Source organism: Engraulis encrasicolus, chromosome 7, assembly GCF_034702125.1.
Source record: "Engraulis encrasicolus isolate BLACKSEA-1 chromosome 7, IST_EnEncr_1.0, whole genome shotgun sequence".
Taxonomy (NCBI): Eukaryota; Metazoa; Chordata; class Actinopteri; order Clupeiformes; family Engraulidae; genus Engraulis; species Engraulis encrasicolus.
Genome location: NC_085863.1, coordinates 35,735,187 through 35,837,979, shown reverse-complemented (window position 1 = coordinate 35,837,979; position 102,793 = coordinate 35,735,187). Strand labels below are relative to the sequence as shown.

At 42.9% G+C, this 102,793-nt stretch overlaps 9 protein-coding genes and 1 long non-coding RNA gene across 16 annotated transcripts in view; 7 read left to right on the top strand and 3 right to left on the bottom strand.

Moving 5' to 3' along the window:
* Positions 1 to 1,503: 1,503 nt before the first annotated feature.
* On the bottom strand, positions 1,504 to 10,951 carry LOC134452134 (macrophage-capping protein-like). Its single transcript, XM_063202494.1, has 9 exons — positions 10,893 to 10,951; positions 9,306 to 9,560; positions 8,383 to 8,537; positions 5,983 to 6,144; positions 5,340 to 5,489; positions 4,191 to 4,277; positions 3,785 to 3,917; positions 3,341 to 3,429; positions 1,504 to 2,176 (listed from the first exon to the last, which is right to left on the bottom strand). The coding sequence occupies exons 2-9, from the start codon at positions 9,496 to 9,498 to the stop codon at positions 2,111 to 2,113; spliced, it is 1,035 nt and encodes a 344-aa protein (XP_063058564.1). The 5' UTR covers positions 9,499 to 9,560; positions 10,893 to 10,951; the 3' UTR covers positions 1,504 to 2,110.
* A 1,631-nt stretch (positions 10,952 to 12,582) lies between these two features.
* On the top strand, positions 12,583 to 17,365 carry slc25a35 (solute carrier family 25 member 35). Its single transcript, XM_063203357.1, has 5 exons — positions 12,583 to 13,326; positions 13,590 to 13,655; positions 14,365 to 14,517; positions 16,139 to 16,273; positions 16,613 to 17,365. The coding sequence occupies exons 1-5, from the start codon at positions 12,955 to 12,957 to the stop codon at positions 16,781 to 16,783; spliced, it is 897 nt and encodes a 298-aa protein (XP_063059427.1). The 5' UTR covers positions 12,583 to 12,954; the 3' UTR covers positions 16,784 to 17,365.
* Positions 17,366 to 19,212: 1,847 nt separating this feature from the next.
* rangrf (RAN guanine nucleotide release factor) lies at positions 19,213 to 24,303 on the bottom strand. Of its 4 annotated transcripts, none has more exons than XM_063203358.1 (6): positions 24,189 to 24,303; positions 23,672 to 23,929; positions 23,300 to 23,416; positions 22,408 to 22,570; positions 20,761 to 20,855; positions 19,213 to 20,010 (listed from the first exon to the last, which is right to left on the bottom strand). In XM_063203358.1, exons 2-6 carry the CDS (start codon positions 23,734 to 23,736, stop codon positions 19,887 to 19,889), a joined length of 564 nt encoding a protein of 187 aa, XP_063059428.1. In that variant the 5' UTR covers positions 23,737 to 23,929; positions 24,189 to 24,303; the 3' UTR covers positions 19,213 to 19,886. The 4 variants fall into 4 exon arrangements, with proteins under 4 accessions (XP_063059428.1, XP_063059429.1, XP_063059430.1 ...); XM_063203359.1 differs by having other exon boundaries at positions 24,185 to 24,278; XM_063203360.1 differs by having other exon boundaries at positions 23,672 to 23,921; positions 24,189 to 24,278.
* A 300-nt stretch (positions 24,304 to 24,603) lies between these two features.
* On the top strand, positions 24,604 to 29,244 carry LOC134452133 (uncharacterized). Its single transcript, XM_063202492.1, has 9 exons — positions 24,604 to 24,681; positions 24,844 to 25,084; positions 25,763 to 25,858; positions 26,020 to 26,082; positions 26,500 to 26,601; positions 27,018 to 27,077; positions 27,443 to 27,576; positions 28,309 to 28,659; positions 29,079 to 29,244. The coding sequence occupies exons 2-8, from the start codon at positions 24,858 to 24,860 to the stop codon at positions 28,647 to 28,649; spliced, it is 1,023 nt and encodes a 340-aa protein (XP_063058562.1). The 5' UTR covers positions 24,604 to 24,681; positions 24,844 to 24,857; the 3' UTR covers positions 28,650 to 28,659; positions 29,079 to 29,244.
* A 17,114-nt stretch (positions 29,245 to 46,358) lies between these two features.
* Positions 46,359 to 54,082, top strand: grk1b (G protein-coupled receptor kinase 1 b). Its single transcript, XM_063202491.1, has 7 exons — positions 46,359 to 47,057; positions 48,978 to 49,105; positions 50,924 to 51,081; positions 51,721 to 51,804; positions 52,336 to 52,460; positions 53,076 to 53,277; positions 53,799 to 54,082. Exons 1-7 carry the CDS (start codon positions 46,359 to 46,361, stop codon positions 54,080 to 54,082), a joined length of 1,680 nt encoding a protein of 559 aa, XP_063058561.1.
* Positions 54,083 to 56,929: 2,847 nt separating this feature from the next.
* arhgef15a (Rho guanine nucleotide exchange factor (GEF) 15) lies at positions 56,930 to 69,427 on the top strand. 2 transcript variants are annotated; one of them, XM_063203355.1, is made up of 15 exons: positions 56,930 to 57,702; positions 59,337 to 60,251; positions 60,504 to 60,552; positions 60,726 to 60,798; positions 60,963 to 61,190; positions 62,522 to 62,682; positions 63,819 to 63,971; positions 64,277 to 64,406; positions 64,539 to 64,613; positions 65,160 to 65,252; positions 66,150 to 66,304; positions 66,575 to 66,739; positions 67,056 to 67,141; positions 67,358 to 67,462; positions 68,979 to 69,427. In XM_063203355.1, the coding sequence occupies exons 1-15, from the start codon at positions 57,273 to 57,275 to the stop codon at positions 69,143 to 69,145; spliced, it is 2,985 nt and encodes a 994-aa protein (XP_063059425.1). In that variant the 5' UTR covers positions 56,930 to 57,272; the 3' UTR covers positions 69,146 to 69,427. The 2 variants fall into 2 exon arrangements, with proteins under 2 accessions (XP_063059425.1, XP_063059424.1); XM_063203354.1 differs by having other exon boundaries at positions 59,331 to 60,251.
* LOC134452774 (uncharacterized) lies at positions 69,428 to 80,419 on the bottom strand. The gene is made up of 19 exons (XM_063203356.1): positions 80,313 to 80,419; positions 80,143 to 80,195; positions 79,921 to 80,010; positions 79,704 to 79,828; positions 79,344 to 79,487; positions 78,778 to 78,846; positions 78,314 to 78,514; positions 77,721 to 77,817; positions 77,173 to 77,396; positions 76,546 to 76,699; positions 74,566 to 74,774; positions 73,710 to 73,827; positions 73,301 to 73,506; positions 72,796 to 72,910; positions 72,426 to 72,595; positions 71,930 to 72,027; positions 71,265 to 71,437; positions 69,752 to 69,796; positions 69,428 to 69,638 (listed from the first exon to the last, which is right to left on the bottom strand). The coding sequence occupies exons 1-18, from the start codon at positions 80,333 to 80,335 to the stop codon at positions 69,762 to 69,764; spliced, it is 2,304 nt and encodes a 767-aa protein (XP_063059426.1). The 5' UTR covers positions 80,336 to 80,419; the 3' UTR covers positions 69,428 to 69,638; positions 69,752 to 69,761.
* A 66-nt stretch (positions 80,420 to 80,485) lies between these two features.
* LOC134452131 (uncharacterized) lies at positions 80,486 to 82,766 on the top strand. The gene is made up of 3 exons (XR_010035381.1): positions 80,486 to 80,569; positions 82,462 to 82,552; positions 82,685 to 82,766. It is a non-coding gene; the product is annotated as an uncharacterized LOC134452131 (long non-coding RNA).
* A 1,121-nt stretch (positions 82,767 to 83,887) lies between these two features.
* LOC134452129 (claudin-15-like) lies at positions 83,888 to 93,517 on the top strand. Of its 3 annotated transcripts, XM_063202490.1 has the most exons (6): positions 83,888 to 83,969; positions 86,925 to 87,101; positions 90,734 to 90,898; positions 91,086 to 91,167; positions 91,504 to 91,614; positions 92,738 to 93,517. In XM_063202490.1, the coding sequence occupies exons 2-6, from the start codon at positions 86,942 to 86,944 to the stop codon at positions 92,835 to 92,837; spliced, it is 618 nt and encodes a 205-aa protein (XP_063058560.1). In that variant the 5' UTR covers positions 83,888 to 83,969; positions 86,925 to 86,941; the 3' UTR covers positions 92,838 to 93,517. The 3 variants fall into 3 exon arrangements, with proteins under 3 accessions (XP_063058560.1, XP_063058559.1, XP_063058558.1); XM_063202489.1 differs by lacking the exon at positions 83,888 to 83,969 and having other exon boundaries at positions 86,792 to 87,101; XM_063202488.1 differs by lacking the exons at positions 83,888 to 83,969; positions 86,925 to 87,101 and adding an exon at positions 89,428 to 89,858.
* Positions 93,518 to 99,935: 6,418 nt separating this feature from the next.
* The window catches only part of LOC134451821 (claudin-15-like), a 6,473-nt gene continuing 3,615 nt past the window's right edge, over positions 99,936 to 102,793 (top strand). The window contains exons 1-2 of the mRNA XM_063202219.1: positions 99,936 to 100,152; positions 102,250 to 102,414. Of these exons, the coding sequence (XP_063058289.1) occupies positions 99,936 to 100,152; positions 102,250 to 102,414 (382 nt within the window). The remainder of the gene's footprint in view (positions 100,153 to 102,249; positions 102,415 to 102,793) is intronic.

Below are 102,793 nucleotides of genomic sequence, written 5' to 3'. Positions count from 1 at the left end.
ACCAGATAAAAAAGACAAAAAGTCTGTTTCAACCAGGGTTTTCAGCTTGTTTTTATTTTTCTGTGATGTTGTCGAAATCCTCTCATTGACCATTTAATGTTTTTCGTGGGCCACCAGTGGTCCCCGGACCAGACTTTGAGAACCAGTAAAGGGCTCTATGGCTATCTGATTGTTTATAGATCATTTAACCATTTATATCAACCATTTGACAAATCTGATTGAAAATGATTCAGTGAGGATCGATAAAGAGATTATAGGTAGGCTATTACAAAAGTATAGTTACTGTGGCATAGCAATCAAGTCTAATCAAACTGCTCGCTCTGTTGCATTTGCCCTGATAAAAACAAACAAACATGACAATAGATCATTCTCAAGGCAAGGGTTGAGTCACATAGTGAGAGTGTTACTGGTGGGGTGTGGACTATGTATAGCATAGTGGTTTTGTCAAGTCCACACAGTAAAAGCTAGAGTAAAAGTAAAGTAAAATGCAGTGTTAATTCAGCACTTAGACAGTCGTTTTTAACATATTTTAGATTACATTTGGTCCCAGAGTAATCTCTCAGTGTTGAATTAACACTGCATGTGTCATGGCCACCTGTCAGATAGAGCTTTCAGAGTCCTAATGGGACTGATTTAGTCGTTAGACTTGGGGTAATTTGACATGCTCACTATACAGTGCATTGAATTATTATTAAGTGCACGGAAAGGTGCGTATGGACTTCAATTAATTTCTCTCTCCATCCTTTTCTCTTTTTTAAATTTTCATTTTATTTTTGTTTTTTGTTTAAAAGGTGACCTGTTCTGAAAGGTGCCATGTAACATATAAAATGTATTATATGCCTACTGTATAACCTATTATTATTTTGGATGAACCTGAAATGTTCAGACATTTGTAGGTAGCATCCTGCTAACAACAACAACAAGAGTAATTTAATTCCTTCATAGCTCAATATTTCAGAAGCAGAATATTTTTGACAGCGCCATTATCAGGGCCTATGCTATTTAGCATTGGGTTAGATTCCAGTATGCTGTGAAGTCCACAGAATAAACACTCATCGTTTAACAATGACATGACTACCTTGAGAGACGTTTGTTAATGCATTTATGATAACGTATCTAAAAATCACAACTGGATTCCAAGGATGGCATGGAATATCAGTGTGAGAGAGAACCCTCAAACCTTTGACCATGAAGGTGTATATCTCCCATTGCATCATGTATGCCAACAGATTACATAAAGGCATAATATTAGTGCCACCTAATGTTGGGTAACATGTAGTTGTTTCGATTCATTTCAAAATGGCTACCAAGGCCTTGCCAGTGATTTACAGCAAGGCAATTTATGGTCTATAGCCATACATGGTGTACTATACAGTCTTACTGCTATCTAGGTGACTCAGTCAGTGTCAACATTTTAGGCCTCAATGCAGGACAGAGAAACACTGTCTGAATGTATCCAGAATTTGGACATTTTGTTTTAGAATTAAATGACTTGAAACTTTTCAATTTATACTTTTCAATTTTTATTTTTTTATTTTTTTTTATTTATGTTTTTAAAAGCTGTATTATATGTTGGCGGATACATGGTAGAAGCTACTCTATATTGAAGGTTGATATTATTGATCTGTTTTCAAACAGGTAAGAAGAGGAGCTGGGATTCGTCTGACGTTGGTGCTACCAAACGTGTAAAGTACATGTGGAGGAGCATGTGGAATGAATATAAACAACTTGGGAGTGTTTCAGGGAGTTTCATGTTATAATAGGCTAAACAACTAACTGTTGGCTCTGATAAGACTACTGGTTGTATAATGACCCATCTGTCAATGACTGGTTTATTACAGGGAGTTAGTTGATGTTGTGCCTAATATTGCGTATCAGCATGGAAGCTTGGTAATCGTGTGTGTGTGTGGGCGTGTGTGTGTGTGTGTGTGCGTGTGCGTGTGTGCGTGTGTATGTGTGCACGTGTGTACTTACATATATGGGCAGACGGGTGTGTGTGCGTGCATGTTGGTAGACGGGTGTGTGTGCATGTGAGTATGTGCAGGGTTGTGTTCATTAGTATGTGGCCATGCATCTTCCTCTAGATTAGAGGAACCAAATGACTACAGATTTAACTCCAGTTTTTGAAGAACTGCTTAAAGAGGACCGACTCCCGTCCCTGTGGCAGAATCTCCACCTGTAGGAGACAGGAAAAGACAGAAAAAACGTCCAATCAGTTGTGAGAGCGAATCTCTAGGACAGTAGTTCCCAAACTTTTTCTTCCGGGACCCCCTTTTGCACCCAAGAATACAGTATATTCGCAACCCCATATATTCCAGATGCTAAATGGCTAAATTCCTAATATGACATCAGGAAAAGTAAAAACATGTATTGCCCTTATCAGGGAGTACTGTTACTAACTCATTTATGGAATTGTACTACCTGTTAACCTGTAGATTTAACATTTTTATGCCTTTTCCGTCTGCAACCCCCCCTGCAGCACCTCCTTGACCCAACTAGGGCTCCCGACCCCCAGTTTGGGAAGCACTGCTAGGAAGTGAGAACATGCGGTCGTGCCCTCCGCTGAATGCGGCGGCTGCCTGCATTAATGAGCTCATGTAATATTAAAGGCCCACTGACATGACATGATGTTGTTGTTGTGGCCAGGCCGCCACAGCAGGCGTGTGGCACACTAGTGGCATTATATGAAGGACGTGACATGCTTTGCCGTACATGTAGTAAGTAACACTGCAGGCTGCCATAAACCACAAACAATGTAAACAGGGTGTAACTGCTGTGGCTGTGTCAACACACAGGGAAAACAAACCAATGTCAGCACGCAGTTTGTTTTGCTCATGATGCTACCCTTCATTTGTCATAACCCGAAAATCAGCCACTTCTTTGTTCAGCCAATTCCGAGATCCTGGCCCTTCTAATGAGGGCATGGGTCTGTTTGCATTTTTCAAAAAGCAAAAGCCAAAAGCAGGAATTCACCTGCATGCGAAAGTGAAGTCCCACCATGTTTTTATTCGCTACTTGTTTTCACTTGATTGTTTTCACTTGATTTCACCAGACTTAAGAGTGCCAGGTGGAACAGATGTGTAGATCGACTTTACACTTAAGGAAGAAAGTTGTATGCTTTTACATACATCTGGTACGTAAGGGGTATTGATGTCATTCATAAAAAAACAATACCCATGTAATATCCTGGATGATATTGTGTGTTAACAACATTTGTTTATGCAATCCAATTTCAGGATCTTTGCCTCAACAATAATGTGTTTTCTTGAGCCATGAAAAAAGATGAAATCATCATCAGATTCCCTGAGCCATGGAGTTCTCAGAGGTGGGCTGTTGGTACCTGGGTGTTCAGGGGATATTTCATCCTCTGGATGAACTGGTCGGCTAGTTTTAGGGACATCATCCTCTCGTCCGCGTTGGCTCCGTGCCCTGGGAAGTCAGTCAGCCGTTCCGTTAGAGTGACTCGGCCACAAAGAGCACTTGACACACACACACACACACACACACACACACACACACACACACACACACACACACACACACACACACACACACACACACACACACACACACACACACACACTCTCTCTCTCTCTCATTCTCTCTCTCTCTCTCTCTCCCTCTCTCTCTCTCACACACACACACGCACACGCACACGCACACGCACACACACACACAAACACACACACACACTGACACACACACACACTGACACACACACACACACACACACGCACGCACGCACGCACGCACGCACACACACACACACACACAAACTAATCACCTCTCCACACATATATTTTGCCGTTGTAGCCATTGTCCAATATGAAGCAGTCCTCCCTCTCCAGGAGCGCCTGACTAAATGGGCTTCTGTCTGATACTATGCTCAGTGCCATGGATCCTGTGGCATCAGACACCTGAGAGAGAGAGAGAGAGAGAGAGAGAGAGAGAGAGAGAGAGAGAGAGAGAGAGAGAGAGAGAGAGAGAGAGAGAATAAAAGAGGGAGATAGGGAAAGCAAGAGAGAGCAAAAGATGGAGATAGGTAAAGAAAGAGAGAAGGAGAGAGGGGTGGGGTGGACATGGTTATGTGCCAGGAGAATGACCAAGTGAGTTATTCAGAAATGATCACGCGACACACAGAGTGTGAAAGTGAAACTGTCAGTCACAAAGCATTGCATGATCACCCCAACCTTGTATAAGGTGACGGAGTTCAGTACATCTGATTGGGTGTCATCCTCCGGCGTGCCGTCCCTGAGGCGTGGGATTGGTCCAAGAACCTGACAGTCAAGAGTTGCAGGTCAATGCCACAGCCGTGTCTGGTTTACAGTAGCTGTTACCCACACCACTCAGTTCAGTTCCACTCATACAGTGTCAATAAAGGCCTGTTTGACAACATCAGTAGAGCTAGGAGGTCGCTGACCTCAGTGTTTATGTGCTGGTGTTGTATTCTTCAGTGCAAGTCAAAGTCGCTCCTCCAGTAATTTACACCAGCCTCCAGGTGCAGCCTCCGGCCTCGTGCCTCGTGCCTGGTGCGTGTACACCAACAGTGACCAAAGTGACTAGAGCGACGGAAGTCATTATTTCTCTAAGGAGGGTCTGTGCATTGAGCATCCAAAGCGAATTCGCTAGGAGAAAAGCGACCTGGGCAACTAGTGTGAATTTCAGTTATTAAAAGTTAGCTAATATTATGGAAATGCACTATGATGCAGTTCGCCGAAAACCAATTGCAATGTTTATATCTTTGAATGTCCCATATATGCCCCATTATGTGATTAGCTAAATCAAACACGTCACGTCCAGAGCGAATACAGCGAATTCATGGCGAAACTTCTTCAGCGACCTCGGCTACTCTGTCAATTAGGTTGTTTCAGGAGCACCTGCCTCTGCTCCTGTGGAGAATACAATGACATTTCCCCACTGTCAAGTGCCAAGTTGGAAGTATTTCCTCCCTCCACTCAATATCCTGAATGCAAACAAGAGAGCAACTTCTGAATTTTGGTTTTGAGAGATATTGAATCAAAGCTTGTCATATACGTACATACGTATGTCATCAATGACATCATCAAATGAGAGTGGAGGCCAGAGGAAGCAATGAAGGAGCAACATTGAGTTGCACCCCCATGGTTGCAAGTAAAAACTACTTCCTCGCATCCTTTCCTGATTCCTCCGGCCTCATGATGCCAGCCTGATGATCAACGTTAAGTCGCTCTGTGCTGGTTAAAAGCAGGGAAACTTCTCGATTGAACACTGAGGAAAGTGGACCAGGACCAGGAAAGGATGGGAGAAAGTCTTATTTGCAGCAGATTGTTTGATTTGACCTTTGACCCCAGCTCTCTGACCTGTACCATCTCCAGTGGCTCCTCTCCCTCTCGGGCGTCCAGGATTTGGGCCTTGCCGTTCCTCTCCGTGTCGCGGATGAGCGCAGCGATCTCGTGGACTTTCTGGCGCTCAAACATGTTGGCCTTCGATCCACTCCATGACACAATGGTCTGGCCAAACACACACACACACACACACACACACACACACACACACACACACACACACACACACACACACACACACACACACACACACACACACACACACACACGGCAAAGATGTGCTATTGCATGTCATATATAACACACACACACACACACACACACACACACACACACACACACACACACACACACACACAGGTCTTGTGTCTTGAGAAAGATATTGGTGCCTACCATGGCCTATTAGTAAGGATCTTATGATGTCTTGCATTGACAGTGAAGGAGTAATGATTGCTGACTTTGGCATTTGATGGTGTCTGGATAAACCACAATAGACTTGAATCTTTTATTTTAAATTTCCACTATGTAATCTCTCTCTCTCTCTCTCTCTCTCTCTCTCTCTCTCTCTCTCTCTCTCTCTCTCTCTCTCTCTCTCTCTCTCTCTCTCTCTGCCTTGCTCTCTCCTCTCATGTGCACATATATAAGTATGCAGACAGACCTCCCCCAGGTCTAAGACGAAGCAGTCTCCCTTGTTGAAGCTCCTCCAGCTGAGCTCCACCTCCTTGGCTCGGACGTTGCGTTTCCCTTTGACCTGGTAGAGGTGGTGGACCGGCCCGGAGCTGATGGACGCCCTCCTGAACCCCGACTCCACTCCCCCCTCCTGCTCACACAGCAGCACAATGGCATGCATCAACACCTGGCAACGGGGCTCTAAATTAACTTTTTCCATCACCAGCCAAAATGGCTAGTAGATGTTAATCATACTAGCCAAACTGAATTTTCACCAGCATTTGGCCAGTAGGCTGGTGTTAATTTAGAGCCCTGCCTGCACACATCTGTTATACTGTACTGCCAAACAAAGGCAAGTTGCAATGACTATATTTTGTCAAAACTCCTTTTCAACATCTTGTGACAAAGCCTGATGGTCCAAATGTGTCCCGTTTTAGAGATATCGCTATGTCAAATTTGCAGTTAACTACAATTTCCAGGCCAATACCAAGGCTTTGAAAGCATTTTTGTTCAGTTTCAATGTCGGCATAGTTACTGCACTTTGTAGGGTAGTATACTGCATGCATGGTACTGGACTTATCTGTATTAGCCTATACACTTGAAGCCCAGGTAGGCCTACAGATCCATTGCACAATAACAATTTGTCATAGTATAGTTTTTCGATAGGACAGTGTGAGAGGAGACAGGAGGAGAGTGGGAAAGACAGATGGGGCAGGATCAGGAGAATGACCTCGAGCCGGAATGGAACCCAGGTCTGTGGCGTAACAGTACAGTGCCTTATCTGTTTGAGCCACGGTCAAGACCCATAGTTCACAGTGTACAGAAAATTGTGGACAGGTAAAACCAGGTTGTTTGGAATATGTAGCGCTGAATTCTAGCTTCTGAATTCAGGTTGCCCATCACTGTCAGTAGTGCCATTTTAGTGCCGTATCAAACAGCGTACAGAAAAACATGTGTCACAAGGTCATTGAGCGGAGGTAGATTCTTGTAAGTTGTAATTTAGACAGTTGGCATCAGGTAATAAAAAATGACAGCAACCATCATAACAGCTGCACTGTATAGTAAAACAATTCCATTTGATAACTGCGCTAGAAGTCATAAATGTTGCACTCTATGACTATGCATATTGGGCTGAATATGAGAAGAGCTGACGTGGCTACTGTACTGTATGTCACCTTGCTACAACATTGCTGCCATGATATTATACCTACTTGATAATATACCTACTTACAGGAGAACTCCACATGTCAATGTTTTTGAATAATTATTATGATTAGGTGTCTGTATATGTCTAATGCTGATGTGCTGAGTACTACTGTATGCTACATACTGAATATTATACTTTGTAAGTGTGTAGGCTTAATACTGCCATGTTTTGACCAATTGTTATTCTTTCAAGGGTGGCGACGTTGGGGTGGGAGTGGGGGTGACTTTGTGTGAACGTGCTGTATGTGTGAAAATGTTGTCCTGATCAGTGTTCTGTTTTTTGTTTTGTTTTTTGTTTTGTTTTAGTATCTGTTCTTGTTTCTATACTGTACTGTTTGTCCTGGAGACCCCCTCGAAAACGAAATATCCTATCTCAAGGGGCTATCCCCCTAAACAAATACATGTAAATATTACCCGCATGATATGGCTTCTTTAAAGGTGCACCGTGTAGGATGGTGGCCAGAGTAGGTATTGCAACTGTGCTATTCATTGAAACTGTGCAACCCATAGCCAAATTTGATCTTTTCATAAACATTTACTGAATAATAAACTAATATTTAGTATGAGGAAAGTAGAGTAAGCTTTGAATTAGAATTTACAATTTACTCAAAATATAATGGTAAATGGTAATGGTAAATATTAGTGAAAAATGTACCATTTTTGGGCAGCATGAATACTGGAAATAAACTAGGCTACTAAAAACATTACATGATGGACCTTTAATTACATCTTTAATACAAAGATTATATATTACCATCTGTACAAAGGATACAAAGGGTGCACGTTGTCAGAAAGAAGGGGGGGGGGTGGAAGAATTCCTGCCAATTTCAACATGCAGTTGTATTGCTCAGGCTACACTTTTGTGGCATTAAGTGGTACATGAGAAAGGAATATATGACAATGGCAAGGGTTCCCAAACCTTATCATGACAAGCCCCAACATATACCCTCCGCCCCCCCGACATCGGCCATGTGGCACTATTTGACACTATTTGGCTATTTCACCCCCTTTCACAACACAATGGTGCTAGTGAATCCCTATGTAACGTTATGTAAACACCTCTTAATTCGGAATGAAAGGAAAGATCAAAGTAAACTAGACGGAACTATTTAATTCGGAATTATTAATTCGGAATTAAAAACATCATGTAAATGTAGTGATTATGTCACATTGTCACACCCACCTTGTAGCTGATGCCTGTGGGGAAGAGGCTCATGAACTCTGGCGTCTCGTAGCCCTGGACCTGGCGATGCTGGACGGGGTGCCCACCCAGGAAGTGGTCCAGCTGGATGGCCAGCATGGCACACGCCCCCTGCTCATCTCGAGAAGACTTCTCTCCTACAGCAGACCAATACACACAAAAAAAGAAATATACTGAATCCTCAATCCTGATACGCGTTGTTCGCTCCAAGAAATAAAGTTAAGAAAAGTAAGCAGTGTGCGGTGTCTCTTGACTTTTGGTTTCTTGTATGAGACGACTTTTGTCCTGGACAACAGCCATACAAATAAGAAATACGAATCATACAAGGTGCAAGGTACAGGTCTGATACAGAATGAGATGACTTCTCTCCTGAAGGAGCATCATACAACAAATAAAAAAGCATGGATTTTACAAAGTGAATCAATGATTATATAATATAACTCTGAGATGACTTCTCTCCTAGAGGAGAGCCATATAAAATATATTAATCTCGCAAGGTAGAATGGGCATATAAATCTTATATGAGACGACTTCTCTGGGGTAGCAGGGTAACAGGGCTTTATTTTCAAATTACTCTAATATAACCTGACTACTTATAACCCCTGGCATATATAGTATGTTTTTAAACATTATGCTTTTAAATCCTTTGCCATTGTGTACTGCATCTGTTGTGATCCTTGCCTGCTCTCTCAATAATCTCATTCTAACAAATCCTCCAAAATTAGAATTTTGCCCAATAATCTCTTCTCTAATCTAGTCAGTCTGTTCTCCAGTATCTGGCCCGCACAGAAACACACACACTCTCTCTATCTCTATCTCTCTCTCTCTCTCTCTCTCTCTCTCTCTCTCTCTCTCTCTCTCTCTCTCTCTCTCTCTCTCTCTCTCTCTCATGCAACTCTACCCACCCATCCACATGTGCAGGTCAGCCCCTTCCTCTCCACGGTTGCTGAGGACCAGGTAGGCATCTCCGTTAAAGAAGACCCCCAGTCTCTCCTGCTCCAGAGGCACAGCCTTCATCTTCTCCACCCTCCACGCCCGCAGGCCCGGATCACGCACCTCAGGCCCAAACTGGCCCGGCACTGCCCGCAGAGGAAGCATCTTGCTGGGGGAGGAGGATGAGGAAAATGCCGTGGTCGGCGGTCACCACCAGGTACGATGAGCTGAGTGGATGGATGGATGGATGGTGTCAGAGGAAGAAAGAAAAAAAACAATCCTACATACATACATACATACAGGCTGGATAGCCACTAGGCATGATGCACTGGATGGACAGAGGGATGGACGGATGGATGGATGGATGACAAAAGGAAGAAAGGGGAAAAAAATAAACAAATGAAAAATAAACATACAGGAGACAGACTGGACGGTCAGCAGATACGATGAGCTGGAAGGATTGGATGGATGGTGTCAGAGGAGGAGAGGGAGAGAAAAACAAACAAAAGAAAGACATAAAAAGGTAACAAATGAGAGGGATGCCCCGATCAGAAGGGGATGCCCTGAAAGATGAGGATCCAGAAGGGGAAAAGAAGCAGGAATATATTAGACAGATTAGAGGAAAAGAAGCAGGAATATATTAGACAGATTAGAGGAAAGCAACACACTGTAGAAGACTGTAGAAATGGGATAGTTTCTGGAAAGCCAAGAGTACAATACTGTAAACAAACAAAACAAAACAAAACAAAGGTGGGGGGAAAAACATTAGAATTTTAAAAGGGGTACATCGGAAGGAAAGCCAGGGTCAAAGGAAAGACAAGACGGGGGTGTGGTGGGCCCATTAGAGGAAGACAAAAGGGAAAGGGTGGTAGGTGAGAGAGCGGAGAATCCCAGCATAATGGCAGCGTAAAATGAGAAGCCATTGGACGTGGCAAATAATTCATGAGGTGAGCGGCCGACGCTGAAATCATAGTGAGATTAAAGAGGGTGAGGGTGCCGCCACGGTGGTAGGGGACGCGCCGCGGACAACACACGGGCTATGACATCCACGCACGTGCATGTGTGTGTGAGATAGAGAGTAAATGCTGCAATGTTTCCTCTTCAATACCAGCATTGCTCAAGGGACAAGGCCTGGATGGCTGTTGAGAAATATTCTGTCATACACTGTATGCTCATCATGTGCATGCTATGTCGTAATATACTTACTGATTTGACATTGACAAATAACTTAATTTGATTTGTTAATTCTCACCTGAGCACCAATATCTAAGATGTATTAATTGAGACAAACAATTGTATTGTATAGAACAAAAATGACTTTTGATCACACAGTCAGCAGATTTTTTAAAAATTACTATTGTTTTTTATATACAGTTCAGAGACTGGATCCTCTTTAGAACTATGACATTGCAGAGTAGACTACAACAGGGTCTACAGTAAAAAGACAATATTGCCATAAACACTTTACCATTTTTGCATTACATTTCCCCTCAACACATTACTACTTGGCCTACTAGACTGTCACATTTGAATTGACATTGAGTGGTAGTTCCCCTTACCTTGTGGGTTTAAGCCTCTTGAGGTTGCTGTACCGGAGGCTGCGGAGGCTATAGTGTGGTGTGTGACGGTTTCGGAGTGCCACTTGTTGCGAAAAGTGACTTCCCCAGCGGTTTCCTGAAGTCATCTTCCAGCCCAGTAGCTCTGAAAGGCAAGTGCAGTGACTGAGACACCCAAGGCAGGCAGGCAGGCAGGCAGGCAGGCAGGCCATGGGAGAGCAGAGCATCATATGCCTCCAGTGGAGCAGAGCGAACTCCCCTCTCACTCACAACTCACTCCTCTCATCTCATCTCCTCTCCCTCACAGCTTGTGAAGTAATCCTAGTATAAGGCGATCAGATGGCCTCATGTTCCCGAAATTATGCCTTTATAGCAAATTAATGAAATATTTGATTTTTTTTCATGTGTGCATTTTCAAAACAAATGAGAGGGATTTTTTAATTCCCCTGATGTCCATCCATGAAATAAGCAGGGTTTATGAAACAGCAACAGTTGGCCCAAATGGCATATTCAGTGATTATGCATATATCCTTATTTGAAGTAGGCAGCTAATTGTTGAGAGGATGCAACAGACAAAATTAGGCCTAGATGAGAGGATATTGAGCCATAGTCCTTTGCAACCACTCTCCACTAGGGGGAGCTCGCCGCATTGTCTTCAAACTGTGGCAGTAAAAAGTGTCAATGAAACGTTTTTGGCAACTACAACATGCAGATTGGTGCAGTGGGACACAACTGCCCACGACTACTATCAAATCTAGATTTAGTAGCTTTAAATCAGTCTGATAAAAAAAACAATACAAGGCAACAACGTACAAGGAAAAGGAGCCATTTGGGTGGGTGGGGTATCTTGGAACAGTGTGTTCTCTTTGTGGCAGTTACTTCAAGAGGAACACAAATCTCATTGGATGAATGAGAAGGTGGGCATTTTAAGGAGAAACACACGTCAAGTTGCCCATGTGCCTGGGGCAGGCTTTCACATTCATAGGCTACACTTATTAAATTAGGCTATTTTATAGGCAAATAACAAACATCATTGTCAAGGGACAAAAGATGGAAATGAGCCTTATGGCTATATTTTGCATTTTGTTCTCAATGCTATGTCCCTTTGTTAAATACAGGTAAATAAACTTTAAACTTACATTTTGTGGTTATGTAATACACCAGAACTATGTTTTATCGGCATGCTAGTAGCCAACATTTGTCTGATTAATAATACTAGGCCTTCAAGCAGCGAGTTGGCTTATCTGATGTCCTAGCTAGGTCACAGGCACAGGGAGAGCCAAAGTCATGAGTCATAATCCATGTTGAAGTCAGCCATGCACTCAAAATAGTCTTTCCATAACAATTGGAACTATTTGACACGGCAAGCAGCACACTGTAAAAGACAAGAGTGTTGCCCACGCTGCAGTTTTATGTTGTTCTACACGGGCATAACTAAGTCACATGGAAGGCAGAAATGGTGATGCCATAGATTGGTAGGCCTAATTTTCACGCCCTCCGTCCTTTAGAGACACCAATATTTCCATTGGCTAATAAAGATTTGGTTATTAGCCAACACAGACCTATCTCTGTCTAACGCCTAACTAGCAGGCAGGTTGTATGGGACAGCTGTGGTAGGCTACGCGATGGAAAAAAGTTGCGGTGATGTTTGACAGGAGCGACAGAGGATTTTTGTGCGCCTGTCATGTGGTCGTGTTTCGGGTATCCAATCAAGGGGGGCGCTGAGAGGGTCGGAGCAGCATCTCGATCTGATTGGATTAGACTGCAGCCCTGAGGTTTCGGGTGATCACATTGGTGGTGCACTGTCCACGGAGTATCGATGCGCGTGCTGACACGGGCGCGAGCAGTACGATGCCTATGCTGGGTGTGAATGGCTGGTGCTAGTACCCGAATGTGTTTTAGGCCATGTTGAGGAAAAACAAGGGGGCAAGCGTCTGTCATTTTTATTTAACATTTAGACATTTGCTATCTGATGGTGCAACCGGATGTGAACGAGATACAGACGCTAGCATCGGCTAAAACAACACAGCACCGGTGAGCTCCCTGCTGCTGCTACTACATCGCGATGGATTTCGTTTTGAGTGGGATATCAGCCTGCGGGGCTTGCTTCTTCACAAACCCACTCGAGGTGGTGAAAACGCGGATGCAACTTCAGGGAGAGCTGAAGACTCGAGGGACATATCAAGTGTACTATCGGAACGTGTTTCATGCCTTCTACACCATTGGCAAGGTCGATGGAATCGCGGGGCTGCAGAAGGGTTTGGCACCAGGACTGGTGTATCAGTTCTTCATGAATGGTGTGCGCCTGGGCTCATACGCTATAATTGAATCCTCCGGGTACATTCACACGGACGGCAAGGTCAGCGCCGCGAAGAGCATAGTGGCAGGGGCTGTTGCTGGGGTCGTCGGGGCGTACATTGGCAGCCCAATTTACCTGGTAAGTGAGGGCAAAATGTCCTGTCAACTGTGTGTCTCCCCAAGGATTAGAACTAGTCAGCCACACCTGCGCTTGCGGGGTAATCTGTTTTGACTGGCAAAATGACATTTTGAATGATGACAAGAGAGAGTGGAGGAGGGTGATAACAGTGTGGACAAAACGACAGGCAAATGACTATTAACCAAAATGCACATGAGAGTCATTGCAAGTTTGTATATTGTACATTGGAGAAAAACTGATGATTATGCTCTGCTACTGCCCAGGTGAAAACACATCTTCAGAGTCAAGCAACATCCACCATTGCTGTTGGGCATCAGTACAAACATCAGGTGAGATTAGGTGTATTACATTTAACATGATTTACAGACATTTGCTTTGTTTTCTTCATACTTGTTGTGCTGTACTAGTTACCTCAAGGAGTAAATGTTTTGTCAGTGTGTGCATTTAAGATTTGCAATATAGGCCTAACTCTCAAACACATGAACATAACGTTCAGAAACGTTACCACTATGTGTGTGCACCAGAGGCGATTCTAGGGTAAGGTGGGGCTCCAAGCGAAAAATGCAAAAGAATTGAACCAAAATCACCTCTACTGTAGTATGGGGCTGTTATTCACTATCTAGGGCTTGGTGGCCCCAAGTGGCTGCCTGCCTTGCCTGGTGCAAGATCTCTGGTGTGCACAAACGGTCAAGCTGATTCCACTTTGGTGTTGATCTGGACTGACATGAGATGTCTGCGCTCTATGAGTGCTCTCTTAAAAAAAAAAAAAAAAAAACCTTGTTTCCGCTCTTAGAGGGGATTTGCCAGCTTGGCCGGTGACCCACTCTGTCTGTCTGTCTGTCTATAACCTTGCTTGTCGGCTTAGTTTATTTGGCCAACCCAGTCATTCATGGCTCGATTGTATATCTCATGTGGAGTAGAAACATTCTGTTTAACTTGTTTCATTACAATCCGACAACACGTGGCATGAAAACCATCCACAGTGTTGGCCATTTTGGGGGTCACATGGCTGTCTCTGATTGCACTGTTTTCTTCTAGGGGATGGTTCATGCACTGGCCGCCATCTACAAGCAGCAGGGCATCATGGGACTGTGGAGGGGTTCCAGCGCCGCCATCCCCAGGGTCAGTGTGGGCTCTGCTGCCCAGCTCTCCACCTTCTCCTCCGCCAAGGAGCTCATCACGGACCTACAGGTCAGTTGTCCTGCCACAGACATCCAGACGCATATGGACCTGCAGATCATCTGTCCTGTCTAAGACATACATGCATAATTTGTGTGATTTGTGTAGAGCTATTCAATACACAGCATAGAGAAGTGTGTGTTAACGGTGGCTCTATAGCCACTCGCGGGGGCATTAAGGTAACCTGAGACTCGCCAGGTATGTTTTGTCTTCGTCTTCACGATACCATCAACATGGGTTCGCAGTGTTTGTAAACACAATGTTGTGAGGAGGGGCAAGACACTGGCAACCAACCACATGAGCTAATTTTTTGACCGACAGCGGTTTCCAACAATCAGAGGTTGAGTTGTGCGCTGCAAGGTTCGCGCAGCCAGGGGAAAACAAAAAATTAAAACCCATGTGTACCATCTGGGTATCCCCCCACAACCAACACATTTTCGATTGATGCTCCTTATCAAATATCCTTGCACGTGATTGGGTAAACAATCTGTCCGTCATCTTTACTGACGTGCCACTTCAGCCGCTCACAATGAATTTGACCCGTGACTCAGCTGAGAATGGCAGGACATAACAGTTGTATGTGGAAACTAGAACGCCTTTCTGTGTAGTGTGACAAAACACAGCCAGATGGCGTAAGTCAGGTTAGCTTTAGGGGGTCCCAGGGGGGCATTGAGAAGGATTCAGCTGAAGGGAGGGGGGTGCTCAATTACCATTGCGGGCATTAGTCTATTTTATTTCTTAATACTAAGGGGGGGGCATTGGTGAGGTCATGAGGGGTGTTTATTTAAAGAAGGTTGTATAGCTATTCAACAGCAATACCAAGAGAAGGGGTATTCAATCAAAAGTCTCTGAGGGCCAGTTTTTCAAATTCTCTGCAGTGAAGGGGCCGAACGTTGAAGCTGTATAACTGCGAGCAGCACAGTGTTTGAGGTTAGGGTGCGAAACAAGCGGATAGCTTTCCAGGCAGAACAGATAGGCCTATTCGCTTCTCTATTTCTTAGTAGCCTTAGGATGCTCTATGACATTGTTTTAGATAAGATTTCACTCTCGTGAATGAATAGTAGAGATATCCCCAACCTGAAGTGTTAGTGATCGCAAATTATGCACGGCCACAGATAGCACACATAGGCCCTATCTGTTTTAATTTTGTTCTGACATTATGGGGGCCAGAACCTTGCCATCCAAGGGCCACATCTGGCCCCAGGGCCTCCATTTGAATAGCCCTGCCCTAGAGGGTCAAATTAGGGGGGAAAAAATCATTGGGAATGACAATGCGGAGTTTTTTGGCATATGCACACAGTATTGTGGGCGGTATATCCGTGTGGCCTTTTGTTACTGAGTTATATGTGCTGAATGCAATTTGGACTTTTCTGTATGTCTGCCAATGCACATATGAGAAGAGGCCATTGTGTAAGATGAGTGCCTTCCCTCTGAAAGTCTACTGGAGTACTGTAAATGCACATGTTGCACCACACTGTCTTTTATTGACTTTGGAAAGGAACAGAAAGTCCTTTCCTCTCATCTTGTTTAAAATAGGGAACCCCTGGCTGGTGATTACTATTATCAGGCCCATATGACTTTTATTTTCATTTTCATGACTCTAACCCCCTGCTGTGTTCTTGTGGTGTTTCAGCTGTTTGAAGAAGGCAGCTGGTTGATAGCGTTGAGTGCTGGCATGGTCAGCAGTGTGTGCGTGGTTGGGGCCATGACTCCCTTTGACGTGGTCAGCACACGACTCTACAACCAGCCAGTGGATCACCTGGGCAAGGTAAGCACGGGGCATCTGTTAACAGTGTGTTGGCATAAGGGGACTTGTGTAGCCGACTCATCCTGATGCTTTGACGCTTTGGCATGATGTTTTGACGCTGACAAAACATGCCTTTTTAATTGTTTATACTTAAACGTGTTTCAAGTATCATCATTGGAGGACGTAATTGCATTACTGTGGAGAACACTGTAATGCGTGTAAAGAATGTTACACGTTAGCTCATGCTACTCGTGTCGACTTCATACGCAAGTCCCCTTAGCCATGTACCTTTGTTGACTTTGTGGAGCTGGTGTGAAATTCTTAATCTGGTGTGCTGGTCTTCCTCTCTCACACGTGCAGGGTGAGCTATACCGGGGCTTTTCCGACTGCTTTTCCAAGACGCTGAAGAAGGAGGGGCTGACGGGTCTCTACAAGGGACTGGGGGCTTCCTACTTCCGCCTGGGACCCCACACCATCCTCTCCCTCCTCTTCTGGAACGAGCTGCGCAAGCTGTACCAGAAATACAGTTAGCCACGCCTTAGGAGGGGTGTGTGTGTGTGTGTGTGTGTGTGTGTGTGTGTGTGTGTGTGTGTGTGTGTGTGTGTGTGTGTGTGTGTGTGTGTGTGTGTGTGTGTGTGGGAGAGAGAGTGGGGAGGGGGATGAAATGATAGAAATCCATTACACTCCTAGCCCTCAGGTAAACCAACTCCTCGATTGAATGTGGATTGTGGAAACTCTTGAAATAGGAAGTCGAGTGCATGTGGGGATATATGGTCATGGTCATGTTCATGGTGGCTAGGCCAATGCATTTTATGAAGTGGTTTACGTGGTTAACATATCGCACAACTTTCAACTCTCACACACAAATCAGCACAAATCGTATTCATTTTCCGACAGTTTGCTTTGCAGCTAACCACTTTTGCCAAATTGGTACACGTAATGTTACTATAGCGTTTTTCTGATTTGATGGGGAGTGGTGAAATTTGAGCGTGAGAGTTGAAAATGTGATATCGAAGTGGTGTGAAAGCAAATAAAAAAAATTGCAGTTATGTTACGCACAGGAAGGAGACGGGGCCTGCTCAGTGGAAGAATGTTCCGGTGTGGCTATAGGAGTATGCCGAAGTAGCCTGTGGTATGGAGGGGGTGTCTAAAATAGATCCCCGGCTATGCATACAGGCACGCTATGTTCTCCAATGCACACATGTCTCCAATACGCATGTAGCAAGAACTGAAAATAACCCTTTGTTCTGGGGATACATTATTTTGCTGAAAATGCTTAAAAGAAAGATAGCCACGCAAGTGCAAATTGTAAATGCTATATTGCTGCAAAAATGGCAAATGCAGAGTGCCAGTTTCAGAGGTTTTTTGTTTTAAGCTCATTTCAGATGCATAGAGATTTTATATTTTGTTAAGTAAATGGAACTGTGGATATTTTACAGTGCCAGTGTGAAAAGGGAAAATGAATGAGGGGCAGACTGTGGTTTGATGCCTCTTTGATCAAACTGTTACTTCGCTGTTTAAGCTTTATGACTTGGGTTGGACATTCCACAGTCATTTTTATTGTTTTTTTAACATGTCAAGATCAGCAAAACCACTTTTTAAAAGTTTGCCATTCTATTAACTGCTAGTGCCTCCTAAGATGGTACAGGTGAAAGTAGTCATCATCGTACCTGTATATTGGGCCATCTTCATATTCATTCCCATTATGCCAACTTGATAAAAGAAACAAATTAAGAACAATGGCAAGTCTGAACTCTGTCATAAATCCTTAATGATTTTTTTTAATTATTATTTCTCATTGTATTGTTTTCATGACTCACATTTTAAAGGTCATTGACATTTTAGTGGTTTGAAGATGACGAATGGACTCTGTTGAAGTGAGATGTTGCCTCTTGCCTTACTTTAGAGTAACTTTTGATACAGAGCATTGTGTAAAAGGTTGTATTTCTCTGATCTATTTATCCAAACAAGATGCAGCTGGTATAGGAACATATCCGTACAGTAAAGATTGTACTGTAAACGCAACAGAAATAGCCTCATGACTTGAGCATTATTTAAGACTGTGACAGTTAAGAACCAACAATAAAACTTGTTCTGAAATTGTGTTTCTGTTTTGAAGATTTAAGGATAACATTTGAGAATAGCACTCCTTAAAAAGTTCTATAAACTAAATTATCAACAAAACCTTGTTTGTAAATCAGTAAGAAATACTATTTTACAGACACACACAGCACAGCCACATCAGTCCTGGAAGTGTGTACTCCAAAGAACAAAAGGGATGAAACTACTTGATAGTGTCCGGCAGACAAACGTATAAAATTCATTCAGTAGGAGCCCATTCCCACTCCACTGTGCAGCCGTAGGTTGGTTGAAAGTGATGTACAAGCATTTGTAAATTGTTTTATGATTGGATCATTATTACATGTCAATAAAGCCTGTTAAGGGCTCACTACTCTAAATTGTTACAGATTTAAGAAAAGAAACTAGAAGGGGAAAAGTGCTGAGAGATTTCAGAGAGCTGCTATATCCTCTCCAAGGAGTCTCTCGGTTACACATTAGATGGCTTGTTTGGCCTCGTTGCAATACAATGGCTGAAAAGAGCTTGGTTTCTATGGCAACCCACAATGAATAATGTTCCCTCACACTTGATATGCTTACCAAACTACACCCAAACAATCCACCCCACACAGTTGGGAGTTCGAGTGTGCCAAAGTGTGTGTGTTAAGTATCGGGAAGAAAGCAATTTCTCAGGTTTCAATTTCAGGCACTGATTAACAGAGCATGTAGGTACTTAAGTAATTCATTCAACACTAACGGGAATTGTTGCATATTTCCGCTCAATGTATTCAAATGTTTCACTGCCAAGCAATTCCAGTGAGATGATTCAAGTTCAAAACAAAAAAGTAGCTTCAAATGTTCACAATGGCAAAAATAACTATGATCATTAAGTTAAAGACAAGTTCAACTCATATATCTTTTTATACATTTTAAATGTAAAACTGACAAGAATGAGAGGTTGTGACATTGGGAGTTGGTGCTTCACTTCAGACAGGTCCCATTGCACAACTGCCTACTCCATATGCGCATCACATGACTTGACTGACTGGAGACGGTCAAAAGGTCCACAGCTGATTGCTGTGGTCAAAACTTGTAAAACGCCGGAAAAACCCACTGAGTGACTGGATTTTCTCGAGGTAGAACTGAGGGACAACTGTGTTACGCAATACTACCCTCCTAATATGGCTTATCAATTCATGTGTTTACCAAACAAATAGTTTGAATGCAGTCTGGAGAAATGTGTTTGAACAACACTTATCTCGCCTCAAATGTGTCCCTTTCTTTGAATTTCCACTAATTTCCAGACAGTTCACTGATAGCGTCCAAATGTTACGTGTGTGTGTGTGTGTGTGTGTGTGTGTGTGTGTGTGTGTGTGTGTGTGTGTGTGTGTGTGTGTGTGTGTGTGTGTGTGTAAAGTATGCAACAATTTGTTCCCCCGGTTTCACTTTCTGTCCAAGCCATACAACTTCCGAAGTGCTCGAAGCAAGACCTTGCATTGGTGCAGTCATGAAAACATAGTACAAAATCAATGGCTGCTATTGTATGTGGGGTGTGTCCTCAGGCCGTGTACTGTAGCTAGCCAAACACCCCAGGGTCGAGGAGCTGTAGTGACTGTAGCACAGCCTTGAAGTCCTGCTCAGTCCAGGGCTGTGAAGACATCTCTGCATCTGGGCTGGTCCCTTTGCTGCTGCTGAGAGGGCTGAGGACAGGCAGACAAACACACACAACACAAATACAGCATCATGTGCAGCAGACAGGGTAACGCGTGTATGGGCCAATTAAGTTTTAGTCGTAGGCAGCACAGCACTTGTCGGGGTGATGTAACCACAGCTAATGCCACTATTGTATAGATTCTTTTTTTTGCAATTAATTAGTGGATTATCTAAGAAGCATGTCCATTGCAGTACATTAATTACCAATCATAATAAATTTGCATTAGATGTGGTTGTACCACCTGACGTGTGAGCCCCCCCCAAAAAACTTCACTGACACTCAACTTCAACACACTGGTGACGTCTCAATAAGGTTTTACAATGTGCAGACATTAGTTTTGTAGACCGCGTATTTAAAAAAAAAAAAAAAAAAAAAAACGGGCCTTGCTTTAGATTGAATTGAAAAACTGGCACAATTCTGTTGTCAGTGAGCAGAAACTCAAGCTCTGTTAAGTATGCATCATTCAGCCAATTGCAACTGGTTTCAAATCTCAACTCTAGTGATGACACTCATCACCAGTATGGGAAAAAGCCCTGGTTGCACGTGTGCAGATAGTTTAAAAAAATGTTTTTTTTGGGGTCTTATCCAAGAACATGAGAAATATACATTTTAGGGAGCTTGTTTTTGTGTACACAAGAGGCCTAAACGGATGCGTAACCAAAAATGTCCATACAATGTGTGAACAGGGCCCAAGTAATGAAAAGAAATACTAATGTGAATTGTGATCGATACTCACTTGATGACGACTGGGTCGTTGAAGGTTACTAGGATGTCTGTGGAGAACTGAGGAAGCCGAAACAGACACAGGTGGATATTCACTGTGTTCTTCGCCTGCAGACAGATTAGTCACTGTTTACTCGGACAGTTCATCATATCTCATATTTTCACAATCATTGGATTTTATTGCTGTTCAGCTGTAAAATGTACACAGACTGGTTAAAATGCAACAAGCAAAACTGTAGTTATCCATGTATATCATAATGATACCATGGACAGACCTAAATGCCCACACTTAAACCAATTTCACTCAATTACTCATCATACATCAGCATTTGTACTTTTAGAATCTCTATTTTTTACAACCGTACACGCTTCAGGACGGTAGGTCTTCTCTCTTTAGGGTCTGCACTGTGTGTGTGTGTGTGTGTGTGTGTGTGTGTGTGTGTGTGTGTGTGTGTGTGTGTGTGTGTGTGTGTGTGTGTGTGTGCGAGACAACGATTACGAAATTTCTACACGGGTCAATTTAATGAAACTTCTGTCGTCAATGACGTCTTGCGAGGTCATCACGAGGCCAAAAGCACAAGGGAGGACGGAAGGTAGGATAATGGAATGAAGCCTGTGCGTCACCCCTCCCCTCCCGTGGAGGTAGCAGAGAAACAATCAAGGGAGTATGGGGCACCTAAGTCACGCCCTTCTACTTCCGATCCATGGGGCTGGAGCTCTCAAAATTTTGAATGCGAGTTAATGGAGCGAGTCAAGCTAAATCCTCATCCCGTTTGGCATGTGCTCCGGATTTCAGATGTGATGACAGTGAATTTGAAAGGTTTGGATTTGCGTCGTAAGACCACTCATTTTCGGCACGCAAGAAACGTTATTTTAGCTTTTGTGCAAAACTGTGTTGGAGACTACACGTGCGCCTTGCATATCTGACGTGAACCGAGGCACAGCCAACCCTACCGCTGCACCGTGGCTTAAGTGGCTGCACGTCGGACATGCGACGTCTGTTGTGTAGTCCAAATAATTACATATTTTTGCACACACACAACTAACTCAAAAATCGCTTGCCAAGTCAAGTCAACAAGCACACCATTGGTTGTTATTAATTCTGAGGCACAGCATATGTGTGATCGACGGGGAAATGCGAGGTGGGTCGGAAAATAGCTTTGATCAGTCCATTACAGCCCAGTCAAAAGTTTTTGCGTTGCCAGCCCCACAAGCCGCCCGGAAGGGGAATCAAACACCATGTGCCGGCCCCCTTCTACGGCATCTCAGCTTCCTACTCCGTCCTCATCCTCTCAGAAATTGACACATTCTTACTGACATTGGGCCATACATCTGGAGGAAGCTACTAGATGAAGGATAATGGGTTCTTTCTAATATGCAGATTCCCGTCCTCCCTCCCTTGCCTCCTTGTGGCCTCGTGATGACGTCAATGACAACAGAATTGTATTTCAATGTCTTGCAAAAGCTCAATTCTAATGTCATATTCACATTTGCAATCAGGATGGTGAATAAAGTTGTTTTGGCGAGGCTGACAGCAGGGAAACTCAATTGTTTTCTCCACAGAGGCGGGATGTGAGCGAAACGCGAGTCCACAAGCAGAGGCTGAGGACGGGAGTCCGCATGTTGGAATGCACACATTGTTACGTACAGCCCAACTCACTTCCTCATTGAATTTGGAGACCAGCTGTGCCCCCGTGAGGAGCCAGGCGGAAGAGCACTGGTGCAGCGTCAGCTCTGCCTTGGGGAGGCCCTGGACACAGCGCACCTCAGAGGAGCCCGCCTCGCACGCCTTGTTGCTCCCCGCCACGTCCTCGAAGTGATACCTGGGGCAGCAAACAGGTGGCTCATGGTTAGGGAACACAGGGCTTTAGACAGTGGGTCCCAAACTTTCGGTCTGCTGGGACCCCCCTTTTGCACCTTAAAGGGGCATGCCACTATTTTGGGGCTTAATACAGTCGAAATCGTTGGCTGGGGTTTATAAAGGTGGTTAAGTGTCTTATTTTTCATGTAAGCCGTTGTCTTACTTTAAGACAAGTTAAAAGAGGGAGTATGTTGCTAAGCTAGTGAAAGTCAATGCATCCGTGTAGCATGCTACAATGCTACAGTGATCCATTGACTTTCACTAGCTTAGCTACATACTCCTTCTTTTAACTTGTCTTACAGCAAGACAATGCTTAACATGAAAAATAAGACACTTTACCACCTTTATAAACCCCAGCCAACGATTTTAACTGTATTAAGCCCCAAAATAGTGGCATGCCCCTTTAAGAAGAATATTTTTGCGAAATCAGTTTGAATGCCAATCATTGTGCTAGAAACACTTATAGTCTGGCTTGAAGAAGTGGGTATATTACACAATTTACTCTTTGTGCTAAAACACTCAAACAAATGAATCAGGGGGGTTGGCGTTGTAAACCTGCTAATAGATATACCTGTAGGCATAATGCTCTTCCATTAGACACTTTACCTCTACCACAAGGTTAATTTAACCCTCCTAGTGTGTCCAATGTGATGTTACCATCCACATCAAATAAACGTATTGAATGGAATACCTTGCTGCTTCTTCATTGTCCACCTGACTCTGGTACTCTAGCAGTTCAACAATGATGCTCTGGTCAGTGGTACGGTGAGCAAACACCTCCTGGTTGTCTGGGATCTCCCTTAGTTCACTGCTCACATAAAACATACCAGTAAATAAACACACACACACACACACACACATTCTGTATTCCATCTGATGGGATTTGAGAAATGATGATGGAAATGGCTTTTGCTGTTATGGCTACCTGTAAGCAGAAATACAAAAACACAACTTAGTTGTGCCATGAATATGGGGTGGATGTTTACAAATGAGCAAAGCATGTGCACTCACTGATTACTGCTGCTTTTGTGTGGTGTGAGTGGATGCTGATTTGTGATTTTACCTGATGTCCTGAGCACTGTGTGGAATGGTGGCAGACAAGGCTCCCCCAAACAGAGGCCGAGCCATCGCGCCACGAGATGTGATGGAGAATGTTCTAGAAGTGCTGAAATGCCGTAGGCCTCGCACTCTCGTTCCACCCACAGGTACAGCAAAGGCAGGATAGGCCTACCCAGGAGACTCGAAGTGCAGATGGCCAGCTCACGTGGAGTTGTTATTCTGGTCGTCGATTCTCCTCAAAGTTGTCCAAGATGCTTGTAACCTAAAAGTATAAATTAATGGGCCATATGAGAGAAAACGGGTGATTTGACATGCCACCGCATCGAATTCACAGGTGAGTTGACCTAAGCATCATCACATCAACTCAAAACATCAGCTTGGACATGCACGCGATGTCTGAAAAGATTACAACGCACGTGACATCTTCTATCGTCACAAAACATCTCAAATGATAAATCCTTTCCTGAAAAGTAAACAAAGTACGTTACAGCAGAAGAGAACATTTATTTTTACGTACTCACTTTCGTGCTCAAATAATTCTACCCATGCCTCCCAGAGATACTTCTGCTCCACCACAAACAGTACTGTAGTTGTCGTCGCACAGAAGTGATGTAACAGATAGCTCAGAAATAGGGAGATACTGCACTCTAGTGGTTGCATTTTAAACTGTTTATTTAGACTGTGGCACCTTTATTGCTTCGGACGCGTTTAGATAGCTAAGCCAGCAAACGATCCTTTTAAAAAAAATAAAATGATATAGGCTACACACACACACACACACACACACAATGCCTATGTAAACTGACAAAGTGGCCGAAATTGTTGACATTTACAGCCCATGGAAGACATATTCACCACCATAATAAAATGTTCAAGTTATAGGTCTAAGCTACTGCTAGATTTTGTACTTTGTACTTTCTAACGTCATAATCGCAACTTGGTAACATGCTACAGTGCGACATAGTTGCCAGCTGTGCACACATTAGTGCAGGCATCCTAAACGGTCTGCTTAGGGTGAGTAAAATAACAAGCTTTGCACGGTTATGTTTCCCAAATGCCACAGTCACTTAGGCTATGTCTTTCATATTTTCATGCGGTGTATAGCCTAGAATCATAGGGCCTACTAAGTATGGCTGAATTGCCGTGAACAAACTAAAAATGGTTTCTTGTCGACAGCCACTTCAAGGGGAATGGATGACCCTGGAGCGTCAAGACCGCTAAAGGGTATCCTGAAGAAAGGGACCCCGGAGCCCATCATGCACAACGCAGACTGTCCGCTAGGCGCGTCCGCCTCCACGAGCCACCTGCCAAGCAGTAGCGCCACAGGTGTCACGGGCGCACAGCCTCGACAGATCAAAGGCATCCTCAAGTCAAATCTCCGCAGCAGTTCGCCCGGCATCAAGGGCAAAAAATGCCTGTGAGCACACTTGTTACACTCCACATCTCCTAATATAATTCAAATCTGAGTGATTTTTTGTTTTGTTTTCCATCCATAATAGCAACAAGGCTTTGTTTTTTTTATGCATAGGCCTACTGAACTCTCTTTAGGCTAATTGTTAATCATTCCCACTGTTCCTAAATAGTTTAGTAGGCCTACTTTAAAAAATATATTAGTTTATTTTAGCATGTTTGCCTACTTGTCTATGAATGCACCTTCTCATATGCTCTTCCTGGAGCATGAAGACCAGGGCTACTTGGACATTGGTATTGAGAATAAAAACCAGACAGACATGCAAATCATGCATATCACTTCATGTTTTAGTAATGTAATGCCTTCTTCATCTGGACTCTTGTAAAAGAGAATCTAAATGACATTGTATTCAACGCTTCAATAAAGGTTAGATACAATAATAAAGAGGCACTGAATTAAAACCACAATATATTGTAACTTAAATTCAATGCAATAATTGTTCATGTAGGGCTGCTGACAGTTTTTGCAAGGCCCGGAGAAAGTCATCTGACAGGGACTGCCCACCTAATGCAATGTAATGATGGAGACCCAGTTATGGGCGACCCTCCATCCCTGTAACCGGGACAACTGTTATAGTCGAATGGCTTGGAAGTTGTTGAGAGGTGCATGTCTTATTTGTTGCAGAAAGCGACAGCGGTGGGATGAAGGGAATATTCTAGCCACCAGCTGCCACTCATGGCTAAAGACTGGAGACAAGGACTGCAAAATCGGACCTCACCTGTGAGAGTTTTATTAGTAGTACACCTATTACAATTCTTATGATTGTTCTTGTTCTTGTTCTTCTTCTTCTTCTTCTTCTTCTTCTTCTTCTTCTTATTGTTGTTGTTGTTGTTGTCGACATCATCATCATAACATCAATAACAACATTTATTCATTTGCAGCTGTAGTCTCACCATCCTGGATGACAGCTATGGAGAGGATATGTGTCTGTGCAAAAGCAAGAGGTACACAACTCATTGTCTTTCTTTCTCATAGTTTTAAGTGTACGTTGTGAAACATTTTCAGCAAAATTGACAATTTCATGAAACAATTTCCAAGGTCCAAAATGTAATAGTGACTGAAGAAACATTACTACCCCAGTTACTACCCCACTATGACTGTACTCAGGGCCTTTAGTAATATGTTCCAGCTTGGTCATTGCCATTCTGATAACCACTGATTCATAACAGGGGTCGTGACTTACTGGGTTAAACAGCTTTGATTAACAGACCATCTTAGGTGACTCTTAACTTGTGCCTATGCAGGGCACGCAGCAGGACTTACATTTTCTATCTGAATTAGGACAAGGATCAATAAGTATGTTTTGTGCAAAAACAAACAAGTCGTAAGACTCACACAAAAAATGACAATATCTTAACCAGGAAGAAGTGCCAGAGTTGGGATGAAGTTAGCATCATGAAAACGCAGCATCCAAGCCGGAGAGATTTCTCTCCCATGCAGTTCTGGGACTTCAACAAGGCCTGGTATAGTAATCCTTTCTTTACTGTTTTTCCCCCCCATTTTTATTATATATACAGCAAAGCTGACAAGGGGGGACAAATGGGTCAGTTGTCCCAGGCCCAGTGAGAGCGGGGTGCCCATAAATGGGTCTTCATTACATTGTACTGTATGTATTGGGTGGGTGGGTGAGTGGGTGATGGGCGGGGGGTCCTTGTCAGACTTTGTCCCGGGCCTAGCCAAAGCTGTCAGCTGCCCTACATGTACAATAATTGAATTGAATTAATTATTGACATTGTATAGTGATTTTAATTCTTTGCCTCTTCATTCATTGTATCTAACCTTGGAGTACAATTTTAAAACATTAAGTGATATGAATGATCTAAATGGTTTGTTTCACCTTTCTTCCCATTTTTCTTTCTGCATACTGATGTCCAAGTAGCGAGTCCTGGTCAGCATCCTCACGGAAAAGCCCACCACCACCTCCCCCCCAACAACCAGAGTAAGACACACACACACACACACACACACACACACACACACACACACACACACACACACACACACACACACACACACACACACACACACACACACACACACACACACACTTAGTACCTCCCAACCAGGACCAGGACCTCAGAGTAAGGGAGTGTTGCTTGTTAATAGATAATGGTCCTAGTTGAGATGTCAGAGTGCAGACAGTTTATTCAGAGAATTTCACACACACACACACACACACACACACACACACACACACACACACACACACACACACACACACACACACACACACACACACACACACACACAGACTATGAAGCAGCCATTAATGTGCATACTTTCCTCCCCCTGACATTCCTTCAGAGCACACGTGAAGATGTGTGAGCCTCAGGAGCAGTGTCAGTGCATGGACACCTCACCTGCCAGCACTGAAGAGCTCCTCTCCACCCCTGACTCCAAACCACCCGAGGAGGATCAGCAAACAAGCGACTCAGATGGTATACACTGCAGCTTTCTTTTCTTTTTTTTTTGTAAATGTATTGGCTTTTTTATGCCTTTATTTGACCGTGGCAGTGAAGAGATGAAATGTAATGAGGAGAGAGATGGGGCAAGGTTTGGACATGATCCAAGCTGGACTCGAACCTGGGTCACCGTGGGCATGTAGGCCCATTCATGGGGGGGGTAACACGCTGCACTACAGCGGCCACCCAAGTTTTTGTTAATGATGCCAGAGAGGTTACTGTGCTCTGTCTAGACTTTCCATCCAGTAAGCTCAGAAGTCCTACAGAAGACACCCATATTGACACCTGTTCCCCTCCCCAATGGATTAGTCTGTCCATAGTCAAGTTTAGTTTGAGTTTTCAATCTTGTTAATACTCATTCCTGTCTCGTAATTATGACGCTATCTACCAAGTTTTATTGTGGAATTTGTCTTCTGCGGGGGCCTACAGCAACCTATAGTCTAGGGGCCCCATACCATATTAATCCGGCCATGGTTGTATTCATCTTGATGCTTAGCAGTCTGGTCTTCTTGTCACAAAACAGCGCACAAGAAGTTCCCCCTGACCCATTCCAAATAAGTTCACTGTAAAGTAGTAAACTCATATACATTTGTGGATTTTTTTATAATTGGACACACACACACACACACACACACACACACACACACACACACACACACACACACACACACACACACACACACACACACACACACACACACACACTAGGTAGTGCAACCTTTGAGCAGAAGAGGAAAGCTTACATCAGGAGGAGCCGTGAAATTCTGTGGACCAACGTATATGCAGGGGCCAGCGCTGGCCAAGACGAACACGACCGAGAGAGGGAGGACAACGTATATGCAGGGGCCAGCGCTGGCGAAGACGAACATGACCGAGAGAGGGAGGACAACGTATATGCAGGGGCCAGCGCTGGCGAAGACGAACATGACCGAGAGAGGGAGGACGACATAGCGTCACATCTGTGTTCAGATGACGTGAGCGTCACTACCATCTCTGGTGATGACGATGATGGTGGTGAATGCAGTTGCAAGATCACCCAGAGGAACTAAACAGACACAGGTATGGCCATTCTGTGATCACACTGAGCTCATTGGCAAATAGCGCAGACACCATGCATGAAACACAACACTGAAAATCACTGGATATTTGTGCCAGTAAGGCCTGTAATCTTAATATTACATTTGCAAATGCAAACCTGCACTGTGAAAATGAAATTTCTCAAAGAACCTTCAGGTTGTCACTGAGGGTGGACCCCCTAACATTTTTAGAGTGACAAAGTACTTTTTGGAAGAATACCAATGTTTTCTTGAAGGTCCTCCAGAGACCTATTTTTGGGGAACCTTTAAAAGTTTTCTTGGGGACCTTTAGTTTTGACACATATTGGTTCCTTTGAGAACTTTTAGGTTAGCCCCCTGAAACTAAACAAGAATAATTGTGCGTCATCTGCTTGAAGAATCTACCTGACTTTTTCTCCACAGTTGAAGAATTAGGAAATTCAGAGAGCAGATCCGTATTTCTACAATGCCAGCGATGGAATCATTTAAACATAAGAAGGATGTGACGACGTTTCAACTTTCTTATCTTCCATTTACTCAGCAAGTAACCTCTACATTTACTTTAAATATAAGCATTGATCACACTTTACTTTGCCAGTTTCTGCTTATTATTCTTCTTCCGTAAGGGACCACAATGGAAATAAGCCATAGAGTTGTTTTGTGTTTATCCCTTGCTATTTATTTCCTTTTATTGTATGGTTCTGTTGTTATACAATGTTTTTACATCAACATAGACAAAATAAATTCATCCATTCATTCATTCTTAAGCGCTTAGAATTTTGAGAGAAGCATTAGGTAATAAGTGTTCACAATATCATCACTAGGGTTCGGGCAGAAGGCTGAGTGGCTTCCAGGATCATTAAAGTAACTCTACTCTTCTCTAGTCTGCTCTAATACACTTACAGTAGAATACAAAACAGGTCTTAACCTCTAGAGGGCGCTAAAGATAGCTCCTTATCTGAGCCGTTTAAACGGCTGCTTATTATGGTTTACAAGGTATGCTGCATTCCATTCAATTAGCAGTCTTGTTATCCTGGACTAGATACCTAGACACTCTTATCCAGGAATAGGTGCCATGGATAGAGGATGTTCACTCCCTCACCCACATTTGGTGTTGGTACAGAAAACAGAACCTGCAGTCCTCAGATGGTGAGACCAACTCCTTAATCGTTAGGCCACAGTGCAGGCATGGACTGGTAATCTGGCATGCTGGCCACTTCTCGCTGGACTGACAGTGTCAGACACAATCTTCAGGGGCCAATGCTATTGATTTTTTTTTAGGACTGGCCCACAATTTAGAGGGGGCTGTGCAAAAACGCCTGGACCTTTATAATCTGTAAGTTGACAGCAGCAATTACATTATATTACATTACATTGCATTTGGCAGACGCTTTATAACCAAAGCGACTTTCAAAAGAGGACATAATCAAGCCAACATCACAAGCAAATACAAAGTGCACAGGAGATATACAGAACAACAAGTGCAGTTGCAAAGAGGGGTTAGTTTTTTTATTTTATTTTTTTATAAAGAGTAAATAACGAGTACACACACACACAAACACACAAACACAGCAATGCGGCAGATGACCTTTCGTTATTGGTATCGTTATTTCGTTATAGGTAACTACTATTCACATATATAAAGAAAATGTAAAACAGGTTTTAAATCTCCTACCTCCTCCCTACCATGTCCTAACGGGGCACGAACTACACCGGTGGCCCAGGTTCGATTCTGGCCCGGGTCATTTGCCAGTCCTTCCCCTTCTCTCTCTCCCCACTCGTTTCCTGTCCCTCTGTCACTGTCCTATAATAAATAAAGCACAAAAGCCCAAAATAAAAACTTAAAAAAAAAATAGAATATTTCAAGGCAAAAACGATTATTGATTCTGAAAATGGTAATGGTTTCAAGGAACAACAGATGAATTGTTCATAAAAGGAAAACAAATGGGTTTCTGTTTGTAGCAGGGATACCATTTAGTCTTGGCTTCAGACCTAGCAGTGAGCAGTGCTGTCCAAATTCTCAGCTGGATATCACTATTGTTGTCAGGGGTGAAAGATGGAGCTGTGTGCCTGCCTACACAGTCACCAGTCACCCACCCCCAACATGACTGTCATTCCCTCTTATCATGATAGATGTGTTTACATGTTTGGGAAGATGTGGGGACATGTTTGTGCTCTCACACTCCTCTCTCTCTCTCTCCTGCTCTCCCCCTTTTCTATTCTCCCTCCTACTTTCTCTGCTACTCTCCCTCCTACCTCTCTCTCTCTCTCTCTCTCTCTCTCTCTCTCTCTCTCTCTCTCTCTCTGCTTTTTCTATCCATCCCCCATGGGCTTTCTTCAATGTGTTTGTCTTTGTTCGTGTGTGTGTGTGTGTGTGTGTACGTGCGTGCGTGCGTGCGTGCGTGCGTGCGTGCGTGCGTGCGTGGGTGTGTGTGCTTACACATACTATTATAAACCCCAACAAGGGGAGGAATTGATGACGAGCAGTACTAGATAGCAAATCATTTCAACTAAGTACATTCAGTGTAATGTTGTTTTCCCAAATCTTGTGCATTCCTGAGAAATCGTGTATGTGCTATCTGTACATTACATCCAGTGGAACGTGCTGTTGTGACATCATAACACTCAGTCCAATCATATTTCCCAATTTCATGAATCATGCAATCATGCATTAGCTATCTGTACGTCCAGTGTGACATGGAGTAACATGCTGTAGGGACATCATAACATAGGACACCAAATCAGTTCAAGCACAGTGTATTCAGTGTCATGCCATTTGCACAATCTCATGCATTCCCAAGCAATCGTGCATCTGCTATCTGTCTACTCTTACTCTATTGTAATGTGCTGTGGCATCATAACACACAGGGCATGATATTCTCCCGAGCAGCTCAGCGGAGAGTACAGTACAGTCTAGCAAAACCTCAGCCGGCTGATAACCAGGTCAGTGTGTCCAGAGTTTAAAAAGCACTTCTTGGCATTATCAGCTGGAGATCCACACACACACACACACACACACACACACACACACACACACACACACACACACACACACACACACACACACACACACACAAATACAGTACACACAAGCAGTGTCACAGTAGGGTCTGGAGCTTGGCCAAGGAAGTCTCGCATGGCTGTTATCTTGTTATGGCATTAGCCAGTGGCCTGAGGCTCTTTGGACAAAGTGAATTAGCTTTGCCGTAAACGTGGCCAAGAAACGTCTTGAAGAACGAAGACATCACATCGTCGCCCTGACACAAGAATTCGTTGCCAGCAGTGCAGAGCCGCAAACGTTACTGTATGACTTCATGAAATGAATCAAACTTAAGCCACATACAGTGCAAATGTACAGACTATACATTGAAGGCAGCTTTAAATATAAATTAATAAATATACAGTGCCCTCCATAATTATTGGCACCCCTGGTTGAGATGTGTTAAAAGCCTTAAAATAAATTCAGTGTTTATTGCAGAAGAATACTGTCACACTGAAAATTGTAGGAAAATGTAGCCTTCAACTCAAATGAATTGTAAGAAAATAAAAAAATCCCTGACTGAAAAATAATTGTTTTTCATTAAATCACCTGTTCCACAATTATTGGCACCCTTAACAATTCCCAGGAAATAAATATAATTGAAGCATTTCTGTCATTTCTACAGTAGTTTACAAAGTTTACCAGAGTATGTAGGAACATTTAATTAGTAATTCATCACTTCCTGTTTCCCTGGGGTATAAATATGACGTGACACCGAGGCCATTTCTCTTATCCACTCTTAAACATGGGAAAGACAAAGGAACACAGCATACAAGTGAGGCAGATGTGCGTCGACCTTCACAGGTCAGGCAGAGGCTACAAGAAGATTGCCACTCAACTGCAGCTGCCCATATCCGCTGTGAGATGAATAATTAAGAAGTTCAAAACACTGGAACAGTGGTAAACAAGCCTAGACGAGGACCCAAGTTTCTTTTGCCACCACGCACAGTGAGGAGGATGGTAAGAGAAATCAAAAGATCTCCAAAGCTCACTGTTACAGAATTACAACAAATGGTAGCATCCTGGGGTCACAAAGTCTCCAAATCAACCATCAGGCGCTGTCTACACACCAACAAGCTGTTTGGAAGGTATGCACGGAGAAAACCTTTCCTCACTCACAATCATAAACGCAAATGTCTGGAGTTCGCCAAGCGGTATTGGGGCCTCAACTGGGACCGTGTGCTTTGGTCAGATGAGACCAAGATTGAGCTTTTTGGCAACAAACACTCTAAGTGGGTCTGGCGTGCCACGAAAGATGCGCATGCTGAAAAGCACCTCATACCCACTGTGAAGTATGGGGGTGGGTCAGTGATGCTGTGGGGCTGTTTCGCTTCCAAAGGCCCTGGGAACCTTGTTAGAGTGCATGGCATCATGAATGCTTTGAAATACCAGGACATTTTAAATCAAAATCTGTTGCCCTCTGCCCGAAAGCTGAAGATGGGTCGTCACTGGGTCTTTCAGCAAGACAATGACCCTAAACATATGGCCAAATCTACACAGAAATGGTTCACCAGACACAAAATCAAGCTCCTCCCATGGCCATCTCAGTCCCCAGACCTCAACCCCATTGAGAACCTGTGGGGTGAGCTGAAGAGGAGAGTACAGAGGAGAGGACCCAGGTCTCTGGATGATTTAGAGAGATTCTGCAAAGAGGAATGGCTGAAGATCCCTCTTTCTGTCTTTTCCCATCTTGTGAAACATTATAGGAGAAGATTAGGTGCTGTTTTGTTGGCAAAAGGGGGTTGTACAAAATATTAACACCAGGGGTGCTAATAATTGTGACACACATTATTTGATGTCAAATAATTATTTCTTTATGTGGGATTTTTTCCCCACTGAATAAATGCACTTGTATTGAAGGTTGGATTTTTCTCTTTTTTTCCATTAAGGTCCCATATTATTTAGAAAAAAATAATAATAATTGGAAGCTAAAAACACATTTCAACCAGGGGTGCCAATAATAATGGAGGGCACTGTATAGGGGAAATGATTAATGTTAATATTATATTAATCAGCAGAAATGTGACACTAGGCCTATAGGTGGAGCCTCATTTTGCCTCATTTAAGGAGTACAATATACCCATTATAGGCTAGCCTAAATGTGCACAATGCTACCTGGGACTGGACTGAGCTCTGGTCATCCCTGGATTCAGTCTCTTAGCGGTAACCCAGTTTGTTTGAAGCTGTAGCTCTAGACCAGGGATGGGAAACTGGAGGCCCATGGGCTACATGCAGCCCCCCTCCTCACTTAATGCAGCCTGTAGATTCAACAGTAGGCCCAATTAAAAATGAAACGACCACTGAATCAATCTTTTGTAATTTTCCTGTTGGCCAATACAGAACACGTCTGTCCCTTCCAAACAATATGAGCAGTCAGTGAGCAAGCAACTTCACCTCAACTCTTCGAATTGCAGTCAGATCAATGGTCATGTGGCCCTACGATGGTGGTGATGAAAAAATATGGCCCTCCTCATGATAAAAGTTGCCCATCCCTGCTCTAGACCATGACCACCAATCATTGAAACATTCTAAGAATTTGTTACACTGCTGCCAGCTAATACCCTAGGCACAAACAATCTGTCAATTAGTGCCAGGCCTCACTTGAGTACCAAGGATTGTCATGCCACGAATCAATTACAGCCTGCACCTGCCAAATGCCGGATCACTCTGGTCACACTGTTAACCTGCACATATAAACCTGGACTGTCACAATGCTTTGGCTGCTTGCCCATATGGCACAGCAAAGCTCTGTTGGTCTGTCTGTCTGTCTGTCTCTGTCGGTCGGTCTGTCTGGCTGGCTGACTGACTGACTGGTTGGTTGGTTGGTTTTATGGGTGGTTGACTGCTGGGGGGCGGGGCGGTACCATGGGCAGGACAGTCTTGTAAGTCAGTCAGTAAGTTACTGTTTTCATGCTAGAGTAATGTATTGTAACTCTTTAAAAAAGCAAAATTATTGTACAGTGATTAGACAGCAGCTTTTTTGCAGTAATTAAAAATAAGACATTTTAACCGCTTAGAAGACACACAGTCATTGGTTTTACACGATGATGTGAGATAGGGAGTTTCAGTTGTTTGAGGTTTCAGCTCAAATTGTAATGAATACGATATCAAAACAGTGGTTGATTAGAGATTATTCCTGTACCAGGAGGATTTGATTTGTACAGGTTAAAGGTGCACTTAATAATATTTTTTCAGCAGTCTCTCTCCAGAATTCATGCTGACCCTTCTCAAATGTTACCTTCTTCACAAATCACCACCATCACATTCTGAGTATTCATTATGACTGGGAAATTTGCACTTTTCATAGATGAAAAGGTGGATCTCCTCCATGTCCACCATTTAGAGAGTAAAGTATAATTTATCAATCCCGAGGGAAATTAAGGTGTCCAGTAGCATACAATAGCAGTCAATAAGAGTTCACGGGTGTTGAGGGGTGGAGTTGTCAGATCAGCAACTTTCACATAGGAAAAAAGAGTGCAGATGAGTGTGGGATGGTTGATTATGCAGTCCAGACACCAATGATGATCTCTTTCTGGGTGTCCTGTGTAGTGTTGAACAGCTGAATGGTCCTGGGGATAAAGGACCTCCGTCCTCCGTAGCCTATCTGTCTTGCATGGGATGGCACGGAATCTGTAGATTAATAAGCTTCTGGTAGAACATCTGCAGGAGTCTGTTGAACACATTGAAGGATTTCAGCTTCCTCATAAAGTAAAGCCTGCTCTGGTCCTTTCTTGTAGAGTGCTTGTGAATCGGCAGACCAGTTCAGTTTATTGTCCAGATGTACCCCCAGGTACTTGTAGGTGCAGACTGTCTCCACTGTCTCCCCCTCCATTGAGACAGGCAGCAGGGGTGGGGTAGTTCGCCTGAAATCAACCACCATTTCTTTGGTTTTGCTGGTGTTCAGCTGCAGCTGGTTGGTCCTGCACCAACTGATGAATATCGCCCAGTCCCCTGTACTCTCCTTCCTGCCCATCTTTAATACATCCCACAATGGCTGTGTCATCTGATAACTTTTGCATTTGGCAGCTACTGTATCTGAGTTGTAGTTGAAGTCGATAGTGTATAGGGGAGACTGTATTTCTTATTACGGTACTTTCTTATTTCTTTGTTTATCCCTCTTAGTGGGGTTGTATTAGGCTCAGTCATTTCAAATTGGTGTTAAAGTTTGGTTTTCACTTCCAAGTTGAAGTTAAGGGTCTATAGAACAATTTGAGTTTGAGTGTCAAACACACAGATAACAAAATGGCCTGCGGAGGGCGCTCTAAAATATATAAACTGCTATAACTTTTGATTATTTAAACCACATTTAACATATGAGGTATGTATGGATTCAGCATGAAGAGGAGGAACCGATGAGCTAAGTATTTGGTTACCAGAGTAAAGACACACTATGTAATAAACACACTTTTAGCCAACGGGTAGGGAATAACACCTCAAGCACCCTGACCCTGAGCACGGGGGCTCCGCAAGGTTGTGTTCTCAGCCCCCTGCTGTTCACGCTGCTGACACATGACTGCACAACGACCCACAGCACTAACCATCTAGTGAAGTTTGCGGATGATACAACACTGGTGGGCCTCATCACCAAGGGCGATGAGACTCACTACAGAGAAGAAGTAGACCTGCTGGCCAGATGGTGCAAAGACAACAACCTCCTGCTGAATGTCAACAAGACCAAGGAGATTGTTGTCAACTTTCAGAGGGTCCAAAAACAACTGCCACCACTGACCATCGACGGTGATGCTGTGGAGAGAGTGAGCAGCACCAAGTTCCTTGGAGTGCACATCAGCGACGGCCTCTCTTGGACCACCAACACTACATCACTGGCGAAGAAGGCCCATCAGCGTCTCTACTTCTTGCGCAAACTAAAGAAGGCAAGTGCTACACCCTCCATCATGACAACATTCTACAGAGGAACCATAGAGAGCGTCGTGTCCAGCTGCATCACAGTGTGGGGAGGAAGCTGCACGAAGAAAAACAGGAAGACACTCCAGCGTGTTGTGAACACAGCGAAGAAGATCATTGGAGTACCACTCCCCTCCCTGCAGGACATTTACACCACACGCCTCACCCGGAAAGCACTGATGATCATCAAAGACACAAGCTACCCTGCACACAAACTGTTCAGCCTCCTGCCCTCTGGAAAGAGGTACAGGCGCCTCCGTTCCCGTACCACCAGGCTTGCAAGCAGCTCAATGCACCAAGCAATCAAGATACTGAACACTCAACCCACTCTCCCTCCACTGTCAGCCTCTAGCCAGCAAGGCCACTGACAACCCCCCCCTCATCCCCACCACCATATTTGCGACTGAACATTCCACCTGCACTATATTTGTGACTGAACTTTCAACCTGCACTAACTCAAAACTTGCGCACACACACACACACACACACACACACACACACACACACACACACACACACACACACACAAGCACACTGCACTTTCTTCACTAAACCCAAACATACACACACTGACACATAACTCTCACACACACACACATACACACACACACACACACACACACACACACACACACACACACACACACACATGGACACAAATCACACATACACACACATACACACACAGCTACCTTGCTAACCCGCACCAAACACACACACACACACACACACACACACACACACACACACACACACACACACACACACACACACACACACACACTGCTGCTGGTGTACTTGATAGACCTATTTTAATATTTATTTTTCTTCAAAATGCTACTATTACTATGCCAGAACGCTATAAAGGACTCTTAGGAAAAGCACAACAATTACCTCCTCTTAATGTATGTTCTCTAAAAGTCCTCTGTTGTCCAGTCTTGCACTTTAAATGTCTGTATGAGCACTGTCTATGTCCATACTGTCTTATGTCCATGTATAAGTACTGTCTATGTCTATACTGTCTATGTCCTTACCTAGATTAGTCTATGTCTGTATGGGAAAGCAAGAAATGTAATTTCAAATTCTTTGTATGACCAGTGCATGTAAAGAAATTGACAATAAAACCTACTTGACTTGACTTGACAATGGACAGCAAAATCCAGGCTTTTTACCGTTTTTGCCTACTGCTTAAACACTATAGGCAGATGCTCAAACCAAAGTAGCATATCGTTAAGTTGTTGGTGCATAACTTAAACACTTATTGCTTGACTTTAAACAAAAGTCAAGCATTACACTTTCATACCAGTTTAGCAAGGCACTTGCTCCTTTACGCAACACACAGACTCCAGCTGTCTACACACCATTTCATACACAAGACACGTTGTTCAAAAGTAAAATCTTAGAGTGTCATTGTGAAAATACATCTGTTAAAAAAACAAAACACACTGATGTATGACAAGATTTAGACACAGACAATAAAACACATGCTTTCAAAATTGAACACTATTCCGCCATGTTACAAAGTTGCATGCTTTATATTACATTGCATTTGTTTTATTTTGCGTTTATTTGTTTTAGCTTGATTGCTTGTATGCTAAACAAGGCGAATAGCACAATGGTACTGAAGTGTAGAATATGAAGTATGGCATTGACTGACTCATGTACTGTAAAACCTAGCCTGATACATGCCGCCAAGAGCCTTTTGTCTTTATCATCACATGTTAGGTAATGTGAACATGATAGTTTGTGCACTTGAGCAAACTGACTGAACATGATATAATTTTGATGATGTCATGTAGATGTCAGCTGCATAGTGTGTCTGTGGAAATGTATTGTATTTCGTGAATACCTCATACCTCATAACCAAACAAAGTAGCCTATTGACTATGATTGTCATACAGCATGTTGACGTAACCCCATATTTATATCATATTTAGATGTTTGAAAATTTGTGAATATAACCAATACACAAAAAAGGTACATACGTAAGCTCACCTACACACTGTTGTATTTAGAGTGATGTACTGTTTGAGATATATTTTGCTTCGGTTTAATGTCCTGTACTGTAAGGTGCAGTTTTGTAATGTACAGTATTGAATTTTGGGGTCTTGTGAAAATGTACATTCTGTCAGACTGAATAGACTGCTCCAAAAAGAAAGACTGCTGTGTTTTGTATAAAGCAGACAACTGTCTTAAAGTTGATCTAATTTGTTTTCTCATTTGGTGCTTTTGTGTGTCTTTTGACATGAAAGTGAGGTTTTGACAAAAGACTGTAAGGTTTTTATGGCAATGTTTATGCTTTTATAGCAGAGCTTCATGTTGCCATATATGTGAAGGGTTTATCTCCAAGTGTTGAGAGTAATTGGCTTGTGTGTAGAGTTTTGACTCTATGAGCCAAATTTTGCAAATTGTGTGCAAGCAGTCGGCAAAAACTGTAAGATAAAGGGTGGAAATGCCCTCAAAGTTGCAATGAAACATCATTTATTGTTACAAGCTATTGTAAATAACATGTATGAATAGGAACATGTATGCATTCCACCAAAAGACTATAGGTTTTGTTTATATGCACAAAGAGGATGGCAGGGAGGGTCATATGCAAAGTCTGTTCACTGTATGATGATGACTAGATGAATGGTAAACCTGCGCAGAACAACCATTACATTATCGGGTATCATGCAAATAATGGAGTGTATCCAACATAGTAGTGAAAGAAAGAAAGCGGTGTGTAATATGAGAAGAATTGAAAACAAATAAAACAAAAATCAAAAGAGATATGTGAATAGTATGACATATGAGCACAGAGCAGGTCTCTCACTGAGATGCAAGCACCTGCACAGTAGAAGAGCAGCTTTGTTGCTGTAATGCTTGATAATGTCTCATGTAAGTTATATAACCACACATAAGACCAAGGTGTCCCAACCCCCACCTGGTCTCCAGGTGATCATCTCTGACCTGTGTCTTCTTCATCATTTTGAGTTTGCTGTTATGAGCCATCAGTGATGGGCAATCTGGATTCAGAGGCTATAATCCAGTATTTCAAAAGGCCTGGTTTTACCTGTTACCAATTAGGACATTTAGGATAGGTGAAAACTAGGAGATTTGGAAAATGCACTACTAGATTTATAGTTTCTGAATCAAGGGTGCCCATCATTTGAGCCATGTTATAAACCAGATTATGTTTTATATCAGAATATATCATGTCACCATCTCCCGGAAACCGCCCAATCTGGCAACAGCATGACTCGATACACAGATAAAATAAGATAAGATAAGATAACAGAGCAGATAAGAACACTGTGATGTCATCCTGTTTCTCCCAGAGCCATATAGAAACAGAGTTGCGCAAATGGAGGACCAGGAAATAAATTGCAGCCCTGCCTTTCAACGAGATTGAGGTCGTGCCTAAAGCGGCTATCTTTCCATAGACTTAACATAGAACCACCACATAAAAAGCCAAAAATAAGGACTAACAAACTATAATGCGGGATAATCACCACAAATACGTAAACTATCAACTGTCTCGGTAATGATAATCACAACAGTTTTACCGTCTGTGATGTTTATCTGAAGTTATTACTACGAACAGCAAGTCTTGTCATATTCCCAGCATTGCATTGCATTGCATTTGCTGTGTGCTACGCCCACTTCTAGGAACTAACAATCGCAACGCTGAGCAGTTCTGAGACGCTAAACAGCTAATTTAGCTAATGCAGAAGTGGGCCCTAACACACAGTGGAGATTGCCGGACTCTGTTTCTATGGGCCCTTCTCAAAACCTAGGACAGTGCACTTCCAAGTGTATCAGCCTAATTAGTCACGCCCAGTGATTGGATACTCTTTGGTGAACTCTACGGAATATCCAATCACTGGGTGTGACTAATAAAGAGTATCCAATCACTGGGTGTGACTAATTAGGCTGATACACTTGGAAGTGCACTGTCCTAGGTTTTGAGAAGGGCCCTATGGCTCTGGTTTCTCCAAGATAGCAAAGGGCATGTCATGTAATGTCTCTGAATGCTACTGTCACTTCGTCAGTGTTCTACACTGTCTACTTTCAAATCTAAGCTGAAGACACATCTTTTCACATCTGCTTTTCAACTTCACTGACAGGCACTTCCACTTTATTTTAATTATCAGTTTATTTTTTATTTACATATTATTATTTTTTTCCCTCAGTTTTATTTTATTTTATTATATTTTCTTATTTTAAAACATTTATTTTTATTGTACTTTTATTTCTATTTTATTTTTGCTTTTTAATTACTCTCCTATTGTTAATTCACTGAAGCTTTGTTATACTTTCCCTACTGTTATGTATTTGTTTTGATTGTAGTGTCCTTGGGTATTTTGAAAGGCGCTCAAAAATAAAATGTATTATTATTATTACTGGTTGAGGCTACAGCCAATTTCCTTCCCTCACTTGCTAACTGAACTGGTGCGTCTGTGCCTTAAACATGACCCATGGAGTTGTTGGAAATTCTCAATATTAATTACCCCCCTCCCATTACAACTTGAAATATTCTAGATAGTGCGCCTGGCCAGACTAACCTCATTTACAACATCTGGCCGTGTTTCACCAAACTACACACAAGGAAGGTCCAGTTTCCTCCAGTGTTGCCAATTTAGTGACTTTTTGACGTCCCTGGCAACTAAAAACCTCATAGTGACTTTAGGGACTTTTTGGTGAATCTTGTGACTTAAACATGCCTTTTCAGTGACAAAATCATTGTTTTTCAAAATAATTGTAAGTCTGCGTCGCCATCAGAAGGGTTTTTTTTTACAGCTAAGCAGGGCTGCAGATTAGCTCTGATCTCTAAAAAGTAGCTAGCACTACCCATTTGTATTTTGAAAGTATGCATGTGGACAAGTTTGCTAGTGATCAGCGTGCCGTGCGTTACACTGTGACATACGAAATGACGTCATCTAGCGACTTTTCAGCAAGCCAATAGCGACTTTCACACAATCATCTGAGGCTTGTGAAAGTCAGAATCATTCCTTAACGAATGAGCCAATCAGGATCCACGGGTGGGATTTTCCATACATGGGCGGCGTTATGGCTCTTCTTCCTCCTGTCGTCCTCGGCTATGTCACGGGCCGAGTTCAATGTGAGTGGCTGAAGTGGCATGTCAGTAAAAGTGAGGACAGTTTGGTTATCCAATCACATGCAAGGATTTTTGATAAAGAGCATCATTTGAAAAGGATACCCAGATGGTAACACGAAAACAAGGTGAAACCAGGGGGTCAGGATTTGGCTGATTAGCCTCGGCGATTAGCAAGGCACTTCCTCGTCGCAATTCCGCCGCCACTTCGCTCAAAGAGGGTGGACACGATTGGTGGGTGCGCGAGTTTAGTGTTGGGCACACATACCTATACAGGTGTGTGGTTGGGCACCTCCATGCATCCAATGCCCGTCTTCCATATATCTTTCTGGTCAATCGTAAGTCAGTCATTAACGTGGCACGTAATTGGCTGAGTAAACTGGCGGCGGAAATGACTCCATCTTTGAAGCTGAAAAATTAGTTCGATTTTGGCTGAATTCACTAGCCTAGCATTTCCCATTGAAATGACTGGAGGCGGGACTTATTCACTCTCTCCAGTTCTTATACTACCTCCAAGGGTGAAACACCAGCTGGCCAGAGTCAGGTTAGCAAAGACTTTCTTAGTAGAGAAAGATATCCCAAACTCCGCCCACCCAATGCAAAGGAGTGTGCTCAAGTTCGGTCTAAGGGGGCGTTGTCCCCTCCTTCTTCTCTTTTTGTGATGTTTGGTGACGGCTTGCACAAGATGTGCGCTACCACCATCTACCATCTAAGGGAACATTTATTCTCAACCTCAAGACTCCAAAGATCTTCTAACTGAAGGTTTCCTAAAGGGCCGTTCACCTGACGTCACATGGATCCCGGAAAGGTCAGAACCTGAAGTATCTTCCTAATAGGTGATCATTGAGGTTAGTCTCAGACTACTCTGAGAAGCGAAAATTTGTGCAGCTTCATAGGTAGTATGGATGGGCGCAGGCCAAGCATTTGCAGTTCTAACAGCATAGCGTATACAGTATATTTCCCTGCTGAGTCATCATAAATCAATCATGAATAATCATGAATTATGAACCATTTTCATCCTTCCGAAGACACTCTTGATTGAATTCATATTCCTCCCAGTTACCCTCAATACTGCAACTACTCAAGTGTTCAGCTAACAATGCTGCATAATTCACAACGCATGCTCAGTAGAGGATATTGCAACATGTTATACCTAACCTAGCCCAGTAACGTGGCCCATTTATCAGGCACCACAATGCTGTTGAGGCCAGTTACTAACAGGAAACCAGTCCCTTCCACTGCCGTCACTGTTAATGGACATCCAAGCCAAGAAAAGGATGTGCATCACCAAGACATCGCCACGACAGACATAGACATGACATATTATGTCTATGACGTCCTAGACCTGGAATAGCTAGGGAGAGTGAGGAAAGGCCTAACCAGAAGTAGAGTTGAGTATAACGAAGGTAATGGGATCCCATCTGTTCTTCTTCACTGGATACGCAGGAGAGGAATGTAGGCCATGGGGTGAGCTATTTGTTTGGGTGTTGATCTCAATACCATTCGACTCTTCCTGCCTCTGATCTCATTAGTGCTGCGAGCCTAATCCAGTTAGGCCGCATGGCGCACTTCCAGAGTCTCAGAAACACCAATACCATATTATATTTAATCCCAATTGATCCACCAAATCCTATCTCACTAGGAAGGTTAGAACATGCTGTAGTTTGTAGAGGCCTCCAGTGCAGAACCTGCAGCGTTTTGGACCATACGTGCTGACTTTACACCACTGATGGTTGAAAAAAATGGTTGACTTTATGTTGATCGACATGAAGGTCAGAAGAGGTAGAAACGTTCACAAACACCAACACCATATCGTATTTAATCCAAATCGATCCCCAAATCCAATATTGTCATTGGAGGGTAGAACATGGCCTCATTCTGATGATTGAAACATTGCCTTCATATTTATGTTGATTGACCTCATGGTCAGAAGCGGTAGAAAAGTTTTGGTATGGGCATGGGGTTGGGCTGGGAAGAGGAAGTTTTGGGTGGTGGCCTGTTGCTTGGGGGGGGCGGTTTCTAATCTTAAAACATACATCTGATCAGAGATCAGTGATGCTGGAGACCATGCAGGACCACACAAGGTAATGTCTGACAAGTTGCCTTCCTTGGTGATGCACAGACATAATCCAGGAACCGTAGGCTAACGGACTATGAAGTGGGATTAGAAAAGGTACACTTAATCCCTGGCTGAGTCTTCCCACTTGCTCTCCTCCTCACTTGACCGAGGAAGAGGAGAGGAGGACCACAGAGGCAGGCAGGTGGAGAGAAAAAGAGAGAGAGAGATGGCAAAAAGTAAAGGGCTGATGGACTGACACAGGCAAATTAACTTTTTTTGTTTTAATACTTTTGGACAACTTTTTGGAAGGGATATTGAAGGCCTCATAGGACTACTGTGGATTAATTTGGGTGTGGATTTTTCGTCTCTCACATCTGTGTAAAGGATTCATTGCAGAAAGGTATGGACACCCTGCTTTGACTAATTATGCATTGTAAAGGGCAGATGTACTGTGATGGAAATGATGCATTGCAAAAAAAAAATCAAGGCTCACCGGTTCGGCTTCAGGATGAAAATCTTAATAATGTGAAATGCCCAAATCATACAATCTGCCAATGGTCCTGTCTACTATCTACATCCTAGCAACTTTGCTATGGTACAATAATGGTGGCAGTAGGGTTATAAATGGATGTATTTACAGAAATATCCATAATGTATATGTGTACAAAAAAAACGTAAACTCTCCTGACGTCGTTTTATGAGGATAACTCAAATATGCCTCATGAGTAGGCCTATTGAGATCATCAGATGACTAGATGATCATCAATTACACCCAATGCAGGTTGGTGATTGCACCACAATTGAACTGTTGTGTATCTTTTACTGTGTCATTTTATATCAGCCTCTTTGCTTAAACTGGGACATACAACAAATGCAATACAATGCTTCAGCTGCTATCTAATAATTTGAGGTATCATCCTAACATTGGCTCATCCTACAGTAACTGATAATAATGTAACTTAACTTCTCAGCCATGTTGTCTTATGGTATATCATACCATTGTCTTATGCCATATTATCTGCAATGGCTGTGGCACCTAAGTTTAGTTCGTCACATTTTCAAAATGTATAAATTCAAACACCAACGAAGCTGTACTACTGTACATTACAATACATTTACCAGATGCTTTTACCCAAAGTGTCTTATGAAATATGACATAATCGATTAATCATATAATGTGTATAAGTACATAATTCTATAAGTGGATGTTGCCAAATAGTTAACCAATACCGCTCAGGTCAGCCCACTATTGACAGTGATGGAGAAGTTGCTTGGCACTGAATTAGATTACAGGAGCTGAGCAGTTGCATTCATTAATACTGTACGCGAGGATTAATCAGATCTAGGGGAGTACAGTTTACTCCTTACAGGGAAAGCAGCCAACTCTGACGCTCCTGACTTGCAATGCAACCCAAAGATAACCTCAGAGATAACAACCCCAGCTGCACTTGCACAGAGCTGCCAATGCAATGCTCTGACTCTTGTTACAGACTATTGAATATGAATGATTAATGTTCCAAGACTATCTGGCAACACGAAATATAAAGCATCAACAATAGAAGCAAAAGTAGTGAATCTTTCCATGCAGGCAGGGCAGTGTTAAATTTCAAAAGGTGGATTCACCAAAGGTTAAATGATTAACCCCTTCAGAGTCACGTGTTATAAGCTTGTTGTTGCCAAAATAGTAATTGCCATGTCTTAATCGGCTGCTACTCTCTGTAGCACCATAGCAATCATGTCATGATGTAGTTAAGCTTTTTCAGCAAACTGTGAATGGCATAGCTGATGGTCATCTGGATGAAGGGGGCTACTAAACTGCATTTATTTTAAGCACATCCCCATACTTGCCAGAGTATCTGAGGTGCTTAACCTGAAATTCCTTCTATGCACACCAACAGTCACACAGCGGCTGCACAGGCAAGCAAAGTGGCAATGAGGCAAAGTACATTAGCCCACTCAAGGACTTTTGGGCCTAGCCACACTGTAAAACATTGCAGCCAGTTAAACGTTAAAAAAAATGAAGTTGCCCTGCTGCCTTAGGTTTGTAAGTTAACTCAACTTGAGAAAACCTCAAGTTGAGTTAAGCCTCGAGTTGAGTTAACTTACAAACTTAAGGTAGCAGGGCAACTTACCCTTTTACGTTTAACTGGCTTGCAGTGTTTGACAGTGCATGCAAACTTCAACCAGGCCATGTAATGCATACGTGCAGGGCTTTCTGAGATATTGTCACACCAGCCATATTTGTAGTTACAATTAGGTGCAGCTAACGCATATGTGGCTATGTGGGTTGGTTGGTCCGACGGAAACCAGGTTACTTTTTTAAGGGGGCGGACATCCTGGGTTCAGAACGTAAAAAAACCTGGCACATATTTGCTCCAGCCAATTCAATGAACCAGCTGATCTTCATTACTACACCCCCTTCAGCCGAGTTGATGAGCTGATTCCAAAAATCACCTTTGTCATAAGCACAGGCAAAATGAGTATCTGGCACGACTATCACTTTCTCAATCTGGTTTGTCCATCCTGCTATGCGATGAAAGTCAGAAATGTAAAAAAAATGCTTTGCCTTTTTGTATGCAAGGTGTCCTTTAACCCCTCACCATGGATATCGGCAATATGGAGACGATGGTGGCCAACTCGGCCTACGTGTCGGCACGCGGAAGCGTGGACGGCAACGCCGCGGCCACCATGCGCGACAAGAAGTACCGCGCCAAGCTGGCGCTGCCTCACATCCGCAACTGCGAGGCCATGAAGGCGACAGTGGACTCGGCCTTCGACAGCATGTGCGTCAAGCAGCCCATCGGCAAGCGGCTCTTCCAGCAGTACATGGACAGCGAGGCGGCCCACAAGAACGCCAATGGCCTCTGGAAGGACATCGAGGACTACACCGTGGCCCAGGAGAAGGACCGGCTCCAGAAGGCCCAGAAGATCGTCAACAAGTACTACGAGTCCTCCGCCAAGACCTTCTGCAACTTCCTGGATGAGAAGTGTGTGACGCGCGTCAAGGAGGACCACAAGAACACTCGCGGCGACCTCTTCAAGGAGACAGAGGAGCAGCTGTTGAAGCATCTGGAGGCGAAGGCGCTCACCGGCTTCAAGGCCAGCATGTACTTCCTGCGCTATGTGCAGTTCAAGTGGCTGGAGGGCCAGTCCGTCGGGGAGGACTGGTTCAACGACTTCCGTGTACTGGGCAAAGGAGGCTTCGGGGAGGTGTGCGCCTGCCAGATGAAGGCCACAGGGAAGATGTACGCCAACAAGAAGCTCAACAAGAAGCGGCTGAAGAAGCGCAAAGGTTACGAGGTGAGGAGCAACTTACCTGCTCAAGGATTATTACTAGTCTTGGACCTATGACAGGGACTGCAGGTTAAAATGAGCACAAGTTCTAAGCAGTGATGCACGGCCTCTGTTTAGAGCCTACTGTTCAGCACCATGTAGAGTATTGGCAGGAGCCTGTTCCTCTGCAGTTAAGACTGATTCATAATAGCACTGGATGAAAAATGGGTGCTTGTTAGAATCAGCAAATGTGTGTGAATGGTTGGAATAGGGGATGTCGAAATTTTCAAGATAAGGTACATTGATGACGTTATTGTCACAAAGGTGTTTTTTTACAGTGCATAAGGAAATAAATAAATCTAAAATATGTAGGTGCTGAAGCCAACTGAATTATCTTTCATGTGACCAACAATCACAAAAGGCACGGCTATATCTCTCTCTGGCTGTGCATGATAAGTAAGCTCTGCAATATCCAAGGACCAAGCCAGCTCATAGCCGTAGTGTGTAAGAAAGAGCTCTATCAGCAAAGGACTTGACTGTCAGCACTGCACAAAACAAATCGTGTGAACAGAATGAACAGATACTGCTGCCAGAGAGACTGGATAATACTCCTAGAATCTCTGCTAGCGCTGGGACAGATGTTTCCTCGTGATGTCATTCAGACTTGGGGACCGTATCAGTGACTAAGTGGAGAGAACAAAAGAGGCAGAGTGGGCTGGCAAGAGATGAGATTACTTAAGTCACTCGAGTGCAGAGAATTAGATCACTCTAAATCTGTATTTGAGAAACACAAAGAAGCTTGCAAGTTCAAACCAACCAAATCAGCTCATACAGTAGAGAAACAGAGAGACACAGAGAGAGAGGTGGATAGATAGATGAATCGATAGATCGATAGATAGATAAATAGATAGATGGATAGATGGATAGATAGAATAGAATGCATTGAATGTAAAAATGCTTTCATGCTATTTAACTGATAGAGACTCACCTAGTATGCTCAACATTGCACAGCACAACTGGATAGTTGTTGTGCTACGTAGCCTGGCAATCCCCATATTAAATCTCTGGTTACATTTAGTCAGGGGACCATCTATTAGCTTCCTCATAGGGGAAGGTGTAGTTTCTGATGTCCATGGTCATCTATTGGGTGCTACGAATGTCTATCATTATGGATATGTCATCCATAGCCAATAAATGTCAAACACTCTTCTTCCTTTCAAATCATCTTTCAATTTAAACTCTTTACAATACTGAATGCACTTAGAACTCAACATGCACAGAATATTCCCTTCTGCAACCAGATTTTTCCCGAAACATAGTTACAGGGTGTTCCACTGCCTGGTCTAGCAAATCAGACCAAGTGCACAAGGCAATATGGGAAGTCCCAGGCTACTCCACTGGTGCATGCTTTGTGTGCTGTCTGAGTAATCCAAGTGGAGGTGTTCCTAATAGGCTCTACCATTAGCCAGGTGTGACCCCCTGGCTGTGGCTCAGGAGAAATCCTGACACCAGCCAGCACTTAACCTTTTAAAGCTGCTTTATGTGGTGACTTTTGAGGAAATGTGACCTGCGACTGGCAGTGATTCTCGTTTGGACCCAGGCAACCAAGACATCTTTAATGCCGATAATGAGATAGACACACGAGATAAAGTATCTGTTGCAGCTTATTTTTCCCCCAAAATACAGTGATCGTTGCACATATTTGATTCTTGAAGCGTTTGATGATTGCATCGCATAAAGCCAAACTCTCTCAGAGGATCTCTCTTTGGGTGTCCAAGTTCAATGAGAATCAGGGCAACATGACATTCAAAAGAGAGCAAACTTAATTGATAAACTCGTAAGTTCCTGAGAGTGAGTAGACTTGTGCATGCATGAAGATCCAATTACGTGTACAAAGAATGCTGGTTGACGACTTCTATTTGTGCATCTGTGTGTCCTGTATTTTAGGGAGCCATTGTTGAGAAGCGTATCCTGGCAAAGGTGCACAGTCGCTTCATCGTGACGCTGGCGTACGCCTTTCAGACCAAGCAAGAGCTGTGTCTGGTCATGACCATCATGAATGGAGGAGATCTCAGGTACAGATGGCTCTATTGTTGAACACCAGACACGGACACAGTAGTTATTATCAGTAGCCAGTGTGTGACAGAACACAGAACACACACACAGGCCCACTGACAGGGAGGGACAGACGGGACAGTTGTCCTGTGCACTTGGATAGGAGGGGGCCCATAGTTGGGTCCCCATTACCTGTGTGCATTGAAATGAGGTACCTTTCAGAAGATTTGTTCCTAGGTGCAGTCAAATTATGTCAGCGGCCCTACACACACACACACACACACACACACACACACACACACACACACACACACACACACACACACACGTGCAAAGGGAGCAATACAGTTGGCTGGCTCACTGTTTTCAAGGCACAGTGTGTTCAGTACACATGGGAAGGGAATCAGTTTAACCCAGTGAGGCTAAGCAGTGATCTTATTTCACTCCTCCTCTGTGTGTGTGTGTGTGTGTGTGTGTGTGTGTGTGTGTGTGTGTGTGTGTGTGTGTCCATGCGTATGTGTGTGCACGTGCGTGCATTGTGGGTGTGTGTGTGTGTGTGTGTGTGTGTGTGTGTGTGTGTGTGTGCACGCCTGTGTGCGCGTGCGTGTGTGTGTGTGCGTGCGTGCATTTGTGTGTGTGTACAGTAGTACACATGCTTGTGTGTGGGGGAACACAGTGGTTGCTCTTACTTTAATCCTCCGTAATCTGAGGAGATTAGGCTGACTTGGGAGCTAATATGATGGGCAGGTACTTGGGGATGTAGAAGACTGCGTCAGCATGTGACCTCAAGAGATTGTCTGAATAAAACAAAGCAAGCAAAAGTTCAAAGGTACACAATAAAAAATGCAGTGTTAAGTCAACGCATAGAGAGCTGATTTAACATCTTCTAGATTGTATTTGATACCAGAGTACTCTCTAATTGTTGGATTCACACTGAACACTAAGCATTCTTATTGTGTATGGCCATATCCACACCCTTTAACCCTTTGAACCCCCTGGCCCTCCTTGGCCATGCCCTGTGGCATCATAACATGTGGGAAATGCCAGTGTTTATTGAATGGTTTTGAAGGAGACTTTTGATGTGAGTATGTGTGATGCACAGTGAGTCAGGTACATACTGTATAAGGACAGTTCCCCTTGGAGCAGCATGGGGCTCAAAGGCTTTTCTCAGGAAGGAATTCCCATCCCCTGTACATATGACATCGAGCCGAGATAGACACCGTTCCTGGAGAACTATGAAAAAACACACACATCCATCAAAATATTCTGGGTGTCGGATTAAGGAAAGCAAAGTTGAGAGTTAGGTATGTACGGTATATAGGAAGTTCCCCTTGGAGCAGCATGGATTCAAAGGTTTTTCTCAGGAATTAATTCCCATGGATGGTGTCTTGTCTATATGACATCAAGCTGAGATACAAACCGTTCCTGGAGAACTATGAAAAAAGACACGCATCTATCTAAATATACTGACCACTGTACTAAGTAAAGCAAAATGAGGAGATAAAAATAAAGTCTGCAACATCAAGGCAGACTTTTTTTTATTTAAAAAAATAAATAAATAAATCAAGACGTTTCAGACAACATGCCTTTCATCAGACAAACGACTCCTGTATCAAAGGTTAGGGTTAAGGCTATCTTAACAGGCAACCCATTACAAAACACATTGCAACCCCACTTTCCCCATAGCCATACATTACTACAGGAATGTATTTGGCCTGGTTATTGATTTCCACATACACTGATTTGGCTGTAATTGTACTTTAATGTTATGCAATGTAACATGCAGATTTCTCCTACCAGTCTTTGGCCCATACTATTGCTTTATGTGTATGTTGCAGGTTTCACATGTATAACGTTGATGAGAAGAACCCAGGCTTCAATGAGAAAAGAGCATGTTTCTACACAGCGCAGATCATCTGTGGTCTGGAGCACCTTCACCAACACAGGATCGTATACAGAGATCTGAAGCCAGAGAATGTTTTGCTGGATGACGCAGGTATATTTTCCCCCATTAAAGCATTTATATGCGTACATATTACATTCTCCCACTTTAATCCAAAGAATTCAATTGCAAAGATGTGCCTGACCTTTGAGTCCAGCTGCCTTCAAATAAACTCTTCACAGGCATGTGTAACATGTTGTTCACATTCTCATAAAGACCCTGTTGTGTTGATACGTTGTGAGTCCTTATCGGTATACAGTATTTTCGTCCTGCACCTGGCCCCAGTTAATGTAGCATATGCATGCATCTATCTACCACTGTAATGGCATATAGCTGATATTGAAGATGTATGTATGTGAAGATTCCCATTCATTCAGCTTTTTTCAAGCTTGAAAACACTTCATTGGTCATCCAAAAGCCTTCTTCAGTAGAAGTCAAGAAGACTTTTGGATTTAACATGAAATGCCCTCAAACCTCCTTTGGACAGCTAGAGGCACATAGAATGCTATCACCCCAGGCAGGTAGACCTGAGAGGTCACTACTGAAAATGATGCAATGTTCAGCAATCAGGTGGCCAGGCAAGAACAGATAATGGAAACCATTACTCTTTACTGTACCAGTTTTGCATTTGTGTTTGAATGTATGCTAACATTGTAAGAGGAAATGTCTGAAGGCTCTTCTGCCTCTTCTCAGGGCATGTGCGTCTCTCAGATCTGGGTCTGGCTGTTGAACTGCCGCCTGGAAAAGACATGACCTCAGGATACGCAGGCACTCCAGGTCAGTCTGGCAACAACGCTCAATACATCACACCATATCATATCACACATCCCACTTGACCAAAATCACCAAATCATCCAGATAGTGTGTTTATGTCTCTATTACTTCTCATCACTGACCACCAAAGGCCATCATCCTCATCATCCTCCAAAGGGCCAGCTAAAACAGACTTAGGAAGACACAGAAAGTAAATTTATGGTGCTATGGTTCAGTTTTACCTTAATGACCGAAATTTCTCTCTGTGGCCAAACTAAATCTCTAGGTAATAACAATTTTACTACCTAATCCTGGTTAAATTTACATTTCGATGGCCTTTTAGTGCAGATGGGATACAGATAGGCGATCCAACCCTCAACTGTTGTCTGAAAAAAGCAACTACGGTACCTCATAACAACACTGCTATGATATTACTGAGGATAACGTTCCCATTTTGTTTTACCAAACTTAGAGAGAAAATAGAGACTCTGCATAACGAGTTGGTGATGTTTGTATTGACATCATGTCTGCACACCCTGTCTGTGTTCTCTCTAGGCTTTATGGCCCCTGAGCTGCTGGAGAAGAAAGAGTACGACTACACAGTAGACTACTTCACCCTCGGGGTTACCCTCTATGAGATGGTCGCTGCCAAAGGCCCTTTCCGCGTTCGAGGAGAGCAGGTATTGAAATTGTTCAGAGAGTACAAAATTAGAAAAAAGAACAGCAGCCCACAAATTCAGGATAAGTGAAATCTGTACAACTTGCACTTTGATAGGCTATTTCAAAAGAAAGAATAATCAAGTGGTTGTTGTCTTTTATAATGGGTGGCCAAGTGGGGCACTCAGGGCCTACTGGCCTAAACGAGAGGTGATCAGAATGAGCCTTTTTCAAGAGACGTTAGATGCCTTCAATTCAATGCATTAAAAATATGAAATGTAGCATCCAGTGGCACAGATATAAACCCACACCCCACTGTTTTCTGTGGACACTAGTAGTCATTTTTCCTGCTCCGCTTCAAAAACGGAACTTGTTCGAGGGAACAGTGATGTAGGCTAATTTCTGGTCTGCAGTTAGGTTGCCCATGGCCCTTGTGAATGATTTAGCAATAATTGCAGATTCTACTCCCTAATGGTAGAATTTACACTCCTTCAACACATAGAATCCTATTAAACATCTTCTATGGTAGGCTATAGACTTGCATTTGGGCGTATTTAATCTGAGTTTTGAATTAACACTGCTACATTTACTCTGTAACACTTGTCATCTCTGTCCTTGTGTTGGCTCCCCGACCTTAGGTGGAGAACACGGAGGTCACGCGACGCATCCTGAAGGACCCGGTCTCCTACCCAGAGACGTTCAGCAAGGAGCTGAAGGACATCTGCGAAGGCCTTATGGAGAAGGACCCACTCAAACGTCTCGGCTTCAAGAGCAAAGACTGCTCTGAGCTCAAAGCTCAATCCTACTTCAAGGATCTGAACTGGGGAAGACTGGAAGCAGGTGAGGAGCTTTCGTTAAGTGCTGTACTTACATGTAGGCTACGTACAGTAGGTGGGTGGTCTACCATAAGCAACTTGTCAGTGGACGCTTGTGGTATTATTATCGTCAAATACTTGTGTTTAGACACCCCTTTTAAGACCCCATGCCAAATGAAGCAGGAAAAAAGAAGAACTGTGTGCTAATTTATTTTGGTCAATGACTGACTTGACGTTGAAAAGATTGAACTACCGTAGTGCCACACTATGGCATTAATACAGTCTTTATTGATAGATTACAACTTGGTCATTGCCATTTTGGTAACCGCAAATGTACCATACCATGTCTTACTGTAACACATGCATTAAACCCCTACTCTTGAACAAACATAGGTATCACCCATAGACTACCCATAGAATCAATTTTTTAATTCAACTAGTTTAATCACGTCACTAAAACTATAACTCTTCAGTCACCGCAGACCGCAATGTGCACCACTCTTCTAGTTCCTCTAAACAAATTCCCCTGTTCTCGACCCAACACAGGCATGTTGCCTCCCCCATTCGTGCCCGACCCCAAGGCAGTCTACGCCAAGGACATCGGCGATGTGGGCGCCTTCAGCACCGTCAAGGGCGTGCTGCTAGACAACAAAGACTCTGACTTCTACAACGACTTTTCCTCGGGCAACGTCCCCATCCCCTGGCAGGAGGAGATGATCGAGACGGGTGTGTTTGGGGAGCTCAACGTCTGGGCCGAGCCTGGCAAGCTGCCCAAGGACCTGGACCCCAACTATGTGGAGTCCAAGAGCGGAGGCTGCATTGTGCTGTGAGCGCCCAGAGAAAAAACATGCAGTGTTAATTCAATAGTTAGAGAGTACTGTGGGAGCAAATACACTCTAGAAGATGTTACATTGACTCTCTATAAGTGTTGATTTAACACTGCATTTTTAAACTTTGTATGAACACTAGATGCCGTGTTCAGCCTTTTGGCATGGCCCAACCCTGGGTGCCGCCATGTTGGATCAGTAACATGATATTTGCTCGTAGATGTTACCACCACCAACAGGATAATGTGCGTATTCCCTTGTCACCGATTGAGGGCAGCAATATACCGGCTCAACATGGCGGCGATCTGACTTGGGCCATTCGTTCCAATCTAAGGGGAGTGATCATCACGGTATCTAATGTTCATATCAATGGTGATTGTCAAGCCAAGGGGGAAAGATGAGGAGTTGAGGTTAAAAAAGTAAAGCGGAACACACTAACCCGACGTTCACATTGCCACTGATGCCAATGACAGATCCCATTGGCTTTGCATGGGCAGACACGAAATGCATGGCGGGGACTGTCGCCAAAAGTTCAGAAATTTTAAATTTGGCGCTTGTGGTGGATCGGTCAATCAATCAGACCAGGTGTATGAATACAACACAGAAAAAGACAGCCCTGTCTGTCAGACACGCCTTCCATCAGTGCGTGGTACGACGCACTGATGAAGACTTGTTAGCCGAAACGCGTTTGCTGTCTGTCAGACACGCCTTCCATCAACTGCCGATGGTCAGTGGCAATATGAACGCCGGGTAACAGTACTGTATGATGGCAGAGGAAGGCAAGAGGGAAGATAAAGACAAAACAAGTCTACCAATACCAATACCAGGGCACCTATTCATTTCTTTTTAATTGTTGTATTTTTTAACGCCTCCGCCCATCACCAGACAAGAAGATTGGGGAGATAAACAACTGATCGACATGTATATGAACAAAATTAGAGTAATTTGGAAGTTAGACTAAGATTAATATATATGAGTGCATGATGATGAATATGAAGGATTGAGACAGAGGGTGAATGCAATTGTCAACTGTGTATGCAACAAATGTACAAAAAAAGAAACGCTATAAAAAGTAGTCATGTATTCAGATCGATCCATTTAGTTCTGATGTTAACTGAACGTGAATATTCGAGACACAATGCAGTTTGTATGCAGCAATGAGAAGGCGAAAGTGTTGGAAAAGTAGACTGTTGAGTATGTTTTATACTTCATCTTCACACAGTTTATGTACTCTCACTCATTGTGCTGCTCTTTCCAACCTTCAACAGAATGTTTTAATTCAAAAAAGGGGAAAAGTGAAAATGCAAAATGAATGTACAGTATGTATGCATTTTATTTTGTTCTATTTATTTTTTTGGAAGAATATCTGTGTTAAATTATCAAAATGCAAAAAAGTGTATAGGGCCTACTTTTGCAAAAGAAATATTACAAAACATACCTATATACTGTATTTCTTGCTCATAAATCTCTAACTGAATGAAATTAAGTTATTTTCATATTGCATAGTTTTTTGTAGTCATTTCATAATGAAAAATGTTAACACGTAAATAATGTATAATTATTTATTTTGTGTAACCATTAAATCAAGCAACCACAACCTGGACTCTCTTTATTGTTTGTTTGGCGATGGGGCTGTGCATTAAACCATTCAAAGACAACCGTTTTCTTTCTATCTGCAACATCCCCCAAAACACACTGTGCACACACCACCCCCCAAGCTCCACCACCAGCTGACTTAACATTCATTGTTCTGTGCTCAGAAAAAGAAGAACTTGGAAAAGTGCCAGTCTCGCTACACTGCGCATGCTTGGAATTAGCCATAAATTCATATCACACTGTACAAATGCATAAAGATGTCTCAGTGCTGCTCAGATATGGAAACAACTCTCTGCTGAACTGAAAGGGGGTTTGCTTTCAGAAGCATTCTTCACGTGCTCTGGGTCAGTCCGCACTGGTTGGAAATTTTGTCCGCAGACTAGTTTACTTACTTCTCTCTTTCGGGGGACTGTTTAGACCGCAGCCCTCTGAGCTTCCTCTTCTATTGACTTTTGCATCCACTCACCTGAGTCCACAGACTGACCCGCACTTCCACTTTCCGCATTTGGCCTTTTGCTGTGCTACGCAGTAAAAATGAGGCATATATTTTTTTTAGCTGGCAAAGAGTTAAAAGTCACACCACAACCTGTGCAGAGTAGCAATCGCCTGCCTCTCATGGAAGAACCAAATTTGAGAGTAAAAAACACTCTTGTGATATATTAACTTGCCACCCATGGTGGAGAAACAATTGGGATTGCTAAAAGCAAACAGGCAAAGCAGCACTATCTCTGTTGAAGCTCAGCCTATTCAAATCCTGATATGTTTGACGAATGGTAAACAGCTGTGCTCAAAACACTTCAAAAGTGAGGGTGCAAACAATATCAGCACTGCTTTTTAAATGGCCTATTACCTGATGATAATGTTAATTAAGTTGTGGAAGCACTGTGTTACATGACATGATGCATTGTCCATGCACAGTACATTCTCTCTCTCTCTCTCTCTCTCTCTCTCTCTCTCTCTCTCTCTCTCTCTCTCTCTCTCTCTCTCTCTCTCTCTCTCTCTCTCTCTCACTCACACACACACAGATTTACATAGTAGATCATGTACACACACACACACACACACCCACACACACACACACACACACACACACACACACACACACACACACAGACACACACACACACACACACACACTTTCTCTGACACAGAAAATCATGTACTTCCCTCTTTGCCCACAGCACATGAAACAGCCATGACCTAAAAAGAGAAGTGCACAACCGTAACTGGGCTGTCACAACAAGCCCAGTCCCTCTCCACACACATTCTGCTACGGCAAGATGAGGCAGTCACCTATAGTTTTATTCCTCTAAAACCTTAATAATAGTTAAGGAAAGGCTTAATAGCCATTGTTTTATTCCTCTAAAAGCTGAATAGAAGTTAAAGAAAACCTTAATTGTGAGGGAAAAAATATTTGACGATGCACAGGAACATGCGAAGGAACCTGCAAAGCCTTTGGAGGAACACATTTCTTTAGCAGCATCTTTTTTTTCCACCCTTGGAGCTAATCGTGCAAACTCTTTGAGTGAGACGGACGCAGCCAGGACAAGAGCCACCAATTCCACACAAGAGAACACAGAGGATCGATCAACACACCATGCAATCCAGGAGGCCTCCAATACCACGCAAGCCAGTGCTCCCCCCACAACCACCCAAACCCTCCACCCTCCAGGGAGCGCAGGCCGCCACAGCAAGCCCCAGGCCCCAAGCCACCACACTAGGCCCACCGTGGAACAGCCACACCAGGCGCACTCGCCCTCCCCCACCGTTTATTCTGCAGAGGAGCGGGAACCAGGGGCCACCCACTCACGATGACAAGCCCCCGTTGAGCCCCAAACCTCTGAGCCCCCCACCTCTGAGCCCTAGTCCCAGCAGCAGAGGCCGAGCTGCTGTTGAGTTCTCCACTCCGCCTCTGTCTCCCAAGGAAAAGAGTTTTGGGGTGACACTGGGAAGAGAGGGGAAGCCCACCGTCAAATGGTCGAAGCCAAACTGTTGGCTTGGTGAAGCTCAGCGTGGACGTCGATCAGGTACTGTGTGTTTGTTTGGTGGTCTATGTAGAAAGACAAATGGTCCTGTGACCATACTGTAAATGATGCAAATGCAATGATGCTAGCTATTTTTAGAATAATGATGACACACCAATTACCAAATCAATTGACATTCACCAATTGTAAATACTTGCTATAGAGTGTTTCTCAACGTGGGCAGTACAGCCCCCCAGGGGGCGTCCGGGAGCCCTAGGGGGGTAGTTGAGAAGGATGCAGTTGAGAGGGGGCAGCCCTTACGAAAATCGACCACGGTTTTACTGTAATAAGCATGGTTTTACCATGGTATGTCATGGTTACTATAGTACGTATAGGCTTATCCTTGTTTTTTTTGGTAACCATGAAAACCGTGGTTCCTGACTAACCATGGATCATGGTTATTCATGGTTTTCATTTCAGCATGGTTTGTGACTATGGTTTAATCTGAACCATAGTTGAACTATGCTAAAAAAACATGGCTAAAAAGGTGGGTTTTATGGTTACCAAAAAAACATGAAAACTTGTTCACAGCCATGGTGTAATGGTTAGGGAGTTGGACTGAAGATCACAGAGTTGCAGGTTCAAATCCCCTTAGCCCTCACTGAACCTCCATCCATGGCTGAAGTGCCCTTGAGCAAGGCACCTAACCCCACATTGCTCCAAGGACTGTCACTGATATGTGCGTTGAATAAAAAAGTGGCAGCTCAGTGTAATTCAATGAATAATTATAAACCGTGGTAAAGCATGGTTTCCAGAGTAAAACCAGGTTAATTTTATAGGTAAACCATGATTGAACCAGAGTAAAAATAAACCGTGCCAAACCATGATCGATTTTCGTGGGAGTGCTTAGTTGTCATTGGTAGCATTTTTTTAATACAGTGGGTCTGACATGTGAATAGTACTTAAACTCATATGTATTAGGTTCATTATGTCTGACTGTTTAACTTAAACACTTAAGATTTTCTTTTGCCTTAAGGCATGTAAACGTTTTTATCTTTTACCTGACATGTTTTGGTGTAATGGTGTTACTTCCGTCTTCATCAGAGGGTCACTGTGATGTTGATGTGTGACGTGCTTTAAAATTAGCTGATGTTGTTGTGGAGGTGTGACCTCCCTGCCAATAATGACAGGTTGGTCACACCTCCTGTTGTTAGAGTTGTCCTCTTAGTTGTTAGTTAGTTGGCTCTTCATTATTGGCAGGGAGGTCACACAACATCAGCTGATTTTAAAGCACGTCAAGCACTGTCGAAACATGTCAGGTAAAAGATAAAACCTTTACATGTCTTAAGGCAAAAGAAAATCTAAAGTGTTTAAGTACTTAAACTCATGCATTGTTTTAGTCAAAATGACTAAAAGGTTGTCATTATGCTACTTTAAAAGCTCTTGCACATTCCTAAGTTCTCTCTCTCCATCTGTCTGTCTTTGTCTGTGTGTGTGTGTGTGTGTGTGTGTGTGTGTGTGTGTGTGTGTGTGTGTGTGTGTGTGTGTGTGTGTGTGTGTGTATGTCTGTCTGTCTGTCTGTCTCTCTCTCTCTCTCTACCTGTTCATGTCTCCTTCTCTGCCTATCATTCTTTCTCTCCATCTTTCCATCCATCTATCCCTCTCATGGCCTCTCTTATCTGCTGTGTCAGCACCAGATGGAAGTGAGAAGACAGACAGTAATGGAGTGATGGTGGTGGACAGTGAGAAGGCTGTGTCCAGTTCCTCTAACCCCACTGGACCAAGCCCAAACCCTAGCTCTAGCCCTGACACTAACCCCTGTCCCGGCGCCAAGCCCTGCAACTGCCAGTGTCTGTGTCACCACCACAGGCCTGGCATGAGGCTGGTGTGGGTTCCCGTGCAGGATGAAGATGATGGATCTCCAACAGCGGAGCTTGGAACTAGAACAGCGGAGAACAGCGTGACAGCAGAGCAGACCATGACGGTCACGAAACCAATGACAACAGAAGAGAGCCAGGAAGCGTCCAGGCAGAGGGACGCCAAAAACGAGAAGTCCGATAATGGGGAAGTGAAAGTGGACGACAGCGTCCACCGCCGTCACCACCGCCAAGCAGGGCCTGATCTGCTGTACGAGAGCATGGAAGTCCCTGAGAAACCCACTCCTCCACCGAGACCACCACATCTAGCTCCTGGCACATACATACCACCACAACAACAGGCTCTGATGCCCCCACAGGTGCCCCCGAAAGCTGGTCGGCCTTCCCCGGACAGCAGCCCCCGGCTGAATGCCAAGGCCAAGCCTTGCCCAAGCACCAGCCCGGTTAGCCCCAGCAAAGTCGGATGGGGCACCAAAAACGAGGCCCCCTCCCCGAAATCGAGCCCGTCCATGGAGCACCGTCCCCTGCCGCCCATACCTCCCGTCACCCCCCGGAGCCCCAGAGGGAGGAACACACAGGCCCGCCCCGTGCTGTCCTACATGCTGTCCCCACGCGGGTGCCCTCCGCCCTGCAGACGTCAGCAGTCCGAGAGGGCCAAGAGCAAAGACAACATATATTATGACGGCTACGAGTCCTACAAGTGCACAGTGGCTCAGCCACCACCGGAGAAAGCAGGTGAGAGAGCAGATTTTACTGCTGAGAGAGAGAGAGAGAGAGAGAGAGAAAGAGAGATTTGAGCTGGTCAAAGACGTTTTTTGACATCTTGTTACCTTACACACCCTACAACCCTTGCACCTGCATGTTTACACAAGTCTGAATAATGTTAGCCTTTATTATTGGACAGGATAATCCACAACAAACATAATTGGTGGCGGCTGAGTTTTAGTGCACTCAGAATAAAATGAATGTTTACTTCTTTTCCTTCAGATGTGAACTTGGATGATTTCTACGAGTGGGTTTCCACAGACCAAGAGGAGTAAGTCGACGCAGCACACACACACAATTACACATATCCTCCCGTGAGCGCACACACACAATTTGTGTGTGTGTGTGTGTGTGTGTGTGTGTGTGTGTGTGTGTGTGTGTGTGTGTGTGTGTGTGTGTTTGTGTGTGTTATCTTGTAAAGGAGCATCCATTTCTTTTTTCCAGTATTCCTGTGTACCTTGAGATTCAGCAGGACTCACCCCCTGAACGGAAAGCCTCACAGGACAAACAAAAACTTGTGAGAGAACCTGTATTATCATTCCTACAGTTGTGCACAAACTCTGCACAGAAAATATTTATAAATAGTCACTTTAACACAATGCATGGGCCACCCTTTTACAGTTACCTCAAATATATTACATTTGATTTTTCTCAAATTCTCTCTGCTTTACCTTCAATCAGAAGCACAGCATGACCTTCCATGCCTCCACCAAGGTCACGGATCCCTCTCGGCCGCAGGCAGTTGCTCATGCCCAGGTCAGCAGGGCCAACTCCGTGGGGGGAGGGGAGGGCGTCGCACTGCGCAAGAACAAGGTGGAGCCCCTGGCCAGCCTGTGGCAGGACCGGCCCGAGGTGAAGGCCAGCGGGGTCCTGGAGACACTGAGCCGCAGGGAGGTCCTTCTGCAGGAGGTGAGAAGGAGGGAGAGACATAGACATAAACACATGTTGTGAAGTGATGATGGACAACCTGGAGTCAGGGCTGTAATCCAGTGCCATATATTCCAAATGACCTGGTCTTACTTGTTTAAATGTCCTGATTGGACAAGTAAAAGTCTTTTGGATCCAGGTTGCCCAGTACAGTACCGGCCTATAGTGCAAGCATGTTAGAAACATTAAACCAGAGATGGTGGATTTAGATTACCTTATTGAGAATCTACTGTAGGTTCATTAAAGTTCTCCTTTGTCGTGACATTTTTAATTAATAAGTTATGAACTGAATTGGGTAGCATGGCTCTGTTCAGAGGACGGAGTCCCCTGATTTTTCATGAGCATCAAGGTAAAGCTGGGGAGGTAGTGCTTGCATAGATGCATGCAGCATGCAGTTGGAAGTTTGAGCTTTTGAGTTTGTCCACTCAGAACCGCGGGGAAATCATCTGCTGAGGCAAAACAGCTGATGCAGATCAGCTGATGTGACTGTGTTGTTGTCCTAGCCGAGGGGAAGCGGTTAGCTCTTGACTGCAATACATGGCCCACCAGAACGAATGCTGACACTTGATTTTGTCCTTGAAAGTAAGAACTTCCTCCACCCTTGTAGGCATTAGTGGAAACATCCGCTTTTTAAAAAAATCTAAAAAGTGTGATATGACTTTCTTGGACATGGTCGACATAAGGGTGTCATGTAGCTAGTATAAAAGTGACAGGACACATGACACATTATTGATCCGTATGACTGTTGTCAGTGTGTCATTCAGTTTTTGAAATGTCATGACACCCAAACAATGTCAACTTGGCAAGGAGGCATCTTCATTTAGCATTTGAAGTGTCTTGTGGATTAAACTCACCCCCAGACAGAGGAGGAGATTCTTTCCCTTTATAGATATCGGTACACTTTTAGGGCTTTTATGCTTTTATTTATACAGGACAGGACAGTGAGAGAGAGTGACAGGAAACGAGTGGGAGAGAGAGAGGGTTAGGACCTCGGGTTGGAATCAAGCCGGTGTAATGGTATGGCGTCTTTGCTCATTGAGCCACCATGCCCCCAAGGAATTTCTTTCCTCAAGCCATTCACCTATTAAACTCCTCATAATGATTCGAATGAACTCTCTCTCTCACACACACACACACACACACACACACACACACACACACACACACACACACACACACACACACACACACACACACACACACACACACACACACACACACACACACACACACACACACACACACACACGCACACACACACACACACACTGTATGTACATGACAAATAAACATTCTTGTATCCTCTCCTTCAGAGCATGTTTGAGGTGATGTCCAGTGAGGAGTCGTACCAGAACTCCCTGAGGGTGCTGAGGGACCACTTCCTGGGCTCCCGAGAGCTGAACGACACCCTGGTGATCCACGACAAGAAGAGGCTTTTCTCCAACATCCTCCAAGTATACGAAGTCAGCGAAAGGTGAGAAAACTTAGCCTGGCAAGCCAGAGACCATTACGTAGAGGCGTGTGATTGGAGGATTGATTCCTGTCCCTGGCACTATTATCCCCTATGGTGCCATGCTAGACCGAGCCGTCAAGCAAGGAATTGTCTGCTGCTAGCATTTACACCAAACTGGACTTTTAAGACAGCCAGTTCAGCCTATGCACATGTTATGGTAGTGAATACCAACATGATCTCCAAAAAATCCGTGCTCCTGGACACGGATGTTAAGGACACTAAATCCGTGTCCAGGAGCACGGATTTTGCCAAAATTCCGTGCTCCTGGACACGGAATTGTTTTCCGTGCTCCTGGACACAGAATTGTTTGAAGTGCTTTCTATAGGCTATTTCCACAGTCTTGTGTTTTCTCAGGATTTCAAATATTTTGTCTCAAAAACATTTCTTACTGACAGGTTAGGGTTAGGGATTGTTTTGGTCTGGGCACAGCTAGTTTTCTTTCATTCATCATATGAGTTTGATAGCTTAGCAACCAACTGGAAAAGGTATTTCTCAAAAATATGTCTTTAATGACAGGTTAAGGTTAGGGAATGTTTTGGTCAGGGCACAACTTGAATTGCTATAGCATTATTTTGTTTAGGATTAGCATTTGGTATGTATTTTCTAATGATAGAGTTAACACAGTGCTGTGGTAATAGCCTATAGAAAGCACTTCCGTGTGCCCATCACGGAAAACAATTCCGTGTCCAGGAGCACGGAAAACAATTCCGTGTCCAGGAGCACGGAATTTTGGCAAAATCCGTGCTCCTGGACACGGATTTAGTGTCCTTAACATCCGTGTCCAGGAGCACGGAATTTTTGGAGATCAGGCTGTGAATACATGTTCAGCTAAACCATTAGAAACTATGCATTAAGGTTAACAAGTTTTGAGTCATACATCACTTGTTTTATTGCCTGTGGACAGTAGATGATTGTCTATTGATGATTCAGTGATCATGTTATCTACGTACCTCGTGGCAAAATGTTCATTTGTGACACGAAATAAGGTGTGTATGTTACATTTGTCCACATTAAGTATGGATTACTGGTATATCAACACCTATTGCATATTATCACTGATATTGAGGTTGATACGCCTCCTACAAAATGTGTTTCAGATTCTTGGCAGATCTGCAGGACAGAGTGAACGAGAGCGTGGTCATTTCAGATCTGTGTGACATCATTCACAACCATGCCCAGAACCACTTTGCAGCGTACACTGACTATGTCCGCGACCAAGTCTACCAGGAGAAGACGTACAGCTCCCTCATGTAAACCACAAGACACAACACTTGCTTATAGAAACACAAATGATCTCAGGCAACAATACTCTTTGGAGCACTCACATGCATAACTCTGCATTTGTGCCAAATTATGTTTATGTTTTGAGACATAGGACTGAGTGGGGGATTGAGTATTTGTAAATCACCCAGTGTTTGTCTTTACAGTGTGCTGGAAGAAAGGGCATGGTTACTACTGTAGTCTTTCATAGGGGCAAACATAGTTCCTGTGGACATTTCTAGTCATTTATTCTGTGCTTCTTCTGTGTGAGTTTCTCTTGTGATCTATTGGACAGGCAGAGCAACAGGCATTTCGCTCTGGTCATGAGAAGGCTGGAGGAATCTCCCTTGTGCAAACGACTTCCTTTCACCTCTTTTCTGCTTCTACCGTTCCAGAGGATCACTCGGCTGAAAATACTTATTCAGGTAGACCTGTATATGGTAGCTACACTCATCTAAAGAATTGATGCACAGTGAGTGCACGTTAGAAATCCATGTTGCACATACAAAATGAGAGATACAGCATACTCACTTTTAGTTTCCTGCTTATTCCATCAGAACATTTTGAAAAAGACAGAAGAAGGGTCCAAGCTAGAGCAGACTTGTTCCCAAGCTTTGGCTGTAGTGTCTGAGGTAAGTGTGTTCTTTTAGGATCTGTCTCTGTGACCCCACCATCAACTGCTCAAAACCAAGCTATTTAGTGATGCTGTCTTTTAGTGGTCCTGTTTTGATTATTTCTGTTTTTTTGTTTGTTTGTTTTTTACATTTTTATCTGCTTTTAACTATTTATTTAATGGGACTTTTTTATTTTCTGCTTTTATTCTCTTCTTTGTGCCTTCTTTTTGTCTTTGTCATGATTGTGTGATTTTTATATGTTTATTTTCTTATGGTCTTTTATCTCTATCATCTTTATTTTTGCATACGAAATGCATGCATGTATGCGTGCATGTAATGCACTACAGAAATAAAGTTGCTTTGTCTCTGTTAACTGGTGTGCCCCATGTACACATACTACTGTAAGGTCACCCGTATAGCTCTAAAATCTAGAATAGGAACGCCTGTTTAAGGACCATATCATCTGCACAAAGCTGTGGCCCAACATTTAAGAGTACCCAATCATGTTTTAAGCAGCAGTGGTCTGCACCTGCTATGTCATACTCTCCTTGTCATATGTTTCAGATTATAAAGGACACCAACACTCAGGTCGGCAAGATGAAGCAGATGGAGGAGCTCTTTAGCATTGCAAACATGCTGGAATTTCAAAAACTCAAGGTCAGTTTCACTAAATAAATAAAATATCTTCAAACAAGTATCTGTTAACAAATGTCTTTAAAGGTGCACTATGTGATATACTTAGTAGTTTATTTCCAGAATCAATGCGCCCCATTCACACAGGGCCGGTTCTAGTCAATTTGATGCTCTAGGCGTCTCTTTGCTTTTGGTGGAATTATATGGCATGTATAAACATAGTCTCATACATCTGATAGACCACAGCTGATCAACTACCTATATATGTACTGAGTACCCATTGATAATAATTGTCAATATAAAGCTTAAAGCTTTGTTTCCCTTAATTCATAATTTGTAATCCCTAATTCTGTGGGACTTGGCGACCCCAAGACATTTGGCGCTCTAGTGCCCTTGCCTAGCGCCGACCCTGGATTCACAAATATTTACTGTACCACCAAAGAAGTATTCATTATATTTCATTATATTATATTTCATTATATGTTATATAATTTCGAGAAATAGACATGTATTGTGCTTTGGTCAGTTGGTAAATATTCATGAAAAGATCAAATCTGGCAATAGGCAGCACAGTTTCAATGACCAGCATAGTTGCAATACCTACTTTGGCTTCCATCCTACACAGATACACAGAACAGCTTTAATGAGTAATATTTTTGTCCTGACCATGGCTCGGCTATAAGGCACTGACTGGTACACCAGAGACCCAGGTTTGACTCAATACTGGGCGTGTTCTCCATTGATTTGCATTGACTGAAGAACACAGGTCTACCTAAAGAAGAGCAAGGCTGCGCTTGCTGTTTTACAATGCTGTTGTAAATGCCGTGCCACCTCTAGTCTAACGTTCTACCTGTACCTCTGTGCCTGACACCCACCCTTGTGTTCCTCTGCTTCTCTGGTCCGTGTCCTGTCCAAGCCCAGGCCGTGCCCATTGTGTCCCAGACGCGCTACCTGGAGAAGCAGGGCGAGCTGCTGGAGCTGTCCAAGGCCGGCTCTCTCTTCAACATCCGCCTACGCTTCCTGCCCGTCTACGCCTTCCTCTTCAACGACCTCTTCGTCCTCGCCAGCAAAAAGAGGTGAGGGTCAAGGTCAAGCTCATGGTCAAGGTCAAAGGCTTTACAAAACAGGACCATGTTGATGAAGTGAACTGATTATTACAATAACATAAAATGTGTAATTATTTATTGATATGTGCATGATATGCCCCTGTATATTACCTGCACTGGTGTTAAATTTCCAAAAAAAAATGATATTCATTCATTGATATACAGTGCATGACCTGTGTGTTAGAAAGCCCCCACAAACAAAATTGACTGTCCATAATACTGTATGCTGCCACCACCCAGTCCGGACCGCTACGTGGTGATAGACCATGCACACCGGTCTGTGGTGCAGGCCCAGGCTGTACGCGAGGATGAGCTGAGAGCTCGCTTCGAGCACTGCTTCTGCCTCACACTGCTGGAGAACCACCAGGGACAGCACTGCGAGAGACTCCTCAAGGCCAACACAGAGTAAGTGAACATAAACACAGGGATGTTGACAGGTTACACTGTGCTCAGTAAGGACAAAATCATCTGAAAGGTTTTCCATCTGTGTCGGAAAGGTTTTCCCTCTCAATATAGACATGTAATCAGGCCCAATTTTGGGCCTGTGACAACTCAAACAATATCAAACAATAACGCTATCGCCCATTATTTTCATCATTTCAACATAGCAAGTGCCGTCAACTTTTCAGAACAAGCACATACTGCATGCAGCAATGTTTATTTATTTACATTTCCAGAAGTTACAAAGCCACATCATGCCTTTTGATGACTTCCGATTTAGGTCAGATATGCACCGATGGATTGCAGCACTACCATCTCTGACTGAGCCCCAACCCGATCAGAATGAAAAGATCTATACAGACTGGGGTCAGTAGCAAACTATTCAGCCCACTAGGGACTGTAAATTGACATAAGAAACAATAAAAAAAAATTGTGTAATTCAGAGCACACATACCGATGTTGTTACTACTCCAGCAGACTGTTCTGTAAGGTTTTACAGTCAATTTGCATAGATGAGATTATGAATCATCGCTTTCCCACTGTGTGTGTGTGTGTGTGTGTGTGTGTGTGTGTGTGTCTCAGACTGCCCTCAGGTGCAGTGTGTGGAGCAGTATACGGGTCAGCAGGCAGATGAGCTCTCCTTGGAACCCACCGACATCATCAACGTGTTGCGCAAGACCAAAGAAGGTGACCATGTCAGACCTGCACTACATGACACCCACGCATGCATGCACAGGCACTCACACACACACAACCTAAGCAGAATCTCCCCAGATTTTTTTTTAGCAGATACCATTTGACACAGTCTTTGCATTAGTGTTCATCAGTTGGTTAACACCTACTACTTTGTCATGTAATGATGCCGTGTGGTGTGAACCTGTGCGACACCTGTCCTTTTCACCAGATATTGCACCCTTTATGTTCTTACAGACAAGGCATGACACTTAGCAGTGTCTGGGAGACATCTTCATACCTATTTTGGGCTAACCATAACAAAGCCCTAACTAAATAATGTGGTGAAATCAGGAACTTGACTCAAGCTGGCCACATGGCTGTGTAATGCTGAAGTAGGCTCACAGGAAGAGGTTTGTCTTTTTTAGCATCACTGACTTAAAGTAGAAAAACGTTTTTTTGACATTGGGCCCTTAAAAGTCTGGTGAAGGTGGAAGTTTGTGACGTGACACCACATCCTCCTTTACCAGACTTTTAAAAAAACTATTATCCACAAAACCGAGAAGTTTCCAAACAAGCAATCCACCGACGCGTTGTGTGTGGTAGCGTACCGTAATGAATAAATTAAAAACAGCATAATTTGTGCCTGCAAAAAATTGCCCATAGGAAGTCGTTTCATGGCCGAATATCTTAGGTCAGAACATACGGTTTAAATTCAAGGGCCCAATGTAAAAAAAAAATGCTTTTCTCCTTTCAGTGTTTCGACTAGTGTTCCTAGTCTTGTTGCCCCCTCTAGAAATAGAATTTTAGTCACAAAGGTTGTTGCATGTTGTAAGTTCAGAACTACCATGAAATTGATATTCGTTACTTTAGCACCATGGCAAAAGAAAATGACAAAGGTCATGGTAGTAATATAAATATGGATAAGACATGATTTGCCATTGTATCCAAAAGAACTTTGTTTTTTTGGTGGAATATAAACAAATATAATCGTCCCATTTTTTTACAGAGCGTTAAAATAACATTCAACAACTCAACAATAAACATAAACACTGTGACTTGATGTATATTTTAGGATTCAAGGGTGATAGCAGTGCCATGCAATATTGAGTGTGGCTTTTTGACAAAGTGGCCAGACAGAATGTTTCCATGAATTGGGTAGGTAGGCTACACTAAGGACAGTCATGGGTAATTGGTCAGGGAGTTTGGTTTGAACCCTGAGGGCTGTCTGTTTGATTCCTGATCTCACTAGGTGGAGGATGGGGGCCGAACAACTAGCTCTTTCCTCCACCCTTTACGTTGATTTAAGGCACTGTGAGCATGTTACTGTGTGTGAGCAGTGCACTGCTCCCTTGGGCTGCCTGTTGAGGCATAAAGAAATGTTGTTCTTTGTTGTGTATGGTCGAAAAATGACTTACCGTATGGGACTTTCCCAGTGAGACTTTCATTTCCTAATAATGGATGCTGTTGAATGTTCATCTATTCACACACCTGCCATTGTATCCCATGTTGTGTTTGTGTCCATCATTAGGGTGGTGTGAGGGGATCCGCCTCTATGATGGCCAGACAGGCTGGTTTCCCTCCAAGAACGTGCTGGAGATCACCAATGAACACCAACGAAGAAGAAACCTTGTGGAGCAGTACCGTATTCAAAAATCAGCAGCTAAAATAGCACAGCACCAGGAAAAAAAGCTCTGACTGACTTGATACTGACTGTGTTCTCTTAATGTTTTTGTAGCTGTGAGGAAATATTTTATTCTCATATTGTGGTCTTCAGGGTCTTTTGTAATTATTTTAATATTATTAAAACGGATCGTTGTTTTTCTTTAATTATGGTACAATGAACTAGGCCTATATTTTAGTTACCAAAACAGAATAGGATGCTTACTCCTGTTGTTCATGTAATGATCTGGCTCTAACACTAATTGCATGTAAATAATGTATGGAACTCAATTATACAAATAAAAGCAAAACAAAATATTGGTTTTACAAAAAAAGCCAGAATTTTATTTAGCAAACTTCGCAAAATGATAATGCAAATGATAATATTCATCATGTAATATTATGGGATGCTGATGAATGGATGGTAGCCATGGGAACAAGCCCCTTCCTGTGGGACGGAGGGCATCAGAGCCCTGCTCCACGGCAGCTGTGCAGATCACAGGTGCTTCATCTCAGATACCAGGGGACGCTGCAAATTTCAGAACAAGGACATTAACAAACACACACACACACACACACTTATTGGACACAATGCCAACACCATGCATAGAAAACAGCCCATAGTCTACGCATATAGGGTACCTGCTGAATGTCATCCTCCAGTTTCTATGGTGCGATTTTTTCGTCCTGAGAAAGCGGAGACAGGAAGGAGAGTGATGAGTCATGCAAAATGCGAAATCCTGGTCAAGACAATTATTTTGTCCATTAATATTACTAGATTTTCCAGGGGGTCCCTGCTGAAAAAAGTTTGGGAACCACTGCAGTAACTGTTAGTAGGATATCAAAAGATATCAATCATCTCAACTTCTATTTAATACCATCATCATATTAACATTCAACTCAGCTGATGCCTTCATCCAAAGCGACTTACAGTTATGTAGACACAGGATATTGGTTCAATTCCATGTGAGATTAGGTGCCTTAGGCTCAAGGGCACTTCAGTCATGGATGAAGACCACACACACACACACACACTTTCTTTCCACTGGTAAGATAGACATCCGAACCCACTGGCCATCTTCCTTCTCGCTAGAGAACAGACTTCTCATGATCATCCGGCTCTCCCAGGAGAGTGGCTTTCTAAGCGGTGGACCGATCATCAAAGTGCTTCACAGGGTTCGAGAAGCTGATAGATTATGTGGCGTATTGGGCAAGATCGCTGGCCGTGGTGCTGAAGTAATGCCAGTAGGGATGCAAACGATTAATCGATTTTAATCGATCAATGCATTAATCGATTAAAAAACATTAATCGCTATTAATCGACAATTCAACTGACAAGAGACCCAGGTGAAGAGTGTGTGTGAAGAGGGATGTGAACAGTGGGAATACTTAAATCACCTTATGATTAAAGAATTGAAATAGAATTCATTTAAATGTGGTATTTTCTCTCAATTTTTAATGAAAATTTTTAAATTTAGTAGGTTTTTTTTCGAGAAACATTGAGATTTCGGGGGCAAAACGCCGCTTATCAATTAATCGTAAGTCGATCGATAAGGCTATCAACTAATGATTAATGAATTAATCGATAATTTGCATCCCTAAATGCCACGGCTGAGAAATGTCTATGTAATAAACATTCTCGAGCTCTGGAGTACGGGGCGCCACTGAGAGCTTGAGCAGTATCTGCGCCCACAGATATGTGCGAGGTCTGAGTGAACACCCCGCGGTCGGTGATGGTCAGAGAGCAATGGAGCAAGGTGAACTGGAGAGCACAAGGCAAGACGCCTGACGAATCGATTGAACAGTGGCGGAAGGGAGGTGAACGGGGTGGTAGTGGGTGCAGGCGCGAAAGAAAATTTCTGACTGGAGACAGGTGAACAGAGAATAAATAATACATAGTTAATTAAGGGGCGTTCCAAATTTCAGTGCGCTGAAATTCCACCGAATGACAGCAGAGCGTAAAATGAGTTGCAGTTGTTTAAATAGGCGTGCCAATCTTTTCGAGTTGAAATCAGACGAATGACAGTTGAACAAATAATCGAATGCGCATGGTAAATGCCAAATTTCATTACGCTTCTTCCGAACGTCATTTTTAACAAAACGTGCATTTAAAGGCATGGTGTTCTTAAAGAAGCTTTGGTACTCGTCATCTCACCCCTCAGCAGTGGTCTCCTCCAGTAGCCCTCTGTGCCAGTGCCGTTAGGCCATGCAGGTGCCCGGCGCACCTTCCTGGAGTGGTATGAGGCAGGGCTCGGGGTGTTATCCTGAGGTTCATAGATGGTCAGGGTGGGTGGACCCTTCACTGGATGCACGCAGCCAACAGGGATCCTAGATTAGGCACATGAATACAGTACAATCACAGTCTGATTTGGTATGCGAAAGTGGAACAGGGTAAGATTCATGCAAAAATTCAAAAGATCCATACACAGCTTCTACAGTAGGTGATGGTAAACGCAGGTGCATTCAATACTTTAAAAGGAAAAAAAGTTAACCACACACTTGTTTGACTTTATACAGTACTCTTTTATTAGTAAAACAACGCGTTTCGCTTCTGTGTGTCATCAGGTTCACTCAGGCAAGGTCTGATATGGTATAGTAGTGGAACAGGGTAAGGTTCATCTTCAGGTACTGTATGAAGGAGGTTGTTTGACCCGGAGGCTTGGCAAGTACACTCGTTTAAAAGTGGGCAGACATTTAATTTTGTATGTTTGTATTTTGTCTGGCAAGTTTTGATCAGGAGTGAAACAGGCTAACATTCATGAAATACTACAGTCAAATCTATAAAAGGTTGTGTAGGAATGAAAAGGCTTGGCCTCTCACCTGAAACTGAGCTGACTGGTAGTGGGAGGCGTCATGCGGCCGTCAAATACGGGAGTGTACCTCACTTCATTCATGTAGTGCAGCTCCCCGTTCTTTTCCTGCAGCAGCATTGGGAAACATTGGGGATGTATGACTATGACTATGGAATGCATGATATAAATTCTCAAAGCTGCACAGAGTAGTGTTTATACTGTAGTATAGTGTATATATTGTTTACACTGACTTCCTCCCCTTTTTCGACACAGGAGCGGGAGGAAACATGCTCAGCTTCAAGCATTTGCTGACCTGATCATACAGTATAACACAGCTAATGGTTTTTGTAACCATTTTCATACACACAAAGACTCATTTGTTGCCTAAACCATCCTAAAATTATCTTTCAGCTTCAAGAAAGAAAGAAAGAAAGAAAACACAGAAAGACCATTAGAATATTATTATATATTATAATTATACATTAAATGTTATCAACAAATCACAAACATTAGGATATACTTGCCGTTTTGAGGGTGCCGCAGGCATCTATCTTGAAAGAGAACAGGGCTTGGGTGTTATTGGTGTGTACGGGTCGGCAGGACGGGTTGAGGAGAGAGGTCCACTGCGGGTCAATGGGTGGGAACGCAGATGAGGTGTCAACCAACACTATCACTCTTTCATCTGGCAAACAGACTGCAGGGAAGAGATAAGGGGATTCGTCAGTGCTTGCACATCGCGCCCCTGAACATTACACAATAAATACTTGCAATTTAAACTTATGGTGTAAATTGTATGCTTTAAACAGGAGCTTTTCCTCTGAAACATAAATAGAGAGAGGTGCGGAGTTAACAGTATACATGTTAACTATTAGGAAGGGAACTACAGTATTTTACCCAGCAGCTCTGGCACAGGGAACAGGCAGCGATGCCTGTAGGTGATATTCTCTCCTGTGTCAGAGTGGGAAAGGCGCAGGTGTACACTGACCAGCAGTCCCTCTAGTCCAAGACCCTGGAAGAGAGGATTAATTAACATCAGGTTTTAAAAGGTTAAGAAACACCCCCCTGGCCACATTTTGCTAAACCATTTTCTGAGAGATCGTAACAAACACAGAAAAACACGTATAAATACAAAAAAATGCTTTGTTCTTCAACTTAAGAATCCAATTCAGGTGTTACATTACATTTCACTTAGATGACAGTTTTATCCAAAGCGACTTAGTTATTTACAGGGTATTGGTTACAGTCCTTGGAGTAATGTGGGGTTAGGGGCGTTGCTCCAGAGCACTTGGCCATGGAGCGAGGTGGGATTCAAATCTGCAATCCTCTGATCTTAACACCACCTCCATAACCATTAGGCCAGGTCTTCCCGGGTTAATGACTGCAGCCTGGCTTCCCTCACCTCATAAGTCATCCCCTGACTGTAGAGGGGCACGTCCACTCCAAACTGGTCCCTCTTGGCCTCCAGGCTGTAGCCCTCCACCTGCACCAGCTCCCAGTCCAGTCTCTGGCCTCCCACATACATGGCCCAATCCGTGTCCATGTTCCCATAATGCAACAGCAACTTGATCCCGCGCGGCATACATTCTCCCTCCAGGCTTGGCAGCACTTGGCAGGTATGCGAGACAAATTGTAACATTAAAAGAGGGCAAAACAGCAAGCTATAGGATTGAGAAACCGCTCAAAAATGTTCACGGTGATAGATCGAGGTCAAGTATTGTTGAGTCACTGGAATGAGCACCTCATGAGAAACACTACCACACCGTATGTACACACAGAGACACACATCGCTAAATTAATGCCATACACACCCACGTCCTCCAGGTGGGTTTCCACAGAGGCCAGATGGTGGTAGAGGTCTCCCTCGGGAGACACCATGAGGGTGAAGACCACAGAGAGGCTGTATCTCCTGCGACGCTCACCCAAATACTGACACAGCAGAGGCCAACATCAAACAACAAACAAAAGAAGAAGAAAAAGCAAAGGATTAGAGAGATCAAAGGGCAGATACAGAGGTGCTCAATAATGATAGCAGATTGAGGTGTCACCTGAAAATAGTTCTGAAATGGGACCAGGGCCTTTGAGTGATGAGTGAAACTAAACAAAACGTCTTGTTCTGAAGTACTTGAGCACACAGACTGTGTTTAATGGTTAAGCCTCGCCTGTTTAGTTCAGGCAGCCTATATTTCTTGTTTTACATCTTTTTTTGGTAAATCGGAATGTGTGAAAAGGTGTGATCGAAAACAAGTAGTGTGTAGAAAATACACACTCCCTGCCTTCTGAAACATTGAGGAGGGATTAAGCAACCATTTATTAGTGCCAAATTAATGATTTACAATATATAATTTGAAAAAAAGTCTGTAGTTTTTTTATATCCAGGTGTTATCAGGATGGTATTCTTTGTCAGGGTCAAAATCAGGGCTGGCCCGAGGCATAAGTAAACAATGTGATGGCTTAGGGCCCCCATGGCACCATTGACCCCCCATGAGTAACAAAGCTCCAGGAAGAAATGAACAATCCACCATTTTCCCCAGGATAAAATTCAGCTAATAGGGCCCCAGGAAGGCTTGGGCCGGCCCTGGTCAAAATTGACCAGGTGGGTACTATGAAAGTGTGGGGTTTGAAGGGTATGTATTGTAAGGGTTGATGATTAATAAGCATCCTCACCTGTTGGGTGACAGCAGGGTGGGAGAAGGGCGCCTGCAGCAGGAAGAGGTGTGTGCCGTTGGGGAAAGGGACCTGGGAGAGGCTGAGACCCAGGCGCTCGGCCTGCGACAAAGACACCGTTTCTCCTCCAACGATGATGTTGACCAGGGACACGTCGGAGGGGAAGAGGCCCAGAGCCACGGAGAACATGCCCTCTGAGGCATTGGTGCCTAGGAGAGACAAGAACACAAGGGATTCTTTCCATAATCCTAACTGCCGTCCTCCCTTGTGCTAGTGACCTTGTGATGACATTGCAAGACGTCATTGACGACAGAAGTTTAACTCAATACCTTGCAAAAGCACAATTCCAAGGTCATTTCCTCATTTGCCTTGTCTGGTTAACACCAGACCTAATCACAAATGAGATTAGGACGTTATGAGTCATCCTCGCCAGACTGTCTTTCAGATCGAAACGATTGTGTAAAACTAAAGGCAGTATGGGAGTTCCCAGGCTATCATTTGCCCAACTGTGGAGCTCCAACTCTCATTGTCATTGTGACACAGCACACAAGTGCACACTGCATGCAACAAAATTGCATTTATGCCTCACCGGTGCCAGGGGTAAGCCCCCAAATGCGCCTTAAGGGGAGCAGTGTGGCGGAACGGTACCATGATCAAGGTACCTCAGTCATGGAGAAGGATGGGGGAGAGCACTAGTTAATTACTCCCCCTACCACCCTTGCAGGTCGGGAGTCGAACTGACGCCCTAACCGCTTACCCCATAATGTGGCCTGGTATTAAAAAATGTAAAGCCTACTGTTGATGACTGGGTGTCTGCAGTTGGTGTGGGATGGACGTTGGCCTGAAGGATCGCTGCTGCGTCAGAGACCACTGAGCATCCTCCCTGACCTTGTGATGACGTTGCAAGACGTCATTGACGACAGAAGTTTAACTCAATACCTTGCAAAAGCACAATTCCAAGGTCATTTCCTCATTTGCCCAACTGGGGAGCTCCAACTCCCATTGTCATTGTGACACAGCACTCCACAGCATACAAGTGCACACTGCATGCAATAAAATTGCATTTATGCCTCACCGGTGCAAGGGGTAAGCCCCCAATTGCGCCTTAAGGGGAGTAGTGTGGCGGAACGGTACCATGATCAAGGTACCTCAGTTATGGAGAAGGATGGGGGAGAGCACTAGTTAATTACTCCCCCTACCACCCTTGCAGGTCAGGAGTCGAACTGACGCCCTAACCGCTTACCCCATAATGTGGCCTGGTATTAAAAAATGTAAAGCAACTTCAACTGCTATATTCTGGCTTGAAGTTGAAAACTGGTTGCTAAAGTATAATATAAGCTTGCATTTAGATCTCCCTACTATACTCCTAGGTGACTTGGCAAGCGAAAACCAGGGATTACAAAATATTATTATTTTGTTGGGCAAAGTGTTCATACATAGAACAATGGATATAAAGACATTGACTATAAGAGCTTTTAAAAATTATATCAAACACTACTGTAAAATAGAATGTGTAATGGCTAATGAGACAGGAATGGTGAGCTATGCAAATAGATGGTTAGAATTAAAAGATGGCGAAGGTTGGACTTAGGGTCTTTTTTGTTGTTGTTTTTTTCTTTTTCCCCCTTTCTCGTTCAAACTATCTCTTAATTAATGTAATACTTCTCATTGCATCAGGATAAAATGTAAACCGTAACTTCATCCCCGGGGGAGGGTGGGCACTAAATATATGGTCTGACATTTTTGGGGGACCTCAGATTTGAATATTTTGTTTCCTTCTTATTTTTTTCTTTTTACTATTGTCCTTCTTTGTTGTTAAACCCATGTTTTGTTTATTGTATTGTTTTATTAAAAAAGAAAGGTAAATGAAAATATATTTAAAAGAAAGGAAAAAAAAAGAATGAAAGACAAAAAATTAGGTACCCCATAAGGGGGGATGGTGGTTGGGTTTAGAAAAAAAAAAAAAAATGTAAAGCCTACTGTTGATGACTCTGGGTGTCTGCAGTTGGTGTGGGATGGACGTTGGCCTAAAGGATCGCTGCTGCGTCAGAGACCACTGGGCATCCTCCCACTCCTGCAGGAAGAACAGGTCCAGGAAATACGACTGGAAATATTCACCATCACTAACGTGACTCTGGAGAGAGAGAGAGAGAGAGAGAGAGAGAGAGAGAAGAGTGCAGAGTACAAACAGGAATTTGGAGTGAATCAGGGCGTTTTCTCTCTCAAATTTGTGCAAGATGGGAAATCCGAAGCACTAAGAATTGCACACTTTATACTATTTATTTGGCCACAATGCCTATGCGTCAACAACCTTGAGTACCTCGGATTTCCTGTCATGCACAATTTAAATGATTGCACATTGGCAGTCCAATGACAACTTTAAAGGAGGGCCCTACCATGGCGCTAACGGTAGGGCACTCGTCTACTACGGAACATGTCCCCGGGTTCAATTCCGGCCCGGGTCCTTTGCTGACTTTTCCCAGTCTCACTCTCCCAACTTACTTCCTGTCACCATCCGATCTCGTAAAAAATAACTAATGCTTGAAAAGCCCCCAAAAACTAGATAAAAAAGTTTAAAAAGAAGACTTTTATGTAGTGATTGGTTACCTTCACCAGTCCTCCCTGGGCTCCGAAGGGCACCTGAATCTGCACGGTGCCGTTGAGCTCCCGCATCTGATAGCTGTGCTGTTTGGCCATGCAGGGGCTGAGGTACTGGCCACCCACCCCCACTCTAAACCCGCTGTCTGTCACCGGGGGCTGCAGCAGAGGGGACGCGGTATGGGGGGCGGACCACACTATGTGGCGGCCCTCCAGGTCCAGAGAGGCCTTACCTAGAAATAAAAAAGAGAGACAAATCAAAGTGTGATATCCGTTCCACATATAATTTTTCAAAGTCCTTTTTCTAAAGAAATGTTTTCCTTTTAAAAGAAAAAGATGGTGCATAGACAGGATGCGATTGGAAAGCTAGGAGAGATATACGGTAATTCATCGCATCCAACTCCACAAAAACATGACAACAATATTTTGTGACATTATACATTATTGCATTACAGTATTAAAATGACCAATAATCAATTCTATCATTTATCAATCCAACTATATCTTCAGGTTCCACATCATAATGTAAGTAGTGTACTGTAAGAATAGGCACAAACGTGTGGTGCAAGCCACGGAGGTGTCCACTCGGAGTAACATCCACTGGTGTTTGTACAGGACAGTGGCACTGACCATCTCCATCTCGATCCCATTCACCTGCAACAGACCAAGGCAAGGGTCAGTGGGCTACATACAGCCACCAACAGCTAAATGTGATCAGTCCGTAGTATTTGGATCAACTTTGGCCAATGAGGTCTTGGCAAATGAATGGTTGCAGATTTCTCTACCAGAAGTAAAAATGTTTATGAGCGCATGAATAACCAGTGAAGATCTTCTCTTAACCCATGGCTAAATTGGTCTGGCGTGAAGCAATAAACTCCACTCTCCCCTGGGTGAGACAGAGCATCAGCTACCTGTAAATGTCATGTAGGTGCATCATGTCAGTACATACAGTAGCCCCATTTGCACATACAGCAAGATGGTCGCAGGTTAGAATCCCCAACCATGAGGGAAAATCTACTGAATGACAAGGAATGAATGCCCAGTGATCTCCATCACACTCGAACATATTGAGTGTTGCAAAACAAACATCCACACGCCCCTGGAAGCGGTCACAATGACAAAGCTACATAGCGGCACAGCATCCCCCCACCTGTATAGGATAGGACAGCCTGGAGCCGTAGGGGCATCTCAGGAGGATCCGAGACCCAGTGCTGTTGACGTGATAGCCCATCAGGTGAGCCATCTCCACGGGTACGGTCTCCTCCCGCATCCCCTGGGCCTCCCCCAGCTCCTGGTTGATCACAGGCACACGGAACACCACCCTCCACTCGCTCAAACCTTCCTCCTCGTTCTAGAGAAAAATACAAAGTACCAGTTAATGGTTAGCCTATGGCACCGTTCCAGTGAATCATTGCAATTTGTAATGATTTTAAATGAAATTTCAATCTTCCGTGACAACTCCTGTTACATTGAGTTTTGATAATTAAGCACACTTTGGTTTGTGTCAATGGTGACTCATCAAAGTCAAGTCAATGTCTGTATAGAATGTACATTCATTGATACAAAGACAGACTACAGTGACTGTTTCTAATGAAGGATATTAATAGCACAAACCACTGGGGCAGGGTTCATCCATTCGGTGCCCTTTTGATGATCGGGAGGAGTTGGTTTCAGCACTGACACCTACGGCATAAATGATTGACACATGGGAGTGACCACATACTCGAATGGCTGGGGAAACACTGAGGAAATAGAAACAGTGTGAGTCTATTTTATATACACAGTTTTTATTATCACACTAACAAAGTTATTATGGACTATAGTGAAGCCTATACTATATACATTTATATTATCCATGTTAGGATGACTTATTATATATAAATTATTGTCTTGATAATGGGCAGTTCAGTTAGGTCCAACTAAAAATGTGGTTGTCTAATTTCTTTCGCGGACCAGACGCAGCGACTGATATAGTACGTCTTTACTGTAGTTAGTCAAACTGATCACCTTTGATTAAAAAATCATGAAAGAAAAAAAGATCATTACATTTCATCACATTATTTCCAAGCAATGTTAAAAATCTCCATCTGGAAACACCACACTCTGAAACCACATCCCTGGCACCATTGTTAGAGCAACCATCCCTTTGCAAACACACTGGTTCTTGCTGGCTGCCGCACCTCCATGTAAGTTTCCTCGCAGACCATTTCCCTGGGGCTCCACGGCTGTTGCAGTGGGCAGGTGAGCAGGAGGGGATAGGACGTCTCCTCGCTCTCACCATCCACATTCACAAACCACACAAGCAGCTGGTACTCTGTGTCCACCTGCCAACACACACACACGGCTGGTAATACATTTATCAATGGAGATATTCAATTTGATTGACTATTATATTCAGTAAAAAAAACAGCAGATGAGATCAAGGGACATCGACTGGACTTGAGTTATGAACTATAAAGCCTAGCCCACTTTACACACAAAAACCTGACCATGTACATGGGCTATATATGAGTTACAGTGATTCGTGTGGTGTGGTTCACCTGGTTTTCCACATGACAGGCCAGGTAAGAGGCGCGTAAGACCAAATCTCCTAACGGATCCCGCACCACAGTGTAGCCACACTCAGCGGCCCACGCCCCCGTTATGGTGTGGACGCCATGGCTATCTGAAAAGGCAAAAGAGTTTGAGGAGATGTTATGTCCGTGCGCAAATAACATAGACAATCTGTAGGGAAAATATTAAACGTGGGACACAAACCTTCAACATCAAACCGGAATGTATGGCCAAGAACGTTTGATCTAACCGCCAACCAGAAGTGACGATCCTGGCACTCAGTTCTAAACATGCCTTAGACAAAAGAAAGATGAACTGAAAATAATGCACTACGTCAATTCAATGGCAAATATAGTAGGCAAGGAATACAGGTCACAAGATCAACCACTTTCAACGACTAATATTCCACCACATCTGTCCACTTACCAATTGGTATGCTCTTGGAGTCAGACATGGGGGTTATGCAAAGCAAAATAACACTAGAGGGAGGAAATAACATTAGCCCACATTTACCACCTAATCAAAATAACACGTGTTACAGTTCCAAACAGATGCTTTCAGAGCAGCTCACATCAATGATGAGGCATCAACCTTACCAAAACATTTTTAATTGATCCATGACTTCTTGCGTTCTATGTAGAAAGCTATCTATATTTTAAACGCAAGGTTCTTCCAAGGATGTCTCCCTTTACAAGCGACCACTGATCAATTATTAGGGCAATCAACGACCACCTGACTACAACACAAAATTGTGTCACGTGACGAATTGTCGCTGTCCAGTGCTAACGGGCGGTATTTTTTCACCGAAGTTTACCCGGAATATTCTTGTTGAAGTAGGTGCAGTTATGGTAAGGTATGTTGTATTCGGCAATAGGAAGGTATGTAAATCACATTTCGTAGGTCTACGGTGTAGTTGAACGAGCGAAAATGAATGGATACTGGTTTGATTTTGCTTAATTGCCACGTGCCCTTCTTGGGCGCGTCCATGTTTTGAAGTGTGTGGATTCTGAAGACAGTTAGTTCTGGTATGAAGTCAACTGCGTGCCTAGCTATTATCGTCAAACATAATGAGGGCAGGCGCCCAGTGTTCACTATAATTCAATATGAGTAGTAGGTATGCCTGGTTAGGTACATGGGACATAGTTTACATTTAAGTTTAAAAAATGTACGTAGGCCTATACAGGTAGGCCGCCTGCCTACCTATGGATGTGGAAGTTGGGCAGTAGAACTAATGAGCTTATGATTAAGACACTGAACCTGCAACCAAAGTGCCATAGCTTACAATTTATGGATATCAGCAGGGTGGGTGGAGGCGTTGACTGTCCACCATCCTCCCCTGTAAATTACATACCTAGAGCATACTGTCCACTCCCCACACACTGTGGTCTTAAGGGTTATTGATGGATGAACCCCTGTGCACTCATGTAATGGGTTACAAACTTTATTAATGGCACTAATGGGTGCCAACTTTATTAAAAATAAAATGGACTAATGCCCCCTAATGGCAATGGAGCACCCCCCACTCAGCTGTATCCTCCACAATGCCCCCCTAGGGCTTCCTAACACCCCCTGGCGGGCTGTAGAGCACCCCGTTGAGAATCACTATCTAAGAGCAAGACTTTGTTTGCACAGCTTTATTTTAGACTGACAAGTCTACATATGGAGACGCATCGTACTACAATTCCCCCTCCCATCACGTGCCTGTCACTTAAGTGTAGCATATTATATTATCTCCAAGATATAACAAAAGGTGGAAGTTCAGTCACGTTGAAAGAAGAGGATTTCTGTTCAATCAATGCCACTCTGGACTCCCCCACAACCCACCCATTGATGTATACAGACAATGAAGCGAAGTCATAAGCCAAGCGTGCCAAATGATACAGACTTGGTGAGGCAAAGATAAAAGATAAGAGAGATAACCTTTATCTCACTGCCTATCTCTTTTTCACGAACTGTGTGCGTGGTTCATATTTCACTCCCTCTCTTTCAGGTGGTCTGTCATATCTTCTTCCCATGTCCACCTCACCCAAAATGTCATACAGATGTCAAAGGGTCAAGGAAAACTATTAAGAGGAATACATAAAGATTCTTAAAAATTGACTTTTAAGTGCGTTTAGGGTGTGTAGGTTTCAGAGAATCATCCAAGCTCTCATGTTCCTATATCATGTCACATTCTTTCAGGCTGTATAATTTCCTGTTTTGTTGTCAATATTGCCATCTAAGTGATAAGGAAAGCCTGCAGACACAATATGGATATCACACTGATCTACACCTTGCACAACTAAATCGTGAGACAAAGCTACCATTCGGAATATGCTGTTTTAGAGTACAGTTGGTTAACAGTAAGCTTATTTGTTTAGAAAGTGAACTCAGTACTGTTGATCAAAGATAAAGATTTTGCCCCACTTATCCATGAAAAGATCCATCCAAAGAAAAAACAACAGAGTGTTTCAATGGGATTCAGTGTTCCAGAGAAAATGTATTTATATCCATGTGTTGAATACATTTTGAATGTAATGTAATAATGTAATGTAATGTCATTTTGACTGCAATTACTCTTCTTTGTTTTGTTCTGCAGTCACTTGTCTATTGAAATTAAGGACAAAAGAGGCTTCTGCTTTGTTCCCCATTTACCTTTTCCCTTTAGGTATTTATTGTGTTTTTTGCTCTTGAAATTCCTTCCTTGTTTTAACAGTGCTGCTTGATTCTTGATGTTTGATGCACCTGTGGTCTCATTTCATACAGGCAATGGCTGAACAGCGATAACCAGAAGTCTTGAATTCCCACTGAGAACGTTCAATATGCACTGCACGCAGGATGGGAACACAGAACACAGGTGTGTGATGACCACTGTTTTGTTTCGATAGGTTGTCCTCAACAAAACAATTCTTGGAAAGATTTTATGCTATATTGTTATGGGAGCAAAGGCCAAAGTCTGTCTAACTGTATTGTCTTTTATGGTCGCCAGCTTGTTAGTCATGGCTGCCCATACCTGCCAATGTTTGAGGAACCAAAGTAGAGACACGGGACCTCAGTAAGTGGAAGGACCTTATAAATTACCTGGACACAAGGTAGGTGTGGGACATGCCCTGAAATGCTGGTGTGCTCTGGCAATAATATAATATACTGTTCCATCACTGTGTATCGTTAAAGAGGAAAAAGTTGATTGAGATGTCCTTGTACCAGGGCCTGTGAGTAGGTCTGAAATAGTTGTACAGTTTAATACAGTGTATTGTACTGTCTGCTCTATATTTTATTATAATTCCTGGACTTAATCTTTGTCCAGAATTAAACACGCAGGCCAGGTATAGTCAAATATTGTTTCGTAGACATGTTTAAATTGAACAGTATGTGTCTGATGTGCTTACCAATGACACAATTTACTCAGTTGCTACCATATCTAAATGTTGAATTTCAGAAAAGTAAACACTCATTTACTAAGTGCTAGTATATTGCTGTATATTTGGCCTATAGCCTCTTGTGATTTCTTGAGGGGGCAGCTAGTGTATGTGCCGAGTGTGGTGAGGCTGGGCAAGTGTCTGCTTTGGCAAGTGGAGAATAGCAGGCCTGCGTCCCCTAGGCGACAAGTCGCTCCTCACCAGGAATGAGGCGGCAAAAGCACACAAGCGCCGCTAGCAAAAGAAAACATCCGGCCAGCTTCAGCCATCGCTCTGGATAGCAGCGCCCAGTGACGGGAGATGAATGTGTGACATCATCACCCCTGGCTGAAGCTCAATGGACTGGAAGCATTGGGAAGCAGCTCACACACACTCACACGCAGGGCCCAGAAGAGGGTGGAAACTTGAGAAGCAGGAGCTGTTACACAGGAGGTGCCCAGGGCCAGAGCTCAGGAGGGACTGAAGAAACTTTTGTCATATTCTGTGCAAATTTCGCAAATTCGCAAACACTGAACGTTGAAAATTGAACATTCATCATACGGCATGTACAAACAAATTGAGTATGCAATGTACAGTATAACCAACAGTATACAAAAACATTCAGGATTGATTGAACATTCCATGTAGTTTTATCGTTTTATCTCTGTCTTCATTCGCTGTTTGTTATCCAGAGTGAATAGTTGGGAAAAGAAACCCAATACCGTGAAATGCGGCCTCAATAACTGTGAGTGTGCCCTGTTTAGAAATTTTGTCTTATCTTTGTTGCTGGTAGAACAAGCTGACACACAGAGGAGCAGATACAGTATGTGTAGGACATGTGCTTCTACCGATAATATCAAGACTCATGCTGCTCAGGTCAGTGGAAGCACAGACTAAACAAAAGTGAAAACATTTTTTTACATTGCTAATCTATCACAGCATGCTGCATTGAGTGCCCAAAGAATCAAGCCTGCGCCCACCTATTCTACCTGTGAAGCTTCTTTGCTTCTCATACTTTCTCTTGCAGTCGCGATAGCCAGGCTACAATGAATCCACAGTGGGGTTTTTTGGAGTTAGTTTATTAGCTTCTGTGATATATTTGTGTCATGTTGGTTAAGTTGGCTGCATTTCTATAGGGCCTCTCTGGGTCCACAGTTCCCACATACTTTCCAATGCCTGACATTCACATGCACAGCCAGGTGGCAGAAGGCTGCCATGTGAGGTGCCAAATGACACATCAGACCAGGTCAAGTCAAGTCAAGTTGGTTTTATTGTCAATTTCTTTACATGAACTGGTCATACAAAGAATTTGAAATTACGTTTCTTGCTTTCCCATGCAGACATAGACTAATCTAGGTAAGGACATAGACAGTATAGACATAGACAGTACTCATACATGGACATAAGACAGTATGGACATAGACAGTGCTCATACAGACATTTAAAGTGCCAGACTGGACAACAGTTGCAGCATGGGCTTAAGCAGTGGTTCACAACCTTTTTTTGGTTCGGGACCCCATTTTGACATCCTACATTTCAGGCGTCCCCATTTGAATTTCAGGCGACCCCACATGGGGTCCTGACCACAGTGCTGAAAAACACTAAAGGCTGAAAGAAGCGAAGCGATGTGAAAGACCCACTGGGAAACTTCCATTGTCATTATGACACAGCATAGCACAGCATATAGTGTGGTGCGCACAACAGCATTGCATTTATGCCTCACCTTTGTAAGTGGGCAGTGCAACTGGTGGACGCAATTCTGGAGTGCAGTGTAAGCTCAGGGTACCTCAGTCATGGAGGAGGACGGGGGACAGCAGTGGTTATTCACTCCCCCCACGCCCACCTACCCGGTGGTGTCTGGAATTAAACTGTACACTTAGACTACAAGCCTGAACCCAAATCTCTTCTCCATGACTTTGACCCTGTGAAAAGAAGCTGGAGTTGAAACAGCGGTCCTATGGTCTTCTAGACATCTGGGACTACAGTGGTCATTATGATCTGCTCTCAGATCAGAGGAAACACCCGGCAATATTTGATTAATATCCTGGCTATGAATGTCTTCCCTCCTATGCTTCTGTTCACATCTGAATCCTTCGCAATGTTTCCGAAGTCATTTTTGAAAAGCAGTGCAACACAAAACCTCATTATAGGAATACACTTCTACAAGCCTATCTGGAAAGTATTTCTAGAATTTGTGGACAATGTGATGAAGGAAGAACTTGTGCTATATTGTACACTCCCATGATGGTTAGGAAAAGGGTTATACTGTGTACAGTCATCACTTGACGGAGACGTTTAGTGCCAAATACTGTATATACAAACACACGGATTACAAAAAAAGATGACAAATATCCTCTTGGCATTGCTCCTTGTGTCGGGTTCTTTCATGTCCTGAGTTCCCATAGTGCATTGCCATTCACGGCTGAAATGAACCCGTTGACCGAGGGCATTAGGCTCACTTGAGCACCACTGCCCATGTCATCATCACCAACTCACTAATGACTATAAACACAAGTATATTGTCCATGGTGAAACACTCTTTACAAAAATCTCGTTTTTTACAGTGAATTTAATGTGTCTTACAAGCATTATTTATCAGCCATCTGAAGTTATCACGATACATTCTCGTGATAATCAAGAAACAACAAACATGCGCTTAGATGTCGTTATACAATAGCGAGAATATGTTTCAGATATGATTCAGTTCATTCTTATCTGATACATTATCGTATTTTAATCCAATTCAATTGCTCTGCACAATAAATATGGCCATATCTCCGAGGGCTCTTATTATGAATTCAATACAACAAAAAAGCACCACCATCATTGCCATTCTATTCAGCATAGTTCGCTTGAATGTGCAAGGATTTATGCATGGCTTTTGTCTGCCTTTGAACTTGGTTAATGCTTAACTACAGTAAATATGAGCATTTCTGACTGTCAAATAATTACCCATACAGATTTCCTGACTAAGCCATCCTTTTCAATGTTTGCTTCAGCTTCATTTTTTTCTCTCTATTCGACACACATTTGCTCACCTGACGACATAATAAAGTGAAACCTCTTGGTTTCAGTTGGAGAAACCCTAGCGAGGTATTGTCATAGAAATAGGGCCTAGACTAATAATGTATACACCACACCACAGACTATGTCAAGAAGTCATTGTGTGGGTTGCGTTGCTCAAAATAGTCTGTTTTTCAGCATTGTACTGCTAGCTGAAGATAGATTAGCCCACAAGGATTCTGGTTCTACGACAAAGCCATCAATGACACCATGTCATATTGATTACAGTATTGAAAAAAAGTGATGGTGATGCTCACATCAACCTGGTTTACCATGCAGTCTTTATCCTTATCATTTACATAAAAAGACACTATGCCCATATATGCATCGACCATTGTGCAAAAGCAAGCACTGGGCAGTTTTGAGGCCTGTCGGTATATACCTGGGCCTTAGTGTGTGACAAGTATGTCAACAGATTAAGCCGACATAAGTGATAATACAGCTGGCAATCAATAGCTTTGAGTGGGACTTGGCACGTTTGTGGGCATGTATGGGGCGGGAACTGCCACGGCCGTGATATCACGGTAGCCATGGCCTGGTAAGCCGTCTGAAAGGTTCATCTGGGTTCATGTTCATTAACCAGATATGAGAGATGTACATGTGTGCCCGATATTGCTCTGAGTCAGCACAATCAAACAAGGTGTAGGCAGGTGCAGACAAACTGCAGTTCCATATGCACCGCAAAGCGTCGAGGGGTTGAAGAGCTATTAGTGGGGAGTTATCATTCCAGGATGAAGGAGATCTGTGAGGCTGTGGTTCTTCTCATAGGGTTCCTGAGCACCATCATGGCGTTTGCCTCCCTGTACCATCCCTACTGGAGAGAGTCCACCAACTATGGCAGTGCCATCACCACGGCCACCCTCTATGAGAACCTCTGGATGTCCTGTGCCACTGACTCCAACACCAACAACTGCTATGACTTCCAGTCTCTCCTGGCCCTACCAGGTAGGTTCCATGGCAGAGTTTTGTATTACATGTAATATGCAGAAAGGCTGTGGGAATAGTCATATGGTTCAGAAGTGTGCCTCAATTGAGGTTGTTCTCATAGCATAAAGGCTGAAAACAGTAAGAGGGTTCAGAACTGGAATGCACAACCTCTGTTTAAAAAAAAAAGTTCTATGTATGTCTGCTGTTGCCCAGTCTTGCACTTTATATGTCTCTAAGGGTATTGTATAGGTACTCTAGGTGTAATGTGTATACTGTCTATGTCTAATTGTCTATGTCCACACCTACAGTCTATGTCTGTCTGCATGGGAAAGTAAGAAACGTAAATTCAATTCTTTGTATGACCAGCGCATGTAAGGAAATTGACAATAAAACCAACTTGACTTGACTTGACTTGAGCTCTGCTAAATAAGATAGATTGTTCTCATTTTCAGACCTATCACAGCTGTTGCATGTATTTAGTTTGTGTTGTTGGCCTTACCACATAGGTTGACCATGGTTTGCCATGGCCATGGAGTGTTGTGTTACTGATATAAATCTAATGAGCTGGAGGGCTGAAAAAAAAGTATGCTTCAGTAGTCTGCTGATTAGCAGGGAGATTGTTCTCATTTTCGGACCTACCACAGCATAGTTGAGTATTGCTGGTATATAGCCTATTTAATGACCAAAAAGTCTGAAAAAGTAATATGGTTCAGCACTCTCCAAATAAGAGGGAGGTTAATCTCATTTTCAGACTTATTACAGCATGGTTGAGTTTGTATTACTGGTATATGCCCACAATTAATAAGTAGAAAGGCTAAAAAAAAATATGGTTAACCAAGACCTATCACAGCTGTTTTATGTGTTAGGTTGTGTTGCATCTTACTTATCTATTGTCAGTCTGTTGTTATAATGTCAGTTATCTTCTCTTAATTACCTCAGAGCCATTCACTCAAGGAAACCAGTAAAAAGACAGGTTGTGAATTATGCCTGCTGAACTTTATGCTTCCTTGGCAAATCTAACAAAGGTCGTGTTCTGCCAATCTTGAAATGTCCATGGTCTCTGAAAAAGGAATATGGCTATTACTTCCACATAAAACTAATCTGTCTGGTATTCCTGGTGTGCATTTTACTGTACAGCTTGAAATATCTGCAACGATATGAAGTTATATGCTGATTTGTGATTAATTGCAAACAAGCACAGGATTTTTTTTTGCCCTGAGAACAATTAGAGAATAGGGCAAATGCTCTGAAATTATGGAATTGTCATTATCAGTCTTGGATACACTGATCTACTCCTTTGATGGAAAATCATAGTGAATACTTAGAATTTGATGGTGGTGGTAAGTATTCATCAAAAATTAGTGAATGGGCAGCATGAATTCTGGAAATAAACAACTAAAAATCTCACACAGTGTCCCTTTAATAGTCGTTTTATCTTTGACTGGGTTTCCCAGTCCTACATCAATAAATCAATTTACTTGACAGCTAGCTGGCCGTCACTAGGTTTGAGAGACAGGGGGGGGGCTTAGGGAAATTTTTCAGCGCACCTGCTCAGGTTTTGTCTATGAATTCATTATTTTAAGAAATCCTGCAACACTGTCCATTCCACCAACAAGCATTAATACATCGTCTCGGTCATCCGACCTTCTTCATGTTATATTAAAGTTTGTTGGTGGAATGGACAGTGTGCAGGATTTCTTTACACTTGAATGACAACCCCACTGGGATAATATCCTATGCACCTGCCCAGCTACAGAGGTGTACAAAAACGTCTTCTTGAACCTGCTTTTACACCTGCTGCACCCTGCTTTCATTGCTGTGCAGTGGGATATAAGTGTCACTAAACAATAAATAAGCAAACAGGAACTTGTATTCAGATTTTTTTTTTTGCAAAATCATTAAAGGGGGGGCTAATACTAATGTAGGGGGGGCTAAAGCCCCCCTAAAATAGGCCTAACGACGGCCCTGCTTGACAGGGATGAACTTGGGATCGGCCACTTTATGAAGGTCTTATCATTTTTTATATCCATTGTCTGTCTGATAAGGGATGTATTGCCAGGTGTCTCCCGAGATCTGACTTCACGAGCACTTTCAATCAAAGTTTCATGAACTCTTTAACTTTCAAGGTTTCTTCGCTCGCTGCTTGATTGGCTGTCGTCATTGCCAAGAACGATGCGCACAATAGGCTGAAGTTTGTGGGCATAAGTCGCGTTGGCACATGTGAACACTGGAAAGCTCTGACGTTCACGTTTTTGATGAATCGTCAACCTGTTGTGTTTGTGGGGACTCGATGGACAGGGAAACGAATGGGTGGTACTTTCAAAGGCAGGGGAGGAATTAATCATGCTTCGTTAAATATTTGCCAGCATCACCAAACTCAGATGTTTTCGAAATTGTGAGACTCATTGTTTGGAATTGCGACCCAACACTTTGAAGAGGAGGTGTGGGTTAACCAAAGCGCAAGAGAGAGCGCGCACAAACAGATAGGGGACTGCGGTACGAATAGAACTGTCTTTGGAATCAGGTTCGAACCTTTTGAAACATACGGGAAAACGGACATGCATGCAGCTGTTGAAGTAGTGGCCTTTCTTCTTGGCTTTATTGGATGGATAATGGTCGGTGTGGCTTTGCCAAATCGATACTGGAGGGTATCCACTGTTGACGGAAACGTTATTACAACTTCTACCATCTATGAGAACCTGTGGATGTCGTGCGCAACGGACTCCACAGGAGTACACAATTGCCGTGATTTTCCCTCGTTGCTCGCTCTTTCTGGTGAGTAGAAATAGAACGCATAGGCTGAGGTCCATAAAAGAAAGAGGGCAATAATCTTTGTCACATAAGCTGTCCACTAAAGATCAACTGACACATTCTCCGTTGCGCATCTATGTGTCCAAAAACACAGAGATGGATCGCTCGGACCGAAAACACTTAAAACTCTTCTGCATTTAATATCCAGTGTTTACAGCACCCAATTCTTCCATAGAATATGGAAAATTGTTGATTTTATTTTCCTCATTGGTTTGAGAGTATAGATTGGAATCCCTCTCGCCAACCCATCCGTCTCGTCCTCGCGCACAGATTATCATCTATTTCTAAGTTTTCTGAAGAAACCTATTTTAAGACGTGGTTCATATTCATCGAAACATAAATGATAAATGTTTTTCAATCGTAAATATGGTGCGTTTTGGTCCGTTTCGGTGTTAAGGGACTCCCGCGCATCTGGCTGGTGTATGATGGGCTGCCATCGGCGGGCACGATGGAAGTGATTTCGTTTCTCCTTTTTTACCCACAGACATTCAGTTATTTTTCGAGGTGCCTGTACAAGGTATTGCTCCCAAATACAGCTGTACCGTGAATATCTGTCTTGCCAAGTGTGAATAAACCCAAATCTCGTGTTAATAAAGCTGTTTAATTGATTTTCTTAACTGGTTTTAATGACTGATTAAAAACTCTGGGTAGTTGATTGATATGTGGGATTTTTTTTTTTGCTTTGTTGCTTGATGCGCACGCAAGCACACACACAGATTTACATTGGGTTTAGTGTCAATCCAAAAAATGCAGGTTACAAGCAAGTATGAAAGTATTTGCTGTGTTTTATTAGGCTGTGTTTTATTCTTTGTGTCTCTTTTTCTGTTTCTCCTTCATAGGTTACATCCAGGCGTCTCGTGCGCTCATGATCGCAGCCATCGTGATGGGGTTTTTCGGAATCATAGCAACCCTGGTGGGCATGCAGTGTTCCAAAGTGGGAGGAGAGAACTATGTGCTCAAAGGACGAGTCGCTGGAATAGGAGGAGTATTCTTCCTATTGGAAGGTAATAGCGCCCCCTGTGTCATGTGCCATGTGCAGCCCCCAAAACCCTGACATTTTTTTTATTCAAATGATGGAGTATATTGAATATAGCAGGACAATAATTGATCCTGAGAAGTAACAGGTGACAACAGAGAAATAAGCTTCTAGGGCTGTTAGTTATTTGAATATGGTCTGTTTCTTTATCCTAGGTCTGTGTACAATGATTTCCGTCTCCTGGTATGCTTTCAACATCACTCAAGAATTCTTTGATCCGCTGTATCCGGGAACTAAGTAAGTAATTGCTAAGAATTTCCTCACTTCAGCAATCACGTGCGAGTAAAGAAGAGAAATCAGGCTACAAACACTTTGTGACTTTCCTCCATTACTAGGGTGCATGTATTGTCACAGTGGAAACATAGGCTACCACTATGTTATTAACAATAAGATTTGTCTTTACTATGTGGAAAAGTCCAAAGTGAATATTATTACATTGAGGGCTCGAAATTGTTTTTCTTCAAACTCCGAATGGGCAATTTGAACGTGTGTGTGTGTGTGTGTGTGTGTGTGTGTGTGTGTGTGTGTGTGTGTGTGTGTGTGTGTGTGTGCGTGTGTGTGTGTGTGCTTCAGGTATGAAATTGGCGAGGGTCTCTACATTGGCTGGTGCTCGGCCACTCTGGCTCTGTGTGGTGGTGCCTGCCTCCTGTGCTCCTGCAAGTTTGAGTCTACAGAGGAGAAAATGTGAGTTAACTGGTCTGCTAACAATTTCTTTGAAGGGGTTTACATAATGGAGTGCTGTGAAGCCATCAAGCATGCATGACCCATGTCAGGGGCATTCATAATGACACAACATGACTTGTATGGCTCGTAACATCCATAAAATGTCAATTTAACATTCCAAAAAACGAATGGCACATTGTGACAACAGTTATGAACATCAATAATGTGTCATTAAGGTTCCTTACATGTGTCATGTTATTCTTTTGTTGATTATGCGGGCCCCTACAAAAAATATGTTACCACTTGTCCTTTAGTAGTGGCGTCAACAATGATCGATTCGGCGATGCAATCCAATGCGGGGCATGGGCAATCCAGAATCGATCTGTCAATTTCCAGAATCGATCCGGCAATTTTTTTAAGTTTCAATTACTTCCATGTATATTTCTGGAGCAAATGAATGTTAAATTAAATAAAAGCACTTCAAAACATTGCAAGACTGATACAGACTGACACAGACTGATACAGAAAACAGCCAATAAATTGCTGCTCAGTATCTGACTACTTGTATTGCCTCATCATGACTGATTAAACATTTGCTTTGTTTTCAGTAGAAATGTAATGCATTGCAATGCATTGTAGAATTGAATCGGATCGGATCGCATAGAATCGAATCGAATCGCTACCTCCCGAATCGTGATCAAATCGGATCGTGAGGGCAGTGCCGATCCACACCACTATCCTTTAGACACACACTCACTCAGTAATTTGAAGGAAAAGGAAAAAGTAATCATCACCTTGTCAAATTTCATATAATCAAACCACCATCACGGGCTTCACTTCACTGGGTCTTTAAACTATAATGTTACTTGCTTAGCAATGCTTAGATCCTTGATAAAACTTTATAGCCGGCCTTCCACTCTGTGTTGCCTATGTGTGTGCCCTCTGAAGAGCTGTGTTGACTGAGAGCATGAATATTTAAGTTATTAAAACTAAAGGGGGTATGCAGTGCAAACATGTTAATTTTAAGTGGCACATTTTAAATGAAACTGTGCTGTGACTCGATTACACTGAGCATTGCTCAAAGATGTATTTTTTAATCTCTAATAGTCAATTTGACATTAATTGTTTCTTCCATTTCCTTCAGGCCTTATCACTACCAGCCCCCCACCCAGGTCACAGCCTACTCCGGCCCAGTGATGTCTCAGGGCCCCCCCAGCCACTATAACCGAAACGCCTACGTGTGAAAAACATCAGCACTTTTGTGACGTCAGCCGCCATGGCAACGCGAGATGGTAGCTAAGCAAACAGCGGATGAACGCCAAAGTCGTCACACAAACTTTGTTGGCCACCATCACCGTGACCTGTCACAGAAGCCCATCTCAGTTTTGTTGACATTATTTTTGTAAATAATAAAACCCATGCTGGCAGGGGAGGGCAGCTGTGCAAGAGTTGACATTGAGTTGTCTTAAATGTCTTTGATGTTGTTACATTATTTTTTTGTTGACAGTGGGATAGGCGCAATAACTGCTTTTTTTTAAAAGAAAAAATTAAATGACTTGGACTTTCATTCCTCAACCTTTCTGGAAAAAATATATTTTTGAGGAGCAAAATCACATAAAACTGTAGCCATTTGAGCTAAGAGTATACTTTTATATTAGAGTTTTGTCACATTTCAGTGTATATTGACCGTTTTGGCTGTAGAATGTATTTTAGTGATGTGTCTGTTAAGTCTTTTCTAATATAATGACTGTTCAGGAAACACAGTACATGACTACTGTTTACTTTTATTATTCGTTGGAGCGAACTTCGTGTTTCTTCAAGTACTTCTTCAGGTCTTTTCTAATATAACTTGATTATCACCGATTATCACCTATTATCTGCCACCCATTAATAAATAAATGTTTTACAAATAAATCGTTTTTGGTCAAAGTGCACATGGTGTTGTTCCAATCTGTGATATACTGTATCACTGTATCATATAACATTAAGTGGGCTGTGATTTATGAATCATAAAATGCTGTCAAGGACAACTGAGGACAAGGTCTCACCTATGCAATTTCTCTATACCTATGTAATGGCCGTTCTATCAAAGGTAATTATTGGGCCTATATACAACACAGAAGGCCCATAAAGCATTGACAACTACTGTACCGCACGCCCTACTGTCCTCAACACACCTCATCATATACATGTATTGCATACAACAAACTCATCCCAACCCTGATAGAAAAGGGACCTTGAATCTGCGGCAATCATTGTCAAATCAATGCTGAACGCCGTCGATTCAACATCCCATTACTATCAGGGAAGGAATTGATACGCTTTTGGCATCCTAGTGACTGGATAAGCTTTTGTCATCTCAGTAAATTGATAAGCTTTTAGCTTTTTTTCAGGAAAAAGGGACTAGCCTATTTAATGTGCTGGTCTTGTATATCAGTAATTAAATGCTTTGATATGTGTATCTAGTCTACATGATTTCACTTACACTTAACAAATTTGCAATGTCTCACATTTACCTGATGCCACACACATACTGTATGTTCCAATATGTTCCAATATATTCTAGTGTCTGTAACCCCTTATTCAGATGTGAATATATATATATATATGGGTAGATGACGTGACGTGTAAATTTTGCTGTCGCAGGCTCTTAAAATTAAGTAAATTCATGCTTTCAAAATTGTCAATGCTTTAAATGATTAAACTAATGTCGTTGTTGTGAAAAAGCAATGTGTAATAAATCCAGAGCTTAAATAAGTATACTTAATTTTGAGTCAAATGTCACATTTGTCCTATGGTGTGACTGAGGCAAGCCTGGTTCTCCATATTAAAACATTTTTAAATAAATAATCAAAGCTCAGTCATTTGTCTAAAACAACCCTGGCATGTTTTTTTCAAGGTGTCTATTTTAGCAAGTGGCATGCTTAATTTTTTCCCTGTTTTTCTGAGACCGTTATGGACATATGAAACTTTGTCGCAGAAAATAATGTCCTGTGGTGTGTGTAACATCATTTTTTGGTTAATTCTGTGGATAATTATCTATTGTTGAAGCTCCAGCGGTACATAAATTGTGACTTTAGACCCTTAAGAAGCCAATGGCAAGGGTGGATTTTAGATTTTTCTCTCAGAGTTCTTCAGTCAATCAATTATGTTTTGCTACCACAAGATGTATTAGTTTTGTAGTCCTTTGGTGTGACAGCCATAAAATACATTTTGACAATAGTGTATATTTTTCATATTTTTTTCTTGTGTAGATGTATGAAAACGCATCTTACTAAAGGTGAAATTGTATTTCAGTTGACAACGACATGGCTTTAACTGAACTCAAAAGCTCAAAAGTCCTATGGTGTGATGGTAAAAGTCCTATGGTGTGATGGTAAAAGTCCTATGGAGTGACACTTTGGAGTATCACACCAAAGGACAAACAGGTCCACACCAATGGACTAGATATTTGAGAAATAGCTTTTTAAAAACAACAAGTAGTACATATTTTTTTTAGTTTTTGTTGTTTGACTAGATAAATATTGTGTATTCAAATTACTTATTCCTTTATTGGCCTTTGGAATTTATACTTTGATGCATTGTTGATGAATATTTGCTGTTGATTTTAGATACTGTCAAATGATATAACATGTCATTAATGGTGCTTTGAAACCATAACGGTAACAGTGAAGGAAAGATCAGTGAGAGAGTATATAGAGGAGTATAGATGAATAAAGAATGCTGTGGAGAGCTCAATAGACAGCATAAATGCGTGCTGTCCAGCTTGAGATACCAACAGGCACTGACCACTACAACACTACAGGGTTCAATGGTGTGACAGTCATAGCATACCTACAAAAGTGTGATGGTCATGCCAAGGTCACCCTTCAGTATGAGTCTTATGAGCTCTGCAGGTTACATTCAATGACCGCATGGCTGTCATTAAGAGTTACGATAGGCTGATAATCGACAATTCAAAGGTGTAGGTCCATATTGACTACAACATGATGAAAAGACAAAATAATCATGTTGATATATTTGTTTCTGGCTCAGTTTTGCATTTCTGTCCTTTAGCGTGACATGAATGTCCTACGGTGTGTCATGTTTTAAATGCTCAAATATTTGTTTGAGCTAAACAATATGTTTGATAAACACTGAATATTGCATTAGGGAAGAACAAATTATCATCCCTGAAAAGTTAGTATAAATTCGGACAATTTTGAACATTTAAAAGAAAGATATCCCTGTTTTTCCTCGAAGGTTTCTAATAATCTCACATCTAATGGGGAAAAAAATACTTAAATGGTAATTTCTCATTAAATTCAGACTTTAAAAAATTGCAATAAATATGAAGAGGGTAACAATGTTCATAAAACTCCATCAAGCCATTTCTACATTACTTAATATATTTATTTCTTAACGTCACACCAAAGGACATATTTTCAGCAAATTGCTTTATCAACGTAAATAAATAATCAATGAATAGACCAACATTGTGACCACTTGGAATTTTTGAAAGATTAATTGCTGCACTACGTAGACATATACTTTTTTCCCTCATAAACAATGTTTTCTGAAAAAAATGTTTTTTGCTGCCTATCCGTCATCTACCCATATATATATATATATATATATATATATATATATATATATATATATATATATTTTTAATTAAAGACATTCATGTATAACATATTGAAGAAGGGTGTGGTTTTGGCCACTTTGCTTGTCAAGAGACTAGAGTGAGTGACAACCAGAGAGCACCATACCTCCACCAACGCAGCTCAACTTCACCCTCTAGTGGTAATTAGTTGTCAAAGTAAGGGGTCTCTCTCTCTCTCTCTCTCTCTCTCTCTCTCTCTCTCTCTCTCTCTCTCTCTCTCTCTCTCTCTCTCTCTCTCTCTCTAAGGTGTGTGTGTGTGTGTGTGTGTGTGTGTGTGTGTGTGTGAGAGAGCACTTTCTCACGTGAACCCAGGACGATTGGTGCCTTCTTGGCAACCTACAGAGCTGTTGTGTGAATTTGAGAATGTGTATGTGTGTATGCGTATTTCAAAACGCTTTGAGCCAACTGTATAGTTGTGATATTGTGCTTTATACATACAATTTGATGTGAAGAATAACCACTTAAAATCATGGAACCAGAATGTGATACAGAGCGGTTCAAAACACAAACCAGTACTTTCTTAGGTAGTTTCCTACTCATTTTGGAAATATAACCAAAATATTGTTTTGTGAAACTTTTCTCAGCTCAGATGAACAAGGGGCCAACAAAACTTTATTGTAGAAGATAACATACCATTATACATTGGGTTTCAAGCTCAACAGGTATTTTTTCAGGTTTGGAGTCTAGTATGACACAATGGATAAAGGCATCTGTGAAGTGTGATGTATAATCTGTGATGTAATGCATGCACAAAACCTGATGAAGCCCTTCCCTAAGAGGAGGTACTGTACCTTCTGTGGTCACATGCATGGTCCCAGGGTTTTTGAAGGGAGAAGTATGTCTCTTATACTGTATGTGTCACGTGTGCAGATAAGGAAGTTGGTATTGTCAGGACAGGAACACAGGTGGACAGCTTTGGGCACAAACCCCATAACTGAGACTCAGGCCTCCTGACAGCTTTGGCCGGGCCCGAGAATACAAAGACATTTGAAAGCCCCCTCCCCATCCCATGGATAACATATATACAATGCATGGAGGACTCGATATTTGGTCCCCCCCTCTCCCTGCCCCTTTGACCTAGTCAGGCTACGCACTCCTAGTGATGCAACATCTTCAGCGTTGCTTCTAGTCAGGCCAGGAGCAATACAAACATCGTTTTTGAGCTCTGGAAAAATCGGGAACTCCACCCACTTTGTAGGGAGGCAAACTTTGAGCAGCTCCAACGGCCCTGTGTAGAGGCGTGTTCAGGCAGTGACGTGTTTTAAGCAGAGACGTTCTATTGGCACTAAGAAAAGGTTTGCACAGCCCAGCTTTTTCTGGCATGGACCAGTGGCAAGCCCAGGGAGGCGGGTTAATGAGGCCGTTTGGGAAACGTTATTCATTATCTTATTGGTCAGACCAACATCTCGGTACGAGATTTGAAAGTCGATGATAATCAGGCAAGGTTTTACCACACCACAGTAATTACTTTGTAATTCATTTTTGGTCTGGATCCTCGATTCCCCAGAGCACTTTGGTGGGAGGAGTGAGCTCAGCCCTGGTTTGAAATGATTGGTGACCAGTTGACCAGTTGACCCGTTGACCAGTTGACGTTCATGATGTGAATATGCACCCAAGTGTGATCGCTTATTGGCCGGCCACCTGGAGGACGACTAAACCCTTCCCAGAGAAGCATTATCGTAAGCGTGTTGGGCTACCCTGCCGAGATTATTAATAAGCCAAATAGAGGAAGGCTATCACCGCTTCCCACTTCACTCGGGGATGAAAGGTGAAGCGGCAACAATAGCGAGATAGAACAGGTGTTGCGGCTGGCATTCACGTTCAATTGAATGTATTGCACTTCAGTGTTATTGGGCATGGAATTTGTACCCAATAGCGAGATTAGAGTATTGAACGTATTTATAGTATCTGGGGCCAGATTTATGGCCTAGTGAACTCACTGATCTATGCGGATTTGGATGTGAGGTGCGAAGAAAATACTGTATACTGGCTGCCTAAATGTAAAGGCACACCAATGTCATCTGACATGACCTTTGACCCCCGTGCTTTAAAGGTTATCATTAGCCCTCTTCGGTGGGTTAGTATTAGAGTAGAGACAGGGGGGCGGATTCCATAAGCTGACTTCCGTCCTCCCTTACTCACCTGCCTGCTTGTGACCTCATGATGATGTCACCGACGACAGGAAATTAATTTAGTCGCAGGATTCTATTGTAATTTCCTCATTTGCAATCGGGATGGTGAATGAAGAACAGTACCCCAAAAATTGTTGTGGCTATGCTGACAGCGGGGAAACTTTATTGTTTTGTCCATGGAGGCGGGGCGTCAGCAACAGATGCGAGGCCACAAGCACAAGTGGAGGGCGGAAGTCTGTATATTGGAATGCACCCAGGCTAAATTCATTCTGAGGGAAATTAAGGTGTCCATCAGCATTCTCCGTCCATCAGCATCAGCACACTCACTAACATACATTTGCATATAGCTATACATAGGTCTATATATTACACAGGGTTCTCAAGTCACTACCATACATCTTTAAACAGGGTTCTCAAGTCATTTCTGCCTTTCCTCACTTCACACTTTGTCTTTCTCAATTTCTAATACCCCCCCCCCCCCCCACCACCACCACCCCAAAAACTAACCCACGCTTAGCCCCCCTCAAAAAAAATAATAAAAAATAATAAATAAATAAATAAAAATGAATAATAATTTAGTTATAGATGATAAATAAATAAATAAAAACATAAAAATAATATCGTAATAATACAAAAAAGCATCTCACTCCCAGCTCAGGTCAAACCTTGAGAGCACTGTACGTTGGTAGGCCTGCATTCATATCCACACAGACCTCATTGCGCAAATAGCATAGGCCTACCACTTGCTAATGCACACCATTCTGCATACATGCACTCACAACTGTCAAAAACCGCAAATGTTGCAGTGAAAACAGCCCATAAGAAACGTGGTTTGAAACGTGATTCGGCTGCACTGGCGCCATCTCGTGCCACTGAGCAAACAAACTGAAGGAAAAGAACAACCAAAAAAGAAAACTCCTAAGGAGTGGGCAAATATTTCTTCTAAAAACGTTTTTGTTCCGCATATGGGGTGTGCACAAAGTCCATTTACAAGTATGCCTGTTGTAAGACTAAGAATAAATCACACTAGAGATGGTCATTCCCATGTCGAGATATTCCTCTAAATGGCTCCAAACATGAATTGGGCGGTCTGATTTTTTTTTAAATGGGAGCTTAGATTTTTTTTTTTTTTTTAATTGGAGGTGTTGCACACATGCACCTAATAAATGTTATAATAGCCTAATGAATCACGTAGGCTTTTGTTAAATGATTTATTTGATCAATGCAGTTTTGATAACCATGACACATAGTTTCGAGCCTAAGGCCTCTCGCTCAATCGTTAACTTAGTAAATATTTGATGGACAACAACTTTTATCTATTAGGCCTAGTGATACAGGGGTAGGTAGGCTATTTAAAGGACACCCACGACGCGTTGTAATTCCTGAAGGTTAGGCCAAACCATCGAATTTGTCAGTGAATGGGCCAGTCCTTCAGAACGTTATCCTTAAACCAAACATGTCTCCCGGAATTAATAGCAATTGATGACTTTTTGAATCATGATATTAAAAACTCAGGACCAGCCATGTAGGTAGTAGCCATCGATAATAGGAAACTATTACCGACGATGAGAGACATTATTGAAGTGGTTGCCCTGGCACTGGGTTTCATGAGTTGGACGATGGTTGGAGTATCTTTGCAGGACAAGCAGTGGAAGAAGAACTCAGGAGATGGGGGTGTCGTCATTACCAACGAAATTTTCGAAAATCTTTGGATGGCCTGTGCCACCGACTCAATGGGAACTTTTGATTGCTATGAATTTCAGTCGATGCTCGCCCTACCTGGTAAGACTGGTGAAACAATGAACTAATGCTGATTTGAACCCAATGCCAGTGATTTAGATGGGCAGTGAAATAAAAATATTGAATCCGTTCTTGTAGAATAAACTGGAAACTTAGTGTAATACCACCGTTGCATGGTTACTAGTAGCCTGCTTGAAACTTATAGGCCTAGGCTAATAACGAGCATGCGTAAAATGCGTAAAATAGAGTTCTAGGCTTTAGTGACAATTTTTCACTCATTATAGCCTACAACACCTGTAACAGGGCCGGATTTAATGTAATACATTTCTAACGAAGATTGGACTACATTTGGATATAAGATGAGGACATGTATTGTTTTAGTGAGAAATTGCGCGCCACTGCTTAAATGCCCAGTGTGTGTGTGTGTGTGCGTGTGTGTTTCTGTTTAAGTAGTTTATTTTCAGTGTCCATCCTGTCCAATCACAAATGTCGTCTTTTTTCATATACCACCACCATCAATTGCTAAGCGTTCATTATGTCTTGGAAATGTACAGCTTTCATACATGAATAGGTAAAAAAAACATGACATTTGAAATGGCATTGGCATCTTTAATTGGCTCCGAAACACACCCTGGTCAGACCAGTAAATACATATTATTCAACAAGGAATTTTATGTATGGAAATTCATGAAATAAATGAAATATGGCAGGGCAGCACATTTTCGACATGACCTACTAAAATTACACACTAGCCCTTTAACAAGAATATACCCAATTCAAATTAAGCTGTAATCGACCAGTTGGACTAACAATAATAATAATTGTCTAACATGGTTTACATGTTGGAATTTATATTGCTTGGTTTTATTGACTGTTCAGACACCTAATCTGAGGGTTGAGTGTCCCTTCATAAAACAAATCGTAAAACAGCTGCATTAGTCTAGGCTACTGAAAGTGGAGTATTAGTTTGTAGTTTTGATTATTTCAAGATGTTCTATGCATGTTGTTACAGGTGCACTGATGGTACAGAGTAGGTATTGCAACTATGCTGCTCATTGAAACTGTGCTGACTGTTTCCAAATTTGATATTTTCATGTAATAAGTAATGAACTAATATTCAGTATGACCAACAAACAGTACGTTTTGCAGCTAAAAACGTCTATTTCTGGAAATTCAAAATGGCAGACATGGGGAAGATCCACCTTGTCATGTATGAAAGGTGCAATTTTTCCAGTCATAATGAATACTTTGAATTTGATGGTAGTGGTAAGTATTTGTGAAAAGGGTGTCATTTGTGAATGGGCAAAATTAATTCTGAAAATAAGCTTCGAAAATAGTACACAGTGCACCTTTAAATATTGAATGTCATAATGTATCAATGTCATAAATAATTGAATGTCATAATGTATCAATTTATATGGCTTGGCTCGTATCTTTGGAACAAAAGCATCGGAACACCTATAAATAACAGTACAAGAGATAAGGCCATTGGCAAGATGCCAACATTGATAACACCCGCTTAGCTACTAATATCTTTAAGGACTGCATACATTTGTATGTATGTAGCCCTATGATTGTGCGTGCAAGCGCGTGTGTACCTCCATGTGTGTGTGCGCGTGTGTGTGTGTGTGTGTGTACTTGTTATTACAACTATTGTGAGGACCACATACTGCCATTTCATCTTTGCTGTGAGGACATTTGTGGTTGTGAGGACATTTTGTTCGGTCCTCTCTGCCATTAAATATGTTTTACTCCAGTTGTTTTATTGTTGGTGAAAAAAAGCTAAAAGTGCAAACACATTTGTTTACTGACAAGTGATGGTTAGGGATTGTTTTGGATAGGGCACACTTTTAGCATTTACTAGTTTTGTTATAATGGGTGTCAATGGAATGTCCTCACAAAGGCAATTACACGTGTGTGTGTGTGTGTGTGTGTGTGTGTGTGTGTGTGTGTGGGGGTGTGTGTGTGTGTGTGCGTGTGTGCGTGTGTGTGTGTGTGTGTGTGCGTGTGTGTGTGTGTGTGTGTGTGTGTGTGTGCGTGTGCCTGTGCGTGTGTGTGTGTGTGTGTGTGTGTGTGATTATTAAGGGAAAAGTTGCACTTCCATGTAATACATGCCTTTTTTAATCTCTTCCCCCCAAGGATACATCCAGGTGTGCCGTGCATGTATGATTGCGTCAGCAATACTGGGGGCGATTGGAGTTGTCCTCACCCTATTTGGGATGCAGTGCTCGAAGGTGGCAGACCACAACCACGTCCTCAAGAGCAGGCTGGTGGCTCTGGGTGGATTCTGCTTCCTAATGCAGGGTAAGGCGATGACAGTGGCAGTGGCAGATGCTTGGCAGTCTCCATACGAAAAATATACATACACGTATAAAACACTTAACGATGAACAAAAGTATTGTCATGTGGCACATACTATGAAGGCGGCCTATTCTTCATTTTCCTCACATACAAGTAAGGCAGACATACTGTATACATTCCAGATCCTGTAACATATAAGCATTGTATACATGGGATGTGTATGGGTTCATACTTATATGGCCCATACTATTAAAAATAATCCCATTTTCATATAAGATTTTATAAACCTATATAGGCATGTGAGATTTTGCTACTGTATATCCTTTTCATATGTTGCATATGTTTTAGGGCGTTGGTCTTTTGAATGGAAGGTTGCCGGTTC

Coding starts and splice junctions, on each gene's coding strand:
- LOC134452133 (XM_063202492.1), top strand. CDS start 24,858: ATGGATGACCCTGGAGCGTCAAGACCGCTAAAGGGTATCCTGAAGAAA. Junction 25,085..25,762: donor ATCAAGGGCAAAAAATGCCT/GTGAGCACACTT, acceptor TATTTGTTGCAG/AAAGCGACAGCGGTGGGATG. Junction 27,078..27,442: donor CCTCCCCCCCAACAACCAGA/GTAAGACACACA, acceptor ACATTCCTTCAG/AGCACACGTGAAGATGTGTG.
- LOC134452774 (XM_063203356.1), bottom strand. CDS start 80,335: ATGGATCAATTAAAAATGTTTTG. Junction 78,515..78,777: donor GGATGAACCCTGCCCCAGTG/GTTTGTGCTATT, acceptor ATTTTTCTCTAG/AACGAGGAGGAAGGTTTGAG. Junction 77,397..77,720: donor CTCCGTGGCTTGCACCACAC/GTTTGTGCCTAT, acceptor TTTTATTTCTAG/GTAAGGCCTCTCTGGACCTG.
- grk1b (XM_063202491.1), top strand. CDS start 46,359: ATGGATATCGGCAATATGGAGACGATGGTGGCCAACTCGGCCTACGTG. Junction 47,058..48,977: donor AGAAGCGCAAAGGTTACGAG/GTGAGGAGCAAC, acceptor CCTGTATTTTAG/GGAGCCATTGTTGAGAAGCG. Junction 49,106..50,923: donor ATGAATGGAGGAGATCTCAG/GTACAGATGGCT, acceptor TGTATGTTGCAG/GTTTCACATGTATAACGTTG.
- LOC134452129 (XM_063202488.1), top strand. CDS start 89,642: ATGCATGCAGCTGTTGAAGTAGTGGCCTTTCTTCTTGGCTTTATTGGA. Junction 90,899..91,085: donor AGTATTCTTCCTATTGGAAG/GTAATAGCGCCC, acceptor TCTTTATCCTAG/GTCTGTGTACAATGATTTCC. Junction 91,168..91,503: donor CCGCTGTATCCGGGAACTAA/GTAAGTAATTGC, acceptor TGTGTGCTTCAG/GTATGAAATTGGCGAGGGTC.
- slc25a35 (XM_063203357.1), top strand. CDS start 12,955: ATGGATTTCGTTTTGAGTGGGATATCAGCCTGCGGGGCTTGCTTCTTC. Junction 14,518..16,138: donor AGCTCATCACGGACCTACAG/GTCAGTTGTCCT, acceptor GTGGTGTTTCAG/CTGTTTGAAGAAGGCAGCTG. Junction 16,274..16,612: donor CAGTGGATCACCTGGGCAAG/GTAAGCACGGGG, acceptor TCACACGTGCAG/GGTGAGCTATACCGGGGCTT.
- rangrf (XM_063203358.1), bottom strand. CDS start 23,736: ATGGCTCGGCCTCTGTTTGGGGGAGCCTTGTCTGCCACCATTCCACAC. Junction 22,571..23,299: donor GACAATGAAGAAGCAGCAAG/GTATTCCATTCA, acceptor TTGCTGCCCCAG/GTATCACTTCGAGGACGTGG. Junction 20,856..22,407: donor TCTCCAAATTCAATGAGGAA/GTGAGTTGGGCT, acceptor ATCTGTCTGCAG/GCGAAGAACACAGTGAATAT.
- LOC134452134 (XM_063202494.1), bottom strand. CDS start 9,498: ATGCTTCCTCTGCGGGCAGTGCCGGGCCAGTTTGGGCCTGAGGTGCGT. Junction 6,145..8,382: donor CCACAGGCATCAGCTACAAG/GTGGGTGTGACA, acceptor CTGTGTGAGCAG/GAGGGGGGAGTGGAGTCGGG. Junction 4,278..5,339: donor AGCCACTGGAGATGGTACAG/GTCAGAGAGCTG, acceptor CTTGACTGTCAG/GTTCTTGGACCAATCCCACG.
- arhgef15a (XM_063203354.1), top strand. CDS start 57,273: ATGCAATCCAGGAGGCCTCCAATACCACGCAAGCCAGTGCTCCCCCCA. Junction 63,972..64,276: donor AAGACGTACAGCTCCCTCAT/GTAAACCACAAG, acceptor TCTATTGGACAG/GCAGAGCAACAGGCATTTCG. Junction 66,740..67,055: donor CTCCTCAAGGCCAACACAGA/GTAAGTGAACAT, acceptor CTTCCGATTTAG/GTCAGATATGCACCGATGGA.